General features: G+C 38.8%; 20 protein-coding genes, 2 non-coding genes and 1 pseudogene across 32 annotated transcripts; 10 read left to right on the top strand and 13 right to left on the bottom strand.

Annotated features, from left to right (window-relative positions):
* Positions 1-19801: 19801 nt before the first annotated feature.
* Positions 19802-21781, top strand: LOC137934609 (amidophosphoribosyltransferase, chloroplastic-like). Its single transcript, XM_068779049.1, has one exon. It carries the CDS (start codon positions 19948-19950, stop codon positions 21583-21585), a length of 1638 nt encoding a protein of 545 aa, XP_068635150.1. The 5' UTR covers positions 19802-19947; the 3' UTR covers positions 21586-21781.
* Positions 21782-22740: 959 nt separating this feature from the next.
* On the bottom strand, positions 22741-25458 carry LOC137934741 (small ribosomal subunit protein eS6-like). The gene is made up of 7 exons (XM_068779257.1): positions 25353-25458; positions 25201-25265; positions 24474-24531; positions 24148-24256; positions 23936-24052; positions 23337-23492; positions 22741-23196 (listed from the first exon to the last, which is right to left on the bottom strand). The coding sequence occupies exons 1-7, from the start codon at positions 25356-25358 to the stop codon at positions 22955-22957; spliced, it is 753 nt and encodes a 250-aa protein (XP_068635358.1). The 5' UTR covers positions 25359-25458; the 3' UTR covers positions 22741-22954.
* A 1289-nt stretch (positions 25459-26747) lies between these two features.
* On the bottom strand, positions 26748-29965 carry LOC137934649 (histone acetyltransferase MCC1). Of its 2 annotated transcripts, none has more exons than XM_068779101.1 (7): positions 29860-29965; positions 29593-29673; positions 28503-28771; positions 28263-28407; positions 27756-27855; positions 27428-27656; positions 26748-27346 (listed from the first exon to the last, which is right to left on the bottom strand). In XM_068779101.1, exons 3-7 carry the CDS (start codon positions 28607-28609, stop codon positions 27151-27153), a joined length of 777 nt encoding a protein of 258 aa, XP_068635202.1. In that variant the 5' UTR covers positions 28610-28771; positions 29593-29673; positions 29860-29965; the 3' UTR covers positions 26748-27150. The 2 variants fall into 2 exon arrangements, with proteins under 2 accessions (XP_068635202.1, XP_068635203.1); XM_068779102.1 differs by having other exon boundaries at positions 28503-28643.
* A 1313-nt stretch (positions 29966-31278) lies between these two features.
* Positions 31279-35778, bottom strand: LOC137967199 (alpha,alpha-trehalose-phosphate synthase [UDP-forming] 5-like). Of its 2 annotated transcripts, none has more exons than XM_068813679.1 (5): positions 35596-35778; positions 35412-35477; positions 33004-35272; positions 32215-32488; positions 31279-31905 (listed from the first exon to the last, which is right to left on the bottom strand). In XM_068813679.1, exons 3-5 carry the CDS (start codon positions 34995-34997, stop codon positions 31600-31602), a joined length of 2574 nt encoding a protein of 857 aa, XP_068669780.1. In that variant the 5' UTR covers positions 34998-35272; positions 35412-35477; positions 35596-35778; the 3' UTR covers positions 31279-31599. The 2 variants fall into 2 exon arrangements, with proteins under 2 accessions (XP_068669780.1, XP_068669781.1); XM_068813680.1 differs by having other exon boundaries at positions 35608-35778.
* A 7346-nt stretch (positions 35779-43124) lies between these two features.
* On the top strand, positions 43125-47741 carry LOC137934168 (uncharacterized). The gene is made up of 7 exons (XM_068778421.1): positions 43125-43746; positions 44091-44165; positions 44593-45112; positions 45279-45664; positions 46482-46708; positions 46780-46927; positions 47308-47741. The coding sequence occupies exons 1-7, from the start codon at positions 43237-43239 to the stop codon at positions 47434-47436; spliced, it is 1995 nt and encodes a 664-aa protein (XP_068634522.1). The 5' UTR covers positions 43125-43236; the 3' UTR covers positions 47437-47741.
* A 510-nt stretch (positions 47742-48251) lies between these two features.
* On the bottom strand, positions 48252-53090 carry LOC137967201 (serine/threonine-protein kinase STN7, chloroplastic). Of its 4 annotated transcripts, XM_068813683.1 has the most exons (12): positions 52799-53090; positions 52317-52445; positions 52182-52239; positions 51527-51607; positions 51138-51209; positions 50806-51053; positions 50319-50390; positions 49462-49578; positions 49231-49312; positions 49100-49146; positions 48743-48824; positions 48252-48527 (listed from the first exon to the last, which is right to left on the bottom strand). In XM_068813683.1, exons 1-12 carry the CDS (start codon positions 53011-53013, stop codon positions 48438-48440), a joined length of 1293 nt encoding a protein of 430 aa, XP_068669784.1. In that variant the 5' UTR covers positions 53014-53090; the 3' UTR covers positions 48252-48437. The 4 variants fall into 4 exon arrangements, with proteins under 4 accessions (XP_068669784.1, XP_068669783.1, XP_068669785.1 ...); XM_068813682.1 differs by having other exon boundaries at positions 50806-51209; XM_068813684.1 differs by lacking the exon at positions 51527-51607.
* Positions 53091-53494: 404 nt separating this feature from the next.
* Positions 53495-57671, top strand: LOC137967200 (heat stress transcription factor A-1). Its single transcript, XM_068813681.1, has 2 exons — positions 53495-54025; positions 56236-57671. Exons 1-2 carry the CDS (start codon positions 53786-53788, stop codon positions 57517-57519), a joined length of 1524 nt encoding a protein of 507 aa, XP_068669782.1. The 5' UTR covers positions 53495-53785; the 3' UTR covers positions 57520-57671.
* Positions 57672-58940: 1269 nt separating this feature from the next.
* LOC137935089 (protein SAMBA) lies at positions 58941-61165 on the bottom strand. The gene is made up of 3 exons (XM_068779744.1): positions 61000-61165; positions 60387-60506; positions 58941-59292 (listed from the first exon to the last, which is right to left on the bottom strand). The coding sequence occupies exons 1-3, from the start codon at positions 61148-61150 to the stop codon at positions 59252-59254; spliced, it is 312 nt and encodes a 103-aa protein (XP_068635845.1). The 5' UTR covers positions 61151-61165; the 3' UTR covers positions 58941-59251.
* A 254-nt stretch (positions 61166-61419) lies between these two features.
* On the top strand, positions 61420-68843 carry LOC137933902 (uncharacterized). The gene is made up of 8 exons (XM_068778006.1): positions 61420-61923; positions 62012-62107; positions 64712-64822; positions 64897-65206; positions 65942-66029; positions 67156-67492; positions 67710-67858; positions 67985-68843. Exons 1-8 carry the CDS (start codon positions 61612-61614, stop codon positions 68487-68489), a joined length of 1908 nt encoding a protein of 635 aa, XP_068634107.1. The 5' UTR covers positions 61420-61611; the 3' UTR covers positions 68490-68843.
* Positions 68844-69373: 530 nt separating this feature from the next.
* LOC137934945 (putative acyl-activating enzyme 19) lies at positions 69374-88409 on the top strand. 4 transcript variants are annotated; one of them, XM_068779545.1, is made up of 17 exons: positions 69374-69790; positions 70309-70869; positions 71373-71569; positions 72491-72694; positions 72891-73667; positions 73966-74630; positions 74750-74825; positions 74946-75032; positions 76702-76745; positions 78992-79100; positions 84279-84338; positions 85538-85619; positions 85727-85791; positions 85966-86025; positions 86150-86194; positions 87556-87665; positions 87750-88409. In XM_068779545.1, exons 1-17 carry the CDS (start codon positions 69466-69468, stop codon positions 87967-87969), a joined length of 3687 nt encoding a protein of 1228 aa, XP_068635646.1. In that variant the 5' UTR covers positions 69374-69465; the 3' UTR covers positions 87970-88409. The 4 variants fall into 4 exon arrangements, with proteins under 4 accessions (XP_068635646.1, XP_068635644.1, XP_068635645.1 ...); XM_068779543.1 differs by having other exon boundaries at positions 85538-85631; XM_068779544.1 differs by having other exon boundaries at positions 85535-85619.
* Positions 88410-88741: 332 nt separating this feature from the next.
* Positions 88742-91938, bottom strand: LOC137967207 (uncharacterized). The gene is made up of 7 exons (XM_068813694.1): positions 91625-91938; positions 90693-90783; positions 89805-89920; positions 89651-89710; positions 89484-89549; positions 89197-89402; positions 88742-89091 (listed from the first exon to the last, which is right to left on the bottom strand). Exons 1-6 carry the CDS (start codon positions 91679-91681, stop codon positions 89208-89210), a joined length of 585 nt encoding a protein of 194 aa, XP_068669795.1. The 5' UTR covers positions 91682-91938; the 3' UTR covers positions 88742-89091; positions 89197-89207.
* Positions 91939-92508: 570 nt separating this feature from the next.
* LOC137934134 (tubulin-folding cofactor C) lies at positions 92509-98273 on the bottom strand. 2 transcript variants are annotated; one of them, XM_068778374.1, is made up of 4 exons: positions 97079-98273; positions 93505-93622; positions 92850-92895; positions 92509-92757 (listed from the first exon to the last, which is right to left on the bottom strand). In XM_068778374.1, the coding sequence occupies exon 1, from the start codon at positions 98205-98207 to the stop codon at positions 97125-97127; it is 1083 nt and encodes a 360-aa protein (XP_068634475.1). In that variant the 5' UTR covers positions 98208-98273; the 3' UTR covers positions 92509-92757; positions 92850-92895; positions 93505-93622; positions 97079-97124. The 2 variants fall into 2 exon arrangements, with proteins under 2 accessions (XP_068634475.1, XP_068634474.1); XM_068778373.1 differs by lacking the exon at positions 93505-93622.
* A 352-nt stretch (positions 98274-98625) lies between these two features.
* LOC137967133 (pentatricopeptide repeat-containing protein At4g21065-like) lies at positions 98626-100956 on the bottom strand. The gene has a single exon (XM_068813582.1). The coding sequence runs from the start codon at positions 100547-100549 to the stop codon at positions 98651-98653; it is 1899 nt and encodes a 632-aa protein (XP_068669683.1). The 5' UTR covers positions 100550-100956; the 3' UTR covers positions 98626-98650.
* Positions 100957-101047: 91 nt separating this feature from the next.
* On the bottom strand, positions 101048-101118 carry TRNAG-GCC (transfer RNA glycine (anticodon GCC)). Its single transcript has one exon. It is a non-coding gene; the product is annotated as a tRNA-Gly (tRNA).
* A 103-nt stretch (positions 101119-101221) lies between these two features.
* On the top strand, positions 101222-101294 carry TRNAA-AGC (transfer RNA alanine (anticodon AGC)). The gene has a single exon. It is a non-coding gene; the product is annotated as a tRNA-Ala (tRNA).
* Positions 101295-102255: 961 nt separating this feature from the next.
* On the top strand, positions 102256-105474 carry LOC137967131 (uncharacterized). Its single transcript, XM_068813581.1, has 4 exons — positions 102256-102464; positions 102870-103584; positions 103674-105073; positions 105164-105474. The coding sequence occupies exons 1-4, from the start codon at positions 102351-102353 to the stop codon at positions 105227-105229; spliced, it is 2295 nt and encodes a 764-aa protein (XP_068669682.1). The 5' UTR covers positions 102256-102350; the 3' UTR covers positions 105230-105474.
* Positions 105475-105672: 198 nt separating this feature from the next.
* LOC137967134 (protein trichome birefringence-like 4) lies at positions 105673-107702 on the bottom strand. The gene is made up of 5 exons (XM_068813583.1): positions 107061-107702; positions 106770-106962; positions 106458-106654; positions 106208-106366; positions 105673-106137 (listed from the first exon to the last, which is right to left on the bottom strand). The coding sequence occupies exons 1-5, from the start codon at positions 107633-107635 to the stop codon at positions 105816-105818; spliced, it is 1446 nt and encodes a 481-aa protein (XP_068669684.1). The 5' UTR covers positions 107636-107702; the 3' UTR covers positions 105673-105815.
* A 779-nt stretch (positions 107703-108481) lies between these two features.
* On the bottom strand, positions 108482-110852 carry LOC137934951 (homeobox-leucine zipper protein HOX11-like). The gene is made up of 4 exons (XM_068779553.1): positions 110384-110852; positions 109959-110227; positions 109569-109648; positions 108482-108875 (listed from the first exon to the last, which is right to left on the bottom strand). The coding sequence occupies exons 1-4, from the start codon at positions 110571-110573 to the stop codon at positions 108599-108601; spliced, it is 816 nt and encodes a 271-aa protein (XP_068635654.1). The 5' UTR covers positions 110574-110852; the 3' UTR covers positions 108482-108598.
* A 3623-nt stretch (positions 110853-114475) lies between these two features.
* On the bottom strand, positions 114476-117576 carry LOC137934921 (uncharacterized). The gene is made up of 2 exons (XM_068779512.1): positions 117260-117576; positions 114476-116903 (listed from the first exon to the last, which is right to left on the bottom strand). Exon 2 carries the CDS (start codon positions 116888-116890, stop codon positions 114863-114865), a length of 2028 nt encoding a protein of 675 aa, XP_068635613.1. The 5' UTR covers positions 116891-116903; positions 117260-117576; the 3' UTR covers positions 114476-114862.
* LOC137934922 (pentatricopeptide repeat-containing protein At1g66345, mitochondrial) lies at positions 117500-124166 on the top strand. Of its 2 annotated transcripts, none has more exons than XM_068779514.1 (4): positions 117500-119712; positions 120083-120153; positions 120392-120616; positions 123883-124166. In XM_068779514.1, exons 1-2 carry the CDS (start codon positions 117974-117976, stop codon positions 120084-120086), a joined length of 1743 nt encoding a protein of 580 aa, XP_068635615.1. In that variant the 5' UTR covers positions 117500-117973; the 3' UTR covers positions 120087-120153; positions 120392-120616; positions 123883-124166. The 2 variants fall into 2 exon arrangements, with proteins under 2 accessions (XP_068635615.1, XP_068635614.1); XM_068779513.1 differs by lacking the exon at positions 123883-124166 and adding an exon at positions 122564-122610.
* Positions 124155-128207, bottom strand: LOC137934924 (zinc finger CCCH domain-containing protein 40-like). The gene is made up of 4 exons (XM_068779515.1): positions 127876-128207; positions 126732-127001; positions 125418-125641; positions 124155-125211 (listed from the first exon to the last, which is right to left on the bottom strand). Exons 1-4 carry the CDS (start codon positions 127978-127980, stop codon positions 124440-124442), a joined length of 1371 nt encoding a protein of 456 aa, XP_068635616.1. The 5' UTR covers positions 127981-128207; the 3' UTR covers positions 124155-124439.
* Positions 128208-128497: 290 nt separating this feature from the next.
* On the top strand, positions 128498-130788 carry LOC137934925 (bifunctional pinoresinol-lariciresinol reductase 2-like; annotated as a pseudogene).
* Positions 130789-133467: 2679 nt separating this feature from the next.
* On the top strand, positions 133468-135822 carry LOC137934448 (bifunctional pinoresinol-lariciresinol reductase 2-like). Its single transcript, XM_068778783.1, has 4 exons — positions 133468-133849; positions 134143-134383; positions 134810-135013; positions 135426-135822. The coding sequence occupies exons 1-4, from the start codon at positions 133520-133522 to the stop codon at positions 135584-135586; spliced, it is 936 nt and encodes a 311-aa protein (XP_068634884.1). The 5' UTR covers positions 133468-133519; the 3' UTR covers positions 135587-135822.
* The last annotated feature ends 1114 nt before the right edge of the window (positions 135823-136936 follow it).

Here is a 136936-nt window from a genome sequence, read left to right as displayed (position 1 = left end):
ATTGACATTCTATCTAGAAAGAGAGAAGTGATCTGAAAGTTAATGTTTGTTGTCAGTTAGCAAAGTTAAAACAATCATTGAAAGCACATAAACCACTTCCTCAATCAAAGAAGATAAAACAATCACTAAAACCACATAAGTAGATAAATTTGGAGGGACATAGTGAATAGCACAATAAAAAGGAAAAATCATGACATATGCAAGTATATAAACCTCTTAATCAAGGGATAAGTGGAGAGTGGAGAGTGGAGAACAAGAAAGCAATTTTCTAACAAATGATTTAGGCACTTCAACATTGCCCTACCCTCTTTGGTACAACTAAACATCTCATATAACTGCAATGATTAAAAGATTTCAACACATCCCATCACATTCCCACTAACCACCTGAAAGTATAAATATCGATAACACTCCATTCAAAATATTTTTCTAGTTGCGAAAGTCTACACATGTAACTGTTTATCTTCATATAAATAGGTTTGATTTTAACTTGCCACCAACTGTAAATGACTAAAACCATCAGAATACTCTTATTTCTTCACGAAGACTAATAAGTTCGCATTCACTCTCACACTAAAACATAAAAATTGAGGATATTTAATTATCAAGTTAGATCGAAACAGTAAATACCTCATGGATATCAAAGTAAAGAACGCTGATTTTAAAAGCCAAACTCCTGGTCGCCAACGACTTCTCAGAGGTAGATCTTCTGACAATTCCAAGCATTAAGCCCTTGCACCTCCTCATCCCGCGGTTGAACCTAGTCTAACCCGATTAGATAAAAAAACCGCCTATTTTTCTAGTTTGATGGCCCGTTTGGTTTTAATGACATTATCTTGTATAATTTAATATGATACTAAACAATGATCCTTAAACATTTAAATACTTTTTCATTCTCTTATCGACCATAAAAGTTTTCGTGTTCTAGTAATACTTTTGTAAGTGTAGAGACGAAAAATATTTTCGTATTATAGATATCTTAATATTCTTGTAAAAATGCTACATTATAAAATTTAAAATACTTAATATAACTCATATTCATAACAGTAAATCACATAAATATTATTGTGCATTTCTTGGCCTATGGTACCACCCTTATTAACAAATATGAGTAATTATGATGAAATCAATAATTTCCCAAAGGGAAAAATGTCTTCATTTATACTTATGATAAAGATATATGTAAATTAGTAAAATGGGTAATCGGGTAAATTTACTCATCCATACTATAGTATTGTTTTTTTTACTTCTTAAGCATCGGTCGATAGACACTGAAGAGAAAATTCTCCAATGTTATACACAAAATTGAGGCTCTTTGAAAACGATTATCATCAAGAGCTAACTAAAAGTAGTTTTAGAACCACAAATCCAAAATTCTTTTCGGTTGTTTTAATATTTCCAATTTTGTTATCTGACTAAGACTGTCGTGCTTAGAACTTAAGGAAGAGTCATCAATCAAGCTAGCTCTTCTAAACAAAGTAATACTAAAAAATTATCACAAAAGCTTTACCTGATATTGACAAAGTATTTTTAGAGCTTCAACAACCCCAATTGGGCGCCCTACTTAAATGATTAATTGCTTGATTTTGGTATTTTGTCTACTAAACTCCTAAAAATCACTTCAATTATATCTGAAAAGAATTAACCAAAACTATACCGAAATAGATCATCGTCATCATCATCATCATTCTCGTTACTTTTAAATAAAAATGGTGAATAACAAAAATAGGTCAAAGTGAATATTTTTTTATATTATTTTACAGTCCTATGGTGGTAAAAGACCATTAAATCTTTTTATTCTTTGCAACAATCACATTTATGAAGGAACTTTTAATTCATACCCACCTAATATTCGAATCTAATTCATAACTCTAGGCACTATGTCACCTAACTTATTTTTACTCCATGACAAGTGTACATTATATAACATACTTTCAAGAATTCAGCTATCAAAGAATGTGTGACACCTTGTAGGATGTTTACTATTTAATATGTGTCACATGCAAAAGTGTTCCCCACTATAATAAGCTTCTTTTTTTTACTATATATTATTTAAATGATGTATCAATATCAATGTTGTCAAATTTTGACTAAACTACCTTAATTTTTTTATTTTTTTTGTTAGAGTGAGGATTTAAAGTGGAGACTAAACACTTAAATAGAAAATGTCATAATCCATTCAATTATGCTAAAAGTTGATAATTTTTTCTAATAAATCTAATAGTAGTATTTGACTTTGGTCTAACCTACAGTTGAACCCGATTTAACTCAGTATTATGAAAATCGGCCATCTTACCGATTTGATGACCAGTTGGGTTTTAATAATATTCGTCGATATACAATTTTATACATCACAAACAAGTTTAATTTTTTTAATAAAAATATTTTTTTTCTATTTTCTTTCTAAATATATGAGCTTAGTGAGGACACTTTTGTTGGTTCATGTTCACTTTTTCTGAGTATGAAAGCTTGGATTTTTGGTGGGATTCAAAAGATTCCCCCTTTTTTTTTTATTTGGAATTAAAATTCAGAATTCTAGAAAGCTATCTTACATAGTTCAAAGATTTGGGGGAAGATTGAAGAAGGGTCCAATCCGTCATCCGTCTAAACTTTTCTGTAATTTGTCTAGATACACTTAAGAATCTCCATTATCAGTTTTTTATTTTTTTTTCTTGTTGTTCTTGTTCTGTCTCTCTCTACTAGCTTTAATTGGGAGATGATAAGTTTGGAAGCACCCAAATTCCCACACATCACCCATTTTACTTTTTCCGAGTTACGATTACTCCTTTTCTGCTTCTGAGTAATTCCATGCTAGTGATGTTCGGAGAGATGATGATTCTTGACAGAGAAAGAGGCCTGTCTGTTGACCAGTCCCTATCTTCTTAAAATTGAAGCAAGCAATTCTGATGACTAATTCACTGCACCAGATTTAAAACTATAAATAAACCATGAAACAGAAACTATAAAAGATACAAGGAGAAGGAATACTCTTCCGTAACGAATCTGGTTTTCCTTCTGAACACGAAAGACTTCCCCTTTATCTCGTCACTTTCGAATTCGCCATCTTGACGCATACCCAGTCTGAGACATAACGGAATCGACAAGCCCCTGGAATATTTAGCAAAATTTCCGTCTTTTTGGATTATAAACAGTCAAGAGGTTCGTTCATGGTACAGTTGAAGTTGGGTCGCTGAGATTTTGACCCGAATATGTGGTCAAGGAAAGTTGCTGCGGAATAAATCTAACTCTGCTTTTTTAATAACCATCTGCAGAGAGTCAAACTTCACCTGTAGAAGGGATGAAGCATACAGGACAGTGCAGGAAGATGCGAAGTTGAAGGTTGGGAATTGACATTTTTCACCTAGTTGAGCATATTTGAAAGTTACATCTTTTTAGCTACAGGAGTTGGACAAGAGTCGTTGAAAGCTACAGCAGAATAAGTTGATCCCAGAAATCCCTGTGAATGCTTCGTTGAAGTCTTACAATTCATTCTTTATTATTTGGATTCTACGGAAATTGGAACAGGGAAATTTGAACTCTGCACCTGTCAAGTTACATATTACTTAATTTTCATTAGATTCAACAGTTGATCAAAACCATCTTCCCCTCCAATCCTGATCTCCTTGCAGCATCTCTGCAGCAGTGCTACCAGATCTCATCCTCATTTTATCACCATGAGCATCAAGTTTATTTGGGAGGGAGAACTCTTCCGAGTGTTTTATTGGGGAGGAAGAACTCCTGTCAGCAACAGCTTTCAGATTCTCCAAGCTCACAGCCACAAGTAGCTCTCTTCCACCCTTATCTACTCTGAAAATTTGAAAACAATACATACAAGAGAGTGAAATATCGCACATCAACCCAAACTTTAACAAGCTGATGAATTATCTTCTAATGTCAAACGAAGCAGAACCTGAAGTTCATCATCCTCAAACAGGAATTTCATTCTCATATTCTTTCGAATCACTTATGCTTGGATATTGCACAATATCATTGATGAGGCAAACCACAATATGTTGATCCAAAGAGAAATAATGGGGGGTTAGTCCACAATGAACTTGAATTGAAGTGAAATGAATTGATTCAACTTTAACTCATGTTTGGATGTTAGTGTAGACGAGTTCAAGTGGCTGGAAAACAGATTCCAGTGTTAGTGTCCCCAAATGAAAAATATGATATAAAGAAGAGAATGAGTAACCTTCTATAATATACTTAAAAAAAACATATACCTAAACATATAATTAACCCAAAAAAACGTGGTTACTACACTTATAAGTGATTTAACGTCTAGTATTAGAATATATTAATATCCTAATGAATGAAAAACTATATTATATTACTTAATGATTATAGTTTATTATAAATTAAAACAATAATTACGTGTGACTAGAATAAATTATACAAAATTAATAAAAAATTAAAAAATAACATAAGAGTAATTAAACCAATTATGATGATGGTTTAATTTTTCCTAACTTAGGAAAAATTAAACATCATCTTCGTCTTCCTCAGCGGCGGGCCAGTGGGCAACGGTGACGGCAACGATCTGACGATATGCCGAGAGGGAGAAAAGAGGGAGGTCGAGAGGCTCTGCGACAAAGGGTCGGCCTCCCGTGCTCTGCGACGGAGGTCGAGAGGGAGAGGAGAGGGAGGCCGAGAGGAGGGAGGAAGGTCGACAGGGGGGAAGAGAGGGAGGCCGAGAGAGAAGAGAAGCTGGGAGGCCGAGAGGGTCGGCCTCCCGTGCTCTGCGACGGAGGTCGAGAGGGAGCGAAGACGAGAGGAAGAAGATGGGGCAAAAAATCGTTGGGGAGACGAAGACCGAGGGAGAGGGAGAGGAGAACGGCGATTGTGGAGAAATTTTTCGTTTGGGGGGGGGGGGGGGGGGGGCGCAGAAGCAACACGCACGAGGAAAGTTGATGATTCGCAAAATCCCCCATTTTTGCCTGAGCGAATGAAACGGTGTAATCTCACTTCAATTCAATTCTTTTTACACTAACGCAATTTTTTTATGAACTAGGTAATGCGGGGGGAATTCATTCCACTTCATTATGGACTAACCCTTCTGAATCATTCAATGATGCCCGAGTTCTGCAGTATACCTTACAATAAAAACTATACAGGCTTTCTAGGTGGATAAACAATGTAACTTCCATTCCTGAGATGTAACTACAGAAGAAAGGATCAATTCTACATATATTATAGTTTTGAACAAATAACAGATAAATAATGTGTTTTTCTTTTTAAAGCAATGAGAAGTAGATTTCATTAAAAGGGTTCACAGATAGAGTAATATGTGTTAGGAAACTCGCATTTCCTAATTTAATTTGGGTAATATATTTAATTATTCAATTATATTTCCTATTTACTGGAATCGGCTGAAATTAAGTGGTCTAATTTTGGTAAACCCATAGACTGCTAAAAAAGGAATATGGGCCAATTGAGTAGATACCCATATTGTCTTAATAAAGGAATTATGGGAACCCCAATTAAACAATATAATAGAACATTATGGTTGTGGTCCCCAGAGACTAAATCAAAATATGGTTTCTTTTCTCCCTATCCGGAAAAGAGATGACGGTCCCAAGAAGAATAAAGGAGATTTAGTTGAGGAAGATCATAAATCCATTCATACGTTCGTATCGATTGTCTTAGTAATTCCGTAACCGAAGATGGTCGTTGATAATAGATCCAAGTATTTATCCCGTATCTTGAATCCAAATATTCTGGCATGATGTAAATTCTAGTTTCGGATTTAAGATTAAGGATATCTAACAAGTGGTCTTAGAGCAGTTCATTACTATTAGATTATTGGGATTTCTTTGGAATGGAGTAGTTTCGTGGAGAGCGACTCACATAGTGTTGGCGTTGTGTACAACCGTCGTCTTTCTCCATGGAACTCGCCTCGGCGCTGTGCACCGGCCGGCTGCCGACGTTTGATGTTCGACAGAGGTCAGAAGGAGGAAGGAGCCCCCCTCCCTTTGTGGGAAAGATTTTTTTATTTTTTTGAAACTTAGGTTTGGTTTCATTTAAATAATGAGTCGACTCTGACCGTTTGTGAAAGATCGGGCTAGTTGAGACAAGTCGGAAGGGTTGACATGATTTGGAAATTAAGGGTCGAATCGGGCGGTTCGGGTCGAATTAGAAGGGTTGAGCTGGCTCACCTGTTCCAATTCGTTGTGTCGACTCGCCCGAGAGAGGACCAAGTTGACTCGGTTCTCAAAATTAAATCTTTGCGCCAGCAGGGATTCGAACCCGCGCGCGGAATTCAGTTTAGGCGCCAGTGACTATTCGGCCCACTAGTTTTCGTGTGTTATCATTGAATAAATTTTTTCATATATATTAAATTGCAGAATCTATTTTTTTTCTTATGCAATTTCCTTTCATATGAATATGATATGCATGCACATATAACTGTATAATGTGCATATTTAAGTAGATTTTCTATTGTGAAAATTCCTATTGTATTTTTATGCAATTGGTATAGTATTTTAATCAAATTAATTGAAGCTACATGTTGCCAAAGTAACCTACGCAGTGTAGATTAATTTGACTAAAAATACATAGATATTTGTGTGGAGTTATTTATGCAAACTATGCTCGGACCAAAGGAAGACACAGTTTGGCCAAATCAACAGCGTGCCTGTGATGATAAATGTGTGACAATTATAAAAAAATTTCATGTGACCAATAGTCGGTCCAAAGAAAGACTATTGTTTAACAGAACCGATTGTCAGTATTTGATCATTACACTGAGAGTACCACTTACAATTAATTTTTCTGTCCAAAGACTAGGAATTAATGTTGTGCTAGGTATCTTGAGATGGGTCCCCAATTTAGATTGTCTGTACATGTCTTGTTTTTCTTTATATGACATGCTAGCTAATGTGAGTATACTTGTTTGTTTTGTTCTATATACAATTTCTGTTGCTACTACTACCAATGTTATTGCTCAAATCAGCAACATCCCAATGCTGAGCGGGACGAATGTTCAGGTCTAGAAATATACCATGGAAATTGTTCTCGGTTGTATGGATTTGGATCTTGCACTTCGGGCGGAACAACCCGCTTCTACTTCGAAAAACCTCAATGAGGTTAAAATTGAGAACTAGGAGCGCTCTAACCGAATGTGCTTGATGATCATGAAACACTCCATTACGGAGGTGTTTCAGGGCTCTATTATTGAGAACAAGAGCGACAAGAAGTTCATTGAGGAAATTGAGCAATATTTTGCCAAAAATAAAAAGTCGGAGGCGAGTAGCCTTTTGGCTAAACTCGTTTCGATGAAGTATAGGGGCAAAGGGAACATAAGGGAGTACATCATGGAGATGTCTCATATCGCGTCAAAACTCTAGTCATTTAAGATGGAGTTGTCTGAGGACTTGCTTGTATACTTAGTTTTGATATCTCTTCCTGCACACTTTGGGGAATTCAAAGTGAGTTATAACACTCAAAAGGACAAAGGGTCCCTAAATAAGCTTATATCTCACTGGGTGCAAGAGGAAGAGACGCAACAACAGGATAAGATTGAAAGTGCTCACTAGAAAGGTAAGGATACTACGGAAGTCACGATATATCAGGAGAACAATGTCCAGGACCCTTTGTGATTTTCCTCAAAGAGTGTAGAATTGTTTCGCAATACACCATGTCAGGCAAACCTAACATGAACAATGTTGCAAAGCGACGAAACCGAACTCTTAAGGATATGGTAAGAAGTATGATTAGTCATTTCCCTTTGCCAGAGTCACTTTGGGGAGAAACTTTAAAGACCGCAGTGTACATCTTTAACAGGTTATCGAACAAAGCAGTTGCTAAAACCCCCTATGAGTTTTGGACAGGCAAGAAGCTTAACATGAGGTACTTGCACATTTGTGGTTGTCCAACTAAGGCATGACCTTATAGGCCACATGAAATAAAATAGGACTCAAGGACGGTTAGCTGTTATTTTGTTAGTTATGTTGAACGCTCTCGGGGCTATAAGTATTATGATCCCACATCAAGATCCTTCTTTGAAATGGGAAATGCGAGATTCTTTAAGGATATTGAGTTTGGAGGAGAATAAAATTTAAGGAATGTTGTCTTTGAAGAAGAATTTGTTATTGACAGTGATCAGGTCTTCATACCTATTGTTGTTCAAGACATAGTTCAGGCACTAGAGGACACTGGTCAGACTCCTATTCCTGACATTGTTCCAAATCAAGACAACAATGAGATTCTTCCTCAAGCACCACCTTTAGAACAAACTCAACAACCTTAAGAAGTGCCATTAAGGAGATCCACTAGGGAGAGGAGAAATGCGATTTCAGATGATTATATCATCTTTCTCCAAGAACATGCGGATAAAGTCGGATTAACATAAAATAACTTGATCAACTTCTGTCAAGCCTTATGCAGTTCTAACTCTTAACAGTGGATTGATGCCATGAAGGATGAGATAAAGTCTATGAAAGACAATGATGTTTGGGATCTCATCAAGTTGTCGAATGGTGCGAAGCCCATTGGTTGTAAATAGATATTTAAAATCAAGAAGGATTCAAAGGGCAATGTCGAGAGATATAAAGCTTGTTTAGTCGCTAAAGGTTTTACTCAAAAGGAAGGCATAGACTACAAAAAAGACTTTCTCTTTGGTATCTTCGTAAGACTCTTTTAGAAAAATAATGACATCATTGAATGTCAAAATTGCGCTTCTCAATGGAGACATTGACGAGACAATTTATATGGTACAACCAAATTTTTTTGTATAAGGAGACCCAAAGTCTATGGTCTATAAATTGAAGAAAATCATCTATGGTTTCAAACAAGCTTCCCGTCAATGGTAACAAGTTCCATCAAGTCATCACCTTGTACGGTTTTGAGGCGAATGTTGTTGATGACTGTGTATTGTCAAACGCCTAGCCAATACAACCCAAAAGATCAGTCTGTTAAGGGCAAAAAGTCGAGTACCTAACCCATTAGTGGTGGACGGAACCACCCAGCTTTGACACCCACAGTTCCCGTTCTCTACCACTTCACCCGGGATTCGAACACGGAACATGGTGCCCAACTCTGATACCATGTCAAACGTCTAGCCAATACAACCCAAAAGACCGGTCTGTTAAGTGCGGAAAGCCAAGTACCTAACTGATGAGAATGCAAAATGTCATATATTTATCCCTTAATGTTTAGGGTTTTATAATTATTTTGTGCCTAAATATACTCATTATTCTTATATTTTGATTTAGGATGCAAATGGAAGTGTTTAGTGCAAAACGAAGTTAATTGGGCGATTCTGGACTGTTTTGACATTAATGAGTAATCTGGCCATAACTCTCTCATCCGAGTTCTGATGGAGATTATTCAAGATGCTATGGAATTCCAAGAAAACGTTCTACAACTTTTATGTTTTAAACTTTGAGCAATACGGGCTGAATCAAGGTCGAAATTGGGCTTGAAGTCGCGACATGTGCATTGTGACCCAGACCGGATGCACGAAAAGAAAAACCCTAAAACGGGAGAAAGAAGAGGAAAAAAAGAAAAAAAGGAGTTCGGCGTCCCAGACCTCATTTTCTCTTCTCCAGGTTTTCCTCTCTCTTTTCTCTAGTTTTTTCCTTCAGATTTCTTCATGGCTTTGCGTGGCTAAACTTTCAGAATTAGTCAAAGGAAACTGAAGCCTCGGTACCAATACAACTATGAGATCTGATTCCATTTCATCGTTCAATTTATGTTTTGAGTATCTGATGTTCTTCTAAAATTTTCATTCATGATTGTCTCGTTTACTCACTAGGAGGCCTATTAGTTTATTACTCGTTACAATCTACTGTTAGGTTAGATGTCAAATCCGTAATTGTTTGATCTCTCTAACCTGTGAAGCAATCGAGATTTGATGATTTTCCTGCGTTAGAAATTATTAGATCTTGAGAAGAACGCTGGACTACATTAAATGCAGTCACTTGTGCTTGTGTTGTTTAACTTCATCGATCTCTCTAAATTTTAAGGTTGCTGCTAGATTAAACCTTTAGCGTTTGTCTTGGGTTGTTTTGTAGTTAGGGTTAATTGGATCGCTTGTTTTCTAATTAACTACGAAAGAAGAGATAAGAAGATAGTTCCAACGGAGAATATTTAAGTGTGAATTGATATTTGCTTGCATCAATTATCAGTTATAAAATTCCGATGGTGGATGTTGACTTAGACCAAGGTTTGTTCTTTTGATTGATTTTGATTCTTTTAATTTGAATTGTTTCTAAGTTGTTTTTTTAAAAGTGTTTTCGTTATACTCAACCCCCCCTGTCCTTGTTCACAGAGCATAAAAGTAGACTAATCACTCTTTTTGGGATCGATCCTTACTCGCACTACTACATATATTTTTAGGAGTGTAGGTTTTATTTTTGGTTGCCTTCGACAGCACACCAAATTTTGGTGCCATTGCCGGGGAGTGATTCTAGTTGATTTTTTTGTGCTTCTTGTGATCCTTATTTCGTTCTTGAAAAAAAAAATCATTTTTTTCCATGTTTTATTAGAGTTCCCTTGATTGTTTATGATTGTAGCTCGATCTTCTAATCAAGGTGATTTGCAGTGCGTTCTAGAAATAGAGAGAACTTTGCGCAGGTTAAGGAGAGAAGCTCAGAGGAATTCTAAAGAGAACGATCTAGCTCTTGATTCCCCATTTGATAGTGAACATAATTTAGAGGAGGAGGAAGTCATGGTTGGAAATCGAACTTAGAAAGAGCTTGCAACACCTGATTTGAATCAACAATCCTTATGCATAACGTTCCCCACTTTAGATGCAACTACATTTGAATTAAAATCTGGACTAATACATCTCTTGCCCACTTTCATGGTCTTGCAGGTGAAGATCCTCACAAGCATATAAAGGAGTTTCATGTGGTATGCATGAGTATGAAACCCACGGGGGTGACTGAAGAGCAAATTAAATTACGAGCCTTTCCATTTTCTTTGAAGGATTCGGCTAAGGATTGACTCTATTATCTACCCTTCGGGTGTATTACCACAGGGGACAAGATGAAGAGATTGTTTTTGGAGAAATATTTCCCAGCTTCAAGGGTGGCCAGCATTTGGAAAGAAATTTGTGGTGTAAGGCAGCATAACGGAAAATCCCTACATAAATATTGGGAACGTTTCAAGAAATTATGTGCAAGCTGCCCCCATCATCAGATTAGCGAGCAACTTCTTATCCAATATTTCAATGAGGGCCTTCTACCCACTGATAGGAGCATGATTGATGCTGCTAGTGGAGGAGTTTTGGTGGATAAAACTCCTGAGGCCGCAAGAAACTTGATTGCAAATATGGCGACCAATTCTCAACAATTTGGCTTTAGGCTTGACTTTCCATCTAAGAATGTTATGAGGTAAATATTTTCTCCCTTGAACAACAAATTGCGAGTCTAACTTCTCTTGCTCGTCAAATGGTTGTAAGTAATAAGTAAAAAGCATTGTGGGATTTGTTCAGTAGTAGGGCATCCAACCGATATGTGCCTAACTCTTCAAGAGGAGCCCACTGAGCAAGTGAATACGGCGGTTGATTTTCCTGGACAACCGCAAAGGAAGTATGATCCCTATTTGAACACGTATAACATGGGATGGAGGGATCATCCCAACCTTAGTTATGGGAATCCACAAGTTAATCATCCCGCAATTCAAAATCACCCAAGTTACCAACAATATAGGCAACCATATCCCCCGGACAAGAACCGGGCCAAACTTTCAATTCTGGTATATCTTTAGAAGATATTGTTAAATCTCTTGCCACTAATAATTTGCAATTTCAATAGGAGACAAGGGCCAGTATTCAAAGTTTGGACAATCAAATGGGTCAGATGGCAACCGCAATTAGTCGACTAGAGACACAAAGTTCGGGGAAATTACAGTCTCAAGCGGTTGCAAATCCAAGAGAAAATGCAAGTGCAATCTTTTTGAGAAGTGGTAAGAGGTTGAGTTTTCGGTAAAGGCAACCCCTGCATCGTCGGAGCAAGAAAAAGAGAAAAATATTGTTGCAGACAAGAACATTCCCAACGATGATGATATACCTAAGCGTAAGTTTCCACCTCTTTCTGATTATAAACAAGTTCCTCCTTTTCCTCAGGCTTTGGCAGATTCTAGAAAATATGAGCAAAATAAAGATTTATATGAGACTTTTCGTAGATGTGAGGTAAATATTTTATTTTTATATGCTATTAAACAAATTCCTCGTTATGCTAAATTCCTGAAAGAACTGTGCACAATTAAGAGAAAACAGAAACTTAAAGGATGTGAGAAGGTGAGAGTAAGGGAGAATGTTTCTGCAATTATTCAAAAAAAATTCCCTGCGAAGTGCAAAGATCCAGGTATGTTTACTATCCCTTGTACGTTAGGTAACATCGGATTTGAGAAGGCCATGATAAATTTAGAAGCTTCGATTAATGTCATGCCATATTCTATATATGCTTCTTTGAAACTTGGACCTTTGAATAAAACTAGTGTTATGATTCAATTGGGTGATAGATCCAATGTCTATCCTAAGGTGTAGTTGAGGATGTTCTTTTGCAAGTTAATGATTTGATTTTCCCTACGAATTTATATGTGCTTGATATGGAAAATGGTGACCAAACTGCTCCTATTTTGTTAGAAAGACCATTCTTAAATGCATCCAAGACTAAGATAGATGTTCATAGTGGCACACTTACCATGGAATTTGATGGTGAAATTGTTAAGTTTAACATTTATGATGCCATGAAATATCCTGGTGATGATAATCCTGCTTACTCTATTAATGTGATTGATTCTTTTGCACAAAAAGTTTTTGAACTTGATAGAAAAGATGAATTGAAAGTTGCCATTAGTAAGCATCTTGAGAAAGAGAATGAGGAGTTAGCCTTGAGTTCTGATTTGCAGGAAACTATTACAACATTGAATGATATTCCACAGTTACAGCAGTCAAGTAATGTTCTTTATATTAAGTTACCCGTTTCTAATGAGAGGCCTTTACCCTCTATTTTACAGGCTCCCACTCCAGATTTGAAGCATCTTCATAGTCACCTCAAGTACGTGTTCCTTGGAGATGAAGGAATATTTTGGTCCTGGGCTAAGTACTTATGCCTTACGCTCCTAATAAGCCGGTCTTTTGGGTAGTATTGGCTAGGTGTTTAACATTTGGTATCAGATCAGGTGCTACGTCACGAGTTCGATTCACCTTGGACGAAGGCCATGCTGCGTTACGACCAGATTACCCCTCATTACGGCGTGGGCCGTAGACACCACCTGGACGATCATTGCTTAGTCTTGAGCAGCCGTGGGCGTCGGATCGTGGCGATGGATGTACTTTTATGGTCTTGGGTTAAGTACTTATGCCTTTCGCTCCTAACAGGCCGGTCTTTTGGGTTGTATTGGCTAGGTGCTTAACATTTGGTATCCTGGGTTAAGTACCTTGGTCTTCCGCTCCTAACAGGCCAATTTTTTGGGTAGTATTGGCTAGGTGTTTAACATTTGGTATCAGCGCAGACACTATGTCGCGAGTTTTAATCCCCGCAACGTGAGTCCTGAGCGGAGGGGGCGACCTAGCAAAAACTAGAGTGGGTCGTCACTATAATGTGGCTACTATGGTTGTCAGCTTGTGAAAGTGGGTGTGATGTTATGGTCCTGGATTAAGTACCTATGTCTTTTGCTCCTAACAGGCCGGTCTTTTGGACAGAGCACCTAGCCAATACTACCCAAAAAATCGGCATGTTAGGAGTGGCAGGCATATGTACTTAGCTCAGGATCCAGCTATGTGACGCATTGTGATTCCAGTCCCATAACAGAACTCCCACCATTACAAGCCTATGACTACGGTGGCGTAGTGACACTGGCCCAACCGCAGCCTACCAGTAATTTTAATCCAGCCTCTGCAGTCTACCAGTAATTTTAATCCAGCCTCTGCGTGCCCCGGGAATCGAACTCGCAACGTGGCGCCCGCTTTGATACCAAATGTTATGCACCTAGCCAATACTACCCAAAAGATCGACCTGTTAGGAGCGGAAGGCATAAGTACTTTGCCCAGGATCCAGTTGTCTGACGCACTGTGATTGTTGTCCTATAACAGTAAATGTTAAGTACCTAACTAATACTACCCAAAAGACCGACCTGTTAGGAGCGAAAGGCATAGGTACTTAACCTAGGACCACAACAATACACCCACCTTCATGAATAGACGTCCACGGTGGCCCACTCTCGCGACGGCTCACTCTAGTTTCTACTAAGTCGCCCCCTCCACGTAGGACTCTTCAAGCGTCGCTCAGGACTCTTTGAAAGTCGGGATTCGAACTCGCAACGTAGCGACTGCTCTGATACCAAATGTTAAACACCTAGCTAATACTACCCAAAAGACTAGCCTATTAGGTGTGGAAAACACAGTACTTAACCCATGACCACAACAAGGAACGTTATTAGTGATCATCTCCAGTAAACTTAGTGCACTGCAAAAAGAAAAGCATGTGTAGGATGAACTTTATTTGCAGGAAACGTTCCCTGATGAACAATTGTTCGCCGCGAGTGTGACATTACCTTGGTATGCGAATATTGTAAATTATTTGGTTATTAATATATTACCTCCTGGTTTGTCTAGGGCTCAAAGAGATAAGGTCAAGAGTGATGCCAAATACTATGTGTGGGATGACCCATAATTATGGAAGCATTGAGTGGAGCCAATGACAATAAACAAAAGCGCTGCTTGGGAGGCAACCCAAGGGGAGTTTGTTCCTGTTTCTTTTTATTTTTTTATTTATGTTTTGGTTATTTTTTCCTTCTCTTTACATTTCACCTTACATTGGGGACAATGTAAGTTCTAAGTGTGGGGGAGGGGATTTAGGTTGTGTTTCAATTCTGTTTAAAAAAATATTTCTTTGTTTTTTGTGGTTTTTAATGATTTTTGGTTGTGTATGTCCTGAGCAAGATTAAATTAGGCTCTTGAAAGATTCATAACATGATTGAATAAGTAATCTTCCAACTGAGAATGAATTAGTCTAGTTATTTTCTTTGAGGATGGTAGTGACTAAATTTGGTAGACAAAAGCCAGTGAGATTTTGAGCCTTTAGACTGACACATCCATATCAGTCTCACTATTTTCTTTCATGAAAGATAATCTTCCATGGATTTGTTTCTCTAGAACTTGCCTTGATTCTCTTTGAGGCCACATTGACACATGCATGCATGAACATGATTAAGGCCCTCTTTGTTAAGCCAAATAGCCTACCTTGTAATTATTATTTTCCCCTTTTGTTGAACCCCTTTGAGCTTTATTATTATTTTTTGTGTGAACCCACGTTACAAGCTTTAAACCTGAAAAAAAAAGAAAAAAAAAACTTTACCCAAGCCGTAGAACTAGTGGAGCATTGTTCATCATTACGGTTCGTATGGGTGTGCAAGAAATAAGTGTGGGGGTGTCTGGATTTGTGGTATGGCTATGACTGGTGAAATGGAACATGTTTTCATACCAAATTAATGAATTCCATTGTTAGAAGAAAAAAAAGGTGAAGAGAAAAAGAAAAGAAGAAAGGAAGTGATGGAGGGAATGGCTTTTAAAGTTACAAACTGTTCGTGTTCATAATTCTTCCTAATATTCCAAGAAAGGGGTCTATTTATACGAGATAGATACAAATTGAAGAAGATGTTGGGTGGAGTGATTGGTTTTACATGTCTAATATATTCGAGCTTGAGTTGATTCAATTTTGCTCCTCTAGTTTCGATGGTTTTTGAGCTACATTCCCAAATATTTCCCACCTTGATCCTAAACCCCGTTACAACCCTTGAAAAGTCCTTATGATTTGTGTTATGCACGTGACCTAAGTGGTGGAGAATGAGAAGATATGCAAGCCTATGGTAGATCATTTTTATTGAAATGAATTTGAGAGAAACACATACCCTTCAAACACATGAGAGTCGAGTGTTTATTTCTGTGAGGGTCTACTTATTTAGTTTACTCCATCTTTGAATGTAAATGCTTACTAAGTAATTGTAAGTTGTTTAAGAATTTTTGTTCATGATATGTTATGAGTTTTGAAGAGCTTGGTTATTTTTTGTTGATGGCGTTACAACCTTGGTATTTTGGGGAAAGTGAATTTGAGTTTTGCCCGAGGACGAGCAAAAGCTAAGTGTGGGGGAATTTGATGAGAATGCAAAATGTCATATATTTATCCATTAATGCTTAGGCTTTTATAATTATTTGCTTAGACAAAATGTCATATATAATACCAAGGTTTGTTCTTTTGATTGATTTCGATTCTTTTAATTTGAATTGTTTCTAAGTTGTTTTTTTAAAAGTGTTTTCGTTATACTCAAACCCCCCCATCCTTGTTCACGGAGCATAAAAGTAGACTAATCATTCTTCGTGGGATCGATCCTTACTCTCACTACTACATATATTTTTAGGAGTATAGGTTTTATTATTGGTTGTTTGCAACAGCACACCACTAACCCATCAGTGTTGGACGGAACCACCCAACTCTAACACTCACCATTCTCGTTCCCAACCGCTCCACCCGGGATTCGAACGCGGAACGTGGTACCCAGCTTTGATACCATGTCAAACGCCTAACCAATACAACCCAAAAGACCGGTCTGTTAAGTGCGGAAAACCAAGTACCTAACCCATCAGTGGTGGACAGAACCACCCAACTCTGAATGTTGTTGATGAATGTGTATATCATAAGTTCAGTGGGAGTAAATACATCTTTCTGATATTATTTATCGATGACATTCTACTCGCTAGCAGAGATATAGGCTTATTGCACGAAACCAATAAATTTCTGACGAATATATTTGAGATGAAAGATCTTGGTGATGCCTCTTTTATATTAGGTATTCAGATACTTAGAGATCATTCTTAAGGTATCTTTAGGTTGTCACAAAAGAGCTATATCGATAAGGTTTTTAGCAGATTTAGCATGAAAGATAGTAAACCAGGAGACACATTCGTCGCTAAATGAGACAAGTTTAGTATCAAACAGTGCCCTAATAATGATCTTGAAAGAAAAGATATGCAGAAATTTCCCTATGCATCAGTAGGAGGGAGTTTAATATATGCTCAAGTTTGTACTCGTCCCGACATAGCATTTATAGTAGAAATTCTGGGCAAATATTTGAACAATCCAAGTATGCAACATTGGAAGACAGCCAAACGCATGATGCGTTATTTGAGGAGAACAAAAGACTAAATGCTCATTTATCGGAGATCATTGGGTTCTCTGACTCCAACTTTGATGGATGCCAATATAGCAGATGCTCCACATCAGGATACATCATTATTTTGGGTGAAGGAGCTATTTCATGGAAGTCTGCTAAGCAGATTCTCATAGCTTCTTCAACCATGACTGCAAAGTTCATTGCTTGTTTTGAGGTATCCAACCATTGGATATGGTTACGAAACTTTATTTGGGCTGTGAGTGGTAGATGACATTGATATGCCATTAATGATTTACTGTGACAATAACTCAACGGTACTTTATTCCAACAACAACAACAGGAGCTCGACGAAGTCGAAGTTTATTGACATCAAGTTTCTAGTTATTAAGGAGAGAATTCAGGATAAACAGATTTCTATAGAACATATAGGGATATACTCTATGCTATCAGACCCATTAACCAAAGGCTTAACGCCTAAGTTCTTTCATGAGCACACTGCTCATATTGGCGTTATTTCTAAGGACACCTTGGTTTAGTGGGAGTCATTTCTGTACTATATGTTTGCTTTAGACATTGAGTTATTCAATTTTCTATGTAATAAAAATTGATTGTTTATGATTCTATTTCTGTACTTGCTTGTGTTTTTCTATGTGCAATGTTTGCATTGCGTTAAGGACTTTGGAAATATCCCATTAAAGGCTAAAAAATGACCAGCTAGAAATAGACATATTGGAGATCACATCACATGTAATTTCCATGTTTCTCATCAATATTTGATCTATGTCATTGAGTGTATTAGTATGGTGATCATCGTGGTTTATTCACGACTGTATTGTGATGAAAGTTGCGGTAGTTCCATTATTAATATATAAGATGGTTCCATTATTAATAATATACAGATATGCGCCTAAAGAATTTGTGACATCATTGTTTCAGGAATGATATATAACCCAAGTGGGAGATTGTTAGGAAACTCATGTTTCCTAATCTAATTTGGGTAATATATTTAATTATTCAATTATATTTACTATTTACTGGAATGGTCTGAAATTAACTGTCTAATTTTGGTAAGTCAGAAGGAATATAGGCCAATTGAGTAGATGCGAAAGCAAGGCCAACATTATTTACAACTTTACATTTGGCAATCAGAACCTTGGAGCCTATCCTGTGATTATAAGATGGTTGATCCACTGTTTTTTTAATCTAAGAACCGATCCAAGGGAAGTACAGCCTGCGAAAGATCCTGTAGCGAAAAGCAGCACTGAAAAATGGAGTTTCAATATCTCAGAAAACAAAGGCAACTTGAGAGTCCAATCGGTTTTAAAGAATGAGAGCCTTATATTTTTAGGAGACTCCTTTCTCTGGTACTCACTCTCCTCCTTCCTCCTTTCGGCCTTGATACGTGTAGATTCGAGTCACTCAAATGGTCAATTTCGACGTATTTTTATATGGATCGATCAATCGAAAAGAAATTTGAAACAAAAGGGCTCTCCACACCAATCCAATACGCCAAGACGACTTCTCCGAATCCAGAAGTATTACCCAGAAAAGATAAAAATCTGTCTCGGTCTCTCTTCAAATTTCTCAATTCTTTTTATGAGCTGGACCGTCCAGCTTTGCTCCACTCGGCCACTTAGAATCCCTGCCAAGCTCCCATCAAAGGCAACTGCGAAAGTATGATTAGTATTTAATAATCTACCCACCTTTCCGCACTTGGAAGTGGCGGAAAGCCATCGGATAAAGGGAAGAAAGCGGCGACCCATGATTGTTCAGGAAAGAAAAGCGAGAGGGTATGCCCCGGCTCTTAATTTAAAACAAGAAAATCTGAGGATAGGGAAGAAGAGGTGTGTGTGCTGAAGGACGAAAGCGAGAGAGTTTTGAGATAAAAGGCGGGGGGGTGGCAAGTGGGACTGCGCGCGTCTCAGCCTCTCCCCGGAGATAAAAGGCGGTCCGAGATACTTAGATATGGTGGGGGCCCACCTTTTCAACTTTCCGTTACAGTAAGTGGGGACCATCTTACGATATTGCGAGCATTTATGTAAGAATTTACCAAAGTACCCTAAAAACTTGTACCGGTCTGGTTCGACCTCTGGTTTAAACCCAAGGGTGGACTCCGAGTCTGTTTAACCCAGGTCCTAGAAGTGATAAATTTGAGTTTGACATGAGCTATTTTTTTAATTATTTTAAAATAACTTATTTAAGTAATATAAAAATATTATTTTTAATTAAAATAATTATAAGTAATTTTAATAATTCTTAAATATTTAAGTGGGTTAACCCAAGCACTAAAGGGTTCACTATGAACCACTCAATCTATCCGTACAAGATTAATTGGAATAATTAAGAATTAACCAAGTATATAATGTAATTATTTATTTTTTAAATAATAATCATTTGAATATTTTCATCTAAATAAACATATTTAAAAGCCTTTACCAATAAAAAACACATAATTTAATTAAAATAGTGATAATTTATTTATACCGTGATTTTTATTATTTTTTTAAAATTTATTAATTAACACTGTGAAAACTGCCAGCCCGAACGGCGAAAACTGCGAAGAAAGATGCGATTAGGGCGAGGCATGGAAAACATGGAAGAGGGCGATTGCGTCATTTTTGTGTCTTCGTCTCGAAACGGTACTTGTTTCAGAATCTCTGCAAGGGTCGAGGCCATTCCCAGCCTCCGCAAGGTCGGTTTCGTTCCCTCTCGATAAGTCGGTACTCTCTCTCCTCAGACGAGGTGTGAGGCGGTTTCTTTCTTCTTGTTTTGTATCCTTCTAATTTGCTTGTATCCTTTTTTCACTATTGTTTTTCTTCTCCAATGGCGGCCGCTGGTGCCAACCTAGGCTACTGTTCGGTGAAGAAAAACTTCTTCGTCTCTTCCCACCAAAACCCATCTCCGATACCCCTCTCTTTCTCTCTTAAATCACTTCAAAAAGGGATTTTTCTTACGAAATCCTCATCTTCCGTCTCTTCCACCTATTCCTGCTCCGCTAAACTCGCTGCCTCCAAAAACCCCATCGCGGAACTCGTCTCTGAGGACGACGAGGATGACTATAGAAGCGATCGATTGCGGGAAGAGTGCGGCGTCGTGGGAGTTTACGGCGACCCGGAGGCGTCCCGCCTCTGTTACCTCGCACTTCATGCTCTCCAGCACCGCGGCCAAGAGGGCGCTGGAATAGTTACATTTGATGCCGGCAAACCTCATACACATACCGGTCTGGGTCTCGTCTCCGAGGTCTTCAATACCTCTGTCCTCAACAAGCTCCCGGGGGCCACTGCCATCGGCCACGTGCGGTACTCCACCGCCGGTGAGTCTCTATTGAAAAATGTTCAGCCTTTCGTCGCCGGCTACCGTTTCGGCTCTGTAGCCCTCGCCCACAACGGCAATCTCGTCAACTACAATGCCCTCCGCCACTTGTTGGAGGACCATGGCTCCATCTTTGCTACCTCCTCCGATACAGAGGTGGTCCTCCACCTCATCGCCAACTCCCAAGCTCGCCCTTTTTTGTCCCGGATCGTCAGCACCTGTCAACAGCTCGAGGGAGCCTATTCCCTGGTGTTCCTCACCGAAGACAAGCTCGTCGCGGTGAGAGACCCGTATGGGTTCCGCCCTCTGGTCATGGGTCGCCGAGAAAACGGGGCTGTGGTGTTCGCCTCCGAAACCTGTGCCTTGGACCTGATTGAAGCTACGTACGAACGGGAGGTCAATCCGGGGGAAGTCGTGGTTGTTGATGGAGACGGTGTCAGCTCGCTCTGTCTTCTTCCTAAAAGGCCCCGCAAGGCCTGCGTCTTCGAGCACATCTACTTCTCCCTTCCCAACTCGGTCGTCTTCGGCCGGTCAGTCTACGCCTCCCGCCGCATAATCGGCGAAATACTCGCCACAGTGGCCCCCGTCGAGTGCGACGTGGTGATCGCTGTTCCCGATTCCGGCCTCGTAGCCGCCCTGGGATACGCCACCAAAGCCGGAGTTCCATTCGACCAGGGCCTCATCCGGTCCCACTATGTCGGCCGCACCTTTATCGAACCCTCTCAGAGAATCCGCGACTTCGGGGTGAAGCTGAAGCTGGCACCCGTCCGAGCAGTCCTCGAAGGCAAGCGTGTGGTGGTGGTGGACGACTCCATTGTTCGTGGGACAACTTCGTCCAAGATTGTGAGACTGCTCAAAGATGCAGGAGCCAAGGAGGTGCATATGAGGATTGCAAGCCCGCCCATCATCGGTTCTTGCTATTATGGGGTGGACACCCCTTGCTCAGACGAGTTGATTTCGAACAGGATGAATGTGGAGGAAGTGCGGCAGTTCATCGGCTGTGATTCTCTGGCTTTCTTGCCATTGGAGAGCTTGGAGGGAATGCTGGGTGAGGAGTCTCACTCCTTCTGCTACGCTTGTTTCTCCCAGAACTACCCTGTTCCTCCTAGAGAGTTGAAGATTGAGCAGCTTCCCGGTTTTCTCAGCTAAAGCCAATGTTACTTGTTCCGTTTTAGTGCAGTTTGCAGCTCCTTCTTCTTCGTTATCAATCATTAGGTGAAGTGATTTAAAATCCAAATGTTACAGTATATGTTTTATTTCTGAATTCCAGCTTCAAAACAGAGCTGATTACATTGATTCTCATGTATTCGTATAAGTCTAAGTTCCTTCAATAATTATGGTGAAATTCTCTTTTCAATGTTTTTGGGTCTCTCGAATGCTAATCTGAATTTGCAGTTGCAGGTCGTTTATGATATCTTTTTGTCTCACAACTCATGTATCAGCTTCACTGATCCCTAGTCAATCAATGTTAAGCTTTTCCTTGAGCTCAAACAGTGCTTCATAGAGAGACCCTTTATCGAGTTTTATATGGAACCATCTCTTGGAACTCTTTCGGAAGATTTTTTAGGCTTTTATTCAAATGGTTCTTGTAAGCTATGTGACATCTGTTATTAGGGCTTTCTAAAATGTTGTCTTTCTCGTTTGTTCATCCAATCTGAAGGACTCTTATCATTGTTTACTGACTACTCTGTCCCTGAAGGGTCTGACTCATGCTAGTTCTCATTTAAGGTTTGGGGTTGGTAACCGTACAGGTGGAAAATGAACTGAATGGTAAAGAATCGTTATATAGACGAAAACAATTTACATTAATGAAACCAAGGGTAGGTTATGATCAGTCAAATGTACTGGTACTGAATTAGAAATACTTTCTGGAAAATTTTCCTGTCACAAAATAAAGAGTGATTTCTTTCCGTTTGTGCGGTTTCTATATCTTTTGTGTCTTAGAATTGTCATATGCTCTGTTATCGTATGGTTTTCTCTTCTATTGGCATTGACACACTCCATGAATGAAGCTCCGAAGCTCTGATGGTTGTGTTATATTTGGGACGGTGTCAACAACAGAGATGTGTTTACAACATATACAGGATTAGGAAGCTCGTTGGTTCCTGTACAATAAAATTGACGGAAAATAAAGATTTCATATACTCTTTTCTGTGGATTCAATGTTGTTCACTGATGAATCCATGGAAGTTCAACTTGTTCCTCTTTTGTGCACAATTTTATTCAATGAAATATCATTTGGGTGGAGAACGGTTCTGAAAATTTAACTTTGAAAATAATATTGAAACAAACAGAAGCTGCAGCTATCATTGCAACCCGTGAAGAAACTATAGGTAAAATAAAAACGCTGATGATAATCGCATTTGTATCAAAAACCCTTTAACGGGTACATCTCCATCTCCAAATAAAATAAGAAATCATTGTAGGAAAATCCTCTGCCGCAAGTTTAATAAGAAACGCTAAGATGCAATTCCTAAACAACCAGAAAATCAAACACAAGAAAGCACAGACACGGATCTCAGGCTGCTACAACAGATGGCTTCGAAGCAGTAGAGAGACGAGACCTCTTCTTGGCCAAACTCTCGCTTCTGCGTTCACGTTGCTCCTTCAATCTGGTGGCCAACAGCTTTTGGTAATCAGCAGCATCGGCCTTTGCCTTGGCGATTCTCTTCTTCTTCTCAGCAATTCTACCACGCTTCCTCTGCAATGTCAGGGGGGTCACAAGCCTCTGAATCTTGGGAGCCTTGCTGCATTTCTTCCCTGCAAATGCCATTGCCAGAATGGTAAAAAAAATAGCACAATCGAACATGATCTCAAACAAGATATAACAAGCTGGTTTATGAATTAAAAAAAGTAGAATTTGGTGCACTCAAGAATTGTAGTAGTAAAATGAAGTTTACCAGTTTTTGATGTGAATGTACGCCTGTATGTGTTGACATATTTCCGCACATCATCCTCCTTAGAGAGGTTGAAAAGCTTACGGATTTTGGAGGCCCTCTTCGGTCCCCTCATCCTTGGCTTTTCAATGTCTGTTAGACCAGGAAGATCACTCTCACCTGTTCCAAACAGAGTAAAAATGATCAGATCATCAGACATAATTTTCAGTCAAGAAAAGAAAATTGCTATACTTTTATGTAACACAGTGAGCTTCCTCCACTAAATTCCATCTTATATCCTAACTAGCATAGAGCATCCCAAGTATCAATTAGGCACAAAATCCATTTCCATTTCACCTGATGATCATTTGTGCATCTGCAGCATGTCAACAAATAGGAACTAAGACTCATGCACTCATGTTCAACAACACCAAATATCAAAATTACCCAACATCTAACCACTATCCCTCCCTTTGGAATATCTACTGAGAACAGAACTTGCCACATATAGGCAACATTAACAAGCATCCCATCATAATTAATTTGAATAAAAAGCGGATAGCTCATGAGTCTCACTCATGGTTTAGTCAAAACAAGTAAAAGGCTCACATTGGAAAACTTACCCTTCTTCACAATAACCAAGTTCAGGACTGAGAGGTCCGGGCTAACAATACAACCCCTAACAGATTTTCGGCGTCGCTCTCCATTTCGCCTTCCATGACCACGGAAACATGGAGTGCCTGATCCAAGCAAAAAAGTTCACTAAAATAAAAATCTTCAAAATTAAAATAATAACTAAAAATGAGAAGAAAAAAAACACAGCTCAGAACAAAACCTCTGTGCAACAGCAAACGGACACGGCCAGGGGTTAAAACTCCCTGTTTCATTGGGAAACCCTGCTTGTCACAGCCTCCCATGATCTTAAAAACATATCCCTTGAACTCCTGCAGTTAAAGGAATAGTCAACAATACCGTACTAAAACAGCCTGCAGAACATGCATCCATGAATATTCTGTGTTTTGACTCCTTAACATTGAGATGGCGAAAGCTAAGTTATACTCATTTGCTGCATCTAATCCATACCCATTTCATGAATGGATTAGCATACATCTAAAGCTTAGTAACTCCTGTTTTACAAGAGTTTAGGGAGAATCGATGTACCTCACCAAGAGCATCACCACTAACTTCCTGCGATATTCTCTTGTCATAAAAAGCCCGCCTGATCAAAGATAAAATAGAAAGGATGTACAAGATGAATCAAATCTCCAACTAAATAATAAACAATTGTTGATGAGGGCATAGAAACTCATAACTTGAGGTTTATGTTCACAACAACATGCATATATTATATTTCCAAAACCACTACACATTTGTGCAAAGTAGGACTGGGTAAAATCGCAGGTATTTTTTTCAAGAAAGCTAAACAGCATTTAATGTAAAGTCACTTATAAAAAGTCCGAGGTTTCAACTGCAACAGAAACAAAACACTCAGACAAACCAACTCACTCCAAAACACATGTCCAACCGGAACTATAATCTCTAAGACAGCAGCGATAAAAAGCAATGTGAATGTTTCGTCCACGACTAGACACAGAGAAGGATCCTCGTAAATTCAGTCCTTCTCAATTCGTAATAAGTATGTCAGCTATGAACTTAATAACGATTACAAATAGTCTAACAAGAACGATCAACATATTTCTCTAATAACACCCTTCGACCATCCCCTTCCCGCAATTTCAAATTCTACGCTACTCCACTGCCCTAGTTTCAGAACTCACATAAATTTCGGAACCCAACCAATTAATCTACAAAACAATTCCCCTTAGTAACCTAAGAAAAAAAAGAACCGAATTTCAAACGATGAACTAGGACGGATTAAAAAACATACAGCTTCTGCTCGTCGTCGATTTCGAGCTTCTTCTGGCAACCGGTCGTCGGATTAGCGATGTTGAACTGTGACACAAGTAAGACGAGCAGTTAGAGGAAAAAAACAACGGAAATATCAAAGATGATACATTGCGGAGAGGAGAGAGATAAAACCTTCATGGTTGATGTCCCAGTTCGATCTCCGTTCGCAAAACCGCTCGGGCGTCGGGCTTAGGGTTTGCGCGATGAGAGTGCGCGGTAATGGAGAGCTAGTCTTTTGTAAAGAGCGAGAGAGGCTTTAGGGTTTCATAGATTACTGTATGAAATGACTGATTTGTCCTCAAGAGATCACGAAAAGACTTCAACGCCCAATTCGGTAATGGAAGGAAAAGGACTTAGGCGGTTGTCTTTGTTTTTTTCTCAACACATTAAAAAATTATCAATTTTTTTTATTGTTTTATAAACTATTATTAATTTATAAGGTTAATTAAAAAATATAAGGGTTTTATATTATAATTAATTGTAGTATTATTGAAGATGGTCTTTTAATTGAAGTGGACAAATATAGGCTTGAGAAATATTACCTAAAAATAGAGAAATATGGGTAATTAGGATTTAGGATTTAAAAAATTATTTGACCCTATTTTTATAAAAAAAAAAATTATAATTATTTTTATTATATGAGGGTTTTTATATTTTAATTAATTGTAGTATTATTGAAGATGGTCTTTTAATTGAAGTGGACAGATATAGGCTTGAGAAATATTACCTAAAAATAGAGGAATATGGGTAATTAGGATCTAGGGTTTAGGTTCAAGTAAAAATTTATTTGACCCTATTTTTATAAATATTTTTATTATATATATAGGAATAGTGACAAGTCAGATTAGGCCCTGACCTGTGAATTCGTCCTACAATTGGATTGTATTTGGATCATCTTTTAGGGTTAATTCAATCCTTGTCCCTGACAGTACGAGGATGGGTGATATCCAAGGAAGTCTTCCCAGGGGAGAAAACCAAATACCCCTTTGTCATATCAAGGAATCAAATTGGGGCAGACTCCCTTTTAACATGTCCCATTGTCATCCCTAGTATAATGGAATAGTATCAAATAGATCAATACAATCATATGTGAAAAATTATCAATATTATAATATAATATTTATATTTATAAGTCAACATTTAAAAAATAAAATAATGAACACATAAACAGAGATAAAAATGAAAATATGAACAAATGAGTCTAAACCTAACAAACATCTCAGAAAACTCCAATGCAAGAAAGACCCAAGTCCCATCTTTCTTTAGTCCTGTACAAACTCAGGCTCTAAACCCTGAAATTTAATGAATACATCTTCGAGAATGAATGAATGCTTTTACCTTCCATCACATAATGAACTCCTTCTTGTTAGTGAGGAAAAGTGGAGCTCACAAGGCCATTCAAGGCTACTTAATATTTTAAATAGAATCAAACCTTGCAATGAAATTCACCAGTTGATTTGGCTTAAAAACTTGTTTTTAGACAAAAAAATATGTACAGAATTTAGTGATGTTGGGATCTTGGGTAGAAACAGGCAGATTAAATTATATCACATAAATTAAAGTTACATGAACAATAGATCTGACAACATGCAACACTGTAAAGAGCTTTACAAACAGAAAAAGTAGTCAAACTGGTTCAGTATACAAATGTCACTAGACATTGAAGAACAAAATGAAGTCTGAACTAAAAAGGGAACAGACATGTAGTCTACATATTCTACAAGTTACAGCTTTCTTTAAAAGGATAGCTAGAACCTGAACCAGAGTGACTCACTACCATGGAATTGTGACTTAGGCTTGGGACCCACTTCTGGTCCAGTGAAGTTATATCTTGGTTTTCGCATCGAGCCAGGGGGGGTAATAGAAAATAGAGAGCCAAGTCCGAACCCCTGACTTGACCAACCCTTCCAAATCCAAGTCATTCCAGTAACTAAACACACTGACATCCAGTTTTCTCAGGGGTAATAATGATTCTCTTATCCTGGGTTGTTGTCAAAAGGGAGTTACTCTCTTTGCATTTGGACCATCTAGTGCCTGGCAGCTTCCTTTCATCATTTTTCCATAGCCTGGTCACCAGAGAGGTAAACAGGCTTCTCATGTATGTTGTGACCATTGCCACAATATCTCTGTGGAAAAAGAAAGTTAGCAAGACCAGCATGCGAGAGTTTAACTTGTAATAGTAAAAATGGCAAACAAGAGTTACGTACAGTGGGGAGCAGGGAGATCGACCTCCATTGACATAATATATGAACAAGTAAGAATCATAGTGGTGACCCTTGATATAATAAAAGTTAGGCAATCTTCTTACACACTTGAATAACATCTTCTCATAGAAATGGATAGCTGGATCATTGTAAGCTATAACATGCAGGTATACTGCCCTGCAGGTAGGAATGGATGAAGTGTATCTGATAACTTGCTGAACCAGGGAAGTAGCTACAATTTCATCAAAACAATAAATGAGTAGGTTTGTGCCGTATCCAAAGAAATGCAAATTGTTTCCATGAACACAGGAAAAACAGCAGAGAAAATCACCTATTCCCAGATTCCTGTAAGCCTCTACTACACCAAGAGTCAGAATATAAACAAGTGTGTTATCTGCCCTAGAAGAACTGTATCCAACGACATCATTAAGCTGCCACAACAAGTTGACAGTTTCACTTAGTTTGCTCCATTTGACATCCAAATCCAAAACCAATGCATTTGACCTATCATCTTCTTGAATTTCATCCAAAGATTGTAAACAACCATTCCAAAATTAATAGACAGTACCATTTCCAACCACATCCACCGAGTACTGCCCCCATCATGGGTCAAAATTCATAAATCTAACAGGTCAGTCTCATGCAATCAGTGGCCTTCAAGTGGGAGGGAAGGACAACGAGTCAGAGTTGACATAAGAAACCATTGAACAAACAGATCAAGACCACCATATTGCAAAACTGGTGACAACCTTCAATTGGTAGGTATAGGTTCTTATATCCATATGTTATAAAGAAGTCATAAAATACTTTGAGATCAATAGAATATCAATTTCTTTACCTCAGTTTCTCTGGCCAGAAGAGTACGTGCCGTAACAAATCCAATAAGTTCATCACTTTGGCTATCGGGTCTACTAACGTCAACTGCTCCCCAAGAAATGATATCATTACCATTTACAACATTGAGGAAGAATTCAATCTCATACCTACAAATTTCATTTTTTAATTAAATCATGTCACCGTAAACATTAGAAGTACTATTCGAACCCTAAATTCTCACATTAGTAGCATGCTCACTCACCTGATTGGAAATAAAGCAGTGTGAATCTGCTCAAGAACTTCAAGATCAGATGGCCGAATAGGCCTATAAACAATGATTGGACGATGTGGAAGTTTTAAGTCCACCATAGAAAAGAAAAGATTTGCAGTCACTCAAGTCCCTCTGTAAGGTTTGTAGAAAGAAAATACACAACAGCGCAGTTATTGCATGAATCAGAATGACCATATAATTCACATAAATATCTCCAAAGAAATGGTTCCGATGAGTTTATTCTTTACATATCCCATGATCTGCAATAATAAGATTTTCAAGTATCAGACAATATATTTGCTACCCAGGAAAGATGATACACGAGAAAAGTATATATTCATTCAACTAGTAAGCAATTTTACAATATAATTAATCAGAAGAATTGAACATAACATCTTCATCAATATGCTACAAGAAGAGAATGGCAAAAAATTATTAAAGTGGGATATGTTTATGACATTCAATCTGATCACAATAGAAGGCTCCATCCATGCCAAAGAAGTTATAAAATTATCAAAACCAGAAACGACATCCAAAATTGTCATCCATCCAAAGCCAAGGTCATATAAAACTGCCAAGAAAAGAAATGCCCTTTCAACGGAAAGCATCAAAATGAGATCATAAACTGAGTCAGGAAAAATTATTCCACACAGATTCCATTTCTGACAGACAAAGGAGCCTCAAACCCAAGATTCCGACTCTAATTGAACGATCACTGCAACAACTATACTTTGTGGCAATTCAGCTCCCAAGAACTCAAGTCCCGATAACCAGAATCAACTTCTAAAGGTTAAACCCATGAGTAAAATAATTAGTCCTCTTTTAAACGGCAGACAAAAAGTGTTTTTTTCGCGATACCAAATTCTCCCAATCCCAACAATTCGACCGCTCCGCCCCGACCACCATTCAAGATGTAAATTTTCAGCTTGCAACATATTCAGTTAGGAATAGTTGAATTACCGACAAAGAAGCCAAATAGTGGTACAGTTTTAGTACGCAAAAAATCCATAAACTTTCACTCCAGCCTCCAAATCCAAGCCATGAAACCGACAAATCTAATTAGCAACGAAATAATGCTCACCTCCAGGGAACAATCAAATATATCCACCGTAAACACCAACATGATCAAATCACCAATTCCAGTTACCAGACGAATCGAAACCTACGAAACAAAGAAAAAGATCTTGAAGAGGGTTGCTTTAGGTACCAAACAACAGTTGGATTTCATATCGTTTATCAGGATTCGTCATCGTGACATCGAATTCAACCTTGTCGGCGATGCAAATGAGTGTTGAAAGGAATTAAGGGAAGCTAGTGCTGGGTCTCAAGAGAAAGATAAACAAATAACCTGTCTCCAACCGCAGGATCTTCATTGGGAGGATAATCAGATGTGACGCTTCTCTCTTGCTTGCTGGCGCCTCAGCTCCATCATCGTTGCTCTCGTTTTCATCCAACTAGAATTGTGATTCCCGTTAAAGAATCATGATTTGGAAACGGAAAAAGCAATCAATGAGTCTGTAGCAGGGGCCAACGAATCACAGACGTTCATTGAATATTTTTTTCCACCATTTTATTGAATTTCAAGATTCCTACGGGGACTGAAAATATTTTTTTTGATAAAAAATTCAGTTATTTCTATTTTCTAAAGACAAAAAGCTCATTTTTTCCTCTCTTTTTTCACTAAAATTTCGCTTTTTCACCTTTAAAATATAACATTTTTTAATTATTTTAAATTAAAATAAGTTTAATTACTCATATCCTATCTTTAAATATAGAAATTTTCTTAATTATTATTTTTTAAATAAGGATATTTTTATTTTAAATAAAAATAATAAAAAGAGTAAGTATAAAGAGATTTAAAATCAAAGTAAAAATAATTATCAATATTCGAAGACGAAGGAAACAATTTTGTAATTTCCAAGGGGAGACTGGCTTGAGTAGTAAATCCAAAAAAACAAAAAAATCATAATTTTTTTTAGAAAATTGGAGCATTAACTTCTTTATTTCCATTTAATCATTTTTCAATCATAAAAAAACTGAGCTAAAAAATTATTTTATCGCCTTTTTTCGATGTTTGTCGAGTTTTTTTAATTTAAAAATTGCCTTCTTGAATAATATTTTTTACCAAATTCAATCTACCATCCATCGAAGAAAATGAGAGCTATTTCGGAGAAAGGTCTCCCAATTTTTTTATAAAAAAAAATAAAAAAATAGTAAAGGGGAGGGTTGCCCTAAGGTAGGTCTCTCTCTTTCCCTTTTTCTCTTTTTTTTTTTTTTAATAAAAAGTCCATAGAGAGGGGAAGCTTCCCTCCCCTTTTGAGATGAAACAAAGAAGGGGGACAAATGCTTTCTTTCTTCTAATTCTTTTATTATAATAAAACATGACTTAACATAAGGGGCAAATTTGTTGAAGGCTTAAAACCAGAAAAAAATACCTCTCTTATGAACAACACAAATTGATTTTTGAGATGAATAAGATCCATTCATGGGGGTCATGTTAAGGTTGGTGATATGAATTCTCCATCTTTCAGCTCTATTATTTGTTTAATTCCTTTGTTCACAGTAACCCCAATCATGACAAACAGGATATTTGCCTTATAACACAACTGAGAGTGTACTTTACCCCAATTCCTTTTTTATCTTTTTGTTCTTAAATGATCATGAAAAATTTCATGTGCTCAGCAGGGCAGCTTAATCTCCTGCTATTTTCAGTTTCAGGCTTCAGTACCATGGTAACTAGCCTAGTTATCAGCATTTTACCAGGAAAAACACTGAAAGCTTTGTAGCCTACTGATTCATCAATCTCATATACAATGGGCAGAGCAAGATCCAAGAAGCTAACCATTCTTTTGAAACTCACAAATCCACAACTAGCTTACAGCAAACCCACTCCAGTAAGTCATCCTTGAGACTTGCATAGGCAGCACCATTCAGTTGTTCTGTAGTTGGTGGCCAGCCACTCACCATTTGAGAGGAACCAATACAAGAAGCCTCAAAGTTTGCCTCAACAAAAAATCCATTCATCAAATGCTTTGATGGCTGAAGTTAAACAAGGGAGAACTACAGCCACTATCTGCCCTTCAAAGAATTATTTATTAGGGGAGGCAGCATTCTGAGCTGCTTGATCTGAAACTGCAGCTAGGCCCTGCAACATTCTCACAATCTCAGTTGTGTCTTCTAGGTAATATTTGGCTTTGCTTGGTTTTTGACCAACTGTGCAAGCAAACACTTCGGCCACGGGGGATAAAGATGGCCCTGCCATGGCACCGGTGAAGACCTCAAACATGTCTTCATCTGAGCGGTCATCTCCGATGCATAGAACGAAATCTGGAAGCATTCCTTTCTTCTGCATGGTCCATAGGAGACGTTCCGCTACAAGACCCTTGTTTACACCCTGCATGATGCAAGTTTTAATCAGTCGAAAGGAAGAAAGTACACAAACATAAAGCAGATAGATACACCCGATGGTAAAAGATCTCACATATAGGACAATCCTCAGTCTTTTCATATCAATGGCTTTCAAATTTCAACTCAACCATTAGAAACTTTACTTTACAGTTTAGGACTGTCAATGTTTGAGCTTTTGGACCATGATCTCCCCCACGATGGGCAGAATGTTGCATAAGTCTATTAGCAACCGGCATGATCCAGTGCCTGTCGACTCTGCTAAATTGTTGTATGATAATTAAGGAGAGTTTCTGACCTGCGGCTTGACTTCTACTATGTGTTGACCACTCTTGACTGAAACAGGTTCGTTTACAAGGACACTCTCAAGATGATCAAGAAGCTCTTTAGCTTGGCATGAACCGAAATCTGGATCAGCATACTGATAATGCCACACAAGTGCACTTTCTTTGGTCTCAATGGTGGACCCATCTGTTGTTTCAGCATATAATTTCATCACAGGTTCAGCAATCTGTTTCCAGTAGAAGTCAGCTGTGGGGAAGCAAATTTCCCATTCTGTGTCATGCTTCAGCCTGAAAATAGGCAGTAAGAAAAATGTCTTTTTGCAGGAAAGCAAACAAAAATATGAGATTCAGTGAATAAGTGCAAGATTCCTTTGCAGTCTTAGTTGATTTTGAATACCTCCAATTCCAGCTCTTTCAAAATTCATCCCAGACAGGTCTAAAAAATGTTTTTAACAAATCAGGTGAATCCTCAAATCTCTTTAACATGTAAACCACTAAATGTTTGACTATCTAAAAGTTTTTTATTATTTTTTTTTCTTTCCTCTTCTTTAAGATGATGAATCCCAACATTCTGTTAAGACTCGCAACAATTCAACTGGAACCACACTAAGAGGACAGATCCAGTAGTGAGCGGATGACATGTTCTTAAGTATCAACTGAAATTTTTTCATAAGAAAAACATTCAAAGGTTTTGCAACTCTCAAAAATGTAGCAGTACCTCAGATATGTCCAAACCACCCTCATCAACTGAAAGATGATTTTAAAGCTTGACATATTAAACGTACCTCTAGAGAGAAACTTACCTCATGAAGTAGCCATGCTCAGCTGCAATTCCAAGCTTTTCACAAGAAGAAAACCATTCAGACAGAGTGTTCTTGTCCCTCCCACTAACGAGAAATACCACATTTTTTGGGTCATCACACAAGCTATTCAAAATGCTGATGTCCTCAGGATTAGGGGTCTTATTAATGGATGTCTGAGGCATAATAGTACCATCATAGTCCAATAGAATGGCCCTATTCTTTGTTCTCTTGTAAGCAGAAACTATATGTTCAACTGACAGTTTCCTGAAACTTGGATCGAGTGCTATAACCCTGAAGCCTAAGCCAAAACCAATGCCCCAGCACCTCCTTCTCACATGATCCCTACATGTTCTCTCCAGGTCCTGCAAAAAGCTATGAGCCCAATAGGCTACATCATGAGTACTTACATATCTATAATGTTTTTCATGTCTCAATTCTTTCTCCGATTCAGGCATCTCCAAAGCCAAGTGCATTGCTTCTGCTACAGCATCTATGTTCCAGGGATTGACACGAATGGCACCACTTAATGATGGTGAACACCCAATAAACTCTGAGACCACTAACATACTCCTTTTGGGAACGGCAGAACCGAGTTGCAATAGTGCATCTAGTTTACTGTTACCCTGACGGCTAACTATATATTCATACGGGATAAGATTCATTCCATCTCTAACAGCAGTTACAAGACAGCACTCAGCAATCATATAATATGCAATTCTTTCATAAAACTGAAGTGGATTATCAATTAAAACAACAGGCTCATAACCAGGCTGGCCAAATTTCTCATTTATCCTCTTAACAGTGGAGTACGTCTCAGACTGGACCTCTTGTACATCTTTGCCTCGTCCCCTAGCAGGGTTTGCAATTTGCACCATGACAACCTTCCCTCTGAAATCTGGGTGTTGTATAAGTAGTTGCTCCATAGCTAAAAGCTTCAAACTGATCCCCTTAAATATGTCCATGTCATCAACCCCAAGCAAGACAATCCAATCCTTAAACTGGTCAGACAGGTCTGCTATTTTAGCTTCAGTCTCGGGGAGATCCATCACTGATTTAAGCTGACCCAAGTGTATTCCAACGGGTAGAATTTTAATGCTGACCGTTCGACCATAATATTCCAGTTCAATATAGCCCCTTTTAGAATGATAAGCAAGGCCAAGCATTCTGCTACAACAAGAGAGAAAATGTCTCGCATAATCAAAAGTGTGAAAGCCAATAAGATCAGAATTAAGTAATGCCCGTAGGAGCTCATCCCTAACAGGAAGAGTACGATAAATCTCGGATGAGGGAAACGGGCTATGAAGGAAAAAACCAAGCTTCACACGATTGAACCTCTTCCTTAAGAAGGTAGGAAGCACCATCAAATGGTAGTCATGAACCCAGACAAAATCATCATCTGGGTTAATCACTTCCATTACTTTATCTGCAAATATCTTGTTAACAGACACATAAGCTTGCCAGAGTGACCGATTGAATCGTCCTCCCAGATCCGGCGAGAGGGGAAGCATGTAGTGAAAGAGAGGCCAAAGCTGTTGTTTGCAGAACCCATGATAAAATTTGCTAAAAAGATCTGGAGAAATAAAAGCAGGGAGGCACTTAAAGGTTTCAAGAAGGGTTTGTGACACATCATCTTGTTCAATTGGGTCAATTTCTTCTCTGAGACAACCCACATAGATCACCTCAGCATCCTCTCCCAGACCATCCTTGAGCTGAAGGAGAAGGGAATCCTCATCCCAACTGAAGTTCCAGCCCTGGTCATCAGGTTTACGATGGACTCGGAGTGGGAGCTGGTTTCCCACGATTATAATTCGCTCTTGAGTGACAGAAGATGGGGCATCAGATCCTGCACTGTTTGAATTCTCGTCATCAAGTTCCGACATGATTCCAGCAACAGTCATTACTCTTGGGAGCCTCCTACCCATTCCTACTCGACCGAAGTTTGGGGAATCACCAGAGGTTAGCTCCAAGAGATTGGAGTAGGACCTCGAAACCATTTTGGAAGAAAGAGCTAAGGACCCAACTATTTGAAAAGAAAAAACAGAAAAAGAAATTTTTTTACTATCCTCTACTTTACAGTCAGAATTCAAAGGAGATCAAATTCCTTTATTTTGACGGCAAAATTGGCTTTAGATCCACAAACAGGGCTTCCCGTCCGTCTTTTAGCAAATTTGACACAACCCGAGTTCCATTAAAACGCATGCTGTACGAGTGTTGTTTGATCGAAAGCTTAACGAACTTAGCAAAAATGGGGTTGCTTTCCATCTTCAACCTGGCAAAGACAGAACCTCTGAAATTCACTAGTCTGAAGAAAAACTAAAACAGTAGATCAAGAACCTCTGTAAACTGGCAGTAAAATACGAATTCTAGAGAACGCCAAATACATTTTTTCTGACAGCTTTTTAACTTACCCTACCAACAGCATCTTAGAACTTCATATGCAGAACGAACCAGCCTCCAATCACTACTGTACAGTTCTGAAAACAGAACGGAAACTGATGTTAATATAAAGCAACATAACTATTAAAAAAAGAAATAGCAAACGTAGTACAAGATGCTTCATCTGTGAACAAAAGTTAACCCAAAAAAGAAGACCTGAAAAATTACAATCTCACTGAATTTGCAGAAGGTATCATGCAGGAGGAGCGGAATGGGATTTCAAGCCATGGCAGGCTGAGATTATGTTGGGAGTAAATGAGAAAAAAACACTCTTTTTTGTATTGCTTTCCCCACGCTTTCCTCTCACTGTCCCTCTCGCTCTTTTGCGTTTATTGGAGTGACAGAGGCTTTCCACAAAGCATTTGATTCTCTTACTTTCACAGTGATGCAGACGAAGGTATCGTAGTTAAACTCCACTGGTAACCACGGTTGATAGTTCCATTAAAAGCAATGTTCGAGGGCCCCAACTCTGGGCACCATTTGTTGGCTTGCGTTTTTGGGCACAACCGGCTCATGGAGTGGTTTTGGCTGAACTTTTTATCCCCGATTCTTTACTCTGGCTTAATAATGGCAGCTCAATTCTTCACCCTGGCGTCCAGATTCTCAATTAAGATGTGAAAAGTTAAAACATCCACCAGGACAATGTTTCAGCTCATTTATTTCTCCATTAACAGACTTGAACTACTGTAAAACAGTGATAAAATTTTACGACTTTTGCATTGATTGAACTTGTTTTAGTAATTAAAATGAGGAACCCTTTACAGTCTTGAGTGCGGATTTTCAAACAAATGATCAAATTTACGACTTCAGCTTGGATTAGACTTGTTTTAGTTAATAAAACGAGGAACTCATTACAGTCCTGAGTGCGGAATCTCACACAGAGCAATACCCAGTTTGTCAACCCCCCCAGTTTTCAAGAGGTGATACAATCATACGGATCAAGACAGAAGCACAAAATTGGCAGAAAGAAACCATCCATGACCAGTTTTCAAGCTTATTAGAATATACATTTGGGAATAAAGTTTACTAAAACAATCTACAAATGGCAAAGTTTTTTACTACCAAAGAGAAATTATTTCCGCAGAGTCGAGCTGAATAAGCTGGAAAGTGTAACAGTTACCGCCACCATCTGCAACAGAGACGCCACTTAAAAGATCTGCAGGAGAGACAAAAACCACTCTTGACTCCATTCAGGAACGCACGATGAGGAGTACCCTTTATTGTCAGTGTTCCCGGTACACAGTACACAGTACGGACTGCCCAATATCAACCATCCATCCCGTGGAAGGAGCAGCACCGGCTGAAAATCGGGTAGAAAATAAATATTCTCTACTCTCGGACATGGATGCCTGCACCCGTATCGTCCGATAACAAAAAATCCCACATACAGCTACCGGTAAGGATTGTGTCGGCTCCATAGAAGTTCATATACATCACTCGTTATTTGTCGGCTCGCAGAAGTTCACATATATCACTCGTTATTTGTCGGCTTCAGTAAACTATGATCATCGAGTAGTTTTCTTTCTGTATGTGATCGATATGTGACTGGGTCCCGTGAAAGCCACAGGTCAATCGGTTTCGATTGTCCACTGACCAATTATTGCCAACAGATGTTATATTTAAAAAATAAATTCAGGAGCCGGTGACTGTGATTGGGTTTTTTCCCTCTATTCAGCCTCTTTGTTACAGAGAAAGAGAGACCACGAGGTCGGTAAGGAAGAGGGTCTCATCCCCTCTCCGTAGGGGTGGACACCAGTCTGGGTCGGGTCGGGATCAAGTTTACCAAAACTTGAACCTGGATCCGATCCGACCCCAAAACCCAAAAACAAAAAAACCTGTATCGTCAAACCCGACCCCGATTTGAGTACCATCCTCGTAACCCTATCCCTTCTCCGTCCTTGTAAACCTAACTTAAGCCCGATCGGACCCTGCCTTGTCCCTATAAACCCGACCAGTTTTAACCCTATGTTATATTTTTGTCTGATATGTTGGTCAAGTTTGGAAAACCTATCCCTGACTCAAAACCTAGGTGGTTTTTCCCTACCTTGTCCCCGACCCACGGGATGAAATTAGAAACCCGAACCCAAATTTTTTGGGTTCGATCAGGTCGAGTTTTACATTGAACCCGACCTAATGCCCGACTATTCCTAGGTTAAGCTTTTGCAAACCTAGTAGAGGGATTACATTGGGTTGAACCTGATTCAATCGCTCCCTTCTTCTGCAAAATGTAGAAATACATTAGAAATGGATGTGCAAGTTTCAATAACATTTGGAAGTAGCAATTCTTTGGTATTACATTAAAGAAAAAAAGTTTGGACTCAAGTAATTTAAGTTGGGTGCACCTAATTTTTACTTCAACCAATCCATTTAAATGTGTTGGCTTAAAACCTAGTTTCTTCATATTTAATATTTTTAATTCAATAACATTTGGAAGTAGCAATTCTTTGGTATCACATTAAAGAAATAAAGTTTTGGACTTAAGTAATTTAAGTTGGGTGCACCTAATTTTTAATGCAACCAATCAATTTGAATGTGTTAACTTAAAACTTAGTTTCTTCGTATTTAATATATTTAATCCTACACATCGACGATTGTTGTTCAATTTCGATTTTTTAATTATATCAATTCTGATAATAAAATGCTTTGTTCGCAATTAATCAGAACATCAACCCTCCCTCCTTCCCCTAGATCAAATTCTTATTCGATCGGGAAATAATCGTTTGCGACTCTAATTGATATTAAATTTAAGTTTATATTTGAGGGTTGTTTATAGTACCATTTAAATATAACTATAATATAGAAAAATCTAATAAAGATGCACTACAATGAAGGTGATAAGAAACCTAATAATCAATCTAGTGTCAATCATTAATAGTCCTAAATCAACTCCTTTGTCCACATTTGATGAAAATGGAACATTGACCAACTTAATTCTTTGAGTGTTTGATAAGATTAAATATTACAAATAGTTAATGCTAGGATATGACAAAACATTGAGGGAAGCACACTTGAGTAATCTTTAATAGCAAGAATTCAAGATTCCCATTTCTAGTCAATTATGTTATGTCACATACCAATAAGTCACTACATAGCATGTCACCCAATTGCAAGTGGAAAGAGTTGGATTTTGTGGGAAGTATGTGCCTTGTTTTAAAAATTAAGGTTTTGATAAGGAATCAAAGGTAATTGCAACTTGTTTTTTTATTCTCAATATTGTGTCATTGTTCCCTCGGAAAACCTGTTGAATGCAATCGGAGACTGACGTGGCGGTTTGTCATTTCCAATCATATGAAAAGAGAAAATTGTATTTAATCTTTTACGTAAATGAGTTTCATTCACCCTCTTCATGTGATTAAAAAACTAGGTCTAATACTAATTTATGGATTAGCAGAGTTGAACCCTTTATTTTTGAGAATCCAATACAAATGAGTTAATTGAAAATAAAAACAGGACAAGAATTCATATATTTTTAAGCATTTTATTGAGATAAAATTAATAATCAAACAAAATGGTGTGATTTTACTTGTTCTAGAGAAATTTTTAAGATGAGGTGACATTATGTCACATTTTTTTTGTTTTAGCCTTAGCTTAATTAGATATTATTATCCACACCTACTATTGCACTTGAAACATCCTCACATTAAAGCCAATAAAAACATATTCTATAAAAAAATAAATCACTTGGAATGATCTTTCACTTCCCCTCCCTCAAGTTAATTTGATTTATCTTTGCACTACCAACATAACTAGCATGAAATACCAAGGAGTTTATACTATGTAGGTCTTGTACAAATGAATAGATTTACTCAGTTCTTCTCCTCTTAAGATGCATTAAAAAAATCTCATAGATACCATTTTATATTCATCAACAGTATTGTTCGAATGTCCGAATGACAAATTAATAAGCAGGTGATACGTAAAGCATTATTTTTCTCTACCATTTTTAATAGAAGGATCGGAAACGATGTTTAGTATTTTCAAATAAGCTATTTTCTACGAAAAATTTGATTTTTCCTTCCAAATATCTGAATTTTTTTATTTTTATTTAAAAAAATATTGTTTTCCATGAAAAAACATTGCTTTTATTACAAAATCACTATAGAAGCCATGCATATTTTATGAGACTGAGAAAAAAAAAACAATAAGAGCTTTTATTAATTTCCATCTCTGGGTGAATCAAAAATATTATTCTATTGCAAAACCATTGTTTTCCTTGCAAAATCACCATAGAAGACATGAATATTTTATGAGAGAAACAAAAACAACTAGAGCTTTTATCGATTCAATTATTCATATTTATTTGTCATTCAAGCATTCGATCAACAAGAGCTGATAGGTACTCAACAGGCCACACCCAGTCGCGCAAGCAGCTAGAAGAAAACGATACACCACCTTCTGCTTATCTCTCTCTCTCTCCCTTCCGATATGCTCCGAAGCATGCATTAAAGTCACTGAAAACCAGTCCAAGTCTCTCTTGCTTCTGTGAAAGACCTCCTTATATTTTCAAACAGGTGAGCTTCTGTTAAGAAACAGCAGTTCTAAAGACTTCAACGCCACGGCAAACTGGAGAAGGTGAAGTCTCCCAATCGCAGATGATAAAACAATTACGAGAAGCAAATGGAGGGTTGTTTTCAATCAGAAAATGGGTCTCGAGATGTAGCTTTCGTGATTGAGATGTAGATGCTGTTCTCTTAAACGAACAGGAGAGTTTTCTGGGTCGATCGTCGTTAGCTGGGCTAAATTTTTTTCCCAAAAACCTCCTTCAATCCTTCTGAACATGATAGAGATAAAGATAAGAGTTCGAGATAACTCCAACTCAAACTGTAAATATTATATCCAGTTATAAAACGTAACTGAAGAGTTAATCTTTGTAGGGGGGACCTTCCTTCCTTCCTTGTCTCTTTTGCATGAAGAAGAAGAGAGAGGTGGGTCTCCATCTTACTGGGGCATAATAGAGATAAAGATAAGAGTTTGAAATAAGAGTTCGAGATAACTCCAACTCAAACTGTAAATATTATATCCAGCTATGAAACGTAACTCAAGAGTTAATCTTTGTAGGGGGGGACCCTCCTTCTTTCCCTGTCTCTTTTGCATGAAGAAGAACGGAGGTGGGTCTCCATCTTACTGGGGCATGATAGAGATAAAGATAAGAGTTTGAAATAAGAGTTCGAGATAACTCCAACCCAAACTGTAAATATTATATCCAGCTATGAAACGTAACTGAAGAGTTAATCTTTGCAGGGGGACCCTCCTTCTTCCCTGTCTCTTTTGCATGAAGAAAAATGGAGGTGGGTCTCCATTTTACTGGGGCATGATAGAGATAAAGATAAGAGTTTGAAATAAGAGTTCGAGATAACTCCAACCCAAACTGTAAATATTATATCCAGCTATGAAACGTAATTGAAGAATTAATCTTTGCAGGGGACCCTCCTTCCTTCCCTGTCTCTTTTGCATGAAGAAAAATGGAGGTGGGTCTCCATTTTACTGGGGCATGATAGAAATAAAGATAAAAGTTTGAAATAAGAGTTCGAGATAACTCCAACTCAAACTGTAAATATTATATCCAGCTATGAAACGTAATTGAAGAATTAATCTTTGCAGGGGACCCTCCTTCCTTCCCTGTCTCTTTTGCATGAAGAAAAATGGAGGTGGGTCTCCATTTTACTGGGGCATGATAGAGATAAAGATAAGAGTTTGAAATAAGAGTTCGAGATAACTCCAACTCAAACTGTAAATATTATATCCAGCTATGAAACGTAATTGAAGAATTAATCTTTGCAGGGGGACCCTCCTTCCTTCCCTGTCTCTTTTGCATGAAGAAAAATGGAGGTGGGTCTCCATTTTACTGGGGCATGATAGAGATAAAGATAAGAGTTTGAAATAAGAGTTCGAGATAACTCCAACTCAAACTGTAAATATTATATCTAGCTATGAAACGTAATTGAAGAATTAATCTTTGCAGGGGACCCTCCTTCCTTCCCTGTCTCTTTTGCATGAAGAAAAATGGAGGTGGGTCTCCATTTTACTGGGGCATGATAGAGATAAAGATAAGAGTTTGAAATAAGAGTTCGAGATAACTCCAACTCAAACTGTAAATATTATATCCAGCTATGAAACGTAATTGAAGAATTAATCTTTGCAGGGGGACCCTCCTTCCTTCCTTCTCTTTTGCATGAAGAAAAATGGAGGTGGGTCTCCATTTTACTGGGGCATGATAGAGATAAAGATAAGAGTTTGAAATAAGAGTTCGAGATAACTCCAACTCAAACTGTAAATATTATATCCAGCTATGAAACGTAATTGAAGAATTAATCTTTGCAGGGGGACCCTCCTTCCTTCCTTCTCTTTTGCATGAAGAAAAATGGAGGTGGGTCTCCATTTTACTGGGGCATGATAGAGATAAAGATAAAAGTTTGAAATAAGAGTTCAAGATAACTTCAACTCAAACTGTAAATATTATATCCAGCTATGAAATGTAACTGAAAAGTTAATCTTTGTAGGGGGGGACCCTCCTTCCTTCCCTGTCTCTTTTGCATGGAAGAGGAATGACCCTTACCTTCCCCATCATTATAGGGTACTAATGGTTCCAATAAGATAATTCACTCCTTGGTGACAACAAGAAGGGTAAAGGACTCTCCCCATGTGTATTCATAAATGAAGGGTTTGCCCTACATATGGACAATTTGTCTTTGAAGTGGGTGGCTTTTAAATAAAAAAACCCTAATTTCTATATGCATATTTTATACTTATAATATATATTGTAAATATATATTAATATTTTTATACATAACTCTTTATTGCATGTAACCACCTCCAATTTTCACTAAACTGCTTGAAAAAACTTCGATTTTTTTTAAATTTGAAAAAAAAAAAATCACAGTCGTAACCAAGACGAGCAAAATGTGAGTTTTTTCACATGCTTCACGTATAATGTGCATATCACATATGAAGAACTATAAATAATAATGCCGAGGACAATTTCACTTCTTGTAGGAAAGGAGGTGTCGATTCAATTTTGTTTTTACGTACTACATACTTGTCATGCATGAAACATGCGAGTAACTTGTCTTTCACCTTCTTATTTATAACGATAGGCATAGGTCAAGTTCGAAAACTTGACCTAAACCTCATATGTTATAATTTCCTAGACCCTTGCCCACAAGTTCACGACCTGAATTAGCGATGAATTATTATTAAATTATTTTTTATGAATTTTGAAAAATAGACTTTTTACGTACGTCGAGAGTATTTGGAAAAATAAGAAACTTAATCAGTGTAAAATTATTTTAAGTTTTTTTGAGTTTAATGATTTCATTATTTTATATATATAAATATTTTTTTAAAAAAATTATGCTAATTTTCTAAGTCGAACTTGGCCTCCACTTGAACACATGAAAATTTGAATCAGAGTGGCGAGTTAGATTAGGACTCGTCAGTATGGTGACCAGACTCGGGATGAGTGGAAAGGGATCCAACAATTCGACTCACCTTGTCCAAAATCCGATCCGACTCACTATGGGAAAACCATGGTGTCAAACAATTCAGACAAGGACTGTTCCTCTTTGGGCCAAGAATTCTATGCCCATTTGGCCCATTATGGATCCCATGGACCATAATCACCGACATGAACAGCCGAAAGCAGCGGCTTCAGCTGAGAAGAGTTCAGAGTCCAGACCAGAGATAATTGCCTCGCAATTACGAAGTTGTTACTGGCTATTGGGAATTTTTGGGATTTTTGTTTCCAGCGAACTCAGTATCAAATATCAAGCTAAGCTGTGCTTTCTCCCTCCTGTCGAAATGAGAAGAGGCCGGAAATTCAAGCAAGAGCAATCGCCGGAATTGGATGAGAGCTGGATAGTCAAACCCCTCGATGAAGAACCCGGTATTGCAGAACCCCATCTCGAAATCTCTCTTGCTTCCTGCTCTTCTTCTCCTCCTTCGCGACAGCACTCGAGACCCGTTCCAATTTCCGACTTCATAGCAAGAACCGCGAAAGCGTCATCAAATCGCCGAGACTCAGGTGGAGATTCCGGTAGTGGATCTTTGCTTGTCGAGGAAATAGAGGAAGACCAGAATTCTGATGTGGGTCCTCCTATTCTGGATAGCGAGAAGGAGGAGGATGACAAAGAAGAAGAACAGGAGAATTCTGATGAGGGGCAGCTGGCGGCGGATCCGGATTCTGAGATGGATGAGGGCGAGTTAAATGTTGATATCTTTCGTAGATTGAGAGAGCTTGAATTTGGGGTAGAGGAGCCTCGCTTGTCGGAAGAGGAGTTGAGAACCAATGACCAATTGCAGGAGGATGAGGTAATTTCATTAAATCTGCTCTTCCTCTTCTTGTTACAAATGTGTTTGAGCTCTATTAGTACATCCAGAGCCCAAGTCTGGTACAGGGGATTAATGTACATAAAAATCATAATCCATCTGGTGCGTGACATCCATGCTCTAGTTAGATTGATTTTGCTTTACTCACATTAATGAAATAAGTTAATGTGATTACATGATTTCTTATTCTTTCTCTGTCAATAACATAGCCTGGAATTTCTTTCAATGATTCTTCAGTTGGAACCATATAGGTTTGTGGCAAACTGTTGAGCTAGTATCTTGCTGTACTCACACTTAACTGAATTTGAGTATTTCTCATTTTGCAGTTACTGGCATTGGAGGCCATCTTTGGGGAGAATGTTTTCGTCTGCAATCAATCAGAAGGTTTACGCTGTTTTCAGGTTTTTCTTGCTTTATCAATACCTAATTTTCATATAAAGAACTTGGTCCCATATATTGAACTATGAAGTAGAAAAGCAGTTATTATGGATAAGTATAGGTAGAAAGCCAAATGAGAGGGAAAATATGTGGAGAATTAAAGAAAAAAGAGTTGTCTGAGTTACTCGACCTCTCTGTTACTATTTATTGTCTTAATTTCAAGAAGCTTCTCCATTGGGTAGTTTAAGTGAATTTGACTTCTCAAAAAAAAAAAAAAAAGGAAAAAGAAAAAGAAAAAGAAGAGAGAAAAAAAAAGTATTCCTAAGAACTAAGTCCCTTCAGTTCTCCTTTTCTCCCTTTTTACATGATATACTCCAACACATATAATGTTGGAGTGATCAATTTATTTTTTCTTTTTCTTTTTTTAAACCTAGTTATGTTGTGCTGCAGATATATATTCATAACGAACTTCCTGAAGAGTATACTGTGTCTGCAAAGCTGAGTTCATCTGGAGCAAAAGCCAATGAATTCCCCAATAATTTGAATGAGTTCTTATACACCTTTAAAGTTCAGCACTTGCCCCCCATTATATTGACATGCTTATTACCAACATCCTATCCCAGTCACTCTCCTCCTCATTTCATGATTTATGTTCAATGGTTGGACTCTCTGAGAATTTCAAATCTTTGCCACATGCTTGACACAGTGTGGGCTGACTATTCTGGGCAAGAAGTCATATACCAGTGGGTGCAATGGCTACAAAGTTCTTCTCTTTCTTACCTAGGATTTGATAAAGGGGTAATTCTAGCTCTGTGTGATGTGCGAGATAATCAGGATAAACGTGCAGTTTCAAGGAGTCTCATTCTGGAAGTGAATATTCCCCTTCTTATGAGTTACAATGATCAGAAATGCCGTGAAAGCTTTCTAAACAATCTGCAGGAATGCTGTATCTGCTTTACTGATTATGCAGGTCTTGCTATCTCTCCTAAGCATAGTGTTTGTTAAAGACAGTTTCCAGTTATTATAAATTTAATTTTGCTCCGGTTAAGTATTCTTTATGCACTTGAAGTAGATGGAACTGTAAGAATGTGAAAGCTACTGAACTGGTTCACTTCACTTTTATTGTTCATTTACAGGCACAGAATTCATTAGTCTTCCATGCCGACATTACTTTTGCCAGAAATGCATGGAAACTTACTTGAACATGCATGTTAGAGAAGGTAGTGTGAACAAACTATTGTGCCCTGATTCCACGTGTAAAATTTTTATTCCACCTATGTTATTGAAGAGATTGCTTGGTGAGGAAGCATTTGATCGCTGGGAGTCCTTGATGCTAGAAAAGGCATTGGCATCCATGACCGATGTGGTCCATTGCCCAAGGTGTGAGACACCTTGCTTAGAAGATGAGGACAATCATGCTCTATGTGCTAAGTGCTTCTTCAGTTTTTGTAGTCTTTGCAGAGAACGCCGACATGTAGGAGTTGCATGTATGCCACCAGAGTTAAAACTTCGTATTTTACAGGTTCATGAACAATACTTTATGAACTGTCTTATTGTTATGAATTAGTAACCATAAAAAAAAAACACTTTATCAACATGGGAAAATGTGTTTAGTTTGTTTTTTAGAGCTTATAAGAAGATTAAATACAATGATTCTTCTGTGAGTTCTGCTTGTTCTATCTGCTGAAGTATCGCCTAATGATTGTGAGATGAACTTTACTATGCTGTTGATTACATTTCACTAAAAGCTTAGCATTAATCTTTAAAAACACTTTATCTTGTATTTTCCATCCCGTATATCAATTTATTTTAGTAAAAAGAAACATCTAAATCCCATTTTCTTGGATGCACTTCTCAACTTGATGATTTCTTACTTTCACGGTTCATGTACTTAATATTTGCTCGAAATTGATTCAGTGAAATTAAGTTTTATTCCTACTTTGGTATTTCAGTTTCTGAGTACTGGGCAAAGTATTGAGAACTAAGGCCTATATAAATCGATGGATCACCCTCTAGTTATGACATCAATAAAGTGAGTCAAATTGAACTAGGTGTTGAGCTGAATTGCATTTCTTGTGCAGTCTAATGTGAAGTTAATAATGCTATCTTCTATTCCCTTCCATACTTTGAAGAGCAGCACAAAGGAATATCTGTGGCAGCATCTTTATCTTTTACTCTCTTCCAATACATCTAGAAAAATTATCCTTCATTTTTGTGTCTGCGTCATGGTATCCCCTAAATGTTCCCCTGGTAAATTGCTGAATGTTAAATCCTTTGTGGTGTAGCCATTTGGCAAAAAGAAAAAAAACTTGTGTTCTGAATTGAACTTCTATGTGCAGGAGCGCCAGAATTCTTCACAGCTTAAAGAGGATCAAAGACAGAAGGAGCTTGAGATCATTAATGAGATTCTAAGTGTCAAGGAAATACTGCGAGATTCTAAACAATGCCCTTCTTGCAAGATGGCCATCTCACGTACTGAAGGTTGCAATAAGATGTCTTGCCAGAACTGTGGACAGTACTTCTGTTATCAATGTAATAAGGCAATTGAGGGATATGAGCACTTCAGGTAGGTAATATGACCATCAGGTATGCAACGTGAACATCCTTATATTCTGACAAACTTTTGAACTTTCGTAGTGAAGGAGGGTGCATCCTTTTTACACGTGAAGAAATTGAAGCTTGGGAGTATGAAATGAATGGACGCCGGGTGGCAGCTCAGATCCAAGCAGAGCTCTTCCCTAATCGTGGCTGCCCTTGTCCAAATTGTGGTCAAGTGAATGCAAAGGTGAGTAAAGCAAAATTCTGACTTCCATATTTGGTTGAAGTTACCAAAAACTGTGGCCTTTCACCTCCACAGTAACAACTGAGAGTGAATCTATTCATTACCGTGAAGCTGTGAGTTTACCTGTTTGACCGGTGGACTGTACTTTCTAAATCAATTGAATTTCACTTTACCTAAAATATGAGCACTCCCCATAAAATACTGCTCATTCATCTTTCATGTGTGTTCCTAGAGGAGACTGTCATCTATTCTTTCAATATCATACAAACCCACCATCTCAACTATCAGTTCCTTTTGGAAACATATCATGATCTTTGATGGTTGATTACTCACCGATAACAATCCACTGTAGAACATTCTGTGACTTCATATGCTGTAAACAGGTTGGGAATAACAATCACATGTTTTGCTGGGCTTGCCAACAACATTACTGTGCCTTGTGCTGGAAGATGGTCCGTCGAAGCTCGCAGCATTATGGACCGAAGGGTTGCAAACAACATACATATGGATGACTGACTTGCTCTGTTCATGCTTTCTGCCATGTACTACACATAAAAAAGATAACTACATAAGGTGTCTGAGCATAAGCAGTGTACCAGTTGATAAAACACAGGTTTGACAAGCAACAAGCTTGTCGGGAAACACAGGGTTCTCTCTTTGATTTGGATCTCATCTGAGCTGTGATGATTTCTCCAACAATTTAAAGTTTTGCCGGAATTATGTTGTGGGTTGTGGTTGGGTATGCAAATTATTTTCTTTCGTCAATTCGATCTATCAATTAGCCACAAAATTAAATCACTACAGTTACTAAACTGATCTTGGAAGAGCTCTAATATTGTATTTTCTTCATGCCTTTTGGGGTTAGAAAAAGATCCAATATAACTACTTAAGGACAGACAAGGCTCAGGAACTTCAAAAAGCTCTTCTAGCATAATATTTGTCTTTTAACTGTATAACATCTAAAGGATTTGTTTACATTTAGGGAATGTGAGGAGAGAATTTTCTCAAGAGTATGTTCATGACACGTTATGTAATCTTGAAGCTTGGGTGGAGTTTCTACCTAGAGGGAACGAATATCCTGTTTAACTATTGAGAAAAAAACTCGTAACAACATAAATATTTGGACCTTTCAGGATCTTATTTAGGTTTTTTTCATCTTTTACAAGATTCTCAGTGCATCATGAAACGACTCATATGTAATTGTGGGTAACATAGTTCATGAGGAACTCCAATAGAACTAGTTTTAGAGCATGAGACTACACTGGATAAGATCGATCCCACCTAGCTAATATCAGTGTCAATTATGACTGAGAAACCGCTGATAGAATTCCACCACAAGATACTGTTTCTCATTATGTCCTCTGCGAGCTTTTTGCTATTTGAATAGAAATAAAACTTCCTTACATAAAAAAGGACTTTTGCAACCAAAAAACATAAAAAAGGAAAACTGCTTCACAGGCACCTCCAAGGTAACCGATGGGAAACATTCTCTTGCTCCACTTTCTCTGACGTGCTAGCCCCCAATTGTTTTATCGGTCAAGAATCGATGCATCAAAACTGTTTGTGTGACAGGTCTTTGGCGAAAATCAGGATTCAGCATTGCCTGTGGCAAATAAGTTCAAGAACTTGCAATGATATTAGACAAGTACTCAGCTTCCTTGTTATATGGACTTCGAATTTTCTTTACTAATGACTAATACCCATTGTCTCAGTTGAACTGGAGACATCACTTATGCATATGGAAAGTACTTCCAAAAAGCTGATTCTATTATGGTTTGAATTGAAATGCAATAGTCTTCTTTAAAGTGAAAAGCCTACCTGGAGCAACTCCCAACCACCACCACCACCAAGATCAAGAAATCTAACAGCTTCTGACAAGCGGTCATCAGCTTCACAATATCTGAAAATAGTGGCAGAAGAGTTGGTCAAAGTAAGATACAAAAAAACATGATAGAAATGTAACTTTAGAGTTTTTAATCTAGTTAATTAATGTAATCAGACGATGATGAATCCAGCACATATAAAAGCTAATCTCATATGCATGTATCCCACCACATAGCTGACAGTCTCGTAGAAGTTGGGTTCCATGAAAAGTAAAAAACAAGGACCATGGAAATATTATTTGATTATTTACTTAGATAAAGCTCAAGCAAGTGCTATGAGAAGAGCACATACTCTCTTGCAGCCACAAGGTCAAGTTTGAAAGTACTTTCAAAAAGCCTCTGAAAAGTCATAAAACACATGAAAATTGTCATAACAGCATCACTGATTTGGAAGAATGGTATCCAAGAAGGATGTTGCCTTACCTGCAAAGATAGTGCATCCATGACTCCTGCTTCACAAAATGGAACGAAGGCCAGATACGCAAAAAGAAGTCCTGCCTCATATCTGTTGAAGAGATGCATGGGAAGAGGGAAAGAGTTATAAGTTGAATAGTAAATTTGTTTTCAACTCTCCATAAATGGACATCAGGTTAATTGCAAGAGCAAATAATCGGACCCATTACGGACTCAATCTCCATAGAGAAAAGTCTTTACATATCATCTGCTATTCCAAATGCCTTTTTCTCTGCAGTAGTAAAAGCTCCAGCGGCAGTTGCTCTGCGCCATAGTCCCTCAGAGAAGGCTCCAGGAACTGCTTCAAGGGGTGAATTGCTGAATATCAACATTAGGAATTCCTAGTTATTTTATAAAGTCACAAACATCACATTACAGGATGAAAGCAGCATCCTACCTTTAACAGGCTACAAAAATAGTTATATAGAAGTTATTGAAAAAACCACTATGAAAGCAATCTTTCATTCCAAAAGCTGGTAAAAAATTGATGAGACATGATCATGACATCAAACAGGTAAATGTACATGATGATATGACCAGTTGTTTAACTATGATTCTATACAAGATATGAAATAGATAACTACAATGAAGTTGGCTTTTCTCCTTCAATTGGAAAACCCATGATACAAATGCTACAACAAATGACATATCAAATTTCTGTACACACATTAGAACAGCCCATGTAATTGGTTCTGAATAAGTTGCAAATAAATAAATAAATAAATAAATGACGCATGTGCATACATGGTTTGACCAACTCTTTCATGGTTTTTTTTTTACTTCAGAATGAAATAGCTGCAAATATAACCCAATAAAGCTAGCATCAACCAATTGATGTCAAAAAAGGGATTTTATGCTAAAGCTTCAGTGTTTTAATATAGCATGTTATAAGACATGGAAAATAGTTCCTCTCCTAACAAAGCCTTGTTTAAGATTCTAATGTTGTTGAGAAATGTCCATTTTGTAGACTGTCTTTTCTTAGGTTTTAAGCATAAAGACAACAAAAATGAGCCAAAAAAGGTCTCTGAGCAAGTATCTGAGAACATTATTAACCATACCATGTGTCAACTGAAAATGCTAGATCACGAAGACGAGGAACTAGATAAGCTGCATCTCTTTCTACAATTGTGCTGTTCACATTGAAATAGCTTCATCAAGAGTTGATACAAAAAGTTAAGGACAAAAATGCAGGGTACGACAAAAAGTGTCTTTGAAAGCATAGTCAAGTTGCCTATCTGTGAACATTGAGGATGTGAAAAAAACACCATCCTGCACCCTCCTGCAAAGAATCATGCTGAGGACTAGGTGAAATAAACAACTTCACCAGTTGCACAGATTCTGAGATTGCTGTACTGTGACCTGTGCACAACAAGCCCTTCAATTCATAGGGTCTACTGTCTTAGCAAATCCCACAAGTACAGATAGACAACCTAAATATACCTCCTACATTAAGCAGAACTACCAAACCTTATCATTGCCACAACATAAATATGTCCATGACTTGAAACTTTAAAATGTTATAAAAGTATACTACTGTCAGCCTACTTGAGAACAACAGAAGCAGGACCAATACTCTGGTGCAATCTCCCACGTTCATGCATGTAAGCCAGACCATTCATAGCTCCATGCAACAGCTTGATAATGAATAAATGTCTCCTTTTAAATGTTTGATCTAAATCAAAGGGATTCCAAAACTTGTTCTCTCCTTGCGCTGGATCCCTAGTCAATGTTTCACTAGAAGCTTTTGCATAATCTGCCGCACTGTATTTGCCATCATTACGGAAAGCAAGCCACTGTACAAGAGTCTCGACATTTAAATAAAGCTTACAATGTAACCCAAATGTTTCACATTTATTGATCTGGAAAATTTTGTATACCTGCTCTCCTGTTTTTGTTTCAAATCCTCCCAAGAGTATTTGTATATTTGGACATATACTTTTACGATCACTCTGTAGTCAAGGCAAGCACCTTGATAAGTTAAAATATTTCAACAAGAAATTGCTTCCATCTTTAACCAGGGCTCAGCAGAGGTTGGAAGTGTTGGCCTCATACAGATCAAGGTTTAGACACGGAATTTCTAAAGATGACATACAAAATAATCTCAATTTTCCATTTCCTACTTCCACCAACCCTACACCTTATACCTCAAAAAGAAACTAAAGGAATTCCCAGCCACATGGAACCCAAGCAAAGTCACTAGTGCAGAAATAACAATATTTATGAAGTAAAAAGAAGAAAATTCTTTTTTGATGTGTTTTTATTTTACTTGAAGGTAAGCATGAGCATTCAGTTCATTGGCAGCCATCATGTCTGCTTCGGCACCACCTGCTCGATTCCCAGGATATACCTTTACAAAGCAAAAGATAGTGTCATAAAGCAAATAAACCCCCCTGCTTTCATGCATATGAGTACATTCAAGTTCTCCAAGTTAGAATATCATTCTAAGATTCACAAGCACCATAAACAGGGTACCACTAATGGTTGTGTGGTTGCTGATCTAGTCCATTACCATTAACTAAATGAATTTGCTAGTAATTGACAAGTCCAACAGTCTGATTATGGTCTCTAAATTGTGACTCTCAAGTCTCAAATTCCACACAGAGGAGGAATGACAGAGAAAGCTTTAGGTCCAAACATTTGTTGGTTGTGGGACCTGAAATTGTTACATCCCATGGAGGTCCACCATAACAACAGATTGGGCAGCAACATACGAATATCATGCAGCCAGTGGGCTTAAATAGGCTCAAGAAAAAGTTTGGACAAACAGTTACAACCCAGACCTGATATTCTCATGATCCTGGAGTGTAAACAGAAGTCTATTTCTTGACATCTCAACAAGCACTTCATCCATAAAGTCTGCTTGCAAAAACCAAATTTCAGAGACTCTAACAAGAAGCAAAGGTAGATAAAGAAAATAATACCTTGAATATTACTCGAGCTCCTCTCAGAGGACCAAGGGCTACTCTGCCCTCATAAAGCCTACAACAAAACTGCCATAAATAATATCAGCAAAAAAAAGAAATAAACTATTCACAGAAATATGGTAGGAAATGCACCTAATCTTCACTTGACCCTCTCCCACATCTTGGACTTTCAACTGCTCAACATCCTCTGAAGAGTATCCAGCGTCAAGATCTACAAATAAACCTACGCTAGAAGGACCTCCTGATTGGACTGATGAATAGCTGGAAGCATTTCAAGGACCAAAATCAAACGAAAACTTAGGTGTATCACCACAAACTCGGTTAGAGAAAGTCAGGAAGGAAAAACAATAGTACTCATGCTATCCACTGTCGCTTCAACAGTATTTATCTTTAAATGCCCATTTAAATATTGAATTTGTCTAGCTGATTAAGCATTCGTGACTTATCATCAATTGTCAATTTGCTGAGGCGCTAGAAGAACGCAGAGACCATAACTGGAATATAATCCCATGTAAAAGCAATTGAATACCAATAGAAAAGGCAACTAAACAAAAGAGTTTCCTCACGTCGGCATGTCAAGCACAAGATCACGAGAAATTAAAGTACCAATTCACCTCGTAACATTCATATAACCGTAGCTCCCGATGAACTTTCCGACCTCAAACGCATCTGGGTTAGAAATCAAACTCGCTTTAAACGATGAAGACCTGCGGCCATTGGTCGGAGCTCTTAAAATTTTAGAGAAAGGGTGAACAGAATTCCAACCAAAAGCACCCGAACCACAAAACTTGTCGCTTACAAAAAAGCGATTAGGCACTGTGATAAACATTATTGTTGATTTTTCTCCTCAATCGCTTCTGGACGATGAGGAGCTCGCAATTACCCCTTTCTCTACGAAGATGAAGAAACTGGAAGGAACCGTTAATTCGTTGGATAGAATGGATAAGGTAAACTGTCCATGGCTCCCGCCATTGGACACTAATCAGTAAATAAATTCCAATTAACAGTGAATTAGGTCGGATCCATTTTTGTGAACAAGGAGAGATTGGCAGTATTGTCTAAATAGACGTAGTCGCAGGGCAGGTGTATTGCCATATGTATCGCGTTTCAAACTATACATATTGGATTTTACGGGAGAACCGATATGACCCGATACCAAGCATATTCCAAGATCCCGTCCGTGAGGCCACGGGAGTAAGATTGACCCAAGGCAGTGGCATATCTGTTATTCTGGACAAAACGAAAACTACTTGTTATCCTCCTGCTTTTATAAATTGCGTACAACCATGGGGACAGCGGCGAATGGCCCCAGCACTTCCTCCGCCTCGGTTCGGGCCAGTTTCCCTGTCGCCGTTTCCCCGAACAACCAAAATATCGCAAAACCCCTGTCGATTTCCCCCTACATTCTAGGGTTTCTGCAACGTCACCGCCACAACCTTTCGCGCCTCTGTTTTTTCCTCTTCTCCTTCATTTGAAGTTTGAATCCGCTCCGACTCTCTGCCCTAAAGAACGATGGCTTTTAGCTGAGATGGGTCTGCTTTAGTTGTTTTTTTTTTGGATGATCGAATTGATGTTGCTTGTTTGATCGCGGATCGGCGGAGATGGACGGTGGAAGTGCGGTCCCGAACTCGAACGCGGGCGTGAATGCCAACGCTCCGCCGCCGTTTCTCAGCAAGACTTATGATATGGTGGAGGATCCGTCGACGGACTCGATCGTGTCATGGAGCCCTAGTAATAATAGTTTTATAGTTTGGAACCCGCCGGAGTTCGCTCGAGACCTTTTGCCAAAGTATTTCAAGCATAATAACTTTTCTAGTTTCGTCAGACAACTGAATACATATGTAAGTGCTTATTTCAGCTTTTTTATGTTGATGCCATGGAATGAAGTGTATGTCCTTATTTCGACTAAAATCGCTGGTGGCTGAAGATGACTAAAATCGCCTTTACTAGGACGTGGGTATTTTGTCTTCTTCAAACCAAATCATACTGTGCAATACTAGAATATTAGAACAGGTGTTTCCATTTTGATATGACTACTCAGGATAGTTGGGAGCACAGACATGGTTGATTCGTTAGTGTAGACTACAGTTGGTGATCCATGCCTACTTTTGAAGCACGACTTTTATAGAAGTGGTAGAAGGGTTTTAACAGCTGGTTCTACTTGGAGCACAGTCGACGGCCATGCTTCTTCGATTTATGAGTCAAATTTTTATTGTCCATGTGGTTCTCTTTGGAATCTGTCTGGGGATTATCAACCTAGGAAGCTTTTAAGTGAACGTGTGAAAATTGGAACCAAGGAAAGTTTCGAGAATGAGGAAAGTCTATCCACTTGTTTTTAGGATGTTGTATATACTGATAGATGTTGAAACATTGTCAGCGAGGTCATGAAGTGCTGTGCAAGAGGATATCTACTCAATATTCTAGTTCTGTCTGTGACATATGCGAATGTGCTTGTATATGTGAATTAGTGCCATTGTTCACCTCCTTTTATGAGGCAGGGATTGTTTCCGTTCTACTGGTTGTGATGTGAAGGTTTACCCGATCTCTGTAGCTAGGGTACATTTGACCTGCTGTAAGAGTTTAATGCTTGTAAGATCTTTTTGTTGGATTATTTGGTCTGGTTAGCTGCAAGCCAACTTGTTAATACTTCATTCTGGTGTTCAAGTCTCATGAAAGTGCTAACTAGCCGAATGCATTTTTTTATGTACTTTTTTTTGCTTGCACTTGATTCAATATATATTAGAAATGCAAGGCTGAAACAAAAACGAAGCACTCTTAACATTTAAAATTCCTCAGAAATTAAAAAAAGTGAGCATATTAATGGTAATGATCAATCTGTTTTCGACGAAAGCGATGAAATAGCCATTGCGAGTAGTGTGTGGCTGGCGAATTTTTATGCTTACATGTCACAAAGTTAAAGAGTAACACACTCACATTTGTGTGAACCAACTTGATCTGAAGGCTTTGTCAGCTTTGATCATAAACACTATCATGATCTTTGTCAGCTTCTGAATGAGAAATGTCTGTTCTTGGACCGTAGGTGACAATATCTTGAGGAAGTGGTTTTTAAATCGGCCATACTACCGATGCACAACAGAAGTTGTTGCATTGGTTGCTTACTCTCCTCAGTTAGTTGTCTTTAGCTGATTTGTGGGGCATCTTCTGGTAATTTGGGCCTGTCGTTGTTTCGGGTTTTTGATTCTCAGATGATAGAAATTATTTTTACTTTAACATTATTAAGACTGCAGGGAATATTCAATCTGGTTTCCTTCTTCTTTGGTTTGTTGTGGATGCCTGTTCTTCTTCTTGAGGGCAGTTGTTATATACTGAAAAACTATGTCCTCTTTTAGGTGGGAAACTATCCTTGAATTCTTCCATTGATCTCTAACCTCTACTTTGAATTGTTGCTTCAGAGGTTTCTTTTATTAGTTTTCACTTTTGTCCATTTTATAATCTTTTTTCTAGAACTCTTTTAATATATGAACATGATCTCTCTTTTGATTTTTGATCTTTCCAAATATTGTCATGCTTGCATTGCTAAAATTATTTTTAATCTATGAACATGACTTTCTGTTTGATTTTTAAGATTTTGAACTAGAAAGAGATTTGGTCCTATTGAAATTAATTTTCCATTCTGTAATAAAGCTCACAGATTTTGGTTTATTGACTTCAGAGGTTCATACTATCTGTTGTTGTTTTTTCTTCTCTCTATCTTGTTCTCTTTGTTATCACAAGTTTTAATTATAGTAACTGGAAAGGAATGTTTGATGAGCTCAGGTTTAAGTATGTCGTAGGCTTGCAAAGAACTAACAGAGTACCAGATGTATAGGTATTAATTACAGTGCAATTGGATATTGTTATTAATTTGTGTTTGAGTCATCCTTATGTTGTCAATAATAAGATATACTGGCAATAAATGGACTCTGCTTTTCTTATAATTAAGCACTTCTCTTTTTCTATTATCGTCTACTTGATCTCTTGTGGTGATGAATTGATGCCACCATTCATAATTATGCTATGATGATCAGTTCCTTTCTTCTTGTTTTGGTAGGGTTTCAGGAAAGTTGACCCAGATCGCTGGGAATTTGCAAATGAAGGCTTTCTGAGAGGACAGAAACACTTGCTGAAGAGTATTAACAGGAGAAAGCCGAGTCATGCACATAGTCAACCACAGCAGCCTCAAGGGCAAAGCTCATCAGTTGGCGCTTGTGTGGAAGTTGGGAAATTTGGGCTTGAAGAAGAAATTGAGAGGCTGAAGAGGGACAAAAATGTGCTAATGCAGGAATTGGTGCGGCTGAGGCAACAACAGCAAACTACTGACCACCAGCTCCAAACCCTAGGGCAGCGTCTCCAGGGAATGGAACAACGCCAGCAACAAATGATGTCCTTCTTGGCTAAGGCAATGCAGAGTCCTGGATTTTTGGCACAATTAGTTCAGCAAAGTGACAGCAATAGACGCATCACTGGAGTAAACAAAAAACGGAGGCTGCCCAAACAGGAAGATAATTTGGAAGGGGTGTGTGATCCTGCTGACGGGCAGATTGTTAAATATCAGCCGCTGATGAATGAGGCAGCCAAGGCCATGCTCATGCAGATACTGAAGTTAGATACTTCTCCGAGGCTTGAACCAACAAGCACCTCTGAGGGTTTTTTGATTGACAATGTCCCATCTTCTGAAGCATTAGAAAGTGGAAGTTCTTCTAAAAGGATATCTGGAGTAACACTTTCTGAGGTACCACAAAGTATTGGTGTCTCGTACCTACCAGTTTCATCTGGGTTATCCAATACAATTCACCCATCCGCTGCCATATCTGAGATTCAATCTTCATGTGTCATGCCAGACATGGTCACAACACCTCAAGTATCAGAGATAAACAGCTCAATCATAAAAGGAACGGAACCTATATCACCGGTGCCACCTGAAATTCCTATTCCTGAATTTCCTCAATTACAAGAAATGGTGCCAGAGGCAACTGTCTTAGATGTTCCAAATGGAAATTTTGTGGTTCCTGATATCGATCCAATGTCTGTGCCAGTGGATCGGACAATTCCAATTGAACTGGAAAATTTGGGCATAGATATGGTTATGGATAACATATTAGATGATGATGGGCAGTATGATCTTCCAAGCATTAATGATGTTTTCTGGGAGCAGTTTCTTTCTGCAAGCCCCATATCTGGAGATGCAGAAGAGGTTGAATCAAGCACCCAAGATGGTAACAAGACAAAAGAAGGAGATCTGATGCCTGGGCAGGAAAATGGCTGGAGTAACACGCAGCATGTAGACCACATCACTGAACAAATGGGTCTCCTCACGTCGGAAAGTAACGGGTGACTAATGTATCTCTACCTTGTAAAGTTCTCGTTTCTTATACACTTCAAGGCAAAATCACAAACACTCGCTGTATTTGTCCTCATTATCAGAACGCAGAGCCAGTGCCTTACTTCCTGCCTAAAGCGTGTTTTACAGCTGGGCACTTTTTAGTAGTTCTCATGAGTTGGTGTCTGCCTTTTGGGAACCATAGCTTTTGTTTTGAGGGGAGAATTAACTGTTATAGGCTCGTGCTATTTCTATCTCCAATCTATCACATTCTAGCATGTTTGTGCTTTTTCTGTTTTGATTCTGGACTCGTAGATTCAGCTCCTCAGTCTCGGTGAGAGAACTTGCTGAAGTAGAGGACAGCTTTTAGATTGACAAACGAACAATAGCGCAAGATCTGGATCGTTCTGTTTTCTTTGTTTTGAACTCAGCCCAATCACTAATTCATGATTGAGGTTATATAACCTATGCGGGTTGAGATGTTCGTTGAGTATACACTAACGATTTTAAGTAGCGAAAGTGAATTCGAATTTACTTTTATTGATCGTGGACTGGACGAGTTTGAGTTGTAGGTTGGGATTCAAATTCTTTTATCTTGGTTTGAATAATTTTTTTCTTCGTCGTTTCTGCTCCTGTAAATATGCTCCTGTAATTCATGAAGTGTGAGTTATTCATAGGCAAGATTCCTATTGTCCTGTTCTAAGAAAATTTAATCTATATTAGTAAAACTATTACCCAGAAGTCAGATTTTTTCTTGAAATAAAGGGTTAATGGATGACGATAACTTCTGTATCTTCCAAGAACAACAGGTCATTAACGCCTTTTATCACCCTCGCAGAAGAAGAAATTGTACCTATTACAGGGAAGCCTCTGTCATTGCTTCACGATCAATTGTCGGCCCTTTTTTATTATCAACTGAAAACCTTCTCTTTCCTTCTCTGCATCTCCTCCATTTCAAATCTTCGTTTGTGCATTTTTTTCTCAGAGGCTTGCATCAAACATCCGTAAAATTCCACAAAGGCCACGGTTCCAGTCATCCTTAAACAAGAGATGGGAGATGAGCTTCGGAGGAGTTTCATACGGAGTTCTGTGCCCCGCCAGCCGGAGGAAATTGGAGATGGGATAGTGTTCGAACTTGTTAATTCTAAAGATGTGTAATTTAAGGTGCAGATTCTTCGGAGGATCCTGCTGAAATCGATTTCAATTGAGAAAATTCTCTGTAGATGCATGATCTTTTTTTACCAAAGGATGGCAAAACGAGTTTGTTTTTCCATGAAACTACCCTCATTATTTTAACAAATAGAAAATAACTATTATCCTTGATTTATATAATCATTAGATTCACCCTCGGATCCAGTAAGGGTAGTCAATCAGGCAGATCACAGGTTTGAATCATCTGAAACTATAATCTTCCACTTGTAGAACAATAATATATCTAAGACATGAAGCAAAAAAAACCATTTTGATCCAAACTATTTGTCTGAGACTGTTCCTCCCATTTATCCCTCCAGCAGACTAATCACAATTCACGATTGGCCAAACATTTTAAAGAGAATTGTACTAATTACAACGATAGCAAGAGCAAAATAAATGTAACATTGTGAATTATAACTATTGATTGAATGCACTGACCAGTGAGAAACAGCTCCCCACTTCAACCTTTCCCGGTACGAACCGAAGTCCTATTGTTTGTTGATCACTAGAAATGCAGGTGCAAATCCTGTATAGTCTCTCTAGGCTTGAAAACTCACTCTTTGGTAGCTTCTCTTTGCTTGAATGGACGGGGACCTGAAAGAGAGACCAAAAAGCAAATCAGAAGAACACAAGACAGCCATTTCATCAAAAGATACCATTTTTTTTAATTTTTTGATAAATTTGGATTACAATAACTCAAAGATACCAAGTAGGCACAAAATTTACAATTTCTCTTCTAATTACGGATTGAATCCTCAAATTTCAGCACATGCTTCATATACAGCACAGAATTATTCTCTTAGCAAGGTCAGGGATTCTGTGTTTGGTAGCATCCATGGAGGAATAGACAAAGATTATGGAACACCATGTCGGCTTCTGTTTTTTTTTTTTTTCTTCTGAAACATTTAAGGACGCAAAGAACATTTTGTAGTGCCCCGTAATAAAATGCCAAAGTATTGCAGCAAAGGAGTTTTAATAAAAATTACCAAGTTGGCACAAAAATTACAATTTCTCTTCTAATTACGGATTGCATCCTCAAATTTCAGCAGATGCTTCATATACAGCACAAAGAATTATTCTCTTAGCAAGGTCAGGGATTCTGTGTTTGGTAGCATCCATGGAGGAATAGACAAAGATTATGGAACACCATGTCGGCTTCTGTTTTTTTTTTTTTTTTTTTCTTCTGAAACATTTAGGACGCAAAGAACATTTTGCAGTGCCCAGTAATAAAATGCCAAAGTATTGCAGCAAAGGAGTTTTAATAAAAATTACCAAGTTGGCACAAAAATTACAATTTCTCTTCTAATTACGGATTGGATCCTCAAATTTCAGCAGATGCTTCATATACAGCACAAAGAATTATTCTCTTAGCAAGGTCAGGGATTCTGTGTTTGGTAGCATCCATGGAGGAATAGACAAAGATTATGGAACACCATGTTGGCTTCTGTTCTTGTTTTTTTCTTTTTTTTCTTTTGAAACATTAAGGACCCAAAGAACATTTGGCAGTGCCCAGTAATAAAATGCCAATGTATTGCAGCAAAAACGTTTTAATAAAAAAATCCGATGGTTGATATTTTGCACTGTAGCCTTCAAACCAGTGACCAATCTTGCAGAAGAAATGTATACTTCCATTACTGGAAGGCAAAATGAAGAAATATAATAGTTGAAATAGTAAAGCAACGCATTACCTGGTCTTGTAAGAAGGTGGATTTGTGATCTAGGTCCAGCAAACTTCCAGCTATCTTCGTCTAATGCTTTGACTTCCTTCTGAAGTGCCGCCATCACTTCGGATTTCAAAACTGAAAGAGCTGAACAAGAAAAAGAAAATATGAGTTTATGGCTACGCCTGTTACCCTCAGAAGATTGAAAATGGTTCAAGTCGCGCCACAATACTAGCCGCCCTTTTCCATCAGGCGAACAAAGACAGAAGATTCATATACACCCTCTATACTGAAACAAAAGACCTAAAAGGACCGAAAACAGGGGTTTTGTCGAAGTCATGCAGTAGCGGGAAAATCAGAGAAATTTCCAGTAAAAGAATCTTCTTCTTAATTGGAAATGGTTCTATAGAACCTCATCCGACTTCAGCGAAATGCCCAAAAAAACGAATTCGAGGATAAGGGAAAAGAAACCCAATAAACGGAAAAACAAACAAACAATTCTTTCCAAAAAAAGAAGAAGAAGAAGAAGAAGAAGAAGAAGAAGAAGAAGAAGCAAAGACTATCGTAAGAAATTGAAAGGGAAATGCAAAAAAAATCCCAGAAGCATTTACTCGAATAACAAAACAGTGGGAGAAGTTACCAAGAAGCGCATCTTCTTTGCATTCCTGAGCAGAAATTCGATCAGTATGAGAGTGGCGAGGGGAATTTTCATCAGCCAAAGTCGCAATGCTACTGCTCCCGCCTTGGCCGGCGCTCGTCGCCGAGACGGTGGATCTGGCCGGAGAGCTCATTCGCAGTGACCTCCGACTTCTCTTTTCACTCTCCTCTCCTAGTTTGCTCAATATGTAGTTATTTTAATTTTTTACCTAATAATTTTTTTAATATGCTAATTTATCTACTTAATTTTAATTATTTAATTAAATTATAATTTATAACATGGGTAGGGTCAAATAGGTTAACCGAGTTAGCCCAAGCGTGGGCCTTGTTTCTTGGGGAACATGCAAATGCCCATTTAAGATGCTTCGTTTCCACGAGCGCTTAAACCCTAGCAAAACCCCGGGCAAAACTCCCTGGGGTTCCTTCTCGGAAGGTCCTTCCTTCTCTTCCTTAGTTGATTCTAGGTTTAGAGATTGATTTATACTCTATATTCACGTTCAATACAGAAACTTTATTTATTCTGTGACCCGAATTTCTCTTTGTCGTCCAAGAAGGGAAAACGAGCTGAGGTTTGTTTCAAGTACTAGTCTGAGACATGGCGAAGCTTCGTGCCGTGGGGTTGGTATCTGCAATGGCGTCGGCAGCTTTAGCTGCAGACCGTGCTTACGCTGACAGTCCTTTCAAATTCTTCCCATTCTCGACTTCCCCTTCCGTTTCTACTTCTCCGGATCCTGGTCAGCCTAGTCAGCCTTCTCCTCAGGCTCCTCAGACGGGAGCCAAACAGGAGAGGCAGTCTGGGAATGACACTCCTGATCCTCAGACACCTGCAGCGGGTTTTGATACTGAATCACTTGAAAGAGGACTTCGGGCTGTGAAAGACATCAATGCGCGTCCAAATGCTAATAAGGTAAGGAGATTTTTGGTTTTCCGGATTGTCTGTTGTAGTTAGTTTGGGTTGGGTGATTTACTTGCTGGTACTTCTGGTGGTTTGCAAGCTCTACGCACTCATGAGGGAGCAAGAAAAGACAAGGCAGGAGGAAATGGCCGCTAGGGAGCAGGAGTATAAGGCATTGGAAGCTCAACATCAAATAGTAAGTTTAAGGCTGATGCAGCTGCTTATTTCTCGTTATTTGTCATATTTCGTTCTTTAGAATATGAAGATTTTATACAAATTTGAAGATACATAGTTCATCATGAGGCACGTTATTCTTTGCTAAAGTTGTGTCTTCTAGTGAAGTTCTTGATACTTTTCCCATGTTCTAAGCCATGACACGAATGTATCTTCCTATTAAGAGCATTGCCTGTATTTCCTTTTTTTTTTACTACATTTTTGAAAGAAATGACTTCAGCCTGTCATTTGTCAATGAATGGTGTGGTCTGATGTGCGCTTTGACTGTCTGTGTTTCCTTGAATCTGTCAAGTATACTTGATTAGGCTCACTGCAAATATTTTTCTTAAAAAAAAAAGTAAGTTCTTTAGAAACTTCTAATGTTCCAGTCTCAAAGTATGTCTTGCCGAGTTGATTTCTAAATTGTGAGAATTTTTTTAACATATGTACAACAGTGTTATGGTCTTGTGGGGCCCAACTAAGTTATGAGTAGGGCTGTAAATGGATCAGATTGGTCCGGATATTACAGTTTGGAACCTGATCCATTTGCAAATTTTTGGATATCTGAAATCTGTATATCCGACACTTATCCAAATGTTACAATTCCAAATTCGGTTCCGACAGACAATTTTTGAATTTGGATAATGTCTGGATTCGAAATTTTAAAATGAAAATAACTGAAAAAAATTAGAAAAACCTGAAAAAATAAAAATTTGTCTTAGAGCTTAGTAGTTTTTGTAAGAAATCATATGAGGCTACTGCATCATACAAGGGCCCTTGGTCAATTGCAGCATTAGGATTCACTAAAATGGAAACCTAAAATATGAAAGCTAATACTAGTTTAGCCTCACGAATGCTCCTATAAAAATGGAACAATGACAAAATGCCAATTTGCAATTCAGTCTGTCTGAGACACCAAAACCAGAAACAAGAGGGGAAAAGATGATTTAGTATTAACTATACTGAGGGAAGCAATATCATCAAGTATCTCATGGAAACTGGATGCTGGAGTGGTCTCTCCCCTGGATTTCTCATAGAAGCACTTGACATTGACGGAAACACCAGCGAGAACGAGCCCATCTGCGATTACAAGATCTCTCTTATTCTCTTCATTAAAATGAACTAGACGAGAGCTAGATGCCCCTTGCAGTAGATGAGACGAATATCAGAGGTAACTAACACTGAGAGAGGGGGTGAGACAAGCAGAGAGAGTGTTGGCATGATTTTTCAAATGGAGAAATACGGGAGAATCAAGAGAACATAGAGAGAATGATGGAGGTGGAAGTGAAATAAGGGGAAACGGAGAAAAAGAGAGAATGATGATGTTCGACCTTCTAAATGGAGAAATAAGGGAGAAAGAGGGAGAAAAAGAAAGAACGATGGAGGTGGACGGTGGTGCCTATTGTTTGAGAGAGGAAATTCTGGACGGTAGAAGGTAGGGAGGGGAGAAAATAAAAGGGGGTCATGGTCTGGGACATGGGGTAAAATTTCTATGGGAAATAAGAGTTTTAGTTTGAAGATCAGCTGCATGGTGAAGTCGATGGGAAGGCGTTGCCAAGGTGAAGTTGATGGGGAGATGACGGCAAGGGGAATCGGTGTTAGGGAGAGTCTTCGTTAGGGTTTGGTAGAGAGAATAAAAAGGAGGGAAATGAAGAAATGGGGTCTAGGGTTTTGGGGCGTATTTTACTGAATGAGATTTCGGATCCAGATATTTACCGGATCTGAACCTTGAATCGAGCCCTCCTATTTCGGATCCAGATATCCGGTAAGAATTTGAAAGATTTGAAAATTTGGATTTTATCCGACTTTTCGAATGCGGAACCGTTAACTGGATTGGATCTGATTATACCCGAGGTATGGGCACTAGGTTGGGCCGCCTAGTATGGATAGGTTTAAGGGTATAGCTTTATGCGTTGTTAGCGTATTGTCTAAGTACCTAACTAAATAAAGATTTAATGTCATGCATTTGAACCCTTGAGGGGGCAGCCTATGAAAAGGGCTCCCTGGTGCTAGGGTGAGAACTGCCAGAAAAGTGAAAAGGGCTCCCTGGTGCTAGGGTGAGAGCTGCCAGAAAAGTGAAAAGGGCTAGCTGTTCCAGAGTGAGATTCATCATAGAGTAAGAGTTTGTGGATGTTGGCACAAAATTGTGGTGGATTTTTGTAGTCTTGTGGGGTTCAACTTGGTGTATGGGCACTAGGTTAAGCCAGCCTAATATGGGATAGGTTTAAGGGTCTAGTTTTTTTGCATTTAATCAGCTTCGGAGCTTTTAATGTCTTGACTAGATACCTAACATACAGTTGTTTGATGAAACTTTAAACATTTTAACTGATAAAGAATGGATTGATTCATCACTTTCTTATTATTCTTGACAGTACCAATCTCTATTATAGTCACGTCTTAGATTTGTTTAATTATTCTGCGATGTCTGTCTAGCTGTCTTTTGAGCATAAGCCAAGTATTTTAGCTGTCTGATGAATCACTATGTTATATAATGTTTTTTTTTTTTTTGTCAGCTTCACTTCGAGCGTAGGCCTTGTTGTTAGACTGGTAGTTTACTTGCTTTTATAGTAAAATATTTTGATTTCAGGAGAGGCAAAGGAAAATGTATGAAGAGCAGAAAAAGTTGCACCAGGAACAAACACAAATAGAGGCTCAAGGTCTTCGTGATCAGGATAAATTGGCAAGGAATAGGATGCAGGTATGCTCGTAAAACCTAAGTTCTTTGATCTGTTCATGGATGTACTGTTAATGGTTATTCTGTTCCTCATGTAGCTTGAGCATGAAAGTCAGAGAGCAAGAGATCGGGAGCTTGTGAAAAGGCAAGAGGAATCAAAAATCCGGTTAGAGCAATCTAAGCGTGCCACAGAAGAACATATTCAGGCTCAGCTTCGAAAAACGGAGCAGCAAAAAGCAGAGATAGAGCGTGAAACAACCAGAGTTAGGGTCATTGCAGAAGCGGAAGGGAGGGCCCGTGAAGCAAAATTAGCTGAGGATGTGAACAAACGGATGCTGGCAGAGCGGCTCAAAGGGGAGAAAGAGAAGCTGATTGAAGCAATTAATGCTACTTTTGAACACATAAGAGGTGCAAAATAGATTCTGATAGCATATAGCATTTGAGTTTAAGGTTGAAAAACTTTTTATTTAAATGTTTTTTTCTCAACAATTTAAGGCCCACTGATTTAACCCATTTTGCTTCCTTTCATGAAAAAGTGTTTTTTATGCAACCTCACTACTTTAGCCGTTTGGCTATCTTCTAGAACTTCATTTTTTGTAACTGTAGTATTTATTTCTAATAATGGATCAATGTTTTCCAACACTGCCAAAGTTCTCACCTTCTGTAAACTCAATTACCATAGAATGGCAAGTTATGTCTTTTCTAGTTATTCCGCCACAATTATGGCTAATACTTTGTCGTGCTTGGGGTGGCCAATGCATGCTACAATAACATGCTTCATAAGCATGAAATAGAAGCATCCCTGAGCCTATAATGGGTAGCATGTTAAGGTGATGATGTAAAGGAAAACAACAGGTCTAAAATGTTAGGTTTCTTTCCAAGGGAGTCAATAGCATCTGCATTGTGCATAATGGTCATCTATTTCTTGATTGGCTATGGAGTTTGCATAGTGCACATTGGATGTTGTCAAGTCTAATCTGGGCAGACCTTTTATCCGTGGGACTTAAAAATTAATTATATTCCATATTTCAAAAGGTCAATGATTGTTTTATGTGCAAGTAGAGCTTCTTGTTTTCAGTGTTGGCGACCGTATCTTTTTTCACTGTGTCAAAGCTTGACTAACATTGAATCATCTTTCTGCAGCTGGTTTTCAGGCCCTAACAAATCCAAATACGCTGATGATGACTGTTGGTGGAGTTACAGCGCTTGCTGCTGGGATTTATTTGACTAGGTACACTTCAGTTTCTGTGGACTTGGAAATTTTCTGCAATGCTTGCTAGTTAATTTTTTGGGAAGTTTAAAAAATGGAGTCTTTTGATAGGCTTAAGCTTCAGTTTCTGTATGACTTGGAAATTTTCTGCAATGCCTGCTAGTTATTATTTTGGGAAGTGTAAAAAATTGGAGTCTTTTGATAGGCTTAAGCTTCAGTTTCTGTGGACTTGGAAATTTTCTGCAATGGCTGCTAGTTATTATTTTGGGAAGTGTAAAAACTGGAGTCTCTGATATTTTGATGAAGAAGTGTCTTACATTTATCTAGGCATTAAGCTTAGCAAATGCCAAGATTATATGAAAAGTTACCATATGCATTACCCTAGGCAATCATCTATTGTTATAATTCAATCAAGAAAGAGCCTGAACTTATTTTCTTGAATCTTATTTTAACTAATGGTTTACAACCTCCGTCTCTGTCTCTCTGTCTCTCTGTCTCTCTGTCTCTCACTCTTTGCAAAAGTACCATTCAATATGAACCTGCTGATCTGGTTAAAGGGGCCTATTCGACTAATAAAGTGGTCTAGCCAAATTGGCCTAGTTTGAGTCCCTTGTACTCTTTGTTCCTGAAATGTTTTTGGTTATTTGAAAAATCAAAATGCAAATTGTGAATACTGCAAAACAAATTTGATGCAAATATTACTATCATCTAATCCCCTGAATTCCTTTGTGAGAAGGACCGGAGGGAAGGGAGTCTTGTGGATATGTAAACAGCCCAATCAAAGTGTTGTGATGATATTTACGGGACATTTAACTGATATGCCATGATTCTGTACATATTATTGATTAATACACACAATGGTCTAACAGGTCACTGAACCAGTCTGGTCAAGCCACCAAGTCAGTTACTGGTTCAGTCTTGGAACATTGAAAGAAATTTTATTCCACATACTCTCTTGCTTTCTATTGCAAGGAATCTTCCTAAACAGAGTGCTTTAGAAATTGAGATAAAAAAAGTAAGCTTTTTGTTGGGATCACCCTCTTTTTATCTACCTGAGAAAGCATAAGTCCTTCTTGGCATCTATATTCTGTAGGATCCTGAAGTTTGTGATGAACATGGACTGATGACTTCTCATACTTCCCTGCAGGGAAGGTGCTATAGTATATTGGGGATATATTAATAGAAAGTTGGGACAACCTTCCCTTCTCAGAGAGTCCTCTAGAGGAAAGTATCCTTGGTCTGGTTTGTTTTCTCGTGGGATGACAAATGTATTCCGTAGAAGTGGTGAAGGAGCTGGTTCAGGCAGAAATGATGGGATGTTTGGTGAAGTAGTTCTGCATCCTTCTCTCCAGAAGAGAATCCAACAGCTAGCTAGTGCTACTGCAAATACAAGATCTCATGGAGCTCAGTTTCGTAACATGCTCTTCTATGGTCCACCAGGAACTGGGAAAACAATGGCTGCTAAGGAGCTTGCACGGAAGTCCGTAAGTCACTGCATTTTCTCGTTAATTTGGAATAATAATATTGGTGAATTCTGTCAGAACTTCTGAATGGGTACCAAAAATGAAGGTTGTGACGTTATGATGCGCAGGCCCAACTTTTGGTTTAATTTAGTATATTTAGTCTTGTAGTCTTGTTCTTTCCCTCGTATGTCTCCCTTTTATTCCATCGGCAGTACTCATAAACAATACGTTTCCACAGGGGCTGAATTATGCCTTGATGACTGGGGGAGATGTGGTTCCTTTGGGGCCTCAGGCTGTCACCAAGATCCATGAGCTTTTTGCTTGGGCTGAGGGGTCTCGGAAGGGTTTACTGCTTTTCATAGATGAAGCAGATGCATTTCTGTGCGAGTAAGTTTTTCCTACTTATCCGAGATTATAAGCCTTCTCCTTCAGACCACCCTGAAATGTCATTTATGTAAGGAGACATCAGTGGTGATCCTTTTTGAAAATTAATCTTGTGCTATTTTTTTGCAGGCGTAATAACACCTATATGAGTGAAGCTCAACGAAGTGCTCTCAATGCCCTTTTAGCTCATACAGGTGACCAGTCGAAGAATATAGTAATAGCTCTTGCTACCAATCGACCTGGGGATCTTGACTCTGCTGTAATCGACCGTGTTGATGAATGTCTTGAATTCCCTCTTCCTGGGGAAGATGAAAGGTTCAAATTGCTCAAACTCTACTTGAGCAAGTATATCGCTCAGGTGCGTGAGAACAAATCCGGCTGGCTTCCAATTTCCCAAAAGGAACAGCGCAAGATTGAAATCAAGGGTTTGTCAGATGATGTTATCAGAGAAGCTGCAGTTAAGACCGAGGGATTCTCAGGCAGAGAGATAGCAAAACTGATGGCTAGTGTTCAGGCTGCTGTTTATGGGACCAAGGACTGCATTCTTGATGCTAACATGTTCCGTGAGGTGGTGGATTTCAAGGTTGCAGAACATCAGCAAAGGCAAAAATTTGCCGAGGGTGGGTCTGATTGAGAGATTTGTCAGTTTGCAGCATGACACTTGGTGTTCAAGTTGCTCTGCTCCTCCTCTATAGCAGTAATGTCAAGAGGCTGCTCAGGAACAAAAATGGGAAGCAATTACCCTGCTGACCGTGTTCAGTCTGGCTGATCGGCAACACTGTTTTGACGATTATTTGGTAATTGAAGCTGCAGGTGTTCTTCCCCACCATTGTAGAGTTTATAATTTTCTTCATATATGTTCGGCGATTTTGTTATTATTGATTGTCATTCTTTGACAAGCGATTGAGAAATTCTGAATTCCAACAAAATAAGTTGGAGACGGAGCAGCCGGACTTCAATAGAGATAATGCATTTGCTGTAATTTTTGGCAGGATAGATCTCATGAATCCTCTCTATTCGACACTGTTGCTTGAACAGTCTTCCAAGTCTGTAGGGCATTTTATTAATTAATTAATTAAGATAGATTATATTTTAGCTTAAATTAATATAATAATTACGAGTTAAAATTACATTCTTAATTTAATTAATTATAAAATATAGAATACTTAAACAAAAATGTTTATTCTTAGTTTAATAATATTTTAATTATCACTCTTAAATTAATAATTTAATATAATAAATAAATTAATATGGTATTTTATTAAAAATATAAGATAGATTTTAGTGTAATATAAAATAATAATATAATTACGAAATAAAATAAAATTATTATTTTAATTAATTATAACAAATAAAAAATAAAGGACCTTGATAGAGAGAAGAGGGTTTGAACGGTGGGTAAACAGTAACGTTTTTTGGGTGACTGTGACTGGCTCACTCTGCGTCATGGTGCACTAACAGGCCCTTGGCTAGATAATAGACGAGACTCGAAGAGTTCATATTTTCTGGAATTTTCGAAACTTTTTAAGAAATGTTCCAGTCCGTTTACCCGCGCGACGCCTCGCCTTAACAAAAATCTCCCGTCCTTAAGCGGAAAATTTCTGACGGAGATGATGGATGGTGAAGATATTCCGAGACCTTGCTGCATTTCTCACTCCTTCTTCGAAGCAGCTACTAAATATTCTGACAGAATCGCTGTAATTGACGCCTTCGGTGGAGCTCGAGTTTCCCGAGAATCGCGCGCAAGGTTCAAAGATACTGGTTTCAACGAGGAGGAGCTGTTCGATGGCTTTCGTTTGTCTTCTTTTCCTTCGGTTTATGATGGAGATAAGTCTTTCAAGTATTCAGATATTTTGGCGGCAGTGGAGACGTTGAGTTTTAGAATTCGTCGCATTCTCGATGGTTGTGATGATTCGGATTTGATCAGACCCCAAGGTGACTGCTCTTTAGTATGTTTCTTCTCGTGTTTACGTCGGTTGCGTAGTTGATTATTCTTATGATGCTGTGAAGGGCGCATTTAGTCGTCTTCTTCGTATTCATTATGCCTTTCCGCTATTTTGTTTGCTCGAGTCATGGTATTGTGGTTGGAGTGCCTGGACAACACCTTTGCCGTTTGGTTTGGTAGATGTTTTGTCGCTAGCGGGGGTTTTCTGGCGTCGTTCTTAGTTCAGTTTAGTTTTATTGGAGATGGTAGAAGTTTTTGTTAGCTTGGGACATGTATTTACTGAGCTGTAAATGTATGCTCAATTTAAATCTTAGGCCTTCCTTACTTTTGTAAACTGATTGTAGTTTCGTAGGCCAACTGTTCTATGTTGTAAACCGAACAATTATGGAGAAATAGTTGAGAAGGCAAGGATACGGTTTCGTTCTGGAATCCTGTGTTTAATTCAAGTTTCAGTTCTCCTTTTTTATCAGGATTCCTGCTTGTGTCCTAAATATGAACTCTGCTGCAGGTTATTTTCATGGCAATCCTACTACTAGCCAGCAAATATCAAGGTCGTCAGTGGGAATGGATGAGCCAATTTTAACCACTGGCACTCATTTTGCCTTGGATCCAAAATTTCAAAATGAACATATCTCAACAGAGGCTTCTGGGCTAACACCTATGCCTGGTGTTCCAGGCGTTGTGGGCATATATATGCTTCCTTCTATTGAGTACATAGTTAGTGTGCTAGCTGTTTTAAGATGTGGGGAAGCATTCTTGCCTCTGGATCCTTTGTGGCCAAAGGACAGAATTCTATCTATTATTTCTTCCTCAAAAATTCGGCTTATCATCAAGTGTTCTCATCTATTTGATAGAAAAGCTGGTATTCAACTTGATGAATCCAATTGGCTGATAGAACATGGGAGGTCGTCGGTTTTGTCTATATCAATGCCAGAAAAACTGAAGGACAATAATGATCAGTCTGAGTTAGTTTGGCCTTGTGAAGGCAGCAAGCAGAGAATGTTTTGTTATGTGATGTACACATCTGGGTCAACTGGAGAGCCTAAGGGTGTCTGTGGCACAGAGGAAGGTAAAATGCCTGTACCTGAAACACATGCTAATTTATGTGAAATGGTAAAACACATGGAATTTAGTTAAGAACAACTAAATAGTGTTCCTACGGTTCTCTATAGGTTGAAAGTTATCAAAACAAAACTCCAATACTGTTAGGAACTCCAAACCATGTCTCTTCTTTCTATCTATTTTTTACTGGATGCTTCTCCTTCTGCAACTTGTCATTTCCTTTTTATGATTTTCAAAGAAAAAGGAATTCTGTTTAGGCCACATAGGGCAAGGTGTGGCTGTTGCAGACCTTGTGGGGCATGTAAGTGTGATTGATGTTGAAGCAAAAAATGTTTGGGAATAACTGATTATGTTTATCCATGTTATCAGCTCTTCTTTTCATACTTTGAATCTGTTAGACTTTTTTTTCCCTATCCTGCCGTATCCATGCATTGTTTTACTTGAATTTTTATTTTTGGACTAGATTCGGATTTCGTTGAGCTTTTTTTCTTCTTACTATTGTTACCTTAGGTATCTTGAATCGCTTTTGTTGGATGCAAAGCTTATTTCCGTTGCATGAAGGGGAGATTTTACTTTTCAAGACATCGATCAGTTTTATTGACCATCTGCAAGAGTTTTTCAGTGCACTGCTCTCTGGTACTCTTCTTGTAATACCTCCTCATGATGAGTTGAAAGAAAACCCATTTTGTCTGGTTGACTTTCTCAAGGTATGACTCTTAATTGATCTTCTTTCGTTTTTATGTTATCATTGTGACATTTTTTTTTTTTGTAATGTCTATCTTAGGCCGTTATGAAGATTTTTATGTCTCTCTGTGGTCGTTACTAAGTATAGAAAACCACTTATGTTGTAACTGGAGTATATGTATAAAGAAAAAAGTGTGGAATTGCCAGCTAATTGAATGGGCTTGCAGTTTTAAAAATTTATAGTCTTTACCTGCAACATATCATGTTTTTGTGCTCTAAACACAATTTCTTATTTTAGCATTGTCTGAAGTTGAAAATTAGCTTATTCAACTTTGTGTGGGATCTATAGTTTGCTAATAGGCTGCGACTTACTGTATCTTTGAATTCAAGGACTGCTGTTAAGTGTCTCACTACCACAATTTTAGATTTCTCTGATTTTCTTGAGGGCAAAAGGCTAGCAGAGTGAAACTTCTTGATTGAGTCTTAGTAGGGATTCAAAATGATAAATGTTAAATTGGGTCTAAGGCCCATCCCAAAATGACTAGCCACTTAGGAAACCTTTTCTGCCAACTAATAAACTCAAAAACTTTTATCTCACTAATCCATGTGGGACTATTCCTTCACACTCCCCCTCACGTGTAGGCAGGAAGATAATTTGGGTGGAGGCCCTCACGTGTATGCACGTGGATAATTTGGGTGGAGGTCCACATACTGAGTGCTTGCTCTGATACCATGTTAAATTGAGTCCAAGGCCCATCCCAAAATGACTAGCCACTTAGGAAACCTCTTCTGCCAACTAATAAACTCAAGATCTTATATCTCACTAATCCATGTGGTATATGTTATGGTACCTTTTTCCTTTGGGATTATTATATACTTTACCTTTTCTGGTTGCATATTTAGCAAAATATGCTATTCGTTTTGATCTTGATCCAGGTGTGCAGGCATATGGTGTCTCGAGGCTGACAACTGTTCCATCACTTATGAGAGCTATTCTTCCTGTCCTGCGAAGGCCATCAAATATGCGAGTTCAGAAATTGTTACAAGTATTAATTCTGAGTGGGGAAGTTTTACATGTATCACTATGGCAAAGCCTTAACCAGCTGTTTCCCAGAACTTCTATCTTGAACTTGTATGGAAGTACTGAGGTCAGCAACTAACATTCATTTTCAGGTCTGTCAGTTGTTTCACAGGTTCTATACAAGCAAATCTTTTGAAGATCTGTCTACTTATTGATGCTTTGAGCACTTCCTTTTCTTTCACCAAATTGTTTTGAGATGCTCTTTCTCAATCTTTATAGGAAACTCCTATCCAACTACTTATTTGTTGATTGTCATGTTTCAGGTGTCTGGTGATTGCTTGTATTTTGATTGCAAATATTTGTCTCAGATTTTAGAGTCTAACACCCTAAACAGTGTGCCAATTGGGTTGCCAATTTCAAACTGCGACATATTGCTTATTGGTGACTCAGACATGCCTGATGTTGGTGAATTATATGTTGGAGGGTCCTGCATATCTGTAGGTTACTTGCATTATCCTGTTCATTTATCTTCAAAATCTTCAGATTATTTGACTTTGAATAAAGACAGTGGTGTTCCTCATACTCCTGCTAAGGATCTTGGTCCCAAAATATACTATAGGACTGGGGATTTGGCAAGAAAGTTAAAGAGTGGCGACTTTGTCTTTCTGGGTAGGATAGATCGGACAATCAAAGTTAATGGACAGCGTGTTGCTTTGGAGGAGATTGAAAGTGTTCTACGCGGACATCCTGATGTGGTTGATGCTGCTGTAGTTGCTTTTTTCAGAAATCAAGGAGATTTCACTCTTCTGGTGGCTTTCCTTGTGATGAGTAGGAGGGATAAGTTCTGTAAAGAACATTGCTACCACGATGATAGAATGTATGCATGTGAAGGATTGGGTATGGCCATCAGAAATTGGTTGGTCCAGAAGTTACAACCAGTAATGATTCCAAGTCGTTACTTCTCATTGGATTCATTACCTATTTCTACGTCAGGAAAGATAGACTACAGTTTGCTGGAAAGTTCTACATTTGGCTTGAAACGTTCCAGAGATGAAATTGATAGCAAAGATAATCATGAAATCTTGCAAGCTATTAAAGAGGTAAGCCTGTTTGACATGTTGAATATGGTGCCCTCATTCTCTCAATTTCTTAGTCACTCCAAATGTGAGAAGCCCAACTACTTGTTTGTGACATCAACTGCCACAAGTTGGTGTTAAAATTTGATATTCATTACGCTGTCTATGAGTTAATAATGATATCATCTTCTTTTAGGAACCATTTTCTCTACTTATAAGCTATATAGATTCCATCCTTCTCAATTCAGTGAAATGAAGCTTCTCAGTGCTTTACATGCAGAAGGGAGATTATTTAATTTTTTTTCACCAATTTCTTTGACAGGCTTATTGTGATGCTTTGATGGTTGAAAAAATGGAGGATGATGATGATTTCTTCTTGATGGGTGGGAATTCCATTACTGCTGCACAAGTTGCCCATAGGCTTGGAATAAATATGAGGCAGTTATATGTTTTTCCAAGCCCATCAAAGCTTTTGCATGCCATGCTAAATAAGAAAGAAGAGAATATAAATGAATTTGAGCAGAGGAAAGACAAAATTTCATATCTGGAATTAATGCCAGTGACTATGGTTGACCAGTTGACTAAGGTTACAGATGAACCCAGTAAACTGGAGCTGAAAACAGTTAATGTAAATAATTATGATTCTATCGTTATTTCAAATTCTTTGACGAATGATTCCCCAAAACACACTAGATTGAATGCTGCAACATTCTGTGACCCCTGTACATGGTCTGCGAGCTTGAATGTGTCAATGGCCATTTCATACAGTCGCTGTAACAAGCTTGTGTATGAGAAGGAGCTGGAGGTGAATGATACTCCCTTTTCTGTTAAAGTCCCCAGGAATAAAAATGGACACATCCAAGAAGAGTGGACTGTTCTTCTGGACTCATGTGTGGATGCATCCCCCTTGGTTGTGTCCAAGGAGAACAGGATCTCATTATTCATTGGATCTCATTCTTACACATTTCTCTGTATTGACGCATTAAGGTGGGTATCACATTTTTGAATGTCTATAGATCTCCTGAATGCATTCGTATTCAAATCCTGAATGCTTGTCAAACTAATATCTGATCTTGAGGTGATGATGTTTTTTTTTTGTGATTAAGTGGTCTGGTTCAGTGGGAGGTCAAACTGGAAGGTCGCATTGAATGCTCTGCAGCAGTTACTATTGATTTCACTCAGGTCGTTCTATTGTTTTAACTTTGAGAAATATCAGGTTTTCTAGAGTTATATGGCTTAATATACTTTGCTCTACAAAATATGGAGGTTCTTATCATTAATTGAATTCTAAATCCTCTGTAGGTTGTGGTTGGATGTTATAAGGGAAAGATATATTTTCTTGATTTTTTGACTGGTAGGATCTCTTGGATTTTTGAAGCAGGAGGAGAGGTATAATCATACTTGTTATTTTGACTGAGTAGATTTTCATGATGGTATAATCTGGTTTTGGATGCAATTTGAAAGCTTTAGAGGGAAGGAGGGAGTTAGTGAGGGACTGAAAGTCAGAGAGTGGAGAAAAGTGGTTTGCCACAGAGAGAGTAGGAAGGAGAAGAACCAAGGAAAAATCATAAAGTGAAGGTGAGAGGAGGGTCGTGATCAGGGTTGATAAGACTAACCCATTTGTCTTTATATTTGAACTTTATTACTTTGCTTCTACTTTATTTTTGTTTTAGATTCAATTCAACCCTCCTCAAGGTGCCACTTGGGCTAACAGATCTCTATCCTACTGAGTTTAATATCTTCATTGGTGTTAAAATTACCTTGTAATTGTATGAGCAAGCTTAGAGGTTGAAAATGAAGAAGATTGAGAGAGAGGATTGTGGTCAGCCACTATCTCAAGAAGCTCTCAATCAGAAAGAACTCAAGTACCTAATCTCTTTATGTAATACATAAATTATAAATTACAATAGGATAAAAATGCCTGTTAAATAGAAAAAAATATGGACCATTTATGGGTGAGAAATAAAAAGCCCTTCTTCGAATATTTAATCACAACATCTGCAAGGTACCCATGCACTGCTCTAGTTGATGGTCTAAAAAATAGGAGGTCTAAGAACTAGTGGGGATTAGTTGGCTAAGAATCTATTAAATAAAAAAGATATGATTTTTGAAAAGTATGGTGTTCCATTGAAGCTTTTCTTTTGCGCCATTAGAGCTCCTCTTTGGGCAACACTGGTGCTTGTCTATCTGTACTTGTCTATTTTTAACAACTGGTGTTGTGTGTACCTGTCTATTTTTAACAACTGGTGTTGTGTGTACCTGTCTATTTTTAACAACTGGTGTTGTGTGTACCTGTCTATTTTTAACAACTGGTGTTGTGTGTACCTGTCTTCTTTGTTGTTTGTTTCTTCTGTTGTTTGCATGCCTTTACAAATGCATACTTAGGTTTTCCTCCTAATTTATGAAATTTTGAGGGCATTAAGGCCATTCTTTCTGAAAATCAGTATAGATGGCATGATATCATTTGAATAGTTTTAGTCTGATTTGTTCTGATTGATTAATTTTATGCTGTGTAAATAAAATTGAACAAAAACGTTTTAGTATCCATGACTGATACATTATGAGTAGTCAAGATATATTCCTGCACTGTTTTCCCAAAAAAAAAACGAATATATATATACTCTGGAAATAACTATATTCTTTTGGTCAGTTCTCCTCTCATAATTCTTTTTTTTTATTCATTTTTCCTGTTGAATAATGTTAGGGAGTGTAAATAAAGGGTTTAATATAAGTTTATAATGTCGCAAACTTCTTTGATTTTGTATACTTGTTTATCAATAAAACTACTAAGGTTTGGGTGGACCTGCAATTTGACTCTTATTTTCCTCATATTCTGCTTCTCTTCTTCTGCCCTCTTCTTCTTTTGCTTACTACTTTTTTCCTTTATTTTTTCCTTTTATTGCCTTTTTTCCATCATTTCTTTATTATGATCACCCTTAGTCATGGTTGGATTTACTTAGTTAACTCATCATTGACATTTTCATTTGTATTATACATCATAATGTATTGCTCTGGGAGACTTACTCCATCTGAGCGTGTTCTCTATGTTTCTTTTAAGGTTAAATCACAACCAGTCATGGACAGGAGCAGAAATTTGGTTTGGTAATTTGTGACTTCCCTTTGTTTCTTGTGTATTTATTATGCTAGTGGTTATGCTTTATGACTTGTCCTAATGTACCTAACACTAGACTTTGCTACTTGTCTAGCGACAGCTTTTATATATTTCACTTTATGTAAATTATGCTTCTTAATATTCCAAAAGGAGTAGATTGGGCTTTTGGCTTAATGTTCACATGGGCGGTTTCTAGTTTGAGGCCTTGTGTTCAAGTCTTACTAGTGTGTGAGGTCCACAGTTGAAAAAAAAAAGTCCAAAAGGAAAGCAAAAAAAAAATAGAATGTACGGTTCTCCAAGTTTTGGTCATGTTGACTTAGGTTTCCTGGAGAAGTTTAGAGAGTTATTCCAAAGTTAAGTTCCACTATGCTTGCTTAAGTTTCCTTTCTATGTGGAAAAACTACTCCAGTTTTAAGGGTGAAAATTTGTTCTTGTTTGGAGTGTGAATACTTGTATCCAAAGCTAACACAGTTTCAAACTTTGAACTGAGCCAGCTATAAGTCATGTCTTGCTTTTGTAGGACAGGTTTTATCTTGAATTTAAGTTGCTGGATGTTGGAACAAAATAACCAGCAGATGAAGAATTAGATTTGGCAAGGGCTTTACATCAGAGAATGACAGAAAAGTTCCTAGAAACAGAACTGAGATAAGAAACAAAATTATCCGGACTTAAAACAGCTCTTTAAATAAGAGCTTAATTACATGTATACCCTGGCATCATATATCTAGACATAAATATATTTGAGGTGTCTAATGAGTTGTAATTGTAACTTAAAGCATCTTAAGACTGTAAGGGTTGGATGGAATAGTTGGCACAGGGATAGTATGAATAGAAACAGAAGCAATTTCTGTACTTAACATTGTTTGCCAAATGGAGGAAGAATGTCCCGACCTCATGAGCTCATCATTTGCTAAATGAGGATTGAGTTAAGCTGAATTAAAAGATGTTCTGCATCTGTTCAAGTCCAGAAAACTAATGCTTTGATATCCCTTACTGCTCATTGGAGTGAACATACAATGCAAGACACACACCACAAAAGCATGTAATTTTGGAGGCTCTAAAGATCCCTGTGGAAGAAGTTGTGTCCCAAGCAAAGAGAAGACATCTCATCATAAGTCAAACTAGTAGCTTTGGTTTGAAGGTGAATGCCTGCAAGCATTGAGATAGACCAAACCAATTGCTTTTCTCATTGGTAGTTGCTGGCTACATACCTCACCTGTTTGATTATCTTCAAATTCTATGGCAATATACATAATAATCCCAGATCATGCAGCCCAACCTGCAATTGTCACCCATTCATTATCAACCTTGCAATTTTTTTTACTTAAAATAGTCTCAAAACGAACTTCATCTTTTAGAACTTTATTAACTACTGCTTAATTTGACCACCTTTTATCAAATTAATCACTTTTAGAATTCTTGCATCTTTCCTACTTTCCAAAAATATTTATCAGACCCTTTTTTACTTTTTTGAGGTATTATTAGTATGTTCTCAAATGCAGCTTGCACATTTGCAAAGAAATTCTGAACATATTTCAAGAAATGTTTTTGATGATTTTTTAGAAGGCATCAATACATTTCAGAAATGGGCTACACATTAAAATAGCTTTATAGATTTGCAGGTACATTTTCTTGAAGTATCCAAAGTGTTTCTGGAACCTTTCTCATAAAGTTCAAAGGAAGTCTTTCAGTTTCTTAATGGAATTCCTACCTGATTAAAGTCTTTCTGGTGGCCATAGACCAGACTACCTTGGTGAATTAACTGGAAATGACAAATGTTGCTTAACTAGTTCTGCGCTAGAGCAGAATTTGGAAACTGCTAACATGGATGGTTCGAATTAGGAAAATGCTGAAAAAACTGCTGGGTTTCTCTGTAGAAGCAATTCAAATAAAACAGGGAAGAGGGAGAAGAAAAGTGTTAAAAATTACTTAATTCTTGTCAAGTTTTAAACTTTCAGCAAATCTTCCTTTTTTTGAAAAGGTTCATTCCCTGATTACTTCTTACTGATATACTGATTTAGTTTTCTTTTGTTAAGGTGATCATAATGTTAAATTGGTGACTGAAAGGTTTCACTGAAAAAATTCCGTTATCCTGATCAGGAATGAGGAACCACTTACTAAATTGCTCCGTTAGTTTAGAAATATTTCACTAATTTCGAATGTATGAAATATTACTTAGCGGTTTTACTGCCTTTGGAAAGAATATTTAATGTTTTTTGTCTTATTAAATCAACAGGTGTGGATCGCATGATCATAATCTCTATGCTTTGGATTATAAAAACCGTTGTTGTGTCTCTACAATCGCTTGTGGTGGGAGCATTTATGGGTCTCCATTTGTTGATGAGGTTTGCTGAAAAATTACCTTTTAATATTTTGTTTACATTGTCTCAACATACATACACACATTCATCTGTTCGGCTGTATCAACAACTGAAATTCATTGTGATGGTGTGGACTACCTGGATACATATCAGCTGATATGATTGGCTGTATATCAATATGTATTGGTCATTATGTTGGTATTGGCACATTAAAAAAATAAACTGTAGGTATTGGCCTTCCAAGATCCAAAAATCACATATATTATCCTGATAAATGACGCATAGTAGGAACATAGCAATCGTTGTTCACAGGATACTGCTTTTAACATAACTGACTTCCTTCCTTTGTTTGACTTCCAAGTTTGATCCTAGTCAATTCTTATAATAATGGTTTTCTTCAAAGGCTGTGAATTTTTAAAAAGTTATGAACTCATTTCAGAGAACACCTTAGTTTAGTTGAGGCTTTGAGGATGAGTAGCATAGGATTTGTTGCAGCAATGAAAATTTTATTGTACTAAATTCCACATATCAAGTATGATCCCTCATTACTTTTCAATATTCTTGGAGAAAATCCGCAACCTTATTCTCTACAGTTTGCGAGATAGGGTGGCTTGAACACATTGGGTGAAACCTTGGACTGGAGATCCCTCTCTTCCAGTTTGTGGACAACACTTGCTGTTTGTGTCAGGCAAATGGGGATCAGATTAGAAACCTAAAAGCTCTCCTCAATGTTTATGAAGCCTTCTTTGGCCAGAAAGTTAACTGGGGAAAACCCGTGCTTATGGTATCAATAAGGAAATCAGTTTTATGCAGGAGGCGGAAAGCATTCTGGTGTGCAGAGCTGAGTGTCTTCCTTCCCCCTACCTGGGACTGCCTCTCTTCACAGATCAAGTCACCACCCCTTTATGGGACAAAGTTCTTGAGAAGATGGAGAAGCGCCTCTCAAAATGGAAAGAAAAAGCCCTATCCAAGGCGGGAAGATTAACTCTTCTGCATGCCTCTCTTGCATCAAAACATATCATCTATCCTTTCTCCACTGTCCAGCTAGCATTGCTAAGAGAATGGAGGCTGGAAATGAAAAGTTTCAACTAAGAGCTTTTATGTTCCAACTTGTAAACTGGATTCCTAACAAAGGCTAATGAGCGCCTAGGTATTAGACGGGTGAGAGCTGTAAATTATGCTTTCATGATGAAGTGGGCCCGGAAGTTTGCTAATAGAGAAAACATCCTATGGAGGAAAATTATCTTAACCATGGTGGGCATAGATAACAGCACGAGATGGGTGGCTAGCTCCTGAAGAGAAAGCTCTGACCTATCTGGTGCAAAATAGTCCTGCTCTTTCCCACAATTAGACGAAAAATCAGATGCTGTACCAGTACTAAAAATGACACTAGTTTTTGGTTTGATCCTTGGTTCGATAGTCGTCTTCTTTGCGAGAAATACCTCAGCATCTTTGCCATCAGCAGCAGACCTAACCAATGTGTTCTTGTACTAGCCATTAGGGAACAATCAAGATCTGGCACAGTGGCGGATTGGCATCTTCATTTTAGAAGACATTTGAAAGATGACGAGACAGGGGAATTATGCTCCCTCCTTACCGATCTTGGAAGTCATATATTCCAGCCATCGGTCAGAGATATACTCTCCTTTGGACTCCTTCCAGATTCGGTTGTTATGAGGTTAGTAGTGGGTACTCTATACTCTAGACTTACTCCTCTCAGTGCTCGGCCTCTCTTGCATGGTTACACAAGGCCCAACCAAAAATAAAATTTTCTATGTGGAGTAATGAAGAGCCACATTTTCATGCTCACACACCTCCGAATAAGAGGGATCCCCTTGGAATCAACCTCTTGCCCACTATGCAACTCCTCAGCTGAGACAGTAGATCATCTTCTCATTCACTGCCCTATCGTAAGTGGCCTCTGGAATCACTTCCTCAAGTCTCTTCAACATCCAGAGTGCTATGACAAGCACTCTCAATAGCCTGATACAGCAGCACACTTCAATTTGCCTTTCATCTCTGGGGAAAGTTCTTTGGGAGGTCTAGCATATATTCCATGGACAATTTGGAAGGAGCGGAATAAGAGACATTTCAACAAACAGTGCTCCCCCACGCAGAAGTTAATTGAGTGCCACTCAACTGATCATCTTGATGGCGTGCTCTAGGCCAAATTTTGGAAACATCTCTAGCGATCTCATCTGAAGGAAATTGGGCCTTGGTGGCAAACATGTCCCCTCCTTTCGACCTGGCTTGCAACCGTGCTTCCCCCAATGGGTAGTAACTTGTAGCTAGATTTCAATGACCACTCTAAAGATAACCCCAGACCTGCTGGTTTCGGGGAAGCCTTCAGAAAAGGAGATGGGTCTGTGCTTCTATCCTTCTTGGGTCTGATGGGGATTGTCGACTCCACCTCTGCTGAGCTGCAAGCTGTCCTACATGGGTTTTATCCTGTTTGACCAGCACTTTTCTAGGCAATTGGAGGTGGAAGGTAGGGGTGGCATCGAGCCGAGCCAAACCCGAACCTGCCTATGTTCGAGCTGAGTTTGATTTAAATATTTTGAGCTCTAGCTCGAGCCTAAGATTGTTATCGAGCTCGAGCTTCAACATTCATTTAAAACTTTAAAAAAAATACATGTCTCGAGTTTGTGCTCCAACATACATTTAAAACTTTTCAAAAAATACATGTCAAATAAATTGTATATAAAATTATGCATACATTTTACATAAAATTGGGAATGACCTCTACTTAAAATTGGGCGTAAGGGTGGCATCGAATCCAGCTGAGTCTGAACCTTGTTCAAGCCGAGCTTTATTTAAATATTTCGAACTCGAGCTCGAGCCGACCCTAGCCTCGACCCTAATAATTTTAACCGAGTTCGAGCTTAACCTACATTTAATACTCTATATAAAATATATGTCAAATAAATTATATATAAAATTATGCATACATTTTAAAAAAAGAATGATAGGGGAGGTTCAGGATTGAATTTCAATAATGGATTAGAATGCACCAATATTAATCTTTTTTACTCCAAATGTTGTCTAGCTTATTTTGTAATTTTTGAATCTAGCCATAAATTTACTATGGCCTCCTTAGTGCCCCTGGTTGAAAATTTATATTCTAGGAAAAATTAGAAATGTTTTTCCTATGATACATATTTCCAAAAAAACCTTTAAATAAAATCAAATTACTATTAGTGACTTATTAGAAAATTACAAGAAATATTTTAAAATTTTCTTAGGAAAGTTAAATGGACCTCTTATTTCCTCTTCTAGGGAAATAAATAAAAATTAATAATCAATCTAATATATTACTATACTTATCGATAAATTTTTAATCAAATAAAATGTCAAACACAAAATTGCTATGAAAATTGCCTCATGCTAAAAGTATTACAACATCAACTGTCAAATACTTATTCAAAAATTTTCTATGTGGTTTTCTAGCCCATCTTGCCAGGAAATTCTTACTTAGAAAATTATATGATTTTTTAATAAGAATTTTCAATTAGAAATTTTTTTACAAAAAAACAAGAGATACTAATAGTCCCTAGAAACTTATTTCTACTCAAATGTATTTTCAATTTCTTCAAGAGCCACGAGGAAGGAGAGTTTAAGAAAAAGTTTTTTTTTTCTCGCACGTGCGAAATTGTCTTGGCGCGTGGGGGGGGGGGGGGGGGGGGGGGGAGGAGGTGAGCGGCGTCGGCGGGGACCTGTTGTCGGGGATGACGGAGGTGGCGGCGACGGAAACAGAGGCGAAGGCAGACGAGGGGAGGAAGAAATCGAACCGACAGCGACAGAGGCGGCTCGCGAGCTTTCGAGTCGAACCTTGATTCGGTCAAGCTCGGCTCATTAATTTAAATGAGCCGATCCCAGATCTCGAATCGAACCAAGCTCGAGCTGCTCGCGAACCGGCTCGGTTCGAAGCCACCCCTAGTGGAAGGGGACTCCAAGTCCATCATTAGCTGGTGTTCCAAGTCTCTCATGCCCCCTTGGCGGCATTTAAATATCTTTTTTTAAGTCTGTGATCTAGTTTCTTCAGAGGTTCGTATTAGGTCTCATGTAAAAAAATGTGCTAATGGTCTAGTTGATAAGCTAGCCAATGAGGGGGTCAATTGCCAATCTCTCGTTGTTTCGATTGCCCTCTCCTCTTCTTTGTAATCACCTTTGGCTGGTTGCTAATGACAACACTTTTTCAAGAACAAACATAAGAAAAAGATGCCAAAAAAGACTCCCTATAACTACACGCATTTTTTTCTTTTCTAAAGAATTGATGTGTTAAACTGCATCTGCAGAAAAAAAAGGTGGACGCGGGGGGGGGGAGTTGAATTGAGTTTTGCAGCACGGATATCATAGATCTAGTAAAATTGATTATGGAGATTGTCAAATGCCTAGCCAATACAACCCAACAGACCGGTCTGTTAGATGTGGAAAACACCACTTAACAGAGTGGACGGAACCACTCTGATACCCACCGTTCCCGGGTTCGGGACCGATGCACTCCGGGATTCGAACGTGGTGCCCAACTCTGATACCATATCAAACGCCTAGCCAATACAACCCAAAAGACCGGTTTTTTGGGGTTGTATTGGCTAGGCGTTTGACACCAACAAATCGGTCTATTAGATGTGGAAAGCACAACACTTAACAGAGTCGACAGAACCACTATGACACCCACCATTCCCGGGTTCGGGACCGCTGCACTTCGGGATTCGAACGCGGAACGTGGTGCCCAGCTCTGATACCATGTCAAATGCCTAGCCAATACAATCCAACAGACCGGTCTGTTAGATGCGAAAAGCACAACACTTAATAGAGTGGACGGAACCACTCTGACAGAGATGCCCAACTAATTAGGTTCTCTGATAGCATCCTTTGACTTTCTACCTTCTTTTTTTTTGTCTCTTCTCTTTTCTATATCTGCTATTTACTTTTCTTAATAATGTGAATCCTAGATTTCTAGCTGTTTATAAATTGAAATGTCAGGATCATGTCTAAATGCTTTACTGGGAGATCCAGATTGTGTTAATACAGTTACTGTTTTTTTTTCTTTCTTACAAAGTGATTAATCATTTTGGCTTTTTGGTTACAAGTGCAATAGCTTTTGTTAATGAAGCAAAAATTGTGGCTTTTTTTGGCTACTATTTTTTTGTTTATTTCTAATTTTTTCGTATAAAATAACAATATAATTGCATTTTTTAGGTTGATAATATGCTTTATGTGGCATCTACAAGTGGGCGTGTCACAGCTGTTTCAATAAAGGTACAATATCAAGGTTGAACAAGTATCTAATGTAATAAATTTCCATATTTCTCTATTACCAGAACTCTGTTGCTATTAAAATCTCAGTAAAATAAACATTTCAATTGCAAAGAACTGTACCTAAGATCATTTTCTGGGCAACAAATTTACTTTCATAGTAGTGGGCAGGGTACATGCCAGGCTAATCTGGTTTAACTTGTATTCAGTTTCATACTTCTACTGAAGAGAAGTGTTTTTGAATAAAAGTCTCCGAAACTATTACTTAATAGCTCACATTGATTGAAATGAGATCCCAATTGTCAGGATTTCACATTATCACAATCATATCTTCATGTTGACATGTTGCCCTCTGTCTAGCTGAAGTTATCTGAGTTTCTGATCTGTTTCTATTGAGGATGGGGTATTTATTCAATTTGTATCTTCCCCCTTTTACAGCTCTACAATGTTTTTTCGTAACATGACTTTTAAATCGACAAACATTTTCTATTTTCAGAAAGCATTTTTGCATGTGTATTTTTTCTTTTTAAATTTGCATCATGAGGAATGCTATTTTGATGTATAATGACTTCTTACTTTTAACAATAAAGCAGACCTTTTTTTTTGGTTGAAAATGGCTGATGTTAAACATCCCAAAGGTGAATTATACAGAAAAGGTCAAGTGGGTGGATGTATGATGCAGGTGCAACTTTTTTTTATCTCTTTTCATGATTTCTACCAGATATGGTACTTATTTCTGTGGTTGATTTACTTGTTAAAGGATCTACTCTTATAGCACTGGCTAGGTCCATGCAAGATTAATCTGTTTTAACCACCATTAGTTAATATTATACATCTGTAGAAGAGAAGTTTTTCTAAACAGAAGTCTCTGAAACCATTGGTTACATAGCTCATATTGGCTGTATGACCCAGGATTACAGACTATAATGATCATATCTTCATGTTGACATGTCGCCCTCTGTATAACTCAAGCTCTCTGGGTTTCTGATCAGTTTCTATTGAGGATGGGTGCTTATTCATTTTGCATCTTTCCCTTTTACAACCTTTAAAGTGTTTGTTGGTAACATGACATACTGATCCATATTATGTTTTATTCCCAAAAAGCATTTGTGCACACCTGCTATTGTTCTTTTTTTTAATTTATGTCATGAGGAACAGTATTTTGGCGTATAATTACTTCTCATGCACAACAAATAAAGCAGGCACTTCCATTTAACATAGCGTGGACATATGATGCCGGTGCACCTATTTTTGGATCTCTTTCCATGACTTCTACCAGATACAGTACTCATTTCGGTGACTGATTTTCTTGTTGGTTCTATATATTATTTTGTTGGCTCATGTGAGCTGTGGTTAGTTTTGAAACTTATAGTTGGTTATGGAACATGCAGTTATTTGCTGCATGGTTGATGGTCACGTAGTTGCACTAACCTCTAATGGTTGCGTCGAGTGGAAGGTACCTTAGTGTTTGATCCTTTGTACATCATGATATATATAATTGCTTCAGTTATACTTCTTCATGGAGCTTTTTTCTTAGTTGTAGTAAAGTTGTGCATGGAATTCCCCCCCCCCCCCCCCCCCCCCCTTTGTCCTATTTTTTCAATTATTTGATAATTAATCTTTGTTTCAGATAATGACTGGTGGTCCGATATTTGCAGGAGCATGCATTTCTATTGCACTCACTTGCCAGGTCATTCCTGTACTCTCAGTAACCATCAGACAAAAAATTAAAGAAAAAATTTCCGATAAAAAATGTCAAATTGTTCTCTCCTGTTTTTGTAATGAACTGTATAAATGTCTAATTATTTATGCAGGTGCTGGTATGTTCTCAAAATGGAAGCTTTTATTCATTTGAATCGGTAAGCGTCTTATGATAGTACTTGGATCAGTAAATAGTTCCCTTTATCCATTTGCAATATCTGGACTTGCATCGCAAAGAATTAGTGACATCAGATGCTCACGTTTTCCCTTTTTTCTCAGACATATATTACTAGCTTGTAGACAACATAGAACCAGTAAGTAGTTTCTTATCGGTCCATTTGCACATTCCAGTCTTGCATTGTTCATTACTGAGATCAGATGCTCAGATTTCCCCTTTTTAGATGGAAATATACTGCTAACTTGTAAACAGCATAGAACCTAGGGCACACTGGTGTCCATGAAAGCAAGTAATGTGCCCATGCAGGATCTGTCTGTTATAAAAAGAACAGCCAAAAGGCTTTTATGTTTTTAGTTAGAAGCCATGTTCTTGGAGAGGTGCCTTTAGTGTAGATGTATGACAAACAAGTAACTTTTCTTACTAGAGAGTCTAATTAGGTAATCATCTTAGTGGATTCAATTGCAAAGAGCTGTGCTGGACTCTTGTAGCTAGGTTGGCTTCCTGCAGTTTGAATTGCTCTTTTGGTTTGCTGGCAGCAAATTCAACTTTATCATGTTATGTTGATTCTGTGCAGAACATGTGTATGGAATCTGTTTACACACTGGTTCATCTTAAGTGGTAATTCAATTTTGACGGATCTAACAGGCTTTATTGAGTTCATTTCAGTATTTAACAGCTTATTCCCCATATGTCATTATTGGACAGCTTGTTTGACATTAGGATGAGCATTTCACAAAAGCAAGATTATTACATCCATTAAAATATTATTTTTTCTTTCAATTGAATGATGCATATGGAAGGTCTCCACGTAAGTAAACTGCATGCTACCTTTGTAAGAAGAGGTAAACTGCCTGTCCAAGCAGAGACTTTTAATCAATAATATCACCATGAATCCAAATGATGCTCGTGCAAGACTGTAATCTGCTGTATTTAGTTGACCCTTTTTTTGGAAATGGATAACTGACCCATTTAATTCAACAGGCTATTTATTGTGTAACTCATTTGTTTAACACAATGTGCATTCCATTGTTTTTCATTGGTCTATTCTCTTTTCTTTAGCAGACTGTAATCTGCTGTATTTAGTTGACCCTTTTTTAGGAAAGGGATAACTGATCCATTTAATTCAACAGGCTATTTATTGTGTAACTCATTTGTGTAACACAATGTGCATTTCATTGTTTTTCATTGGTCTATTCTCTTTTCTTTAGCACTGCTAAAAATACCCTTTTTTGGAAGAGAGAACTGTATATTCTTCATGGCAGTGTTGCTCATAGATAATGACTTATAGTCTAGTTGCCTATAGATGATGCTAAAAATTGAAATTGAGATATTTTGTCTCAGGATACGGGAAGGTTACTGTTGGAGTATAATGTTGGGGACCCTATTACTTCATCTGCTTATATTGATGAGAACATTCAATTGATATCTGATCCTCACGGGCCACCTGAGAGGTAAATGGCCTCGCAAACAACCCTAGCTCGCTCTCTCTCTAACTCTTTGTCGCTCTCTCAATATTATTCCTTGTATCTGCCCAGGTTGGTCTGCATTTGCAGCTCTTCAGGGAAAATTTACTTGTTTCGAGTTGCAGCAAATGGCATAGAAAAGAAGAATCATGTGCAGGAGAAACCAATGGTGCAGGAATTTGCAAAAACGGAGCTTCCAGGGGACATATTCTCCTCGCCTGTCATGATTGGTGGCCGAATATTCGTTGGCTGCAGAGATGATTACGTGCATTGCCTCAGGGTGGTTTTCTAGTCACAAATGCCAGACATCTCCCCATGTGAAGGGCTGAGGAAGAAGACAATGGGGGTTATCTCAGTCAAAGACTAGCCGCCTAAAAATGCTTCACCAGGATACATCCATGGTAAGGAAGATGAAAATTGCTGATAATCCTTTTAACGTGCTTTTCTGGAGTAGGTAAATCCATCGGTGCTGTAAGGAAAAATCAAGGGAAAAAGCATCAAATATCCGTAGAAAAACTGGCGTCAGGCTGTTTGTGAGATTGTGGAGGGAACATCTCAATCTGGAATTTTAGTGTAAAAAGCCTTAGAAATGAGGGTGGTAGCTCATGAAAAAGCGTTCAAGGTTCGTTCCGTTAACTCATTTCTTCAAATGCTGTTATTGGTTTACATCAATAGTAACGTTATTGTAATTTCAACTGTATCTTATAGCTGAAAAGGCCACACAGTTGTTATTGCTGTATATGTTCTTTTCCTAAATAATGGATGTGAATCCTAATCATTAGATACTTTATCTAATGTTATAAAAACTTCTAGCAAGGTCAAACGTGGTCAATCATCTTTAGCCATTGGTTGACTTAGATAACATCATTTTGGTGGTTTTTAAGAAACCAAAAATAAAATTTGGCAGAAGATCTGCTATTTGCTTAGAGGGGAGGGGAGGGGGAAAGGTGTCATATAGTAACCCTTTTGTAACCTTCGATCAAGTGTTTATGACAGAAAACCCCACTATATTCCAATCATTGTAAGATTCTAAAAATTGTTAAAAAAAATTCAACATTCAATCCAAACATGCTTCAATATTCGGTTTTCCAAACCCATAAGCAAGAATTCAGTTAGTTACAGTCAACCTATCAACAAAAAAAGACCATGCCAGCCTCAATGTGATGCAATAATCCAGAATGCTGCTACAAGTAACAATTCCATACAATAACTACAGACCTCAGACATTCCAAGGGCTCAAAACATTCTTGAGACCTGTTGGTTACATTATCATTGCTACATCAATATTTTCAACCAATGTCAGTAAACAGAACATAACCGTAGTCATGTCCACACAACTAGGATACAACAAATCAAAATAAACTCTGTGCAGTTCTGACCATTCATGCTCCGACTGGTCGAGTCGAAAGTGATTCTGTGCAAGAGAAAAAAAAACAGATACAGAACAATACATTATCAACTTGAGGTGGGTAATTTTTTTGAATGTAACGGAGAAAGTAGGGAAAACAGTTTAGTTAACCTTGGGTTTAGTTAGAATGAGGAAGTTCCTACTGAAACAGTATGCCCAGCTGCTCGCAACTCCTTCAGGGTTCCAGCTAACCAGTCCAGCCCTTCATACAGACCGTCACCTCTGAGAGCACAAGTACCTTGAATATGCCATTTTCTGTTCTTGAGATCAAAGAGACCAAGGCCTTCACACACCTCCATTGGAGTCATGGCTCCTTTCTTTTGAGTACAAAAATACCAGTTCAGTGAAAATTTTGAATGAATAACAAAACATCCACATGCAGGTCTAGTTCAACATACCATGTCCTGTTTATTTGCAAACACCAAGATGGCACTATTCAACATGAATGGGTCCTTGATAATGGCCTGAAGACCAGAACAGCAAATGAAACCGGTCATAACATATAGTTAGAGGCAGCATACTGAAATTCAAAAGTGTGAGAACAACATACTCCTCATTATCAAACCTGAAATTCTTGCCGTGCTTTTCCGATTCTCTCTCTATCCAGGGAATCAACAACATAAATCTACGGATAAGAAAGTAATCATCTCAATAAGATATAGAGAGGCAATGGGAGAGGAAAATATTAATTCCAAATGCACAAATAGAACCGGTTATACCAGTCCATCAGTGTTATTGAAGTAATGCCTCCAGAGAGGTCTTAGTTTCTCTTGCCCACCAACATCCCACACTGTGAAAATAACATTTTTGTACTGAACTTTCTCAACATTGAATCCTGTACGACAAAATGAAGATAAATTAAAACCACAAATGCAGATGCAAATGCAGTAGGAATTTTCTGCTCTTCATCATTATCAGGAAGCAAACAACTTGGTCAACCCTATGGCAAGAGATACATACTCATTCTGAGACATTAGTCACAGGATTCACAAACTTGATTGTGGTCCAATTTCGTGCCTGTATTACCAAATCAATATCTATTGATACCACATCCAGTACTGTTATAACAGAAGCCCAGCACCTCTCATAGATTTGGAACAACAAGTATTAGAAAAAAAACAAAGAGATATGGGTCTGCCTCAGCTAAGCCAAAAGTAGAATTTTACTTTTGCGTGAGGCTGTTCTAAGTTTCTGAGTTTTCAAATGAAACACTCAATACTTATAAACCCAACTAGACAGAATCCAAGATGGAGCTGAAGGACAAAGATAAACTTGATTGCTTTTCCCTCAACTAACGGCTATATCAATGGCAGGATGATAAACTTGACTGCTTTTCCCTCTCCAAATGGCTACTTTATATCTATGGCAGATTCAAATGAAATAATGTCCAGTTACCAAAACTTTCTTCCCTGCATTCACAGTTAAAGTACAATTGATCGCGAAATGCTATATTCAATTAATACAGATACAGTGGCTGCAACATAAAAACTCGATATCTACTACGAATATTAATCTGAAGATTTTATTTTGCTGTGCACACCTATTTTAATCATTAAATCCATGCCTCCTCTCATTTACACAGATTAGATGAACTTCAAGTGACCTACCAATTGTGGGGACAGTTGATAGAACTTCTCCAATGTGCAGTTTGTATAGTATAGTTGTTTTACCAGCTGCATCCAATCCAAGCATCACAACCTAAGCCACAGAAATTCACTACTTAATTACATTAAACTGTTTCAAGCTCAGGAAAATTCATGGACACAAATGCAAGTGTGACAAAATCAGTAGAAGCCAACAGAAGCAGTAACCAGTGTGAACTGATGTAGGTGTTAATGGTCCAAGAAAGTAAATTAAAAAAAAAACATACAGAGAAGAATTTTAAAAGTAAACCAATCTCATAAGCAACAGACATTATCTGCTTCATTAAAACATTTCCTTCTGACATTCTACATAAAGTTTTGAGGAGAAATTATATGAACTCCACCAATTGCCTATCTCTTTAGTAAATAACAAGAGAGAGTTTGTGCAGGTATTGTCACACCAGTGTCCACTATTGAATTTAGGAATGGAGAATAATATTTACCGTGATCAATTATCATTGATCAGGTATACACTATATATAGAATCACAACAAAAACGATAGGTGATCACAACTCTTTTGAGTTTGAGTTTGAGCCTATCTCGAACTTATATGTTGATTCTTATCCTTATCTCTATCATCCACTCTCAGGGCACAATAGGCATCTTCAAGAGACATTTACTAAACAATGCTTTCTAAAATTCGTTAATGAAGTCCAACCCAAAAAAAAAAAAAAAAAGAGACACTTTCTAAATCCCCTGAATGATTATTACTCAATCGCCCTAAAAAAACTTACTCGAAAACCACCGCAGCTATTCCTGACAGGAACACACGAACAATTACAATCAAACAAAAAGAAAGAGCTTAAATCAGTCCCAAAATCGACATTTTCACCAACCAAACACAACTCAAAACAAGCCCAGAGGAAAAAAAACTAATCACAATCAGAAAAATTACCCTCATCTCGCTATTCCCAAAGAAGGCGTCGAACAGCTTGCGGAAGGCCTGCCCCATGGCGAAATTCGCTGAAACCCAGAAAGCCTCAAGAGCCGAAAACCCGCATCCAGATGAAATGACTACCCGTCGATGAGCTCCCAATTCCTGATTCAAAAAGCATGGGAGAGGTTGAAAGGAAAGATCGAGGAAAATGCGAAAAACAATTCGATTCCCGGAAACGGTTTCCCCCTCTCTGACTCTTGACTCTTTTTCTTCCCGTAAAAGATATTTTTAACCAACGAGCCGGTTTTCCGATTTTCGCCGGGAACTCTTCGAAATGTTCCTGAACAGCGGCTCGACCAAGTCAGAGAAGGGTTGGGCTTCTAGAAGGTAAGAATTGGACCATGGACATTTTGGAGCTCGGTTCTGTGTCCAAAAACGACCCGCCTGTGACCTTCTGGGCCCCCACTCCGTTAGATTCAATTTAGTTACCACTGGCTCTTCTAAATTCATTTTCAACGATTGTAAATTTTTTCGTTTATTGGTGTTTTCTTACGTGGCAAACGCCGATTTGTTGTTGTTGTTGTCTCCATACAAGGATGAGATGAACAGAGTGAATTGAGTTGACAAATCTTTTGGAGGTCTAGAACAAGGCCCTAATCTAGGAGAAGGAGAAGGGTGCCCTCCCTCTCCTGAAAGGGACCATATTTGCATTAGGGCGTAAAGAAAGTGAATAAAACCAATTTCCACAGACAAGTTCATATGAAATATTAAGCTTTGAAAGGTTCTCAAACCAAAGAGAAGATCGATCAATTTTATAAATTCGTTCTGTAGTGATTTTAGTTTTACTTCATCTAGCTTTGTATTTCTGGTCTAATGACATTCACTGTTAATGGTGTACTCTTTGCTAGTTTTTTTCATTTTGTCTGAAGCATCTATGCTGATTCTTAATCATATTCTTAGGACCCAATCAACCAAATATATAGAACGTTCAGTTTCCAATTTGGAAGACAACAAGATATCAACAAAATCAGCTAAAACTCCATGTATTCATTTTCTTCTTCAATAGTACATCTCCAAGAAAAGAGACTCTCCACAGCAAATAGAAGAAATCCCTGAAAACAGAAAGAGAGAAAAGCAAATGGAAGAAATTCCTGAAACAAAAAGAAAAGCCTTTGATAGTCAGACATAACCTTGAATTAGGGTTTAAAGAAAGAAAGAAAAGCATTTGATGGTCAGACGTAACCTTGAATCAGGGTTAAAAGAAAGAGAGAAGCAAATGGAAGAAATCCCTGAAACAAAAATAAAAGCATTTGATAGTCAGTCATAAAATCCCTGAAACAAAACGAAAAGCATTTGATGTCAGACATAACCTTGAATCAGGGTTTAAAGAAAGAAAGAAAGAAAATGAAATGAAAATAAGGGTCTAAGGAAAGAACCAAAGAATCTAATGAAGTATAAACACTTGAGCACTAGATCAGTTTTTAAGTCAACCTAACTCATTCGAGCACTAAAATCCGCAAGCTTTATTGACCCAGAGGCATTCTTCAATACCAAGGCACATTTGACATCTAAAAGGCTTAAAAAGACACCTTTATGGAAGGCAATGAGCCCTTGTGTATCAAGGAGCATAAACAACTCTTATAAGCAGAGTACTTTCCGCAAGGGCGTTGGCTCCTTGACTAGATCAAAATAAAATAAACCAAAAGAAATCTTCAAAGAAGCACATAATACTCACATTTGTGTCCTACTTTCCGGAGACAACTAAAACGAAAAAGAAAAAGGAGAGAGAGAGAGAGAGAGAAGCATTTGCATGCCTGCATACATTAAATTCTGTAGAAGCTTATCAAACTAGTATATTCATCTAAACATCTTGAATAACACGGGATGACAAGACCCACCTTCTTCTGCTTCGCAGATGCAAAACACAAAATTCAACATAGAGATCCATCAACAAACGTCAATCCAGAGCTAAAGTCCCTCAAACCAAACAATGACAAACGAGTAACATAGAGATACCTAACCAAACCTCAAGAAAGAGAGAAACATAAGAGGGCCCATCAATTGCAGCTTAGTAAATGTAGAACTGGAATTCATCATATATTGGTTCACACATCAAACCATCATGAAAAATACAGAGAGAGAGAGAGAGAGAGAGAGTCCGGGATTATTACTGGGAAGATGAACCTGCAATAACGAACAGTGGTGGCAAGTATGCTTCTCAATGGGAATAAAATAATTACCTTTTTGAGTTTGAGAAAAGAGAAAACAATCATGATCTTGAAGCCAAATTGATCAGCAAATACTTACCTTCCACCAGAATCCATGACAAGTATTTACTCTTTATCATTCTTTCCAAATCAGCAATCCACATAATAGGCCAAATTGATAAAAAGAATTTAATCTGATCTTGATGTTAAGGCAAAATATCCCTAAAATTTTAAATAATCAAAAGAAGGCAATCACTGTGTACTAGGCCAATGGAAAAGTAGATAGACCCCTGCTTCATAGAAGTTTGCTCGGTTATCATGCAAGAAAAATAAAAACCACTTTTTATTTTTGTGCTAAAGTGACTACAATGACTCACTGGAAAAAAAACTATAGTTTTCACAGATAAATGACTCACTAGAATATTACGTTCCTCAGTAAATTCTTTAAGCACTTTTTCTCTTTGTTGTTTGTTCAGATTCCCCATCCAGACAAACAAATAGACCATTATTCCTTCAAAAGAGGACAAATGAACTCATGCTGTGAGCATGGTCAAAAGAAAGCTAACATACAAACACACGAGGAATCAGAAGAGGATAAAAAAATAATGAAATAATGTCATGTCAACAGAAATTAGAGTTCTTGTAAAACAAATTAGAAGACTAACAGAATGTCAATCAGAAGACCTTTATTTATCTTTAGCAGGAAAGAACTGAGAGACTCCAAAAAGAACGGGATAACTGCAAGGTAAGGAAAATAATAAATGGAAAAACTTTTTAAAAACCCGCATGAGCAAGCTTACAAGTCAACAAGTCAAGAATATGGTCCAACACAATCTAATGTTATGAATGTGGAATAAGGAGATCTATATTTCAAGGGTATGAAGTCAGCAAAGTAAAGAGGATGATTTTATGAAGGAGAAGACTACGTGATGAGGTTGTCACTGGCATCTTGGAAATTCTTGAGAGCAAATGGTGTATAAATGGCATTCTCTGGCTCTACAAATTGAACATGTACTTGAGTTTGCAGCTTTCAGTAGTATAAGAAGAGTAACTTTGTTTCAAAGAAATGAACATGATTATCTGTGAAGTCCATGCAACGAACACTATTACAAAGCTGTAAGAAATAAAACTAGAGTGAAATAACTTGAACTGAAAAATCATCCCGGAGTAGGTCATGCCAAGAAAAAAGAGCTTCAATGTCAAACAGAAAAAGAATTTAAAAATTAAATAATCTGATTCTGACTTGTAATCCAGGTCAAAAATTTTCATAACTTCTTAGAGGATGGATCAAAAATCAGAATCTGCATAAGCCTGAAAAATCGGTTCACCTGGATGAATGTATAGAGCTTTTAGTGAAAATTGGAGAAATTTGGCTATGATGCACTCTGGGAAAAAGATCCCGGTTTTGCAAGAATGGACTCCTCCTGAACCTGGTTATCTTAAGTTAAATTTTGATGGCTCGTCTCTTGGTAACCCTGGGATTTCTGGTTTCGGAGGAGTTATTTCAGATTATTCCGGTAGTCAGCTTTTCTCTTATGCCGGCCCTCTAGGCATATCCGACTCTACGTCTGCAGAGCTATATGGCCTCCTCTCCGGTCTCCGCGTCTTTAGAGACAAATGCAGTGGACCTCTTCATATCGAAGGTGACTCAAAAGTGGTTATATGATGGTATGAGAGTGCATCCCCTCCCCCGTGGAGGCATTGGGATACCTTTCGGGAAATTTTAGAAATTATGTCAATTGTTTCTTGTATTTGGATTCACATTCCGAGATCCACTAATTCGGCAGCAGATGCGCTTGCCAGGCAAGGAGCTACCCTACAATCGCTGGTTGTAAGGGACCTGCTCCCCCAAATTTTGCAGTTCCTCTCGTTTTATTAATACATCTTTATCAAAAAAAAAAAAATGTATAGAGCTTTTAGGGTGCTCTTAAAAAATGAAGAAAAAAAATTTAAGGTTGATGCTTTAGATCAAGCTGCTAGAAGACAGAAATAGAAGATAAACTAAGAGCTGCAGGAAAACTATGCCATCTATCAAGAGTAAGCATGAGCAGGGAGCTGCCAAACCTAATTGTACAAGTCATATGACAATTTTTTTCTCAACTCTCCTGCTACAATTTCAGATGCAATAAAAGCAGGTTCAATGTGTTCATAGAAGTGTCCAAAAGATGATAGAGGAGGTATAAAATGTTGCTCTTCTCAACAAGCAGTATTCATTATTAAAAACAAGGAAAAAATCATTAAAAAGGATTAAAAAAAACTAAACTAAGAAGTATGATGAAATGAGATTAGATTTCACCATTTTAATGAATGACTGGGTAACAATATGGCTTGCATATAATTGCATAAGTTGGTGCTACCACTAACAGAACCGACCTGACCACTCTCCTACCCAGTCTAATTTCCAAACGCACTAGTCAAAAACACAACTTCAAGAATATGAAGATAACTCTTCCGTCAAATGTAGCACTAGCCACTGAATGTGCGGTCCATTGCACTTGCACGGTTGTACTTCTAACTGTGCAGTTCAGGATCTTGACAAGACAAAAATGATTTTTGGTCCTGATGAAGTTGAAAAAGGACCTTCTATGAAGCTTGTTACTGGACACCAGGGCTCTAGTTGTGAGAAAGGGTCCTGTACATGAGTGTAACTAAATATCAAAGTAAAACGGCAGGTTGCTTCTTGGATCATTCCCCTACCAAATACAATCAAATGATTGACCTCTGTGACAGGCCTCATTGGCCATCACGAAATACGGATCCATTAGGTTTGCTGAATTCAAATGAAAGAGGGCCCTATCCTTGAGGAAGATGGAACCTAGTCTAAGTTTAACTTGGCGTAGAGGAAATCAGCATTGCCCTAGGAAAGTCTGCTGCATTTAAGAATTACATCATCAAGGACGAACAAGATATATGAAGTGGTCATCAGAGCCTTAAAGCTTACCACCTTGCCCTGATGACTATCAAAACTGAAGTTTTAGTTTTGCTGAAATTAAAGAACGAATGCCAATTCTTGAGTACTGATAAAAATCATATTTCAGTCACTTGAAGTTGACAAGGAAAGCGTGCCTTGCCAAACACCATTTTCTCACGTTGATGAAGAGGAGACTGTTTCAGAATATCCGTCGTCTTCCTCTCAACGCTGAGAAGAAAGTATCAAGAAGGACCCGGTTTCCCATTTAATTCCATGACCACAGGCATTCTAAATTCAACACGATTTAGAGTAAGCAAAAAATGGTGGAAATAACAAAATTGTTACTTGACTCACATTTGTGATTCTGATAGGCACGGGACAAGACAGAAAAGAGAGAATATCAGGTTTCACTTTCAGTTCCTGAATCCGAAATATTTATGGTACAGACTCGTTCTTCCTCTGGCAAAACAGACCAATTTGGAGATTGAACAGCTCGTAACCATTTGAAATCATCCACATTGGCCCAACTTCCAGTCTCCTCTTCCAGCCCCGAGTCCTTCAAATCTTTTTCAATCCCGTCGTAGACCAGATTGTAGGGAGCAAATCTCACTCCACAACTATCTTCGATTACAGGCGTACTTCGAACTCTGAGATAAAAGTTTGTATTTTTTGCATTGTGTATACGAATTTGATGAGACGCCAACATGAATAGACAGTCTTCAACTTCTTCAATAAGGACTGATCCAAAGACTGGACCCACGAAAACCCGACAGTTCTTTAGCCTATGTACGAAAAGAGTTCTCAGGCGTCCTCTCAGGCGAATTTCACAGGAATTAAGATCCGCAAGAGTGAAATCCCCACCTTCCATAGCCCTAAAGTCCTTCTCCAATACACTATTCTCTGTGTTCCGAAGCCCTGGTGAATCATGAATCTTGACGGCTGCTGAAACAAGGGGTAACTGGTCGTTTATCTGCGAAGGAGCTAAATGCGCATCTCTGTTGTGGATGATAATATCCTTCTTTAGCGGCTTGTTTCGAAAGGAGAATTTCTTTCGAGGAAGAAGCTCAGAGTTCGCAACTTCCAGGCTTTCTTTAAGATCGGAGATAGCTTTGAGCGAGGAGCGTACTTCGTAGGAGGGGAGAAAGTAAGAGTTTTCTGCCACAAGCCTCTGGAGGTCTTCGATGGCCAAGGAAATGCATTCAAGATCCGACTTGAGGGAAGACTTGGAATCAGGATCTGAGGCTTCTCGGCATCGCTTCAGAGAAGCAACAACGGAGTGCTTCAGTTCAGCAAAACGAGTGAGGAAAGACTGCGTAGATTCGAAGGCAGCGGACGACTCTTCTGAACCTAACTTTCGGGATACCGACTGCTGTAATCGAGACTGGTGGAGGTTGGAGAGCCGCTCGAGCATAGCCTCATGCTTACTTTTCTGCGAAAGTGTGTCCTGTTTTTGGCCCGAGACGTCGGTTTTCTCCTCTTCCATGGCGATTATGCAGATGTTCGGTCTGGACTATCGGTGGGAGGAGTTTTTGTGCCCATCAGAGCTTAGAGAAACTTCAAGCAAAGCAGGACAGTGAAGCATAGGAAAAGGAGAGAATAATTTTTATTAATAAATTATTTTGATAATTCAACTTTTATAATTTTTATTTAATTTTTTATTAATAAATTAAAACATTAACTGGTGATAATTTAATAAAAAAATTAAAAAATAAACTAAGATTTTAAATTAATTATATATAAGAATAAAATAATTTAAAAAATATTTAATTTATATAAAAAATATAAATTATTATAACTTTTTATTGATAAATTAAGATAGATTTTAACTTGTTATAATTTAAAAAATTAAATTAAAATTATTTAATTAAATAAATATAGATTACAAATACTCTGAGAATTTGGGCTCCAAAGTTGTTTTCTGTCTTTTCACCAATAATCTCCACAGGAGCACTCACCATTTCGAAAATGGTGGAATCTATTGACATCCCTCACCACAATTTCTCTCTCCACGATTTTGGAAATAAACTTGATCGCAACATGGCAATCATCACAGACACGAAGATTTTTAGACACTACAAGCCTTGTTCCAGGAGGGGTACTAATAAGCCCAAATGCAATGGCCAACCTCTCACTATGGCTAGTCACCATATGCATTTTTTCATCATCTTCAACATCATGAAACACAGGCTCCGTGTTGGGCACATAGCCTGCTTCCTTCATCAGTCCTCCCAGTTTCTCCAGTTCCTTATAAATGTCAGTGGATTGAGGATGAGAAAAGTCCCCTACTAAAAAACCATGAACTTTGTTTTTCACTTCAAGCCAACTACAAGCTATACTCTTCTTCAATCCTCTCTCAGTCATCTGTTTCCTCACCTTTGCTACTCCGTCCCATTTCCCAGATTGTGCATAAATATTTGACAGAAGAACATAATTGCCTGCATCATCAGGCTCGAGTTCAATCAAGCTTTGCAAGGCCACCTCTGCCAATTCAACGTTTTTATGAAGTTTACATGAATTAAGTAAAGCACCCCAGACACCGGAATCAGGAGGGATGCACATCCCGTTGATGAGATTATAAGCTTCGTCTAGCTTGCCAGAATGCCCGAGGAGATCAACCATACAAGTATAATGTTGAACCTTAGGTTCCATCGAGTAATCTCCTGTCATAAGTTTGAAATACTCCCACCCTTTATCAATCAAACCTCCATGACTGCAGGCAGACAATACCCCCACAAAAGTTATATGGTCAGGCTGAAACTTGTCCCTCTTCATCTCCTCAAACAGAGCTAGAGCCTCAGCAGCATGACCATGCATTCCATAGCCTGCTATCATGGCATTCCATGACACAACTCTCTTCTGGTTAAGATTCTCAAACAACCTCCTTGCAATTGTCAATGATCCACACTTGGAATACAGATCAATTAGAGCAGTTTTTACTTTGTCCAAAGACTCGAGCTTGTGCCTCCAACTAAACCCATGAATTTCCCGGCCTTGAGGGAGATTTGCAACATTAGCTGCAGCAGAGATCACAGAGACAAGAGTGGCCTCTGTTGATTTGAAACCCATTGAATTCATATCACGAAACAGAGCAAGAGCTTCACTTGGGTGTCCATTCTGATTGTATGTGGCTATCATGGAGTTCCAAAGGACAACATCCCTTTCCGTTATCTTATCAAAGACTTCCCGAGAGCTGTGGACACATCCACATTTTGCATACATATCAATAAGAGCAGCGCCTACGAAGACATCAGACTCCCATCCTGAACGTAGAACATGCTCATGTATGTCTTGCCCCTCCTGCAGTGCAGAGAGAGTTGAACAGGCTTTCAGGACGAAGGGGAAAGTGAAATTGTCAGGCTTCAGTCCATATTTCAACATTTCATAGTAAAGGGAAAGCGCAGCTTCTTGGGGTCCATTCCAGGCATACCCTCGAATGAGGACATTCCACAGGAAGATATTTTGCTTAGGTATTCTATCAAACAGCTTATGGGCATCAGGTAGACAGTTGCAAGATGAGTATAAATTCACTAGTTTGGTTCCGAGTACGGGATTAAAAGCGTTACCTACATGGAGAAGGCGCGCGTGGATCTGTTTTCCAGGATCAACTGCTCTTTGACTAATACATGACTGAAGAAGAGACGCGTAGTAGATAGTTTTGTTATCTTCACTTGAAGGGAAGCTCTTTTCGGAGGGACCGAATAGCTGCGAGTACCGGACCGAGCAGTAGATGTTTGGGCTTATTTGTTTTGTCTCCAAAGGAGCCGGAAGAGAGAATCTGAAGGAGACCAAAAGAGAACAAGAGACGCCTCTTGCGCCAGGAAGCATAATATTGATGGGAAATTGGGAGAAATCTCATTGGAGTTGATGCAAAGAGGTATTCACATCGATGAAATTTCACATTTTGAGAGCTGACACATTTTCTTTCCACCAGATACCCAGCTTACCGAATTTTAAAAGTGGTGAATTATCCGCGATGCATTTCCAGCTATACTTTTTTCATCTCGAACTTTTTCTGGTGCAGGAAAGCAGAAAACTGTTTCGACCTTATCAGCTTAGTAGACACAACGGAGGATGAAAACCCAATTCACATCTTCTCCAAGAGGCCCTAGATTGAGGAAGAGTTCGACGGAGTCCTGCCGGCGGGAAAGTGAGGGCGAGAGAAAGCCAGAGGATGTGGCCTAACTTGCAGGTGCCTTCTTCTTCTCCTCGTAGGGCTTTTTAGCTGAAGAAGTCGATCGGTTGCAAGCTCGCATATTTTGACCCTGTTCTGGATGTTGTATGTACTTCAAAAAGTACAGGCCAGAACAATAAAAAAAGAAAAAATGCACCAGCCGGGAATCGAACCCGGGTCTGTACCGTGGCAGGGTACTATTCTACCACTAGACCACTGGTGCTTCAGATGACAAAGTATAAGTCATATTAAAATGAAAAGAGTTAAAAAGGAAATATCTTTATAAATGTATATATTATTTATTATTATGGATTTGAGTAACAAATGGGGATGTAGCTCAGATGGTAGAGCGCTCGCTTAGCATGCGAGAGGTACGGGGATCGATACCCCGCATCTCCACTTTGTGTTTTTCATTTTATTTCTTTTTGTTGACTGCATAAATAATTTTTACTTCTACTTGTAACCCATGATTTAATACTGTATTTTCATGCATAATCAATTTTTTTTTTAAAGTCCAATATTATCCGTTAATTTCTTTGATAAAATAGTCATTAAAAATTTAAATAATTATTATTAAAATTTTAAATAAGATAGAGATAGAAAGAAATGTATATAACCATTGTTTGGTCTGATTAGACCGATAGAACCCCAAAATCTAAGCTTAAGTCAACTTGATGAGTCGTAACTGTCAGAATTATGTTAGGTACTTGGCCTTTCGTATTTAACAAATCGATCTTTTAAGTTGTATTGGTTAGGCGTTTGAAAGTAACACCATGCATTTCATCTAATTCTTGCCATGACACTAAAAAATTATATTGTATCTAGGGTTTTTTAGTGTGACTTGGGACTTACTCGGATATATGAAAGTCTAAGTTAAATTCATTGAGTAGAATCAAGATTAATCAGTTTAATGATAGCATTTGAAGTGAGTTAGAAAGGTTCAATCGGAACAGAAGAATTTAGGGTTTAGGGGTTAGGGTTTGCATGAATGAATGACAGGTTTAGTCATATTGGTGATGTAATACGTACTAAACCAAAATGAAAGGCCATGATCATTTCAAATGCGATTTACTTAACAATTTTTACTAGATGGCCGTTGATCCTAATCTCAATGGGATTTGGACGGCTCAGATAAGGCGCAGTCATGCCAACAAAGAACGGAGCGTGGCTTCGCTCCATTACTTTTTAGGGTTGGGAAACAATTATTTAAAACATTAAAAAAATCAGATTTCAAATTTCAAATTTGGCATACAACGGTCAAATCTCCTTAAACTTCTCAACGGTCAAATCTCACTCCCTTTCGTTTGTTATATAGGAGGGTTCTTGCTCTTTTCCGTCACTGCAGAAGCAGAGAGCTTCTTTTCCTCTCAGGCCCCCTCTCACCCTCGTTCCCGAGAACGTTTTTTCCCTGGAAAACGCAGCTGATTTTTCTTTACTACCCTTGAATAGTCCGTCATGGATTTTCACTGTCTCACCAGAAGAGATCTCCAGGCGCTCTGCAAGAAGAATCGAATTCCGGCCAACATGACGAATGTCGCCATGGCCGATGCTCTTAAGGCGCTTCAAACGGTATGCGTTCCCTCCGATTTATTTTCTTTCTTATCTCGAACATAGTGATTTGGTTAGTTGGATTCGACTGTGATTCTGTCGCCCTCCTTAATATTTAGAACTGGATCCCTGCTTCTCTCCTATGAGACATGCAAATCATTGGATGAAAACAATCAAACTGTAATCCGGCAATCCATTCTGATCCATTTTACAAAGAAGTTATTGTTCCGATCTCCCTGTCGAATCAATCTCCTCTATTCTTCCTTGATTTCTCTTTCCCTGGTTTATTATCCGTAAATCAATGATTGCATTTCTATGTTTAATTAGATTAATATGATTTCGTTTCGATGTCTTATTCTTTTTATCTTTTTCGATGTTTTCCTTCTAATCTAATCTATAATCAGTATTTTTTTTATACTGTATCAGGTTGAAGGAATCGAAGACATTCAACAGCATACCGAAGACATCCAAACACCAGCTAGAGCTCCGGCAAAAGCAGGGCCGCAGATACCCGATGTTTCAAAATCTTGCCGGAGATCAACTAGGAGAAACCTGGTTCCTCCAACAGAAGGTGAATCCAAAGACGTTCAAGAAAATTCTCAGTCGATCACAAGAACTCGTGGAAGAACTGCTACAAAAGCCTCTGCTTTTGCTTCCCGACGAAAAATTCTCGAAGAAGAAGAGGAGCCGGAACAAGAATCCCAGGAATCCTCTAAAATTCTTGAGGAACAGACAGAATCGGATATGCCCGAAACGCCCATTGCCCGGAATGTGGGTCGCAAGAGGGCGACAGCTACCTCTGTTCCAAGAAATGCCGAAACAGAAACATGTCAGCAGAAGAGGACCGACACTCCTGCGGTGGTCGCACTTGGTGCAAGAACTGGCTCGAGGAGATCCACCAGGCTCATGGCGTCGGAGAAGAAATTGTTTGAAGAGCTTCCGTCCACTAGGAAATGCAGAGGAAGGAAGGAAACTATAAAGATTTCAGATGCGCTCTCGGAAGAGTCTGAAGTTTTCGAGAAGAAACCCGATGAGACCTTGGATAAGTCTGAATCCATTGATTCCATTAATGGTCCTTCCGAATCCCATTCAAGCGAAGTCCCTGGCGAAAAAGACGAAGCTGGTGAAGACGACCAACAAGGTTTGTAGCTTCGTTTTCTTTGAGGTCCAACTTTTGCTTTCATCGTTTCTGAGTCATAGAGCTTAACTTGCATAATGGTGAAAAAACAGGGGTGAGCGTTACTGACTCTGCGTCCTCAGCTGAAGTTACCGATGAGGTTGGCGTCTTCTCAGTCGAGATCACTGCCAAAGCTGTCGCAGCTGTTTCAGAAACTTGTGTAATGCCGGAAACTAGTCTTGACCAAGTAGAGGGAAGCATCTCTGAAACATTTGAAAACGTTCAAGAAATTGTATCTGAATCTTCCATGCCGCCAGAAACTGAGGAAAAATGCGTAGAGATGCTCAGCTACGAGAAGAATTCGGAAGCGGAAGTTGAGGGTGATGATGTGCTGCTAGCAACTGGAGTTGCCAATGATATTCCTGCTGTGGTCCAAGACCCTTCTCTGTCGATGAAGGGCGAAAACTCGAGCGAGACACCCGACGCGGAAAATGAAAAGCCAGTTGCAAATCAGACTGAAGAGCTGACATCTGATGGGTCTCATGCACTTAAAGCAGAGGGAAGCGTTCCAGTTCGTGAAGAAAGAAATCTAGATCAAGATAGAGATAACGAGCTAACTTCCGTCGAGGTTGTGAATGAAACCAGCAGCTACGCAGAGACCTCGAAGTTCGAGCTCCCCGGTGGCGAACCTGATGATAACTTCAACCCCGACAATGCCCCCACTCTGCTCATTAGAGAAGACAACACAGAACCGGGCGACATGTCATCGGAAAGCGATGAATTGAGTGAGGATGCGGACGAAGAAGATCGGGAATCTTCTATTTCATCTCTTGCAGAGGTGGATATTGCAGAGTTCGAGCCAGAAGCAGGCCTAGAAGATGCGGACCTCAACAATCCTGAGACTAATCTGTTCCATGGTGAAGTCTCAGTTGATGTGCTGAGCGAGAGTGATGAAGATACTGAACTGCAGCCTCTTCCTGCAGACATTTCCCTTCCCAATCAGAAAAATCCGGCTGAAGGTGAAGCACCAGAGGACTCTGAAAACCCATGCGCGGGTGTAAAAGCAGACGAACGAACCCCTGTAGAAAATCAAAACATCACATTACAAGACAGAGAGAGTTCTGTCTACACTAACTTCGTCTGCGACTTGGCTGAAGCACTGACTCCACTGAGGGGGGTCGTCCAGACTTCTAGCACTGTTAGCAGCCGCATTCAGGTGATTTCACCACCCAGAAAAGCGATTACTCCAAATTCAGGAGGAAGCCTCTTGCGGAGGATTTCTTCTGCGAAAAAGGGGACTCCAATCAAGAGCAGCGGGAAGAAAAAGGTCTTGGAGCCTGATAACAAGGAAAATAACAGCGAGCAGAGCATAACCAGGGAACCCATCAAGATGGAGAAGCTGGGCCTGCGAATGGTGGAAAAGGTGAAGGTGAATAAGAAAGGCTTGGAATTGTTAGACGGTAAGAGTCTTAGACAGCTCAAACGGATGGTGAAAGAGGCTAATACTGCTGAAGTAAGCAATTTTCTTCTATTAGATTTCATCCCTGTGCTACTTATCCCATCGTCTTCTCGTACTTACAGATTTTTCATTGTGAATGTGCAGGTGGGGAGGAAATCTGCAGCTCTGCAACCACTTAACGAGAACTCCTTATGCGCAAGAAATAACTGAAGAAACAAGAGGTCAATTTTGATGGCTAATAAAGTCGGAAGGAAATTTTGACGACGCCAGAACTTTGCCCCATTACTGTTCATTGGCATATGTTTTAATGCCTCGAGCACAGAGAATGGTTTTTTTTTCCATCTTTCTTAGAGAAATCTTCCTATGTTACTCTGTTCTTGGAACATGTTCCTGATTTGGAATCAGCATTATGTTAAATGAAATTTTTTTCACTTAATCGTCTTCGCTTCGTTTCATTCTATCAGAATGGTCCCCATTTCAGAGCTCTGTATTACCGATTGCAGTTCATCGTCTTTAACTTCAGATATCAAAATTCTCCATTTCAGGGTTCCGTATTACTGATTACTTTCTTCTTAATGGAACCTTTGCCAAACTCATCTTAATTCTTACGTTGTTTAACTAATGCCATAGTACAAACACAGCTGAAACAATCCCATTTATATGAGATTCTAATTCCGATTGAGAGGATTTACAATTTTAAAGCAAAAATTGGTATCACAGTGTTCTCAAAGCTGAAAAAAAATCAAAATATTACAGAAATTGGACCCCGAGCAATTGAAAAGATTTGAAAATTCTTCTAATCATGCTTGCTTGCAATCAGCAGCAAAGCATAGAGAATTTCGTTCCATGCATCAGGCACCCCCGGAAGGCACCAGTGGCTGCAGTCCTGGACGTGCATCGAGTGCCGCTCCGTCACGAAATCCCGAAAGATCGACGGATGGCCGTCCTTACGGAAATCGGTCATTCTGGTGATGTTCAGGTAGACAACGGGAGTTGCCATCTCAGCCATCACGGATTCAAGAATTCTCATCATCTTCGGGTAAGGTTTCAGGTAAGAGTCGTCTGTAATGGGCGTCGTCTCCCAGTCACAGCTCCCACCGGAGTTCCACTGCCCGCCCCTGTACAACTCCCGGTCAGTCTTCTGCTTGTTGAGAAACAGAAAGATACATGGAGAAGACGATGAATTACCTGAAGTGAGTTGCGGAAAAGCCTCGGAAGAAGACACGGGTCTTATTGGGGTTAATGTTTTCATCAACCCATTTGGCCCATGAAGACAATGCTTTCTTGTAAGCTTTTGTGACAGAGAGTTCTGGGTGCACGAATGCTCCTTCCTGATAGTAGTTCTTTCTGCAAAAATTACAGAAGTTTAGGGAAACGTGAAACAAACGCAGAATTGAGAGAAGAGAGTAATTGGGGAGTTTTGGGACTTCGAGATTACCCTCGAGACGTTTTTTCATGAGTCCACCAATGCCCTGTGTTGAAGATGATTATATCAGCATCTTGATACATGGAAGAAGAGGAATCAATGACGTCTAATCGGAGCGTCGGTTTGGGGCTGCTCATGGTTGAATTGTAAACTTCCAATTCTTGGACCAGGAACGGGGATCGAACGAAGCCGATCGAGCAGTTGTAATCCTGAGCAGAAGATAGCCATATCAGAGAAAACAATTCAATGAAATTGCCAGTTGAAGCTGAGAGCAACTCGTTCTTGAAAGATGAAAAGCAAAAGCTGGTTGTAATGGCGGTTTACTGAAAATCTGAAAGCATAGGACCATCCAGTCTTGAATTTAGTCCTCCCAGAAATCTCGAAGACTCTGGACTTGTCTTCCAGTGATTCCCGTAAAATGCAGGCAAGTGATTCCCACATGTTTCGATTCAGGGAATCGCCCACGAAGACCATCTTCTTCCCTCGCAGCATCTCCAGCATCGTCTTACCATCCAATCTACAGAATCCAAAACAAAACCAATTAGTCATCAAAGAAAAGCTAAATGGATAGATAGTTTGAGGAGACCACATTCGAAAGAGAAACAAGTTGAAAACCTGGTAATGCTGCAGGCACTCGGCTGCCATCGCAGCCTCATGAAATCAGAATCCGGCCTCCCATTTCGAGCACAGTTGAAGGCGTCGTCAATGAAAGGGCACGATCCCGGCGAGTACATGGGTTTCGAATCGTCAAGAACCCAATCTCCATTAAAAAGATCGCAGGATTCCATATCTTTAAATTCATTCTCAACCTTCCTATCGGTTGAGCTTTCTTTTCTTTCAGACACTCTAACTGGCAAGTTCTTCACGGGAACAACTAATTTCCGGGCATCACTCTCATCAATGAACGGAGGAACGAGAAGAGAATTCATCGAACCGATCGCAGAGCAGAATTGATACGAAACCGACGCAAGTATCCGTGGGTTCAGAGCGAAATTTGCCGCCGGTCCTTCGGTAGAGAACTTCCACGAGTAGAAGAAAACCGGGAGGAGGAAGAAGGCCGCCGCAAAGACGGGTCTTCTTGACTTGAAGAAGGAAGAGATCATGGTTCTCCATAGATCATTGATCGAACTCAAAATCTCGGGCGATGACGACGAAGCCATTGTTGGAGGATGATTGACGGAACACAGCATGACTACTACAGCTGCTACTGGGTGTTTACAATTTACAACACGAAACGAAGAAGAGAGATTTAAACGAAAAATCTGCCACTCAGGCGGTTGTTTACAATTCGTTTCTCGATAATCAAATTTACTGGATACTTATTGCTACAGTCACAAAATATTATCGATCAATCGACCAATGAAAGCTTGATTTTACAGCCTGTATAACAAGAAGAAAGATTAATTGTGGCAAAAATCCGAGCTGCATCCTTTGCTCTTTCTTGTCTGATTTTGCTTTACGTGGGAAGCGACGCCCAACTTCATCTGGTTCTATTTTTTATTTGGTTTAATTAAAAAAAATACCCAAAAGCTATTGATTATATTCTAAATAAATTTGAGAAGAACTTTTTAGTGTATTTTCAGTTCTTACATCTTACAGAGAAATCAAAATCAAGACCATTAAAATACAGTTGATGTAATCCAATAGAGATTAGTATCCCTATTAGTGCACAGTTCTTACATTTTTTGTGGACGAGTCCGGATGATTTCTGTCTTCGAATATGAGATTCTGTTCTTTAGTTCACTTTGGGAGCGACCGTAACTTCGTTTTCTACATGGCAGCGGGCTTAAGCTGACTGAATTTTTGTTTTTGCTTGTTTTTATGGTCGGACATATTTCCTGAATTTCCTTATCGAATTTCAGTAATGTCAGTAGGATGGGTACGGCTGGGAACTGAGAACTGCAGTTCTGCGATTCGCTCAGCAGGACAGGTGAACCTCATCCGAATACTCGGTGTTGCCGATGGCCAGCAGGACAGGACGCCATTGTCGCTACTCGTAAGCTACTTAATTAAATCCATGTGTTCATGGAAAATAGTTTGGTTAATTTTATTATATCCACTTTTATATTAAACCCATAATCAATCGTTAGGCGAACTACCAAAATGTACATCATAATTATTTAAAAAAAAAAAAAGAGGGAACTAAAATGTGGTCAAGGAGGACAGAACCTTGACTTCGGAATCCCGAAGCTCGGATTCTTCTGGTTTTGGTTACTGCCGGCAAGCGCCGCCGCCGTGGCTGAAATTCGCTCACAAGAGGGGCACATCGTCAGTGTGGTTGCGGGCACGTGCATGCGGAAGGGGTTGGTGGGTGTCTTCAGCGCCTTGAGATCTTGCAGCTCTTTCTGAAGTCTACGGTTCTCCTCCGTTAGAGATTCGCAGCAGCGCTTTAGGTACTGGCAGTCGACCTCCGTTTGTTTCAGCTTCGTCCTGTAAAAGTCAGAACAGGAAGAAAAAGGAATCATTTCTTTGCTTTTCTTACATTTTTTAGGTAAACTGATAAGGATGTTTCAGAGAAAGCAAACGAAGACGGGAATGCTTTTACTGGGCTTTGACACAAATCAAGCTTAGTTAGAAGAAGAAGAAGGAAATCACCAAACTGTTTTTTATTTATTTATTTCATAAGACCCCTTTCGGTGAAGCGAAAAAACTCGGAACGAACCGAGAAAAACGAGTACAAAAACTGGAGTTTCTGGGTTAAAATTTGAAAACCAAGGGAGTTCAGTTAGAAGAAGAAGAAAGAAAGAAAGTGGATGGGAATTCAGTTAAATTTAAAAACCAATGGATGAAAATAAGGAATCATTTCACTGCTTTTCTTTTTTACTGTTTTCTTTTGGGAAGCCTGAAAATAATTCAGACAAACCAACGAAACAAATTAAGACAAATGGTTTTTCTGAGCTAGCTAGAAAACAAATCGAGCTCGGTTAAACGAAAGAAAGAGAAAGAGGAGAAGAAGAAGGAAAAATTAAACTGGTTTCATAAAATAAAAAAAAAAAAATCATAAGACCGCTTTCAGTGAGGGGAAAATTTCAGAAGGAACCAAGAAAAAGAAAAGAAAAATGGAGTTTCTGGGTGACAATTTAAAAACCAAGGAAGGGTTCAGTAAGAAGAAGAAGAGTTTACCTTGCTCTCCTGTTCTGAAACCAGACCTCAACTTGTCTTGGCCGGAGATTCAGCTGCTTTGCTAATGCCAGCTTTTGTTTCTGCATGAACCAGAATTAAAACAACGTTTTAATCACAGACTTTTGAGTTATATAAAATTAACCATTGAACTGTTCATCAATCTCCTGAAAAGTGAATTAGTTATTTTTATTCCAATCAGCGGAATGGTACCATTCTTGACTCTTCTCAGGATGGGTTTGTAAACGACAGTCCAATATAAACGACCTCATGTTACTTTTAAAAAATCGGCTAAACGAACTGAATTTTCCAAGCAAATCTTTGCAGAGATTACAGACGACCAAACCATTCTTGTGACTCAAGAGGTTCATCTAAATCCAGAGGAGAACTAACCGGGTTAAGAGTCGGGTGCTCTTTGAAACTTTCTTCCAGATAACAAGATTGCTCTTTGGAGAGACGAAGTTTTTTTCTGGTGGAGCCAGCTTCTTCTTCGTCGCTGCATCTTGAAGAAGCTCTGTCGACGTCGGCCTCCCAGTTGTGTTTCCCGCCGGCCGTGGGATGAGAGTCTGAAGAAGAAGCTCCCACGTCGTTGTCCCGATCCTTCCTTGCCGGAGCTTGATTCGCATCCAGACCTCCCCGGGACTCGCCTTCATAGCTCGTTCCTGCAACTCAGAAATGTACTTCCGAACATGAGATATACAGTGATGATTATTTAAACATGAACATAAAGTGAGCAAATTTTCTCAAATGATTGAACTCAAGTCGAAACCAAGAAATTGTATCCAAGAAATGACATAAAAGGCTTGAATTAATCGTACCGGTGTGGCTGGACCATGAAAGCTTCAAATCAAGCTGAATAGGAGGGCAGTTCATGGAACCACCACCACCTCCTCCTTCCCGAATATCACTCGCCGTCAACGAAGACCCATGTCGGAATCGATCCCTCGACGCACCACAGACCTCCCGTTTTCTTGTCGCTTCACTTCCGACGGAGAGAGCAAGCTCCATGAACGCAGAATAAGGAGAAAATTAGCCCAGCTGCTCAGTCGAAAAAGCAAACTGAAACTGAAACACCCAGAACCAGAAACGACGAACACACAGGAGGGGATCGATCGAGAGAGAAGATTTTTTGAAAGATTTCAGGATTATAAACTCTGTAAAGGATTTAGAATGTGAGGTCGGGTTTGAAATGTGAAACCCATGAATGCACGTGAATTGAAGAGAAGGGAAGGATGTGAGAGGGAAAGTGCCGAGAAAATCCCCACCTTGTTTTCATTATACAGTGGCCAAGCCCGGGCATTGATTATCTCCCGAGCTCTTTGCTATTTATTTGCTTTCTCACCAACTCCTCTTCTCTCCCTTTTTTCATTTTTTTACTTCACAGCCTGTCCTTCTCATTGTGAAAAACCTACTCAGACCAAGATTTGAAATATGTTTTACTGGTTCTGATCTAATTGCATGGAATCAACCCACTCAATTACATGGAAATTTCTTCCAAATTGTAACTTCTAATTTGTTGCATTATCTCCACATCAATTAAGTAAAAGCACAAGATAATTAAGTTAATCAGGGTCCCGCCATCATCTTATCATAATGGTTGTTGCAATGAGCCATAAACGAGTCCACAAAGCCACCAATTTGGACCGAAGAATGCTGTGAGATCAGCCAGTCCGTATGCGAGTCATTTCTACAAGCACCTGGTGTGAAACTGTACTTAGCGTTGAAGAAGAAGACAGAATAAAATAGTGAGCTGAGAGAAGATTATGTGAGCACAAATGGCAGACCAATGCAGAAAAACGAAGAACCGCTTTCGTGGGGATAACGAAGAGCCATCAAAGGCAGCCAAATTGAGTCAAAAAAGGGGCAACTGGACCTTCCAGTTTCAACACTGAAAAAAAGTTTTTCGAAGTCAATGATTCGTTGGTCCGCCTGGGAGATGATTGTGTATCTAAAGCTTGCCTGCTCTTTCTGCGGAAAACATTCCATTTTACAGGGTAGCCATGTCCCAATTCCCATCCATCATCATGCTCTTATATTTGAATCGAAGATGGCAGAAACTTCTGAATCTGCAAATCTCAGAGGCTGCTTATCTGGGTTTCAGACTGGGCGCACTGTCGAGTTCACCCGTCAGGTGCGATTGATGGTGTCCCCATCTCGACGTAGTCTTGATGAGAGTTTTACAGGGAGCGGAGGTGAAAAGATGGTCAAAGCTATGAGTAAAGAACGGGGGAAGAAGAAAAGGACACAAACAGCTGAAAATCCAACTTTTTTCCTTCCGCATTGGGAGTTCGAATCATGGCAATTATTGAAGTCATATTTTGTAGCTTTAACGATAAGGTAGGTCGTGGTCCTCCCTTCTTCTCCAGCCTCCCCTGTCGCTTTGCTCCATCAGAGAACCCACAACAAAAACCGTTCGGTCGATCGAGATTTCAGATTTCCAACGGGTGGTTTGATAATCTCCCATTCATTTTCTCCATTTTCTGTGGAAGGATATGTGGAAAGAAACAAAAGGAGTTCCAGGAGAGGGGAGTGAAGCGTATGGCAGCCGCATAATTGTGTTGGCGATAGCATTGATCCAGAGAATCTCCAGCAGCTCCAGATTCCCTTTTTTTTCTTGTTTTTCGGGATTTTTCTATTCTCACCGGGTTACATGACTCGGTGACTGAGTCTCTCGATGCGCACACTTCTTAACTCGGTTATGAACCATCCGAACAAGGAATTGTAAAACTCGTGGCACGACTCAGACCGAGTCAGTGTGATCTCTAAAAGGATAAAAACTGAGTCGAGTGGTCCGCGGAGGTCCGCCTTTCTCTATCCGAAACAAGAGGCAGGAAATCAGGAGAGACAGAGAAAGCGACCTGAGGGCGATGGACGATGCTCCAGGCCGAAAAATGATTAGTCAGAGCCAAATCACCCCAGCCGGGCCCATTGCCCATGTGAAGAGCACGTGGACGCCTGACGTCTCCTCCGTTACCGAAATCCGAAGAAAAGTCGAAAATGGGACCGGATCCGATTATATTGGACGCAAGATCAGGCTCATTTGCCGAATTCGTATGGGCCCAGAACACCACATGGGCTTTTTGTCGATTGGGAACAACACGAGAAGGATAATCATTTGAGGTGGACCCAGTTGGATCTATCCGTTAGAACATCCGATTAGAGTTCGGATCCGACTAAGCTCAACCTAATAATTGACGATCGATTAGTGGTCCACACGTGGTCCTAGTGGTTTATTTTAATTATTTTGATTTTTAAAAAAGAATAAAATATTTAAATTAAAAAAAAAAAGGGAAAAAGGGACAAAGAAAAGTAATGGCAGACTGTTCAAAGCGGACAGTGTGGTACACAAAAACCGCTGACAGCATGGAGAGATATACCAAAGTGGGCCAGCCCAAGATCATAATGGGCCCAACGTCACGTGGGAGTATTGTGGCGGGGGGATGAGGTTGTTCGGCCCGGATCGCATGGCACGGCACGGCACGTGATGTGAGATTGTGACATGCTACTTTAACTAGTTACATTCCAAAGGGTCAAATGGTCCCTCATTCTACTAGGTCTGGCTTGTACCCAACAATATGTGTTAATGTGGTACATTGGAACAAAAGTGTCCATGGTTCTCCACGTGGGAGGAGAAGGGGGAGGGGGACCACCGACCACCAACTTGGGTTTGGAATAATTTTCCCTTTTCTTCTTCTTCACGTTCCAAAGAGGCTAGTGATCGTAAATTTATCGGATTAAGGGAATATTTGTAAAGGTTATTTCAAAATAAAAGTTTGGATATATTCTAATTATGATAATTATTCTAGATAATTAAAGAATAAGAGTCATAAAATGATTCACAATCTCGCCTTTCGCCTTTTATTTGAAGGAAGGAGAAGAGCACTTATCCCCGTTTGTGGGAGGACCTACCCACTAGGATTTCTCTTTGTGGTACCTATTTTTCTAAGACAAGTTTGAAGTTTAAGGGTCTTAGTCGTATTGGATGGATAAAATGGAAAGTTTTGTCTTAGTTGTTGCGAATATGCTTTTGTAATGTGTACTACTTCGGAAATTCTTCTTCTTTGTGTTTAGACTCAAAACCCTAAACCCTAAACCCTAATCTCCATAGACATCTTTGTTGAAGTAATATGTGAGAATGTAATTCTTTGCCATACATTTTTTTCATGGAACTTGCATTTTATATAAAAGATAAAACTAAAGGGTCCTATAAGTCAACCCTTTTATCAGGCTCAGGCATTATGGAATTTTGTTAAACCCTAAACCCTAAACCCATTTCCACCTCTACCTAGGCAAAGGATATTGTTCTATTACGACGAGTTTTAGTATGACAACAATGAGGAGAAGGCCCCCTCCTATGTAGAAGGTAAAAGAGAGAGAATGAGAGTTATCGCATTAAACCCTAAACCCTTTTCGTTATATTAATGGGTCTCTCTCACCTACTACTCTTATCAATTTGCATACCCACTTAAGTGAGCCAATTTAACATTTGAACCATAAACCCTAAACCCTTTGCGTTATATCAATGGGTCTCTCTCACCTACTACTCTTATCAATTGCATACCCACTTAAGTGAGCCAATTTAACATTTGAACCACTTAAACCAAATGTTGGTTGATTTAGTAGAAAATTTTCTTTAAATCCTTTGATTTTTGAGTTTGAAAAACCGACTGAGTCGGGCTTTCGACTAGTTTAGTTTTTATTTATTTATTTTTGTAGCTTAGAGGTAGTTGGTATCTAAGTCATGCACTAGGTGGACCACATTGAACCTTGAAATGCCAAGGTTCACAATTTTGGATCTATCTTACACATTTAGGACCACGTTACACATTTAGCTAGGTTATTTCCATTTAGCCAAATTTGTACACACTAGTACTAGCTGTTTTCATCTAAAAATTCCTGAAACACTTGAATAGCAGAAGCAGAAGCAGAAGCAGGATGAAGTTTTACAGCAATGTTGACATATACAAGACTAGAGCCTTAACAAAGCAGCTTAAAATGAGAACTACAATCCAGTGAGACCTTAAAAAAAACAAAAAATGTAAGGAAGTTCTGTTGCCCTCCAATGGAAGCACAAGATGCAAGTAATCTAATCCAAGTAATAATGTCATGGAAAGAGGTAAGCTTCAGTATACAGGCTATGGAAAAACTAAATAGCAAATATTCATACCAAATAATTTATTAGGAGCCTTGTGCCACTGGAAAAAGGACTAATATCAGCCTTCTCCGCTTTCATGCAGGATGAAACTCGTCCACCCCTTTAGCACGATTGCCTTGAGCTTTGTGCTGTGAAAAAAGATCTAATTCAGTCTTCTCCTCTTTCTTGCAGGATGTACTCCATCTACATCCAGAGAACCCAAAGTAACGTTTCTTCTTCTTCTTCTAACAGAACGAGATGTCCCTACATCATTTGCTTCTACTGAAGCATTGGAAACTCCAGCATCTCCCTGAATTACAGCCATTGTGCTTGAAGCAGAAGCAGAAGCCTGATCAGCTGCCATAGATGCCACATGAGGAGCTTGCCTGCGTGGAGGCTCAGGCGCTTGAGGGTTCACCGAGCCACCGGAGTGGCTTCCACCACCAGCTATCCGCTCCATGAGACCAGCAGTCAGTGCTGCAATCCTCTCAGAACTTGGGGGGACGGTATATAAGGATATCCGCCGCCAAAAATCAATTCCTTCATGCAAAAACGAGGTGTTAAATGGCAACACTGCCGGTGATTCACCATGTGTATTCCTGTTTTGAGAGTTTGACCCATGTTCTGTGGGATTTCTGGATGGTCCAGCTCCTGAATTCAATCCACGATCTGAATTCTCCCCTCTTTGCAATCGCTGGATAGCCCTCAACCTAGTGAGAACCCTTCGACTGCCATTATCAAATATTCCCTGTAAATTCCTCCCATCTGACCCTTCAACTCTGCTCCCATTTCTTATCTCTTCATCCACAAAACGTCTCCATGAGCTAATTTCATCCCCAAACCACCCTCTAGAAGGTGGCCATTGAACTCGCTGCCTCAAGCTCTCAAGCCGGTAGCCACGGGGCCTAGGTGGAACTTTCAAACCAGAAGCTCCGTCTTGATCATCACCCTTTTTCTCACCTTCACTTTCTGATTTTCCCCTACCATAAATTGGAGTTATGTTTGATTCGGTCACTTCTCCTTTACAAACAGGACACTCCTTATGGTCTGAGTGTAGATGAAGCCACTGATATAAACACAGCCAACAAAATAGATGACCACAAGAAGTGACAACTGGTTCCTTTGCCATGTCCAAACAAATGTTGCATTCAAAGTTAGCAACTGCATTTTCCTGCTTTGCTTCTTCTTCAGTCTCACCACTGACCTGTTCTTCAGCATCCACCTTCCGAGTATCAGAGGCTTCTGCAGCTACATCTGAAGCCATAAGCTCTTGGAAAATACGACTTGGACTCAATGAATCAGCATTTACAGGGTCCAGCGAGTAGGGAACAGTAGACCTGAACCTCCTAATTGGCCAACGACGGTGCAACTCAATTAACCTCCGGAAACGAACTTCTGGGTATTGAAGGAGATCCCTTTCAGAAGAACCACCTTCAACCGAAGGTTCATTTCTATGTACCGATGGTTCATACGGAGTAGTAAAGACTGCCGATGATGCTAAACCTTGGGCAGTGGCGCTACCATCATGAACTTGTGTCAGGTTTTCTGCAGCTACATATGATGGAGAGTATGGGGCATGTGAATCTCCATCCTGGATGACAAAGGGCTCCTCCACTTGTTCAGATCCCACGGGCTGCGGTATAGGACTATAGACCGAAGAGTATGGCACATACTCAACATGATTGTTTGCATTACTCCCATCGACAACTGGTTCAGGGTTCTCTTGAGCAGCAGGTGAATAAGTAGGTGAATAAGGTATATGGTGGACTCGGTCGATAGTAGCATCCTCTAAGGGTTCAATTCTGGTTTCTTCAGCTGATGAGGCAGGTATATAGGACGGCGAGTAGGGAGAATACTCGAGACGAGATCGATCATCCAGCTCCAGAGGCTCCCGGCTGATTTGCACAGACGGTCGAGGAGAGTACTCAGAGAAATCAAACTGGGGACTTTCTTCCAAGGGCTCGACAGAACGTGAGGTGGGCGTAAACGAAGCACGAGTCGGGGAATAAGGAACGTGAGTTGCCGAGGTATCCACGAAGTTGGTCATCTCCGCAGCAGATAAGCTTATCGAACCGAGGGCAAGGTCTGACCCAAGATTGGACACCCGACGGATGGGCGAACGAGGAAGACCTAGATACAGATTGAGATCCATCCTTCTTCTGCCACTACTTTCATTTCCCTCGTTCGGCATCCCAAAAATCCAGCTGCAGCAAAAAAACAAAAAAACAAAACAAAGAACCCAATTTTCACCCGCGCTCAACCCTAATCTCCGAAGTTAAACCATAAAACAAAACGCATGATAGTCTCCAATAACTCGACTCAACACAGACCCCCAAAATGAGATTTAGGGATTCCAGGATTTCCCCTTTCCGAACCCCCAAACCAGCAGCTCCGGCTATTCCGCACCAAACCCAGAATTTCTAAAACAATTTCCTATCCAAACCTTCTCTGCGTCGAAGGTAAAGGAAACCCAAAATGAATTATTTCTTTCCCGTGAAACCAAAATGATTGATCACCGGACGAGGACGAAAACGGAAATAGATCTTTCGGGAATCCATACCTGACGATGTATCGTCATGATGCAGGGATCGGTGTGTCAGAGAGCCTGATTTCATCTCAGCTTCTTCCTTCTCCTCAGGTCACGGGAGGAGAAGATCCCGAACTGGATATTATCAAGAGACTTTCGGTAAAGGGGGTGAAAGAACCAGCAATTAATTAATTCGATTTCTGCCACTACTACTACTACTACTCTTCCTCTTTCTTACCCTTCGTTTCCACCTTTCCCTATGATGGGTGGGTGGCACCTGGTCAAGCACCACTACCGTGGACTTGGAAGGTGCTTTCTTTTAACCTGCATATGTAGAGCCCTCTAGTGTAGGGGTGGATGTCTCGCACATAAGGGGTGGGTGTCCCACTCAATATGTAAGTTTGTCTTCTTAAAAGCACGATTGAGCCATGCTACCTCGACAGGCGGCTTCTTGGCTTCTCCTCCTTCGCCCGCTCACTCACCCGAGTACAGTCCACGCCCAAGCTCAAGCTCCCGCGCCCTTCTCCCCTCTCCAAATCCCTCCCTAAAAATCTTTTCCACCTCTTCGGGTAACGCTCAATCCGATTCTTCAGTTTTTCTTCTTTAAATCTGTTTCCGCTGTTTCATCCTGGTTCAGTTTCGAAGCTCGGAGTCTGTAGATTCAATGAAAATATATTACATCATTAGTTTTCCTTCCCCTACTGATTCGTTAATATGAAAACACTGTGTGTCAACAATCAATAAAACATGCTTGTATCACTTTCTTCCGGGCGTCGGGTCCTTTCAGCTGTCAGTCATTTTGGTGCCCATTCTTTACTGCTGGAACTGACCCGTCATACGTCGAGAACGCTTCTTGTTCGAAGTCATGTAGTGGAACCGGGCAAGTTCATTCACACAGGTGGGAAAGGTTTGAATTTTGTGGACACCGTGTGTGATTCGGTGAGGAAAAGTGGAAACTGGGACCAATGGAGTGGTGATCTCCATACTGTGGAGTTAAATGGTGATGTTGTTGAGAAAATACTGCTTAAGTTTAAAGACCCAGCAGATGCCAGACGGGCTCTAAGTTTTTTCCACTGGGCTGCCCGGTGCAAGAATGTTTTGCACGGTGTTCAATCGTATTGTATTATGGTGCAAATACTTGTGAGGGCTCGATTGCTTATTGATGCTCAAGTGCTGCTTGAGTCGGTTATCAAAAAGAATGATAGAGGCGGTTCGTCAAATTTTGAAATTATAGAGTTACTTTTAAGAAGTTATGCGAACACTGATTCAAATCCTTTTTTATTCGATTTTCTGATTCAAACTTATGCAAGTTTAAGGATGGCTGAGGCAGCATTTGAAGCTTGTCTCTACTTGGAAGAACATGGGTTCCCTTTTAGCTTGACAAGCTTTAATAAGTTGGTTCATGTAGCACAAAAAGCTGGTCAGGATGAACTGGTGTGGAAGGTATACGAACACATGATTGTGAAGAGGACATTCCCTAATGATATTACAATCAGAATTATGATAAATGCAATGTGCAAGGAAGGAATCCTGCAGAAAGTTGTAAATACACTGGATAGAATCCATGGAAAGAGATGTACTCCAATAATCATAGTCAATACCTGTCTGGTTTTGAAAATTTTAGAGGACAAAAGAATTGATGAAGGAATATTGTTGTTGAAGAGGATGTTACAAAGAAACATGGTTATTGATGATATTGCGTATACGTTAACCATCTATGCTCATTGCAAGGTTGGAAATTTAGATTCTGTCTGTGAATCATACGAGGATGTGACTAAAAGAGGCTATCACATGAATTCATTTCTATATACATTGTTTATTGGAGCATATTGCAAAAAGGGAAAGGTTGGTGAAGCAAGTCATTTGATGCAAGAGATGAAGCTTGAGGGTCTAAAACCTTATGAGGACACCTATAATTTTCTTGTAGAAGGATGTTCTAGGGTGGGGAGATTGGAAGCTAGTTTATTGTGGTTTGATGAAATGCTTGGGAGATCACTGTTGCCTAGTTCTGTTGCATGCAATGAGATGATCAGGAAGCTATGTGAGGTGGGTGATGTGAAGAAGGCCAATGATATCCTAACTCTTTTGCTAGATAGAGGGTTTATGCCCACTGAAGAGACATACTTTTATCTCTTGGATGGTTATGGGAAAGATGGTAGTTATCAAGAGGTTCTTAAGCTGTATCATGAGATGGAATATGCAGGCCCACCTCCTGGTCTTATGGTGTATACATCATTAATTGGAACCTTATGTCAATGTGGGAAATTGTGCGTTGCAGATAAATATTTAACTCTTATGGAAAAAAGATCAGTGACACCAACATTGTCTATTTACAACATGTTGATTGTGGAACACTTCAAAGAAGGAAACGAAGAAAAAGTCCTCTGTCTTTACAATGAGATGATTCAGAGAGGGTTGAAACCTGCTTCCTGGGGCTTAGAGTTTCTTGTTGAGAAGATTCACCATTCCAAGATGAAAAAAAAGGGGTAATAGTATTGATGACAAACTGAATTTGAGCTATTCAATGTCCAGTTTTGATTTAGAAAGTGGTGAAAATATATAGGCCATCTCATATGAGATTCCATTTTTTGAGTTGAAAATTTGTGCTTTGAGATGTTTATTCAACGTATCCAGTTTCTTGTGTTGAAAATATAAAATAACATTGCTTCCACTTTTACAAATTCCCTGTTTGAAGCTCTACACTGGAGTCTTGGAAGAATTTTGAGCAACCTTGTTATTAATATTCACTCCTTTGTCCCTTTTTTTTCAAAAAAAAAAAAATTCTCTCCTTTGTCATTAATAGTGAGAGGAAGTTTTGAAAAGGTTCTTCACAGTTTTATTTTATTTCATTTTCAGGTAAAACGATAATAGATCGCTCTTTAAGCAAGTCGCCCAAACATTCAGAGTCTTCTGATGAAGAGGATGAGGTAAGCCTTTTGCTCTATATTTTGACATCGATAAATAGACATGTGGGGCTGAGAAATTGGAATTGGTGAGCAAAGATTTGAGGAGGGTCAACCTGGTTATATAGTGAGCAAATTGCGGATGAGGATTCATATAGCATATTTCAATATATTTGATGAAAGCTCTCAGGAGTCATGATGGCGATAAAAGTAGATTTTACTTTATGCAATTTTCACTTGTGAGTTCTATCTTCACTCGTAGGATTTTGTCCAAGTGGACTTTGTCATCTTTGTTCTGAAACCAGAAGATTTCCATGGAGTAAAGATTTTGCTTCAGACCTATCTTGGCAATCAGGAGTGGGGTTTGAGTGGTTTTGTTGACTTAATTCTGGGCTAGAAAAGAGTCGGCACGATAGTTAAGGTTGAAGAAGATGAAGATGATAGTCCTTTTTCTGTCCTCTCAGCCATTAACTTGGGCTACCATAAGGTACGTGATTAGTACCTTTCTGTTTCTTGTGATCTTTGTTGTGGAATAGATCTGATGCATTAACTGTACCAGTTTCTCTACTTTATTAGTGATTGTTTTGGAAGGAAAGCTGATAATGAGTGTCAATTATTCTATTTAGAGTAAACATCAACTAGCTACTTTGGACATTTTATGTGTTACTGTTGACTTAATTCTCTAAGCTGAGGCTTTGAGAGCATAGACCAGAGTCTTAAGATGTATCTAGCTGTTAGGCAACTAATGAAGAACTTCCACCAGTGAAAGTTAATCTGTGGCTGCATCCATTACTCAAATGGACAAGAGAACTGGGCCTATAGACATGGAAGTCTATTGTGATTCACATGCATTCATTTATAATGGGTTTTACGAGTAAAGAATGGAACTTATAGCAAGAATATCGTTCATAAGTAATAAGGGTTCAATTATATACTTGAGAGAGGAGGGGAGGGGGGGGGGTGGGGGGGGGGGGAGGAGGTGGTGAGGTTTGGTTGTGTTGTTTATCTCAACATTTTTCTGTGGGTAACTCTTTTCCTCTTTTATCCAAGGCTCGAGGTGCTCCCTCTACTTGCTCTTTTGTACTTTTATTAATAGATTAAATTCTTCTCATAATTTTTTTTAAAAGGAAACCGATCGATTTGGCAAGTTCATATGCTAATGAAATAGTAGGTTATACAAATGATGTAACTGGTAAGTAAACATTTGCAGAAAAAAAAAAGCCCTGCTTTTGAGATTTTAATTGGTGTGATGGTTTTCTATTCCTTATTCATCTTCATTTTAGGAAAAGTTAGGTCTGATTAAAAAAATTCTTAAGTAGACTTCATAGGAGTGGGTAACTCTTTTCCTCTTTTATTCAAGGCTTGAGGTGCTCCCTCTACTTGCTCTTTTGTACTTTTATTCATTGATTAAATGCTTTTCATAATTTTTTTTAAAAGGAAACCGATTGATTTGGCAAAGTTCATATGCTAATGAAATAGTAGGTTATACATATGATGTAACTGGTAAGTAAACATTTGCAGAAAAAAAAAAAGTCCTGCTTTTGAGATTTTAATTGGTGTGATGGTTTTCTATTCCTTATTCATCTTCATTTTAGGAAAAGTTAGGTCTGATAAAAAAATTCATAAGTAGACTTCATAGGAGTGGGTAACTCTTTTCCTCTTTTATCCAAGGCTTGAGGTGCTCCCTCTACTTGCTCTTTTGTACTTTTATTCATTGATTAAATGCTTCTCATAAAAGGAAACCAATTGATTTGGCAAATTTCATATGCTAATGAAATAGTAGGTTATACAAATGATGTAACTGGTAAGTAAACATTTGCAGAAAAAAAAAGTCCTGCTTTTGAGATTTTAATTGGTGTGATGGTTTTCTATTCCTTATTCATCTTCATTTTAGGAAAAGTTAGGTCTGATACAAAAATTCATAAGTAGACTTCATAGGAGTGGGTAACTCTTTTCCTCTTTTATCCAAGGTTGAGGTGCTCCCTCTACTTGCTCTTTTGTACTTTTATTCATTGATTAAATGCTTCTCATAATTTTTTTTTAAAAGGAAACCAATTGATTTGGCAAATTTCATATGCTAATGAAATAGTAGGTTATACAAATGATGTAACTGGTAAGTAAACATTTGCAGAAAAAAAAAAGTCCTGCTTTTGAGATTTTAATTGGTGTGATGGTTTTCTATTCCTTATTCATCTTCATTTTAGGAAAAGTTAGGTCTGATTAAAAAAATTCATAAGTAGACTTCATAGGAGTGGTATAAAAATTTCCATATATAATGAAATAGAACTGTGGACAGCAAATTATTTATAAGCCACACTTCAAAACAGTTCAAATTTTTCAATGGATTCCTTTTAGATACTTGAATCAAGGTTTTCCAATACATGATCTTTTAAAGATCCATTTATTCTGGTTGATATTTGGTCTGTATTGACAGGTGGCAATTTAAGCCTGGCTGATCAACCTGCTACACATGAATTTTTGGCTCATATATGATGAGGCCAGCTTGCTTCCTGGGTTTCTGGGTCAGGCTGTGTTTCTAAGTTAACACTGAGTTTATAAGTGCCTTACACAAAGTTTACAGGTGATCCTTTGATGGACTTTTCCAGGAAAGGAAAATTATAGTGAAAGTAAGACTAAGAAAAACTTATTCCAAACTCTGTGGCTGCACACAAAACTTTGGTTGTCCTTAAGTTGATCCGCCCGCATATCAGGCATGAACTTTAAAGTCACGCCCTTCAAGGATTAACAATCTGTTGGAAATTTTAGTTCTCCTTGAGGTGTTGATCATGAGGAGGGTTCTTGAACTGATTGAAGATCCATCCCTTGGTGATGCTAACCTAAATAAACCCTACAGAATTTGAGTAGGGAAGAGAGGACTCCACAAAGAAACAAAGGGGAAAAGACAGCTCTCTTTTATGCTTCTAGGGAGCTCAAAGTGCACCTCATGCTCTAGATCGCCCGGACTTTTTTTAATTGGCTCTTGATGATTCATATGACCATTAATTTATGTTCTTGCAAATGACTAGGTAATAGTAATATATAACAACTACAGCACAAGTAAATAACTGTAATGGAATGAATAGATGGTGGCTTAATAATCAAAATTTGAAATGGTTAATTGCAATAAGGTCATCAGGTCCTTATTCTTCCTTTTCTAAATATTATTCAAATTTGTAACAAAAAAAAAAAAAAATTTGAAACCATGTTTATTTCATCATTAGAGTAGTCAAATTTGAAGTCCTCAAAGTACTCTGAATTAAGGTAGATTTTTTGGTGCATAATTGCAGAATAAAAACACAAAAGTGCAGAAGGAAGAAAGTGATGAACTGACTATCTATATTAAGCTAAAAGATGAAATTTTTCACAAGGTAGTGTTTCTTTTAATGTATTTACCTCTTTGCAGAGATTGTATTGCATGTGTTTATTGATTTAACGCAAACTACAGCCATAATGCAAGGCAAAAAGAGATAAGAGGTTGATTTTATGTTTTGTTTCCTTATCCGTTCACAGTTTAGCTTGTGGACCTTCACCTTTGGCATATAGGAAGTTTTACTCATTGGAGATTTTGCTTGGTGCAATTATAGGAAAGGTCTTTGTGTTCAAATGTACTACAATAGACTACATCTTCCTTTATGCTGTCAATGATACTCCAATATATGGTATCTTATTCTATTCTCATCTTCAATTCTTCTCTGCTAACTTCTTTTCAAATCTGTGACCAAATTCTAATTCTTGTCTATTTATAATTCACAGCTGTTGTGGGTTATTTTATTTCAGCTCCGGAACTACGAGCTAATGGGATTGATTAGTCATGCTTGTAACGGAGGACAGAATCTCACAGAGTTAAAATCTTTAGTGGAAGAGTCATTGCTCATACCCATCGAGAGATTACTTGTTTTTTCTCCATCCAAGCTGTTCTGTTTTGCTGTCTAATTACTTGTAATTTTCAGATTGCTTGAGTCTCTGCACAAGTTAATTCGTTGCTACCTAGTGTAATTTTTGCCAGATAACAATGGTATGATCAATTGTTGCAGTGGAAGAAGAGTTTTTATTTGTTTCAGAAAAAAGATACAAGACGAGTTACAATGTAGAAACTGTGATGTTCCGAACAAGCAGGGAGGACTAGACTTGTTTTTTTTCTTTTACCTCGTCTTTCGGAGGATCACATAGTTGAACATTCACAGTTTTATCTAAATAGCTTCACAGTTTTATCTATCATTTGCAAGCTAATGATAGCAAAATAGTTTACAAACATAAAAATTTGTTGCCAACAAAAAATCAGAGAAACGAGACCCCTTGGCTGAGATGAACTAAGAAGCACCCGGAGGATAATATTGCTGTGGCACTGTTGAAGGTGGATAGTGCTGATATGGAGGGGGAGGAGGGTGTGTGTACCCATACTGGGGGTAAAACTGCTGGTACTGACCAGGAGGAGGAGGTGGTGGCGGACCTGGATAAGCAAAATGCCCTGGCTGTTGGTGCTGCTTTTCTGCTTTGGCATCACCAGACCCACTTGCAGAACCCCCACTTGCTTCGTGTGACAGAACTGCACCCATTCTCTGTGGATCCATTGAGGGATAGAAAGTTCTCTCTGGTTGAGCTGGGGCAGGTATATTGAAATAATTGTAATATTGCGGTTGGTCCTGAATTCCCGGTGGCTGGATCTGCAGAGTTTGCTGTTGTGATATGACTGACCTAGGAAGCATTCCTCCATGGGCAACACCACCTAGTGATGCTGCCATATCATCTTGATTCCCTGTTTCAGGTTTTGGAGCCTGTGGCCTTCCCCACATCAGCTTTAGTCTTACCCCATTAATGACCAATTTATTTGAGAGCTCTTCAGCCGCTTTCTCCGCACCTTCCCTAGTTGTGTAGGACACAAAGGCACATGCCCGTTGGGGCACTAAGCGTATGGACTCAATCTCACCATGGACATAAAACCGATCACGCAAATCCTGCTCTGTTACTCTACCGTCAAGGCCACCAATGTAGAGAGTTTTTATACTCTCATCATCAGGAGGGATCAGAGATGGCATTTCACCTGCTTTGCCCAGAAGCTTCAATGCAACCGGATCATTAACACTGCAGAAATAACAAGAGATGCAGTCAATACAAGTCCATGCATGTATTATAGTATTGGAGCTAAATTTAATCATAGCAGTGCTTCAAGCAACTAACACATCGTGCAGCATCAATATTCAGCTTGTCTCATGGAAAGTTTGAGTAAATTTCAAATGTGACAACTTGATCAATGCTCAGTGATAGCAAATACTAAACAAAGTACATACCCGTAGTAACGATCTTTTATATTTTGCTGAGATAGTTCTCCAGTCACAGGCATTTCATGCCGATATGGACACTCTGCACCTCTAGTACATTCACCACGAACATAAAAACTACAAACATGAGCACGGTTTCTTTTGTAATATGGTGTTGTCCTCTGAAGCTTTAGGATAGTATCATTTGGCCGTGCCTTCCCAAATGAGGATTCGTAATCCATGCCAGCTCTAGCCTGTAAAAGGTACAGTTATTTATACAAGTGAATCAGGGTATCAAGAAGAAAAAAACATATAAAAGAGTTCCAGGAAATAATGTTTATTTTTTTTATATAGTATCAGACAATCAGTGGAAATGCATCCTTAATTATTGAAACTGATGCAAGAAAACCTGTGATGAATAATGCTAGAACTGAATAGCTACTTCATTCAGAGATGTGATTTCTAAAGACTGTCATTAACGACCAATAACTAAGACCTGTAAATAATCTATGCAACAGGAGTAATTAAAATCAATGCACTAAAAGAGTGGATGAGTAACTTGGCTAGAAAAAGAACAGGAGGCAGGTCATAAATTTTCTGTTACAATAAGTTTAGTCGAACAAGTGGTTAAACCAGGTTAAAATTGTTTGACCTAGACTGTGCCAGTGCACCGTGGTTGGGTCCTAGATTCTTGATTATTAAAATGCAATAACGTGTTTTGCTGCTCAGTTATAATATTAAATTAAAAAAATTTAGCTCAATCAAGTAAATGACAACTTCCCCAAGTTTTAGTTTGTGTATTTGACTCGGAATCTAAGTTCCAATCAGTGACACAACCACATCAGAGGAAGTATACTAGTATATCTTTGATAATCAGCATAACACAAGAAACGGTTGTAGAAAAGAAAAAAAAATAGCCTCTCTTGGCAGGGGCACACCCAGGATTGAAATTATCTTTTTGTTTACTTACACATAAACAAACAAATAAGAAATGATGAACCAACAAGTAGCCAGAAAACCCACTGAAAGCACTCTATCGCTCACCAGCTCAACCATCCAAAAGCCAGAGGTCAAGACCTTTTATAACACTAATGCCAGTTTTGTAAGTTTGAAGTACAAAGGATGCTTGATTTAGAAAAAACTAAAACATGCAAAAGATATCCACCACTATCATCCTCCCCCCCCCCCCCCCCCCCCCCAAAGCAGTTCTCCAAGGCTCAATTTTAAATAAGAGTAAACAGATGTTTGTATGTTACAAATATGACATGCTACTTTAACAAACAACCAAAGAATTAAGAGCAATGGAAAAGAAAAAAAAATATGAAAAGAATGAGGTCCACATACTCTTCGATCATGTTCTTCAGCAAAATATTCCCTGTTTACATCACTTTTTGGAATAGCACCATTCGAGTTGATAGCCAATGCAGTGTCTCGAACTTGAACTGGTAATCCATATTCAAGATCTAGAAGGCAAACTTGGCAGACATTTTTCAGCTTGCTGCACGTTTGGCAAACCTCTGTCTTTTTAAACCTTGCATCACGACCTGGCCTCCATCTGAAAACTGTGAAGGGTCTTGTACAAATTTTGCATTCTTTGTCATAATCAGCTTTTGTCTGCATAAATTAGAAAACACAAAAACAAAAACAAAAAAAACGACAAAGAAGAAGAAGAATTAAAACCATTTTCCATAACATCTTCCCTGAAGCCAAATTAAATCATAAGAACAAAGCGTTTAACATGCGGGGACTTTAATGAAATACAGGTAGCCCGATACAACATTTACGAACTTCATAACGTTCGTCAATATGGTCCAACGACAAGTACTACCTATGCCTTATTTTTTCAAAAATAAAAAATAAAAGATTACTGATTCCCATAAATAACCAGACACGACATTAACGCATCATGTCGCATAAAGAAATCATCATATGGCCATTGACCTAACTTCTTAGAGTAAATGTCTTAGTTCGGCTAGCCTTCAATGTTAGCAAATGTCTTAAGAGTAGTAATTCAATAATTACCTCCAAGTACGGGACAAACGAAGAAAAAAAAAGTTAAATGGAAGAGGTACTCCCAAGTTTTGAAAACACTGGAGCCTGATATTGCCCCAAAGAGAAGGGCTTTATCGATGTTAGTCAACAGAAAGGTAAGGAGTAGAGAAAGGCCACAAATATACAGTTAAAATTATGAGAAGAGACCTCAAGAAGGTCCTCGTAGCCCTACAGAGCAGAACGCGCAAAAGCTTCCCTACGTAAAGGTGGCATATAGGTTTGATGCTGAATTATAAATCAATACAGAAAGATAAGCAGTTTCTCTCACAAGTGTCGAGATCAATCAATCAAACGAAAAACCACGGCAGTCCTTAATCCAAAAAGATTTAAAAAAAATAATCCATAAAATCATTACCAGAAGAAAAATTATGAACAAAAAAAGGGGGAAAAAGGTACCACGTAAACAACCAAGGTCGGAGAAGTGAATGAACCTTACCATTCGAACATAGGGGTTGTCCCCAAGGCAGGATTCGCATATTATCGGGAAATCGGAACGCTCCCAGCCATCGGCCTCCACATCTCTCAACAGTCGGTGAGCCATCTCGTAATCTCGAAAGGACGGTACAAGCTTTAGGTGGATCACAAGAAAGGTCTCTTGGTGGCAATTCAAGAAAATTGAAATCGGTCTATTAGGTTTGTCGAGAAGATGAGAGGTCTTGTTCTTCTCTCGGCATGGAAGGGGGGCGGGGCGAAATCCCGCTTTGTCTCTCAGTAGGAGGGGTAGGTCAAAAATTATACCTGTTGCATATATGTGGTTCTAGAAGTTTTCTTTTAAATCTAAGTTAATTACGTATGTACCCTTGGGTAGATTTTTACCCGACTCGGTAACTCGTGACGACCCAGATGAGAGACATTCAGAGCTACCCAGCCGAAGAAGATCAAGGGAGAAATATGGAGAAGAGCAGTTCAGTTCTGGTGGCGAGGGGAACTGGGTAAATGTCCCCATTAGCTCCATTATCAAATACAGATTGCAGGCTCTCTCGTTTGTACCCTATAAATCGCAGAATCTCTCCATCTTTCTCATGGGTGTTTTTATACAGAGAACAGAAGATTTTCTTTCTTTGACAAAATGCTTTGCGTCTTCTTCTTCCTCGCGGTTCGTTGGTTTCTTCCATTCAGCGCGTGGGTCTGACCCTACCACGAAAAAAGAAACAGTACGCTACCAACTGCTGTCGGTGGATACAGGTAAAGGAAATCCCTTCAAGCTTACAGTAATTGCTGCCGAGTGCTGAATGCTTGTCTTCTCTCTTTATATATAGGTTTTGTGACCCTGAAGGGGAAAGGTACAGAGGTACCAGAAGAAAAAGAAGAAGAAGAAGAGAGAGAGATGGGGAAGAGCAGAGTTCTGGTGGTGGGGGGAACTGGGTACTTGGGGAGGAGGATAGTGAAGGCGAGCCTGGAACTAGGTCACCCCACCTACGTCCTGCGCCGGCGTGAGATCGGCGGCGACATTGAAAAGCTGCAGATGCTGCTGTCGTTCAAGGAGCAGGGCGCCCAGCTGGTGGAAGGGTCCTTCTCCGACCACAGCAGCCTGGTGGAGGCCGTGAAAAAGGTCGACGTCGTCATTTCCGCCATTGCTGGCGTTCCCACCAGGAGCCACCAGATCCTCTTGCAGCTCAAACTCGTCGATGCCATCAAGGAAGTTGGCGACGTTAAGGTAACTCTTTCTGTAATTCCTTTTCCTCCGCCATCGCCATGAATGTTCTTTTGCACGAAGGATTTACTTAGATGTTCAACAACGTCCTTAGTATTACAGCATTTGATCCTCCAAAGCAGCTTCTAATCTGAATCTTGGGAACTGATTCTTCTTGATGTTAAGGTATGGAGTATAATTAACGCTTTACGGAGAGTAAGCACGCCGACGTCCAGGATATATTGACCCTATGTAAACTTTTCTTCGTCACAGTGAATGATTACAGAGGCAAAAGGACATGACGTACTCTCACCATAATTATTTCTTCTATTATTATTGTTTCTTATAGCATTGAATTAAAGTGTCTAATTCATACCTTTTGCAGCGTTTCCTGCCTTCAGAGTTTGGCACAGATGCTGCACGGATGGCGCATGCAATTGAACCTGGAAGAATGACATTTGACGACAAGATGGTTGTGAGAAAAGCTATTGAGGAAGCTGGAATACCCTTCACTTACATTTCAGCCAACTGCTTCGCAGGATACTTTGGAGGGGGGTTGTGCCAACCTGGGCACATTCTCCTTCAACAGACAGTGTTTGCATTCTAGGTGATGGCAATGTCAAAGGTAAAGCCTGGTGAGCCATTGCCCATGTCCGTCCTGTTCAAACTGAAACTCAGAGCTGCCTGAAATCTTCCCAAGGCATTTCATAAATCAATTCTTTGCTCCATACAAAGGATAGAGTTGATGAAGCATCTAGGTTATTGTTTCTATTATGAAACAATTGCAAACACTGAAGACTCCAGTGGTACTTGGGGATCATTCAGATTGTCTCAGGAAAAACAAAATTTTGACCAATTTATCTACTGCGTCCTCTGTGAATGGTGATAATACTTGTTGAACAAACTACCAATGTGTTGTTCTGTGGCAGCCACATTTGTAGAGGGGGATGACATAGCTACATACACCATTAAAACCGTAGACGACCCACGGACACTCAACAAAACAATTTACATCCGGCCGCCGGAGAACATCCTCTCTCAGAGAGAACTGGTTGCACTCTGGGAAGAACTCATTGGGAAAGAGCTCAAGAAGACCACCATTTCTGAAGAAGAATTCCTAGTTAAACTAAGAGGTAATCCCATCTGCTAACTACATTGAATTACTAATCAGTAACAATATTGATCAGTTCCATCCTCTTTGACTCCTTCAAAACAAAGAAAAATCCAGTTTCAAGCAATCATACTAACACAATTTCAGAGGTATACACAGACAACTGGGTAGTTTCATCCCTGAAAGTACATGTCAACAGCTGCAGTTCTGATGTTTCAAGCCAATTAAGAGTTTAAATGTTTCATATTGCTTGGGTAAAAATGGTTTCTTTATGCATCCAGGAGAAGATTATGCAATGCAAGTAGGGCTGGGGCATTACTATCATGTCTGCTATGAGGGATGCCTTGCAAACTTTGAAGTAGCAGATGAGCAAGAGGCTACAAAGCTGTATCCAGAGGTCACCTATGTCCAATTCAAAGATTACCTTAAACGTTATCTGTAGCAATATGAAGCTTGAAGCCTCTACTGTAAGGGGACAAAAAAACCAGAGAAAGTTCTAAAACCTGAGATGAGCTATTCTGTTTGATTTGTGTTGTGTTTTGCTGTTTATTTGCATGATAGAGTCAGTGTTGCTTCCATTGACAAGCGTCCTTTATCTTTTTAAAGCCAGTGCCTGTAGATGATGCTATAAGAAAAATATATATTATATTTTTATAATACTACTTTTATAAATATTTTTTTACTAATTGTAGTTATTAATTAGTTCAATTTAAGTTCTTTTTGCTATAAGAGGTGGAATAAAATAATCGAATTGAAGTGTAATGATTATATGTCTTCAGTGCATTGTATTGTTAGGAATTAGATGTCCTAATTCAATATTCACAAGAGGAATAATAATCGCAGAAGAAGAAATAATCAAATACGAAAATACAAGATTTATACAGTTTTGCTTCAAGGTGAGACTATTTCCTGTCTTTTGTCGTTGCAATAACTTTCTATAATAATAAAATAGTTTACGAGATAAATAACCTTTCTTTCCCACAACACAGGATCCTCGATGATAACCTTAACGATGGCAATCGCAATATGAGTGTAAAAATTCTAAACTACCTTTAATGAAACAACAGTCAATATATCGTAGACTTTTTGACGGTTTTGCCCCCTTTCCAACCCCCACGACGACCTTACCACGATGGTCAATTTGCGTACTGACTCTGTGCAAGGTGTTTAATTAGGTGTACATCTCATAATAGGTCTCAATTTTATATAACTCGATCAATTCGATTAGGCACTCGATATTTGTTTTCATTGTTCAACTCTTTGACAACATGAAAAACCATGGAGTTTCATGGACAAAAGTCCATATAAGTTGGGCATATTTTATGGAGTTTCATGGACTAAAGTCTAAGAACGATCCAATTCTAAGTAATCCCAGATGTAACAAGTGTTAGCTGGTAAATATGTCTTTAGTCTACAAAATGAGGCAACATGCTGACATCAAATGTTAATGATAATTTTTGTGAAGTCTTGAGGATTGTTTAAACCTTGAAGAAGACATTAAAACCTAACAAGCAATATATGTATTCTTTTAAGCTTCTAGACCCTAAAGAGGTTGAGTTAAGTAAAATATAGAGGAGGTTGTTGAAATGGAATTTAATAATACTGGAAGAAGATCAACGTATTGAGATGGTAATGATATGTGGAAGCAAAGTCTAGATATTGAGGTAACTTGTCACCATTAATTAATTTGAAAGCAACATTTTTGCTTGATATATATAGAGACAGATAAAGATGGTAGTCACTAAGGTAAGTTTAGTGTGGGTTCACTAAAACTTGAGCAGTTTGTGTGAACAAGCTCTTGATGCTCTTGCATGTCTCTAAATGGGATTTGCTAGTTCATAAATTAGTATTAGGATTAGTGCAGTTGAATTTGCTAGTTGTGGAATCAATGTTCAAGTCTAACCAAATTTAATTACACCCTTGTAATAATCTCATTTTTTTTAAAAATTTAACCTCCAATGTTCTTCTAAAAAAATACTTAATTAAAAGGAAGTCGTAAATGATAATGATGGTTAATGATGGTAGTAACAAAATATGGTGGAAGTATGAAACATGGCATATTTTTCTAGTGAATAAGTCACATTCATACTCTTCGTACATGATCGGAAGGGACCAGTCGTAAAGCTAGTATTAGAACTAGCTAAACATAACCTTTTCTCATCTGTCTCACTACTATTCTCTTTGATTTCGACTTCTTCGTAATTAAGTAAGAATTGTCTCATATGTGAGAAAGAAAGTGAACAAATGGGGAGGCTCCAATACCTATTTTCTGACCGCCGAAGATGAAGTAACAATGGAGACATAGGTGTTTGCTTCATCGATTTTATCTCAAAACAATAACTACAACAACAACAACAATAACAATTACAAAGAAAGATCCAAGTAGAGTTCTTTTAGTTTTATCCACCTTTGCAAGATCGATACGACCTCCCTACCTCTATAATTGGCACAAAGAAAGGAGTAATAAGAAAATGGCAGTCAAACAAAAGAGAATCAACATTTAAGCCATAAAAAAATTTAGTTAAAAACCAGGTACAACCAACTTTCATCACAAACTATTTTGCCATTTTCTTTTTTGGAACACTACTGAAAGCAATAAATCTTTCAGCACGTCGCTGATCCTCTTCCCCAGAGTCGAATCGCTTCAATATGAACACAAACCCAAATGTCAAAACCCCCCCAACTACTTCTAAGATTTTATATTGACTCCATTGTAATGCTTCTTTTAAATCTCAAATGGGTCAGAATCATGGATTCCAGAGACCATTTCCAATCACGTCGTGCTCTTTGGACTGCTAAAGAAATGGCAAGCTGGCAATCTAAATCCAGTTCTTAATCCCCATTAGCTCCATTATCAAATACAGATTGCAGACTCTCTCGTTTGTACTCTGTAAATCGCAGATTCTCTCCATGTTTCTCAAGGTTTTTTTTTAACAGAGAGCAGACTTTCTTTCTTTGATGATATACTTTGCGTTTTCTTCTTCCTCGCGATTCGTTGGTTTCTTCCATTCAGCGCGTGGGTCTGACCCTACCACTGAAAAAGAAACAATACAGTACCAACTGCTGTGGACAGTTGTGGAAGAAATCCCTTCAAGCTTACAGTAACCTTTCTGGGAAATAATTTTAATATTGGTCAGTTCTTCTTCCCTTTAAATCCTTCATTTACTTTATAGTCTCACCAAACCAAAGTTTTTCTTTTCATTGATCATTACCGTTGATGTCGAGTGCTTTTCTTCTTTCTTTATATATAGGTTCTGTGGCCTTGAAGGGAAAACGCACAGAGGTACCTAGAAGAAAAAGAAGAAGAAGCAGAAGAAGAGAGAGAGAGAGAGAGAGATGGGGAAGAGCAGAGTTCTGGTGGTGGGGGGAACTGGATACTTGGGGAGGAGGATAGTGAAGGCGAGCCTGGCACTGGGTCATCCCACCTACGTCCTGCACCGACCGGAGATCGGCGTCGACATTGACAAGCTGCAGATGCTGCTGTCGTTCAAGGATCAGGGCGCCCACCTGGTGGAGGGCACATTCTCCGACCACCACAGCCTGGTGGAGGCCGTGAAAAAGGCGGACGTCGTCATCTGCACCATCTCCGGCGTTCACATCAGGAGCCACCAGATCCTCCTGCAGCTCAAACTCGTCGACGCCATGAAGGAAGCTGGCAACGTCAAGGTACTTTTTACTGTAACTCTTGTCCCTAACAACATGAACGTTCCTTCAGTTTGAGACATGGTACGATTCGAATCTTTGTTTCTTTCTTTCGTTCAGACATGGTAAGGATCATGGAAAGCTTGAGTCCATTTTCTTTCCCAGTGGAGACAAACGAGGAAGGCGTGTCTAGAAGAGACAGGGAGGACACCAGCTTCGTAAATTAGACCTCTATAGTGAGGGTATTTGAGTCATTTCATAACTTTAGGTGACATTTCGGTTTGACTAATTTGGTCTGGTGCCGATACCTTTTGTAGCGTTTCCTGCCTTCGGAGTTCGGCACAGATGCTGCAAGAATGGCTCATGCAATTGAACCTGGAAGAGTGACATTTGATGACAAGATGGTCGTCAGAAAAGCCATAGAAGAGGCTGGAATACCCTTCACTTACATCTCAGCCAACTGCTTTGCAGGATACTTTGTAGGGGGGTTGTGCCAACCCGGCTACATCACTCCTTCAAGAGAGACTGTCTGCATTCTTGGAGACGGCAATGCCAAAGGTATAATAACCCAATGAACCATTTGCCATCTCTGTCTTGCTCAAACTGAATTTCTGAGCAGCAATGGATCACCTTCTCCCCTGCCATTCCATGGACAAATTCTTTGTTCTTGTGTTTCCAGGACTTTGTTACTGTTAGAAACCAATTGAAAACATGGTTTTTGATTCACTGAGTTGACTTATAATTCGGGCGAGTCAGATTGGATTTTGGATTGGAAAAGTTCAATTACAGGGAGGGACTGGACTTCTCTGTTCCGACTAATTCTCATCCGACTTGCCCCGAGTCCGATCACAAGACTGAATTCCAAGTAAAAGATAGAAAACCCTACTTAAAACTAATAAAAACACTATTAGCTCTTGGCTCACAAACTGAAATATACAATGGTGATGCTTGTTGCACTAACCACCTTCTGTTGTTCTGTACCAGCAATATATGTAGAAGAGGGTGACATAGCAACTTACACCATTAAAACCATAGATGACCCACGGACGATCAACAAAACAATTTACTTCCGGCCGCCGGAAAACATCCTTTCACAGAGAGAGGTGGTTGCGCTCTGGGAACAACTAATTGGGAAAGAGCTGAAGAAGACCACGCTTTCTGAAGAAGAATTCCTGGCCATAATAAAAGGTAAATCCCTTCTGCTAACTGCATTGAATTCTCATCAGCAACAAGGACAATACTGATAACTACCTTACTCTCACTTTCTCAAAAACAAAGAAAGATCCAATTTCAAGTAATAATACCAAGATAATGTAAGAGGAAAACAGAGACAACTGAGTAGTTCATCCCAGATGTGATTAGTGTTAGCTGGTAAATATATGTCAACAACAGCATCTGGGTAGTTCATCCCATATGTATTAAGTGTTTGTTGGCTGTTAAATATTTGTCAACTGCAGCTGTAGTTAAAATGTATCAAACCAGAGTTTGTGCCTGTTTGATGAGAGCTACTCCACCACATTCGACAGCTATTCAGAACTAGAAATTTAAAATTCTACAGAGTAGCTTGGGTAATTTTTTTTTCTGTTTTGGACACATCCAGGAGAAGAATATGCACAGCAAGTAGGGCTGGGGCATTACTATCATGTGTGCTACGAGGGATGTCTTGCAAACTTTGAAGTAGCAGACGACCAAGAGGCTACAAAGCTGTACCCAGAGGTCAACTATGTCCAAGTGAAGGATTACCTCAAACGTTATCTGTAGCAACATAAGAGCATGAAGTCAGTGCACTTGTTGCCAAGACATAAAAGCATGAATTCAATGTGCAGGTTGGCAAGACATAAGAAAATCATAAACATCTTTGATGGGTTATTTTATTTTACTTTTTGTATGAGTTGTTTGTTTGTATGAAAAGCTCAGTGGTTCATCCACAACTAGCATGCAGTGACCAGCTTCCCTTATCTTTTACTTTGAATAAAAGTTTAACGGGTTATAAATTATTGGATTGTGTGCTGTGAGAAAGGCTAATTACTTCAACAATCGATCAGCTTTTGTAAACTCTTCAGTTTTCGTCTACAAAGCGATTCCACTGTAATCTCGTACTGCTCAAAACTGTAACATAGTATTACAGATAAACATAACTAACAGAGCATCATGTTAAACTGAAAAACGTAGTTAATGTAATAGGCAGCTATGAGGCACAAAATCGATCTTCCTTAAAGAATAATTATCCCCACTTTGGTGTTGAATTTACTGTAAATTGATGGCAAGTTTCCTCCCAGGATACAATGGAGTAATTGGTGTTTGATACACAACAAACAACAATAGCAGTCAACACCCACTGTCCTTGGTGAAGCAATGTCTTTAAGAAGGTTGGAAATAGAAGAGAAGAAATGGCAGAATTCATATTTGAAGATAACTAGCTAGTTTTGAGAAACTTTAAAAGGATAAAAATGCCGAAATTGACCACTTTTTTATAAGTGTTGATGAGTTTAATTATGTCTTTTCAAAGAATCTCATGACTGTTGAAGCAGCTAACATAAATAAACTAAAAAATAGTTTAATTGAAAAAATGCAACCATTTGTTTTAAAATTTTACTGCAGAAATCAAAATTTAAAAATCTAACTTATTTTTAATCCCTTAAACCAACAGAAATTATATGATTAGTCTTCACTACACTCAAGAGTTAAAGGAGTCAAATTCCAAATTCATGAACACAAACCCACTCTTTGTGACACATTAAGTTATGGAACCTCCGTTTCTCCTCAAGACTGACAAAACAGAGGCAAAAGAACAATATCAAGAGTGCCCTTTATCTACCTTAAATCCGGCAATTATAGTTGCAAAGAAGATTATAAAAAAGGCTGTAATTGTGTTACCTGAATGCCCTCTTGCAGCATGAATACGAATGCAAGCATAAACTGCAGAATTGGAAGATACTAACTTGGAAGTATTTCCTGCTTCTTGCTTTCCATATAACGAAAGATAAAGTCTACCTCAGTCATCTTTAGTAAGCTCCCATTTTCGAAACAGAGTCACTCTTCAACTAAAAGAACAACCCGTCTTCGCTACATGGTTTTGCTAAGCATCAAATCGTTGCATTGTGTGGCAAC

The sequence above is a fragment of the Aristolochia californica genome, unplaced genomic scaffold, assembly GCF_029961685.1.
Source record: "Aristolochia californica isolate CCGP_79_NKW_82.1479 unplaced genomic scaffold, dmAriCali1.0.hap1 SCAF_6, whole genome shotgun sequence".
NCBI lineage: Eukaryota > Viridiplantae > Streptophyta > Magnoliopsida > Piperales > Aristolochiaceae > Aristolochia > Aristolochia californica.
The sequence above is the reverse complement of the archived record's forward strand: the minus strand, read 5'-3'. Positions and strand labels throughout refer to the sequence as shown.

Coding starts and splice junctions, on each gene's coding strand:
- LOC137934609 (XM_068779049.1), top strand. CDS start 19,948: ATGGCGGCCGCTGGTGCCAACCTAGGCTACTGTTCGGTGAAGAAAAAC.
- LOC137934741 (XM_068779257.1), bottom strand. Junction 24,053..24,147: donor CCGTTTGCTGTTGCACAGAG/GTTTTGTTCTGA, acceptor TGCTTGGATCAG/GCACTCCATGTTTCCGTGGT. Junction 23,197..23,336: donor TACATTCACATCAAAAACTG/GTAAACTTCATT, acceptor TGGCATTTGCAG/GGAAGAAATGCAGCAAGGCT.
- LOC137934649 (XM_068779101.1), bottom strand. CDS start 28,609: ATGGTGGACTTAAAACTTCCACATCGTCCAATCATTGTTTATAGGCCT. Junction 28,408..28,502: donor ACTGCTTTATTTCCAATCAG/GTGAGTGAGCAT, acceptor TGAAATTTGTAG/GTATGAGATTGAATTCTTCC. Junction 27,347..27,427: donor CGATCTCCCTGCTCCCCACT/GTACGTAACTCT, acceptor CTTTTTCCACAG/AGATATTGTGGCAATGGTCA.
- LOC137967199 (XM_068813679.1), bottom strand. CDS start 34,997: ATGGTTTCGAGGTCCTACTCCAATCTCTTGGAGCTAACCTCTGGTGAT. Junction 32,489..33,003: donor GAGCATGGCTACTTCATGAG/GTAAGTTTCTCT, acceptor GCCTATTTTCAG/GCTGAAGCATGACACAGAAT. Junction 31,906..32,214: donor TAGTAGAAGTCAAGCCGCAG/GTCAGAAACTCT, acceptor TGCATCATGCAG/GGTGTAAACAAGGGTCTTGT.
- LOC137934168 (XM_068778421.1), top strand. CDS start 43,237: ATGAGAAGAGGCCGGAAATTCAAGCAAGAGCAATCGCCGGAATTGGAT. Junction 43,747..44,090: donor ACCAATTGCAGGAGGATGAG/GTAATTTCATTA, acceptor CTCATTTTGCAG/TTACTGGCATTGGAGGCCAT. Junction 45,665..46,481: donor TAAAACTTCGTATTTTACAG/GTTCATGAACAA, acceptor TTCTATGTGCAG/GAGCGCCAGAATTCTTCACA.
- LOC137967201 (XM_068813682.1), bottom strand. CDS start 53,013: ATGTTTATCACAGTGCCTAATCGCTTTTTTGTAAGCGACAAGTTTTGT. Junction 52,446..52,798: donor GGTTATATGAATGTTACGAG/GTGAATTGGTAC, acceptor AAATGCTTCCAG/CTATTCATCAGTCCAATCAG. Junction 49,579..50,318: donor GCATTTTCAGTTGACACATG/GTATGGTTAATA, acceptor GTTGATATTCAG/CAATTCACCCCTTGAAGCAG.
- LOC137967200 (XM_068813681.1), top strand. CDS start 53,786: ATGGACGGTGGAAGTGCGGTCCCGAACTCGAACGCGGGCGTGAATGCC. Junction 54,026..56,235: donor TCAGACAACTGAATACATAT/GTAAGTGCTTAT, acceptor TTGTTTTGGTAG/GGTTTCAGGAAAGTTGACCC.
- LOC137935089 (XM_068779744.1), bottom strand. CDS start 61,150: ATGAGCTCTCCGGCCAGATCCACCGTCTCGGCGACGAGCGCCGGCCAA. Junction 60,507..60,999: donor CAAAGAAGATGCGCTTCTTG/GTAACTTCTCCC, acceptor TTTCTTGTTCAG/CTCTTTCAGTTTTGAAATCC. Junction 59,293..60,386: donor CCACCTTCTTACAAGACCAG/GTAATGCGTTGC, acceptor TCTCTCTTTCAG/GTCCCCGTCCATTCAAGCAA.
- LOC137933902 (XM_068778006.1), top strand. CDS start 61,612: ATGGCGAAGCTTCGTGCCGTGGGGTTGGTATCTGCAATGGCGTCGGCA. Junction 65,207..65,941: donor TACTTTTGAACACATAAGAG/GTGCAAAATAGA, acceptor ATCTTTCTGCAG/CTGGTTTTCAGGCCCTAACA. Junction 67,493..67,709: donor AGGAGCTTGCACGGAAGTCC/GTAAGTCACTGC, acceptor ACGTTTCCACAG/GGGCTGAATTATGCCTTGAT.
- LOC137934945 (XM_068779542.1), top strand. CDS start 69,466: ATGATGGATGGTGAAGATATTCCGAGACCTTGCTGCATTTCTCACTCC. Junction 76,746..78,991: donor AGGAGCAGAAATTTGGTTTG/GTAATTTGTGAC, acceptor TTAAATCAACAG/GTGTGGATCGCATGATCATA. Junction 85,792..85,965: donor ATGGTTGCGTCGAGTGGAAG/GTACCTTAGTGT, acceptor TCTTTGTTTCAG/ATAATGACTGGTGGTCCGAT.
- LOC137967207 (XM_068813694.1), bottom strand. CDS start 91,681: ATGGGGCAGGCCTTCCGCAAGCTGTTCGACGCCTTCTTTGGGAATAGC. Junction 89,921..90,692: donor ATCAACTGTCCCCACAATTG/GTAGGTCACTTG, acceptor TTTGTCGTACAG/GATTCAATGTTGAGAAAGTT. Junction 89,550..89,650: donor AAGCACGGCAAGAATTTCAG/GTTTGATAATGA, acceptor TCTGGTCTTCAG/GCCATTATCAAGGACCCATT.
- LOC137934134 (XM_068778374.1), bottom strand. CDS start 98,207: ATGGAAGAGGAGAAAACCGACGTCTCGGGCCAAAAACAGGACACACTT.
- LOC137967133 (XM_068813582.1), bottom strand. CDS start 100,549: ATGCTTCCTGGCGCAAGAGGCGTCTCTTGTTCTCTTTTGGTCTCCTTC.
- LOC137967131 (XM_068813581.1), top strand. CDS start 102,351: ATGGATTTTCACTGTCTCACCAGAAGAGATCTCCAGGCGCTCTGCAAG. Junction 102,465..102,869: donor CTCTTAAGGCGCTTCAAACG/GTATGCGTTCCC, acceptor ATACTGTATCAG/GTTGAAGGAATCGAAGACAT. Junction 103,585..103,673: donor TGGTGAAGACGACCAACAAG/GTTTGTAGCTTC, acceptor GTGAAAAAACAG/GGGTGAGCGTTACTGACTCT.
- LOC137967134 (XM_068813583.1), bottom strand. CDS start 107,635: ATGCTGTGTTCCGTCAATCATCCTCCAACAATGGCTTCGTCGTCATCG. Junction 106,367..106,457: donor CATGAAAAAACGTCTCGAGG/GTAATCTCGAAG, acceptor TAATTTTTGCAG/AAAGAACTACTATCAGGAAG. Junction 106,138..106,207: donor TTTTCCGCAACTCACTTCAG/GTAATTCATCGT, acceptor GGAGTTGTACAG/GGGCGGGCAGTGGAACTCCG.
- LOC137934951 (XM_068779553.1), bottom strand. CDS start 110,573: ATGGAGCTTGCTCTCTCCGTCGGAAGTGAAGCGACAAGAAAACGGGAG. Junction 109,649..109,958: donor AGCACCCGACTCTTAACCCG/GTTAGTTCTCCT, acceptor TGGTTCATGCAG/AAACAAAAGCTGGCATTAGC. Junction 108,876..109,568: donor TTTCAGAACAGGAGAGCAAG/GTAAACTCTTCT, acceptor TGACTTTTACAG/GACGAAGCTGAAACAAACGG.
- LOC137934921 (XM_068779512.1), bottom strand. CDS start 116,890: ATGCCGAACGAGGGAAATGAAAGTAGTGGCAGAAGAAGGATGGATCTC.
- LOC137934922 (XM_068779514.1), top strand. CDS start 117,974: ATGCTTGTATCACTTTCTTCCGGGCGTCGGGTCCTTTCAGCTGTCAGT.
- LOC137934924 (XM_068779515.1), bottom strand. CDS start 127,980: ATGGCTCACCGACTGTTGAGAGATGTGGAGGCCGATGGCTGGGAGCGT. Junction 127,002..127,875: donor ACAACCCCTATGTTCGAATG/GTAAGGTTCATT, acceptor TAATTTATGCAG/ACAAAAGCTGATTATGACAA. Junction 125,212..125,417: donor ATAAAAGATCGTTACTACGG/GTATGTACTTTG, acceptor TTATTTCTGCAG/TGTTAATGATCCGGTTGCAT.
- LOC137934448 (XM_068778783.1), top strand. CDS start 133,520: ATGGGGAAGAGCAGAGTTCTGGTGGTGGGGGGAACTGGATACTTGGGG. Junction 133,850..134,142: donor AGGAAGCTGGCAACGTCAAG/GTACTTTTTACT, acceptor TACCTTTTGTAG/CGTTTCCTGCCTTCGGAGTT. Junction 134,384..134,809: donor TGGAGACGGCAATGCCAAAG/GTATAATAACCC, acceptor GTTCTGTACCAG/CAATATATGTAGAAGAGGGT.